This window comes from Oryza glaberrima, chromosome 11, assembly GCF_000147395.1.
Source record: "Oryza glaberrima chromosome 11, OglaRS2, whole genome shotgun sequence".
In the NCBI taxonomy this organism is placed as follows: Eukaryota; Viridiplantae; Streptophyta; class Magnoliopsida; order Poales; family Poaceae; genus Oryza; species Oryza glaberrima.
The window spans coordinates 2,119,077-2,259,753 of NC_068336.1; the positions used below are offsets into that span (position 1 = coordinate 2,119,077).

Below are 140,677 nucleotides of genomic sequence, written 5' to 3' on the forward strand. Positions count from 1 at the left end.
GTGGGACCCACATATCAGTTTCACACATAAATTAATAAAAAAATGGTGGACCCACATGTCAGCTTAAAAAAAATATGTGGGGCCCACGTGGGCCCCACAAATCCCTCTCGGCTCTCCCTTGTCCTTGCGGCGGAGCGAAGGGGCGGAATGGCGGCGGCGGAGGTGGCCAGAGAAGGAGGAAGCCGGCGAGCGCGGCAGCTCCACTCCGTCGGCTGCTTCGGCCGCCCCGCCGCTCCGCCCGCGATGCCCAGCAGAAAAGAGGATGAGGCAGCGGGAAACATTGTTGTTTATCTGCATGATAAACAACAATTGTTTATCCTTATATTTCATCTTGCTAGTGGGAATTTATCCTGACAGTTTAGCTTTGACCATCAAATCAATTGTTGTTTCAGCAAATCGAGCTTGGAGTGCAGCGACGCGCCGAAGTCGCCGTCTGACACCGGTTCGGGGTCGTCCGCCGCCGCTGCGCCGCGCGGGCGCTTGGGGTCACGGCGGTAGTCGGCGTAGTCGTCGACGAGGCGGTCGAGCACGTGGTGTGCCTCGCGGAGCTTCTTGGCGAAGGCGAGGATCGATGCGTCCTTGGCGCGCGTCTCACGGGCAAGGCGGGCGCGCGCGTCCTGCAGGTCGAGGGTCTCCTGCAGCTCGGCGACGGCCTCGAAAAACTGCATCTGGAGCGTGTTGAGCAGCGACAACGCCTTCTTGGTGTAGGAGAGTCGCCTTCTTGGTGTAGGAGATCGGGGCCGGGAGTGGCGGCGGAGAGGAGAGTGGAGATGGGGAGAGAGAGGAGGAAGAAGAAGAGGGGGGGTGAGAATGACATATGGGACCCACGTGGGTCCCACCTTTTTGAATAATTTGTGTGAAAGTGACGTGTGGGTCCTATGGGGTTTATTATTTTTCTTAGATCGAATTGCCACGTAACCGCCACGTCAATGACACGTTAGATGAAGACCGAGTCAATAGCCACGTAGGCGCCACGTCAGCCAAAACCACCGTCCAAACCGTTAAGGGACCTAATGTACACTAGTTTTGACAGTTGAGGGACGTGTTGTATCTGGTTTTCTGGTTGGAGGATGAAAATCGGATTCGTTGGCAAGTTAAGGGTCATTAGGTGAACTTATTCCTACAAGGATTGGAAGCGTACCAAACCCAAAGGCCTGGAAATTCTGAAGATCTGGATTAGGAAGCCTCGTAGCGAAGTGGTTCCACCATCCTTTTGCAGGCCTAATCGGGCCCAGGCCCACGTCAACCGCAGCGGCGATCACTCCACCCCACATCTCGCCGGCGAGCACGGGCGGAGCCGGCGGCGAGGGAGGCGACCTCAGTTCCTCGCCGTCTCCGTCGATCTTGCCCCGCGCCGGTGAACCCTCCCGGATTCCTCGCCCTTCCCCTTCCCCTTCCCTGTGAGCTAGTTCCCTCGCCCTCCCCCATTATCGCCTCGGCTTCTATCTGCTCTGCACTAATCGGTGAGCCCCCTTGATCGCTTCCCAGGAACTCCTCTTTTCACATATTCTTCTTCCGAGACAATATCTCGTCGAATTTTTTTCCGCCGACGAGCGTCATGTCGAAGTTAATAGTAGGAGAAATGATCTTCTGCAAACGTTTGTTTTTGGGAACCTGATTTATTACAGGAGGGTTGCCTGCTCATGGATTAAGCTGTTGCCTGCATGTTTAATGTTAAGTCTGTAAATTTTGCGGTGATAATGTATTACTCCGTATAGAATACCCTCATACTGTATAGATCATTTGGGCATTTTGTCTAGGAGTATCATCTTATCTGGACCGATTGGCTACATGTAAACAATGCTTATTAAAAGAACCATAATATTGGAAATTGAAAGATCAATTTGTAAGTCACCTCAATTCATGATGGCAACATGTGTTTGCCCTTTCTTCCACCAACCTAGTCATCTAGATAAGATATAAACTGTTGGTTGAGAGAAGCATGAATCTTATTGATGGTAGCATGTGTGGAGACAGTAAAGCATATATAGAGTAATGGAACGATTTCTTCTGTATTGGTGAAATCTCGGTTCTCAATACATGTGAATTAAAGTTGTTAATCTTGGACCACTATAGCTCACTAGCTCCGTTTGTTTATATTTTACCTCACATGTTGCTTGCATTGTGTATTACGGTATTACCTCCCTTTGTTCAGCAGAATCATTTCTACTGCATATTCCCAACCCCAGATCTGAACTATATGTATCAGTTTTCAAGATTTTGCTTCAGATCTAAGGGAAGCTTAGTTTCAGTTTAGCTGTTTTATGACTTTTGATGTCCAGCCTGCTAATTTCTAGTTCTAAGAGCTGTTGTAAAATTTGTCCTACACCACAAGAATGTAGTATGGTTTTCAGTTGTATCCCCCCCTTACCAAAATATTAGTTTCTGTAAGGTTTCCAAGATGTTACCGTTTATAACTTTGTAATAATATATACAAATAAAATTACAGTACTATGAGACCTTCTTTGATCACAGATCTAACAATGTAGTTTGCGCATATAGCGGAACTCCATACCTTTATACTTATTGGGTAGTAAAACTTAAAGTTAAATGGCATGGATTCTACAGTGATAAATAGAAATAACCACACAAATAATTAACAACCAGGATTCTGAGGAAAAATTATCTGAGCCTCATGGGAAGACAGTTTGGTACGTCCCTTGGATGAGAACATCACAGGTAATTTTCGTACCCCATTTTGCATTAATTACTAGTAAATTGTTTGCCAGTGGCATTACTGATCAATAAAAGCTGCATCACAGTCCTCATCCTCATTATGTTACTTGTAGACTAATATTTTAACATGAAGTCAGTCTGAAAGTAGGAAGTATATGCATTGGTGCCACTGAAATATTTAGTTATAGGCTGAGTGCTTCACCATGAACTTTGGTGGTATGGTAGGAGGTAAAACTTGTGCTTTCACTGCGAAACATATGAAAAGCCACAAGTATTTTCTGCACATTGCACTGAACAAATATATATTCTGCCTTATGTAGTTATGTACATCTCAAAACAATACCATCTTCAGTTTATTTTCTAGGGATTGTGTTTGAACTGAAGTAGCAAATCACTCCAGGCCCAGTTTCTGTCATAAACTGGGTCAATTCCTTTTCTTCTTAATATAAAACAGGAACCCCTGTCCTCCTCCTCGAGGTTTACCTTGGGGCAAAAAAAAACCCTGAAGTGTCGTAAGTTCAAGCATGATAATGGGTCCTGTTGTTTTAGTGATGAGATATATAGAATATGTAATACTCTATAAGTTCATTCATCAATACCCATGCTCAAGTAAATCCTATTTGTTTGAATGATAAAAAAGTTCACGGTTTAGTTCAAGCTCTTTATTATAAGTGTGGCAAGAGCAAGAGTGCAAGACCTTGGTCATGATGGAAAAGGTGAAAAAAGAACTGAAATCGTCAAGCTGACACAGTTCATCACAAATGGCTGCAGGATTTACCTGTACTTAACTTGAATTTGTCATAGAAGATTGCTCTTATCTATCATCGTCTGCAGAAATTTTGAGTTAGGTTATCGCGACCGGTGTTTGATTTCAGAGCTCTTCATTAACACTTTAACTCTGTAACTTGTATTGGAGTAATGGACTGAAAACTGCCAATGCCCAGTTCTGTCGATTCAAAATCGATCAACTGGGTTTTCCTTCTTGATTCACTGATTCATTCACACGATTCATTAAGAAGGTGAAGGTATGCGACTCCTGATATTTAAGCACAGAATATTTCACTTAAGAGTTACTAACATCCAACAACTAATGAAAGCACATTGTTGACAATTGACAGGACATGAAACTCTTTTTTTTTTTTCCTTTTTCCATTGTTCCCCGACCTCAGCCAAGTTGGGCAGCTACTTGCCTTGGAAGGGTGCTCGAAGGCCATGTGCAAGGTTAGATTAAACACCATATTATTTTGCAGCCTACTATAGGAAAAGGTTCTCTAGGTCTGATTTCTCTGTTTGTTTTCACTTTAATTATCATCTGGCAGCTTTATAATTTTGGTTCCTGTTTTGCTTTCACCTCTTTTGCATATTAAAAGGTGTAAAGAACAGAGGTGTGTGAGCTTCTCCCGCCACTTTGTTGTTTTTATATTACATGAAGCTTGCAAAAACGTTTCGTATCAGAATCCCCACTTTCTTTGGCTAATTACACAATACTACCATCACGTCTCTTTAATCAAAGCTTATTGGTAATCGCCTCTATTATATTAAACCTTGGGAGGCGAGTTTTGGCTTCTTGTGAGTACTCTTGAAGCAAGTACAGCTATCCATTAATCCATACCCCAACTGTCAATATCTCAACAAAACTTTCCTTATATTTTCCTTTCTTGTTATGGCCTAACAATCAGAAATGTGTTCTTTGGTTCCTGATTGTTAACCGTTTAGTTTAGCAGTCTAACATAAAAACCAATAGGTATGTCTAATTACACTAGTATCAGTACATGTTTGCCATTAGAGGGAGAATCCTTGTTAATGTATGTTTCAGTATCTGAAATGCAATAAATGCAATATCTTTTACTTACAGTGTACTACATTGCGTATCCAACCATTGATCCGCAGCTCACATATCTCCCCATCTTTTGCACTCGCCACTGCACAAATTTTGCTCCAGCTAGCTGTTGTACTGCTTCACAGAGTTACAGCGTTAGCACTGTAAGCTTTTGTTTCCAAGGAAAGGGACACTGAAACTCCCTCTCACCTGCTCAAGTTGTTACTACTCTGTAGTCTGCACAACTAATTTCTCTGCAATTTGTTGAGTAGTATTTTACACTTGATACTCCACTGTTTTGTTTCTGCTTCTCTTGTAGTCTGGTGCTCCTTAAGTTCTTTTACCACCAGTAGGAGTTTCTTTCTCATTGTCATTGGGGATAAAAAAAGGGTATGGATGGGATAGCACCGGAGGCCTTGTTTATTCATACCCATTTATTTGTTTTATAACAACGAGGATTTGGAGCTTTTACAGTTACAGCGCATCATGGATTTGACTGGGCTTTTTTTATTTTTCAACTTTGAATTAACTCCAGCTACTACACTGATTTCCCGAAAGGCAGAGCTTTACTCCTTTCAGTCTTATCCCCTCAGCGCCAGTTGGACAGCTGTTCAGGCTGTTTTTTTTTTTAACGAATGGCTGATTAAAAGAAATACAGAATTGGTTTTTCATGGAAAGGTATGCAGACCTCCCTCATTTGCTGTTTCTGGAGTACGTTGGGCTAGTGTTTGGAGACTGACCAATAATACTAGGAAAATGGGTTATGTGGGATTTTTTATAGTTTTTTTTACAAGAACTGAACTAACTCATGAATATTCTTGCATTCCAAATAAATCCTAATTAGTTCTATTGTCTTTTTACACTATTTGGAACTGTGAAAGATTGAGACACCGTTCTATCTTCTTCCATGTTTTTTATATGAGCATGAAATTCAAAACACGAGAAAGATAGGGAATCATTTCTTTCCTTTTTTTAACTATGTAACGACCATTTTTTTAGAATAACCGATGCTGTTTATTTTACTATATAAAATTTGACCATGGATAGGAAGATTAGGGAACACTTTAATTTTTTTTGTTAATACTATGTAACGGCCTTTTTTTCCGGAATAACCGGTGTTGTTTATTTTACTATATAAAGTTTGGCCATGGATAGAAAGATTGGGAAACACTTTAGTCTTGTTTAAACTATGTAACGGCCTTTTTTTTTGGAATAACCGATGTTATTTATTTTACTACATAAAATTTGACCAGTTATAGATTTAAAATTGTTCAACGAGTGAATTAATGTTGTTGTAAAATGATTCACCGAGTGAATTAATGTTGTATTGTATTAATTCTAGATTTTCCATGCAAATTAAAACTTTTAAGTTTTTATAAAAATCTGTTACTAAAAATAGTGGCCAAAGTTTTACTGTAAACACAATGATTTCAGTTATTTAAAAAGGATGGAGGGATAACTTGCTGTACAATAGCTATTGCCCAAAGTACTGAACTGCAGGGCACATCCTCCAATGTGATTGCTTTTTTCTTGCTGACTTTATGATATAAACAACAAAGTGTGAAGGAAAAAACAGGGGAAGGAAAGACATACTGGTAAAGAAGAATTAGACAAATATACAGTGGTACAAATTTAGAATAAAAGAATCTTACTTGGACATTTTTATAGGGTTTGCATAGCAGATACTTCCTCCATTCTTGAATAATTGTTACTGTTAACTACAACCGTCTCATTCTAAACAGAAATTACTTTTCAATTATTACATTATGATGGATCGGAGTTATTCGCTTATATTTATGATGGCATATACTTCGATAATATCACATATTTTTAAGTATTTTTTTTTACGAAAAGACAAACTGCCAAAGTTTAAATTTGAATAGTGTAAGGGTCAATTTTATTCGAGAATGGAGGAAGTAACTAGATTCAATAAGATTACAGCATATGACAAAAAATATTGGCCTTAAAATGTGCCTTATGCTGTCATGTAGTCATGCTAACAAAAAAAATGCAGACTAGGGTTAAATATTATTTTTGCATTTAGAAATAATTATATTGGTATTAATCTGAAGTTTTAATTTGTTCCTACATCAGATACATTTCGCATCTTTATTTTTCTCACCATTTTTTCTGAAGACATCGTGCATCGCATTGGTTATGTCTACTGTTCAATAAAATGGAGGTACGTACTCGTATGCTGTACTACGTACTCCAGTACACTTTTTTTGCAGTCCAACCAATCAGCCAAGTTGGTCAAAGGAGAGAGAGCGAAAGAGAGCAGGAACCCCGCCATTCCTGTGCAGTTTCTGCCCCAAAAATCTCATTTTTAATCATCCCATTTTTTCCCCCTGTCTTTAAAAATCTTCCTCCATGAGACTTCGGTAACAACAGCTACTACTGGTGCCTGGTAGTAACCAGACACAAAGAGGGAAAGCAAAACAAGAGTGGGTGTCTCCTGTTGTCTGTCTTCCTCCTCGTTTGAGCTCCAAGCAAGCTTAGCCAAGAAACACCATAAAGAAGAGAGTGAGAGAGAGTGTGTGTGTGAGAGGAGGTGAGCTTCTCTCACATGCTACATGGAGGGAGGGGAGGGCATTGCTGTAGCAGGTGCAGGTGGTGGCCATGAAGCCGGCTTCGGTTTGTTCAGAGCGGCCGATGTGACCATGACAGAGGCGCAAGAAGCAGCCAAGGAGTACCAGTCTTCTCCCTCCTCGCCGTCGACGTCTCCTACTCCTTCCCCGCCGCCGGTTGCTGCCTCCGGCCATGGAGGGGAGGCCGCTGCAACGCCGACCATGTGGAGTTTGGGCGGCGAGAAGATGCCGAGTGAGGCTGCAGGGGACAACGGCATGCAGATGTCAGGCCACAGTGAGCATGCTAGCTTGAGCTCCGGACGGCGTAGGGGCCGGCCAAAAGGGTCCGGGAGACGCCAGATCCTAGCCACTCTAGGTCAGTATCTCCCTTCCAAAATCCCAAGTTTATTATACATTTTTTGTGTGTGTTTGGAATATACTCATTTTTCCATTTTTGCTGGTTATTTTCTTGCTATATTCGCCATCGTTTGTGGATTTTTCTGTTTCATTGCCTTGGATGGGGTCCAGTCAGGGTGATGTGTAAGCTGCCTTTTGTGCTGAAGGAACGCTAGCTAGTCAATAACCGTTAGTTAGCACAGTCCTGTTCTGCTGTTCTTGTATTGTCGCATTCGTCCCCTATTTTTGTTCAGGTGATTATTTTTGTTTTCCCCCCTTTCTTCTCAGTTGGTACTAACCTTACTTTTGAAGATTTTGTCTAATTTCTGTAGATTATTATAATGCAATTAAGGTTTTGTTTCACATGGTCTTGTAGTCTGGTTATTCAGAAAATGCGCATTTGCTTGACTGATTGGTATTCTGCAATGCTTGTAAAGGGGAATGGTATGCGCTATCAGCTGGAGGGAGCTTCACCCCTCATGTCATCATCGTAGGCACAGGGGAGGTAAACCCTCTATGTTATTATTCCTTTTTCACAGGTCATGACTAGCTTGGCATTGTGATCTGGTAGCGAGAGAATGAACACTGACTGTTCTTGTGCAATCCGTTGGTACTTGGTAGGATGTGGCGGGGCGCATAATGTCCTTCTCTCAGAAGGGTCCACGCTCGATTTGCATCCTCTCTGCCAATGGGACCATCTCCAATGTGGCATTGAGCCAGCCTGGCTCGTCCGGTAGCACCTTCACCTACGAGGTACGGAATGGAGTTGCATCTTATGATGGTTCTATGATACTTGGCAAAGTTGTGATCTTTGACCTGCTAGCTTTTGTTAACTTTTGATGGGTATGTACAAAGTCCTGAATAAGCTGAACCATTTTGGTCTATTTAGTTTGGGGTCTTCTCTACCAAGTCTTTTAGGTCCCATATCACCACTATAATAAATAACGGAGTAAATACGACAAATGGTTTTCTTGCCTAAATGTTCTATGAGGGGGTATATTTTGACATTTCATCTGTTTCATCTCAATTATCTGAGTCTTAAGTCTTAGCTACCTCATGTAAGATGCTCTTGAAGGTTTCGTCACTAAAAGTCGGTAATACTCTGCTTAAATGACTTTACCATTTTTCGCTCCATCCATGATAGCTCACATTGATTTTGGGCAGTTTGTGTTATCGCATATTATGCATGACTGAAAGTTGTACATGAGGCTCAGGAACATCATCCTGGAAACAGTCAGCAACTAGCATGGGATGTGTGCTAAGGGTTAAGGTGTCCCATCCATAAGACCATAACTCCATATATATAACTGCAAGCATAAGAGACAAAAAGATGGCAACAAAATGTCGTCATCTTCCTTTTCATTTGGATGGCCGTATGAGTGTAGGATAACAATTTAAGAGAAGTCGTCATATATCCTGCATATGAGTTTGTATTTACGGTGCTCATTTTCAAACTCTTAAGACTAAATCATCTCGTATATCTGATTGTCAGGGTCGGTTTGAGATTCTGCAACTGACTGGCTCCTTTACAATGGCGGAAGAAGGTGGTCGGAGGAGAACTGGTGGGCTCAGTGTATCGCTTGCCGGTCCTGATGGCCGTGTCGTTGGTGGTGTAGTAGCTGGGATGCTGCGTGCCGCAAGCCCTATTCAGGTAAAAAGAGAACTGGGCATCTTCTACCAAATCAACCAATACACTCAACAATTAACTCAACAAGACATAAAACATTGATCTCTTCTTGTCTCATTGCCATTGTTAAACGCAAATACCATTTTTCCCTGTTCACTAACACAAACCTCTTGGACAGGTGATTGTGGGGAGCTTCCTGCCCAACAGCCTAAAGCAGCATCAGAGGAGGATGGGCCTACAACAGCAACCATCTGCTGCCCCGGCACTACCACCGCCTATGGCTCCACCTCCTGTGCTCACAGCTGCAATGCCTATCTCTCAGGCAGCTCCTGGAACTAATGGTTGCCATGCGCCGCAGGTCTCATCTATGCATCCGCAAGCCCACACCGGTGTAATGGAGCACAGTGCAACAGCCAGTAGCGCCATGAACCTGAACAGCTCAAGCTCCACAGGTTTCACCATGGTTGGGTGGCCAGTCAGCTCACAGTCCATGGGGCACAGGCCTTCACCTGACATCAATGTCTGCTTAACTCCTCAGGAGTAGCATCAGCTATTGAGCTATCATCTTTTGTCACCCCCATCCCTGACACATTTTGTAGGGCATGGCTGTTAATCTTTGCCATGTGCGATGACAAATTATGGGCTCTATTCTAATCCATTAGGTCTGCGGTTTAATTTTGGGGGGAGAAACTAGGCAAGACTAAGGACAATTTAGCCAGAATCTGACAGAATGTGATAGTCTATTAGTTGCAGTTGCCCTCATCTAATTGTTAGGATATGTCATTGTGTTGGGACATCTGGTTTGTGATTCAGATTTCATTCTCGCTGTTGCTGGCTCTTGTACTTTTGCATTATGTGTGTTCCTTGGAAGATTTGGAGCTTTTGAAGCCTGTTCTACTACCACCTATAGTCCTACTATCCTATATAGTGCTAGTGTCATTCTTGATCGGTTGCTCTGTTTATCGGGCTTGTTCACTTTGATGCAATTTCAACCTTACCAAATTTCGGTAATGTTGCTAAAAAAGTGGCTACATTTAGTTTGCTACCAAATTTTGATAACTATATAAGAAATCTTGCCAAAATTTTGGTAAGGTTTTTTTTGGCAACAAAGTGAACAGGCCCATCGTAGATCTCTAACGTCTCATAAATGTGCTTGTCTTCTTTTAAGTAAACACAAATGTATTTATCGGTCAAACCCCATTTTGAAGAAAATAAATTCCTACTGAATACCTGAAACAATTTTTCTGATATTCCAAACAAAAATGTATAGCGCCCGATCGTCTATTGGCTTTCTTTTTTGTTTGCTTGCATTCTCTGCATTATTGTGGTTGACATCTGCGTCATATTTGTGAAGTTGGTTTGTATGGAGTTTTTGGTTTGAAAGCCATACCAAAGTATTGGCACTTTACATAGCATAGTCAGCGGTTGTTTAGATTAATGCTATTTCAAATCATACTCCTTTTTTTATAAAGTTGTCAAAGATGTGTGTACATTTAGTTTTTTACCCAACTTTGGTAAATACGTAAGGAATTAGGCAACTATACAATAGTGGCTATTCTGCCAAAACTTGCAATATTGCCAACTTACTAATGTCAAAATTTGATAAGTTTATTTTGGCTATAATCTGAACAGCCCCCAAGTTTGTATCAGTCTTTAGGTCGCTGAGGATATCTCGGATCATGAGTAATGAAATTTCTGGTTTGCCTATATTTCCGGATCAATGTGTTGACTTGCCGTCAAACCTTGCAACGGGCTCATACGATCGAGGATAGGCTATACGAGTCCATATATACATTTTTTTTTCTAGTGAACTGCTCTTTTTCTGGTCTTTTTGGGAGCTGGTGGTTGCTCTTCGTGCGACCTAGATGCGACATGGGGTGGAGACCGGAGAGGGCGGAAGAATCCGGTTTTAAACAGCATGTATATTTTGTTAAATATATTTGTAATAGAAACATTTGGAGTTTTTACATTATCAAGATTTTCATAATAAGGTAGTAAACTCAACAAAATCCACTGTAAATTCGCCACGATAGAAAGACGATGAGGTAAAATTCTCCGACATCTCTTTTGCTACGAGCCTACGGGATATTAGAAGCATTTCATTATTTACCTGTTGACTTTATCGAATGTTTTTTCAAAAAATAATACAACTTTAATGAAAAATTGTGAAAATAGATATTGATCGATATAAATCCTAAATTTAGCACCGTGTTGAACAACCGTAATTTGATAGGGTACCTATCAAACAACCATTGTAAAATTTTACAGATATACTTGTCGAACAACGGCCGTTCGACAGTATAGTTGGCTTGATTAAAAAAAAAAGAGCAAGCATATGGGGTGGCCTATCAAACTCCCAAAGTTCGATAGGCCCCACAACCCACTCACATGCATGTACGCACATCCCAAGTTCTCGATTTGTTTAAACCCTATTGAACAACGATTTGTTCGATATGGTGTTAAATTTGTGATTTCAAACAATCACCATATACTTTTTACAATTTTTCATTAAAGTTGTATTATTTCAAAAGAAATTATGACTTTATCAGCTGCTTTTGAGGTCTTTTTCGCCTCAATTTATTATGAGTTAAAGTTGATTTTGAGGTTTTATATTGCAGTTTATTTTTTATATTAACTTCTAAAGTCGTAAATAATACAGATATCAAACTTTTAATAGTAAATTATTCATGAATTAACCCATTCATATTTCTACTGCAAATATTATTCTCCGAGTTGAAACTAAAGATATGGAATTCCGACGACGTATTTCATGGAGACGCTTTGGGCATCCAAAGACACCTCGCCCGTGCCCGTTGCACGGGCAGGGTTTAAAATTTCGAAATTGAATTTTATGCAGATTTACTGAAATTATCAAAATTTTGAAAATTTCGGTAATTTCTGGCAAAAATTATTTGAAATTTTGATTGATTTTGAATAAAATTTGATCAAATTAAAAAAACAAAAAAAATGGACGAGATTTGAGCATACCGGTAGGGGCCAAATTTCGGAAATTTCGAACCACGGGCACACAGGCACATGCACGTGACGTGACGTGGCGGGCTCTATCCTGGCTTCATCTAGAATGTCGCCTTCCACCTCCTGCCACCTTCTCCCCCTTTCCAGACTCCTCTCCACTCCTCCTCCACCGCCCCCGCCGCCTATATACACACCCGCTCGCCGCCGCCTCATCACCAAGAACGAGAACCACATCGAGCGAGCGATCCGTCGCGCACCAGCTTAATCTACCAACCAGTTCGCCGGAGAATTCAGGTGAGGATATATGGCGTACATGCGGGTGACTCACCGGGACGAGGAGGGGAAGAAGGTGACGGAGAAGGTGCCGATCCCGGAGACGCGGCGTCCCGACACCGCGAGGCACTTCGAGCGGAAGCTGGAGGAGCAAGGGTTCCACCGCCTGGAGCGCCACCCGGCGAACGGGCCCGCGCGGGCCGGCATCGGCGCGCCGCCGCCCAAGTCCGGCCGCGGCGGCAAGTTCACCTGGGAGGGGCCCGACGGCCCCGTCGACGCCCAGCTCCAGCCCGCCCCGCCCGCCGTCGATCCCAACGACCCCAACTACGACGAGGGCGACGGCGCCGGAGTCGACGAGGAGGTTGCCAAGGAGGTCGTCATCGGCGAGGTGGAGGTCGCCAAGGTCGCCGAGGCCAGGGACGGCGTCGACGTCGTCGCGCCGGCGCCGCTGCTCCAGCAAGAGCAGCAGTAGTCGAGTCTCGCGCCGCGCCGCGCCCGCCATTAGCCATTTCGGAGCTGATGTCTAATGGTCGTTGTGCGTTGTGTGTGACTGCGTGTGTTTTGGGTTCTAAACTGCTATAATTACTAGTCTCCTCAGTCCTCAGTGGTTTGCATGCATGTAAAAAATCGTGTCTCGTTTAATCAATAACGGTAAACATGGATTAACTGTGGATTAGTTTTCAACTCCGTCACCTGACGGCGGCGCCGGCCGCCGGAGCAGATTCGCGTTCGGCCGGCAGCCGGGCACGGGCCCAACGAATAAGCAGATGGGCCGTGTACAATATTCGGCACGCGAGTAATTGGGCCTTTGAGAAAGTATGGTATTGCGGGCTCAATTTTATAACGGACGAGTCCAGAGACGTCTCTTTATCTTATCCTAAACTACAATAGCAGAAATTTTCATCAACTTCCAAAATCAAATCGGGTTAAATTAGATCTCATAGCATCGAGTTTAAATTGTATCATAAACTGCAATACCATAAATCTTCGTCATCTTCTAAAACCGGGTTAAATTAGATCTCAGATGGTTTCACGTAGTGGCGTTCTAGTTAAGAAGAATAGTTAAGAAGAAGACGTAGTGGCGTTCTAGTTCTAGTTAAGAAGAAGAAAATAAAGAAAAATGAGACCCACATGTAAGTTATCACCTCACTCTACTTCCCTCCTCCTCTCCTCTCTTTCACTTTGTCTCCACAACGGCAAACACTGGGGGTGAGCTTCGATCTTAGCCTCATCGGCGAGCTGGGTAAACAGGAGCACCACGACCAGGCACCGGAGGTCATGCGCAAGTCCGTCGTCCTCCTCAAGAACAGCTTGGCGACATGCCGCTATCCAAAGAAGTCTCACTCCATCCTCATTGCCAGCGGCGCCGACGACATCGGTAGCCAGTACGGCGGCTAGCTAGACCATCACCTGGCAAGTGGCAAGGCCTCGCTAGGAATAACCTCACCGCCGACACCACAATCGAGGGTGGTGATGCCGGCGGTGAGGTTGTTCCCGGTGAGGTCCTGTCAGGTGATGGTCCAGTCGCCGCACTGGCTGCAGAGCAGCTGCCGAGGTCGTCAGCGTGGTAGGTAGCGATGAGGATGGAGCGAGTCTTTTTGGGCAACGGCAGCAGCGCCACGTCGTCGGGTTTGCCGTTCTTGAGGAAGACGAGGGACTTGCGCACAGCCTCCTGCGTTGGGTCACGATAGTCTTTCTTGCCCAGCTCTCCAACGAGGTTGAGGTTGGAGCTTACCACCGGTGCTCGACGGCATGGAGGAGATGAGAGGAAGAGAAGAGAGGAGAGGGTAACTTGGAAGTATTGGTTGAAGTGAGGTGGCCACTTACAAGTGGGCCCCATGTATATTTTTAAAATTTTCTTCATTCTGACTAGGATGCCATGTCAACAAAGTTATCTATTCATAATTTCATATTGCTATGAGGTCTAATTTAAGCCAGTTTTGCAAGTTGAGGGGCGATTTAAGAATACGGTTTAAACTCCGATAGAAAGATGAGGAATGTCAGGTGGACTTATTCCATTTACAACGGAAGTATTCGTGTCAGTTGGGCCCACTCAATACGGGCACACATTTTGCTAAGCTCGACGTAGTTTTTGGGCCTTCATGCTAAGTGGGCCTTGACATTAGTAATGGAGGCCGAAACGGTATATTGTCGCACGTGCGGGCCCAATTAATGTGCGAAAAAAGTGTGTTCGAATAATGGGCCTCTGGCACCGCACCGAACTGTGCTTAGTATTGGGCTACGCCTTAAATTGGCCCACGACCGCACAGCTCTGCTCTTCTCCATGCATGGTCGGTTTCGTGGGCTAGGTTTTCGCGGCGGCGGCGGCGGCCGTCGTTCGCATCGCGGCGGCGCTGCAGCGAGAACGCCGTCTCGGCTCGCGTCTGGAATTGCTGCTCGGTGGCATCGCCTTCGGATGTGCTCGACACCACCAGCGGGAGCCGGGGAGGTAGTGCGCCACCCGGGAGCAGACAGCTTGGAAATGGATCGTCTCCACCGCCGGCGACATCGTCGGCTGAAAGGAGAAGCTCGAGGTGAGGTGGTCGTCTCGTCCCTCGCCCATTTCTACATGTACCTTGTCCCCTCCCAGGAAAAGGCCGTGCAAGTTAATGCCGTCATTTCTCTCTTTCGGTTGCTTAATTCGTGTAGGATCCGTTCCTGGTACTTGGAGGATTGAACAGAGTAATTTAGTGATCAATTTGTGATGATGATCGTGCAGGTGCGTTCAGTTTGGAAACCTCTCTGAAGATCCATGCCATCAGTTTGCATCCTGGTGCTTCCATTGAACACCAACTTAGTTATGTTTTCGCCAATTGTGGATGTAATTCCATTTTCAATGTCAGTGAGTTAGCTATATGCTTGATAGGGTAGGTATGTCAAATTTATAGTTTTAAGTAATTCATTTTCTATTGATTGCTCTTTCACAGTAAAGAGTTGCGAGCCAGACTTTCTGATATCTTCTTGAACTTGTCTTTAAAAGCTATCGACATATCGGGCGTTTCGATGGTGGTGAGTAAATTTGATCATTGGACTCTTTGGTACTGAGGCAGCTGATTGTATCACTTACATTTAATATCTGAGAATGGATTTTAACGACCAATATATATAGTTTTCACTTCTCAGTTTGCAAGATATTAACTCTGCTGTGGTTAATCTCTGGGAGAATATCTTGGTTGTAGTTTTGAAAAATTAAATCGTTGGTATCCTATCCATCTAGAGTGGAGGATAATGTAAAGATGGCAACCTCATTTGGCAGGTCATTGATGGACTGAAATGTTTCATGGACCTTAATCTTCCATTACAGACGACATTCTTAGCGGAGGTTCCTCTTGCCAAATCCTTGACTGGGGTTCTCAAAATCTGTGGTCAGGTGCTGCCTGAATTTCTTTAAAATTTACAATCCTCGTAGCAGGATTGGCTTTTACTTGTTAACTGTCATATTATAACATCACTCATGCTCTTCTTGTCACCAAGCAGATTTGTCACTGCTGTAAGTTTTGACTGTTTTGTGTTCCTTTTCATCTAATTCTCATGTGTCTTCATTAATGATACACTTTTCGTTGGAGTAGTTCTTAACTTCTTGTTTTGAAAATGCAGTTAAGTACTTTGCCTGTAAGAAGTTATACTCAATGCATCCAATGTTGTCAGACGAAGAAGTTACAGTAACAAGGTGCAGACTGCTAAAGTCACCGACTTCTATGATTGTGATACAGCAAATCCTGGACAGCCCTTTGCACCATTCCTCTTTTTCAAGCGAAGCAAAAAAAGGTACACAACACACAGTGAATCAGTGACAGATCTCTGTATCTTTAAAGTGCATGAAACATGTCTAAGGAGTAACTTCTTTTTATGCACTCCTTTTTGGTACGATCCTCTTCATCTTGCTCTCTTCTCCCATTCCGTGCATTTCAAACACATCAATAGATTCTTGTGCTGCTGAGCTGATGGCAATAAGAAAGAAAAGCTTCTCTGCTTCAGCATCTTTCTTCAAGTGTTCGTCCTAGGCTCCTAGTAATCACTGTAAAGAGCCTTTTGGACTGGAGCTAGATGGCTAGATGCTGGACTGGAGCTAGATGGCTAGATGCTGAACAATCAATCACAAAATGGAAGGTCATGGTGTGTTGGGACTATGATCAGCAAATGGCATGTTGATACATCACGAAAGCTAAGTTTTGCATGTACAGCTTGGTGTGTCATATCAATCTATGATCACCTCTGCTTGCTGCTTTAAGCCTCTCTTCTTTTGTAATAGGCAACCTGTGATTTTGTTCTCTCCTATGATTCCTCTGAAGTTAAGTCTCAGTGGCAAGCAATTCCAGCATTTTGCAGACAATGATCCAAACAAAAAATTAAAAATTCCTTCTTATCTTCATGAAGCTTCCATGCACAAGCTTGTTGTGTATTACGATCACCTCTGATTGCTGCTTTAAGTCTCTTCTTTTGCAGGCAACCTGTGATTTCGTTCAATCCTATGATTCCTCTGATGTTAAATCTCAGTGGCATGAAATTCGATTGCGTTTTGCAGACAATGATCCAAGCAAAGATATTCCTTCTCATCTCCATCTTCGGAGACGAATAAACATGGACACTTGATGCAGAAGCCTGTCTAGGAGAAACATCTCTGATGGATGGACGAGGCAATTCAGCAGAGCCCTTCTTTGTCATGACTACCATATCTGTCTCTCTGCACAACTCAGATCTTCTCCACAGGTAATTAAAATAGTTTAGAGCACATGATTAAGCATGCATTAAACTAGTCAAGTACCCTCCTTTTGGCAGCAAGCTCGATCGAGCTTATCGTAATCCCTGTGCAAAGGCAGTTCAGGCCAAAAACAGATACATTGATTAATTGGGTTAGCACAAGTATTAAATTTGCAAGTTGACACTTAAAGAGGGGCGATGATGCATCGCATCTCTTGCAAGCTTGCCTCCATAGCCATCCAAGCCTGTCAGCGTCACTGATTATACTAATTAAGCATGCAGTGTAATCATGCTTTCATGCTCCATTTGTTTTGTTGTTTGTGTTGATTGATTGGTGTGCGAGAGTCCTATTTTTTCATGAAAAACTTTGTGCCCGCTCCTTTTCCTTCGATTTGGAGATCGGCCAAGTTCGCCTTTTTATTATGAGGCGTGGAGAATGTCGTGTTAAAAAATACAGTATGCAAGGACATAGGGCAGAGGAATACCTGCATATAAAATACGGCTTATGAAAAGAGTAGCCTATCAGTTTGTCAGATTAATTATGGAATTGTGCCTGTGGTTACGTCGAATGCCAGGTAAATGAACTTAATAGTCTAATCTTAAGTTGAAATTGTAAAACTATAATATAATCAATCCTAAAAATTGTGTACATGACTACATGAGAATATGATATCAATCAATAACCTATGTAAACAAATAATGTATACATTTATTACAAAATAATTAACAGAGGCCTATATATATTTACAAATAAATGATACTCCATTCGTTCCAAGCTAATCAACTAAGATGGAGGGAGAGTGTATGATCACCCGCAAGTTCGGCCTTATCAAATGGTAATTTTATCATCTTAAGAAATTATTAGGACGTATCATATTTTGTAGAAGAAATTTTATGGTCCTTAAAGTATCTAAATTTTACACTAAATTTATTGGGTACCTTGAGGTACTTAAGTAATAGTGTAAAATTTGTTACCTCCAGATACTAAATACCTCGAGATATCAAAAATTTTAGTGAAAAAAATTAGATACCTCAATGTAATTTCTCAAGTACCGTAAAATTTCTTTATCAAAGAGTACAGATTTCTGATAAATTTGCGTATTAATTAAGCATTCTGCTAGCTAGCTAGCTATAGTGTGCTATGGTTTCAACACAAGATCTTCTACGAAAGCTCTGATATCCTCAAAGAAAGGGAGAAGCTAATAATTAACTAGCTAAATCTTTTATCTCATCCAATTGCAGTATGGTTTATGGGCGTACATATGGCCATGCACGAGGATAAACGTTAACGTCCCTCTCTCGGCATGCTAAATTTAGCTTTTGCCCATAACCTTTTATATACATGTATATACTCCCTCCGTACTCATAAAAGAAATCGTTTAGGACAGCGACACAGTCTCCAAAACACAACTTTGACTTCTTGTTTCTATATTTATTGAAAAGTGATATATGTATATTTTTATGAAAGTATTTTTCAAGACAAATCTATTCATATAATTTTTATATTTTCAAACTCAATAACTTAAAAGTTATTCATGATTTATATTCCCAAAGTTTGACTTAAACATTGTCCTAAACGACTTCTTTTACGAGTATAGAGGAGTACTATAAAACATATATGTGGTTAATAATATCTGCAGTTTTATTGTCACTAACTCGATCGATCACCATCAGCTTGATCACCACATATGATTGTTCTACAGAAAAGGTGATCAGTTTGGTCACCATAATTGTACTAGAAAATTAGATTGGAGGGGTCCCAGGCAATGCACGCACGCACGAGTTCTTGCTACTTTTAGTTTGTGAACGCATCAAACTCACCCCGTTGATTAGCGGTAGCTAGATTGCAATGCGATACTGTGATTAATCTGTCCTTAATTTGCAAATACTGTTGGCATGCACTAGCTAATTAAGCTGTCAGCAATATATAGCATCTGTAAAGAGAAGATGCATGCACATGGTAATTAAGTTGCATCACAGTACTAGTTTTCATGGCTTAGTAATAATTAGCACTTGCTGTGTACATCCACTTTGAATGTAGGGGTTGGTTTAATATAAACCATTACCTAAAAAAATAAAGTAATTAACACGTGGAATGCGTGTGGATGCCGATCGACTCATCGATCAATATTGTTCTTGAGCAGATTAAGCCAAATCAAATACGTATATAGGAGTATGAAGATAGGATAGTATGTGTACGCTGTACCTAGGAGACTTCTAATTAAAGGAAGAATCTAGACTCTGAAAGTATTGGTCTGACAAATACAGCATTACTTGGTGACCAAAGCTAATGTAATTTAAAAACAAATCGGTCGAGTGATCTATGCATGCATCAACAATTCCACCAACCTGCAAAATGGAATTAAACTGTACTCTCTCCGTCACAAAATAAACTAACATTTAAGATTTAAAATTTATCTCAAAATAAATTAACTTCTACCTTGTTACCTACCATCGATCCGTAAATCAAAAAGTTTTATCTCTTTAATACTCCACACGTACCCACTCATTAATTAGGGGTATTTTGGTCATTTGCTATTTCCTTGTATCTATCTTAGGAAGCTAAGGTTGGACATTCTACATTCTATGGGATAGAGGGAGTAACTCTGTAAGGATGGTTAATTAAGTGGTGATGTATGTACTGCTCTGCTACTGCATATGCCAAAAAGGTTGCGCGTGATCGTGTGAGGTAGGTCTAAAAAAAATATCATAAACCCTTTTAGATCTCATTCGTACGTCATGCTCACCGAGATCGTAACCAACCATATGATCGATTGATATTTACTTTTCGGACTATATATAACATCATATTTGTATTAATAAACACAACTAATGTTTTGCAGTACTAATTATAAATCTTATACTGTAAATTTGAAAAGTTAATACTCCCTCCGTCCCAAAATATAAGTATTTTTAGTGTGTCCAGATTCATAGCTAAAAGTGGCTATATTTTGGAACGAAGGTAGTAGGTGTAGTTTTTTTTTATAATACATACTACATAAGAGATTATGATAAAAAAATCATTTATTACCTACTTGAAAAATAAGGGAGAGGTAGCAGTGTCATAGGAGTATTAGTGACAAAAATCAAGAAAACAAAATATGACACCGTATCTTTGAAGTTGAACTGTGAACTTTCTGGTCGATCGAAGTTGTGCGTAATTGGAATGTGATGAGAAATATATATACATAGTGCATTCCAGACTAGCCAGCTGAAAATGATAGGGCAAGCTCAGCACTTACAATGAGCACAAGATGGTATATACATTACATCCTCATCCATTAACTAAGGGTGTGTTCGAAGAGTAGGAGATTGGAGAGATTGGGAAGATACGCAAAACGAGGTGAGCAATTAGCTCATAATTAATTGAGTATTAACTATTTTAAATTTTAAAAATGGATTAATATGATTTTTTAAAGCAACTTTCATATAGAAATTTTTTGCAAAAAATACATCGTTTAGTAGTTTGAAAAGCGTGCGCGCGGAAAACGAGACTCAATCTCCCCTATCTCGCCAGAACGAACAGAGCCTAAATATTCCTCGCAGGCCAGTTTACATTCAAGTGACATCTCACGATCTATATATATACTCCCTCCGTACTCGTAAAGAAAGTCGTTTAGGACAGCGACACGGTATCCAAAACACAATTTAACTTCTTTTTTCTATAAAAATATTTATTAAAAAGTGATATATGTATACTTTTATGAAGTATTTTTCAAGACAAATCTATTCATATAATTTTTATATTTTTAAACTCAACAACTTAAGAGTTATTCATGATTTATATTCTCAAAGTTTGACTTAAACATTGTCCTAAACTACTTTTTTATGAGTATGAAGGGAGTATATTATAAATCAGTACGTAATTAAGTTTGTTGATTAATTTCACCTATATAAATTTCATGGATCGAGCTGGGGGTGCATGACGTAAGCGTGAATGACACCAAGTGATGCAAATTTCTGTTGTTAATTCAAGGTGTGTTTAGTTCCTGAAAAAAGTTGGAAGTTTGGGAAGAGTTGAAAGTTTGGAAAAAAAATTAGAAGTTTATGTGTATAGAAAAGTTTTGGATGTGATGTGATGTGATGGAAAGTTGGAAGTTTGGGGTAGTTGGGGGGTGAACTAAACACGGCCTCAGTCGATCAAGCTGGTCACGACACTATGCTTGCGGAAGAGGATTCTCTAACTTACTTCCCTCTGACTTTAAGCCACTGATATGTACTCCCTCCGTCCCACGATATAAGGGATTTTAAGTTTTTGCTTGCAACGTTTGACCACTCATCTTATTTAAATTTTTCTTGCGAATATAAAAAATGAAAAGTTGTGCTTAAAGTACTGTAGATAATAAAGTAAGTCACAAATAAAATAATTAATAATTTCAAAAACTTTTGAATGAGACGAGTGGTCAAACGTTCTAAGCGAAAACTCAAAATCCCTTATATTATGAGACGGAGGGAGTATGGTTCACTGGATAGAGGGTCCATACGTCAGTGACACAAGTTTCCCTTATATTATAGGACGGAGGGAGTAGGGTTCGCTGGATAGAGGGTCCATATGTCAGTGACATAAGTTAGAGAGAGGTAAGTTAGAGGATCTTAATCCCCATGATTGCATGTACGTACTTTAATTAATTCAACTCCATCCATTTCATTTCAATTAATTACATCAGCATTTCAATTACTCCTAACCAGCATGCATGCATGCATGCGCGCCCTCTTGGATACGGAAAAACGGCGTGGGTATCCATGCTTGACTGCCGCGTAAGCACAGATGCATGCATGCCAACGTACGTGACGTCGCTAACGTGTGCCCAATTAATCCCAGAGATCGCTATACACACGCGCGCGTATAATATCCAACTGCATGCACACTTGCAGAATTTTCGTCGAGATATGATATATATACGCCATCCATGACGTACTGAGGCCCGTTCGAATCCAGTTATAAAATGAGAAAAAAGAATAATTGGCACACATAATTAATTAAATTTTCCCTGCAAAAAATAATTTTCAATTATTTAAAAGTTGAAAACTTGATTTGTCTAATACTAGCAACTTTAATATATATAAATAATTTTTTTTGCAGGAAATACACCTAATAGCAGTTTAAAAAACATGCAAACAAAAAGCGAGATAAATTTTTTTCTCCCTCCATCCCATTTTAAGTGCAACAATGATTTTTCGTGTCCAAATTTGATCGTCCGTCTTATCTAAAAGATTTTTTAAAAAAATTAAAAACATAAGTCATGCATAAATTACTATTCATGTTTTATTATCTCATAGCAATAAAAATAATAATTATAAAAAATTTTAAATAAGACGAACAATTAAAGTTAGGTATAGAAACTTATGGTTGTACTTAAAATATTTTAAGACCGTCCCCAAGAGAAGCAACCTAGGAGGGGAACAATGAATCTGTACCAAGAGTTGTCTAGATTTATTGGGGTTGTCTTTTTTTTTTACAGACATAGGATTATCTAGATTCATTGGAGTTATCTTTTTTTTTTTTAAAGACAGAAGAAATATATCTAATCAGACCTAACTTAATCCATTGATGATACGCGCACCTCTCATCTCTCGACTGGCGCCTGTGCCCCTACGTCTCTGTCACCGCACGAACGAACGATCATCGACTAGACTGATGCAAACCCATGCATGCGCGGATGCGCCGCCGTCGTCGTCGTCAGTGTGCTGTGCTCCTACTACACTGTAGATGGAAGAACAGTGTAGTAGGAACCATGCCCATGCATGCAGTGATATGATGCAGGCCATGAGCTATTGAGCTACTACTAGCTAGCTATGTGATGGGAACAGTCGCTAGCAAGGCTACTACATTCTACAGTGCAGGGGCAGCATGCAACAGCTACAGCAGCCGCCGTTGACTCGTATCGTGCTCCCTCCGTTCCTAAATATTTGACATCATTGACTTTTTAGCACATATTTTACCGTTCGTCTTATTCAAAACGTTTAACTAATTATTAACTCTTTTTTTATTATTTAATTTATTGTTAAATATACTTATATGTATACATATAATTTTACATATTTTATAAAATTTTTTGAATAAGACGAACAGTCAAATATGTGCTAAAAAGTCAACGATGTCAAATATTTAGAAACGTATGAACAGGACAAGTTCATATATATGGAACTGTGAGAAGGAAGAAGAAGAGGAAAGGGTGGCGCCATGATGGATCAGGATCGACTTCACGAGCCCACGCTGCCGATGGATGAGATGATTGCTCAAATGGTTATAAAAAAATTAAAAATAATTGAGAAAATATATTAACATGTAATATATCATTTTCACAAACATGCAAAGTTAAATTTCACTTTTACATGTTATATAAAAGATAAATTTAACTATAAATATACGTTAACTAGCTATAGTTTCATTTGTTTTATTTTTACAACTTGTAAAAGTTGAACGAAAGGAGTAGGTTTACATTATCGGTTGACCACTAAATTTTGAGCCTTATCAGTATCACGGTTTTCGATAAATTTTGACTGAATCTACTGTTTAACCTTCGAAATCTCAATCGAAACTTAATTCCGAGCCGTGTCGAAACATCGAAATTTCACGGAATTCGACCGGTTTTCGTCGGAATTGTGAACAGGGAGTATCTTACTCGCATGCTCCGGTTTGATTTTCCTCGTGGATTTATCCTCTTCTCCCGTCGCCATCTCCCTCGTCACGGCGCGCGTGCCGGCCGGATGAAGTCTTCAGTCTTCACGCACGCTGCACACATGCCACTACCTCCACCACTCCACTGTAGATAGTGGCCATGGCGCCAATGATGCAGCCAAGCAGAGCTCTGAATGCGTATGCATGCAGAAGCAGCAGCTGCAAATGAACAGAGCATGCGTAGCCGCTGCTACTGTGTCTGTGTGTCTACAATTCCCTCAGTTATAAAACAAATACTACTCCATCCCTCTTAAAATATAGTATAAAGGATTTTAGACAGATGAGACAATTTCTGTATAAATTCATTGTACTTATAGTAATTAAGTGTCATATCCATTGAAAATCTTTTATAATTTAAGATGGAGCGAGTACTTGACATTTGGCAATGGCCATTGGCTGGCCAATACGGATTGGCAGATTATTGCAGATCAGAGAGATGGGTGGGTGTGTAGACTTGGCGGCTTCCTTCCTTCCATCAAACGTGCTGCTGCTAGCTTGGGCGTGGGTCCCACTTCGCCAGCTGTTACTGTGTGGGCCCCGTTCCTGCACTAGCTCTGCAAGCTCAAGCTGCCGAGCTGGCTGCCACGTCCACTCCACAGATGCAGATGCAGCAGCTCTGATGATCTCATGAATCTGCTACCTGCTGCTCATCATCAGTTCTGTGCAACTGTGTTGAAAAACGAAACACAAACAGTTTTTGGGACAAGGAAATGTTGGAAGTTGCGTGGGGGGAGGGTCTGATGATCAATTCAATCTCTCCTCCGCCGAAGAACAAAACAAACAAATCCAATATTAGATGCAAGCAGACCGATCCGCGAGTTCACTTAAAGGTTAAATAGATGATAACTCATGAATTTTCGCGTCGTGGCCTAACTTATCAGATCTAGATATACAAGTGGGTCAATTTATAAACTTATTTATAGATCATATTAATAGGTAACCTGCAAGTCAAATCCGTTGGTTCGCGGATAAGCCCGCTCGCACCCCTAGGAGGAGGGTCTAATGATCAATCCAATCTCCGCTGAAGAACAAAACAAACAAGTTATAGTATTCTCTGCTCTCGTCTCTGAATTCCACCAACTTCATTTGCTCAAATCCAAAGCGTCAACATATACAAGCACATTAAGGGCCCCTTTGAATCGGATGATTGCTATAGGAATTTTGAAGCATTCAGTTTCCTAAGGAATTTTTTCTATGGAACTCTTTAATTTATAAGAAAGAATAGGATTGTATTTCTATTGCGCAATTTCATAGAAAAATAAACAAGAGGTCTAACATCTTAGAAATTTTCTAGGGATCCTCTTCATATTTACTCGGTTTTCTATTCCTGTAGGATTATGGAAATATGTCACTTCGATTCTTATGTTTTTCCTATTGTTGTGTACTATTCTTCATTTCGAAGGGGCCCTAAAATAAAAGTAAAATTGATACTACAATTTACATGGATTGGCTGGGTTCATATTGCCAGCAGATTTTCCAGTGTGCAATGAGCAGCCAGAAAATGATTAATAACGTAAGCAATTAAGGGCTTAATTACTTTATTGTAAGAAAAACATTACCAATATTTGGTAATACCAAAATTTGGCATTACCGAATTTTGATAAAGTAAGGTAAATTTTAGTTGAAATTTTGTGAGTGGAAAGTTCCGGAATTACCAAAATTTGAAAGGATTGTGTTGGTAATGGTATGTTTAATTTGCTACCTTACAAAATATTGATAATACCAAAATTTAAAAATGTTGACAAAGTGAATAAGCCCTAAGTTCGGTTAATAGGCTGACAAAGGATCCATTTTTTTTCTATTTCCTCATGCTATTTCTTGTTGCAAAATACCAATCAATATATTCAGCTCGTTGTGTTGGCGACTTGGCGCAAATGTTGTACCCGTGAAAATGGGGCTTGTGTCAGCGCATTATCTCTCACAAGAGTTCTATTTTTCTGGATTAGACGAAAACACAAGTAGTAATATTATGCAACAATCAACTATTGCGTTCCCTTTGCCTTGTCTCCGATATATATATCCATTTCATACAGCATCCCTTTATCACCAATGTCCAATATGCTTTTCTTTTCACACACACAGTAGTTCAGATGACCCACAAACCAAATTTACGATTGTTTCAAGAGTTGAAATTCTGCTAGTAGAAAATTATCACTAATTAAATAGCCATGTTTGGTTGGTTTTTAGACTAGACCTAACTCAGGCCAACCGCAAAAACTTTGCGTTTTGACCAACACGGTAGTGGCAGTTACCGTAGCATGAACTAGGTGTAGTTTGTTTGGCACCTTTGAGCCTCTGTTTGTTTTGGAAAAAAAAGTTTTATTAGCAGCTTAAAAATAATTTATAGGTAAAACTTTTCTTTTTTTGTGAGAATTAAAAAAAGAAGAAAAGTTAATATTCTAATCGATTTAAAAGTTAATATATATTGGAAAATAGAGTATGATTAAATACCCTCAAAATCAACTCTAAAAATAAGTTTCAAAATTTAAATTTTGACCGCATGCAGCTGATAAGCCAAAAGGCAAACGACAGCGTTGTTTGTTGCCGCGAGAAAGGACTGGAATTCTAATGGAATTTCTAGCTTGTGAATTTCTTATCCCTAGGTTTCTTTGCCCCCATATTTTGGTGATTGGAGAAATTAAGGGCCCCTTTGATTTGGAGGAAAAACATAGGAACTTTAGAGGATTTTAATCCTATAGAAAAATTTCCTATGAAGCCATTTGAAATAAAGGATTGAATCCTATCCAATCCTTTGAAATTCCTATGGAATGGACAATCCTATAAAGATTTTGGAGGAAATTCAGCAAGAGCTTCAACCTCTTGCTAACTTTTCTTTGAGTCTATCTCTCTCATCCAAGTCCTGTGTTTTTCATGTGGTTCAATCAAACGGTCATTCTTGTTTTTTTCCAGTGTTTTGCAATCTTCTGTTTTACACTTACATTCCTATCAAAATCCTACGTTTTTCCTATTTCTACGTTTTCTCAATCCTGCGATTCAAAGGGGCGCTAAAGGATTGATAATTTTTACATATATATATATATATATATATATATATATATATATATATATATATATATATATATATATATTAACTAATCTTAAATCTACCCGTGTTTTGTATGCATGCGGCCGATCCTTATAAAATTAACAATAATCCTGCCCTGTTTGGCCACTTCCTGTGTACTGTACATGTAACATGTGTTTTTCAGTTCACTGTGTGTATCAAACAACGGCAAGTTGCAACGAAAGCAAGCCACTTCGCCCGATTATAAATAGCCTCCACTACTTCTACTACTCGCCGCCACCCAAACCCAAAGCAGCAATTGCAAGAAGCAAAATCTCTTCTCCTCCTCCTTCTCATCATCCTCCTCTCGCCCTTCGACAACGCACCATAGTTTAACCCAAGCTAGAAGAAGAAGACGATAGATATGAGCACTACTCGCGGCGTCTCCTCCTCTTCTGCTGCTGCTGCTCTTGCGCTGCTTCTCCTCTTCGCCCTCTGCTTCTTCTCCTTCCACTCCGCCGCAGCTGCTCGCGCCGTTCCTCGTGATGAACACCAAGGTAGCTAGCTACAGCACTTGGATTATTGATTGTTCAATTGATAGTGTATGCAAATTAGCTGACGTTTTGGAGCTTTTCTTTTCAGAGAATGGCGGTGTCAAGGCAGTAGCAGCAGTTGCAGCTGATCAGCTTGTGCTCCAGCTGGAAGGTGACACCGGCAATGGCGACGAGGTCTCCGAGGTGAGAATCGATGGAAATATACAGAGCTATAAATCTTCGAGTACCTAGCTGATTAGACAAGAATTGATGAAGAAGCAATTAGTGGTAACTAATCTTGATTGTTAATTTATTTCTATCTTGTTCTTGGTCAGTTGATGGGAGCAGCTGAGGAGGAAGCAGCAGCATGCGAGGAGGGGAAGAACAACGACGAGTGCGTGCAGAGGAGGCTGCTCAGCGACGCCCACCTCGACTACATCTACACGCAGCACAAGAACAAGCCTTGATCGATCGATCCATCCATCCAACTACACGCTGAAATCCAAAGCTAATACAAGGAAGATCAAGATCGAGATAAATTAACCAACTCTATATGCATATCTATCTATCCATCTACCTCTGCATGCTGTTTTCACTGCATCGATCGCTACTGTTCTGCAGTGCCAATCACTGTCCGTTTCTGTACAATCTGTGATACTACTAGCTAGTAGCAGTACATGGCATCGTTTTCCTTCAAGTGTTCGTTGGCTTTTACTTAGTCCGGTGAGTGCTTGTGGGTTATTTCTGACGAGGGAGTGTGATCAGTACGCGTACTAATGGTATTTTGGTTTGTCATGGCATGATGAAATTAAGCTGTGGTAGCAATATAATGCATATATATATTACCTATGTCTCATGTCCTTAGTATATAGTAGTGGTAAATAGTACATAGCATGAATAATATACTTATCAAGGAACACTTGTGTTTTGTTTAATGGCGCATGTCTGTCTTCCTGTCTGTAAAAAAGTGTAGTACTTAATTTCTTCGTTTTTTAATGACCGACCAACGTTAAGCCGAGCTATACAAACTTGGACAGTTCTTCTTTCAACAATGTTTTTACAAATGGCTGGAACTTTACCGGTGCAAAAAAATTCTGACAAATAAATTAATATCAATTTCAACGTACAATATAAAGCAAACAAAAGATGTTATCAATCAGGGTTTATCTCTACCACCTTAAAAGCGGATTCATCGTCCTCCTCAACATCGTAATCCCGCACGTAAAAAAAACAGTTTCCCAAGAAAACACCCCACCCAAAGATCAATATTTTCACACACAAATTTAAAAGGAATGGATAGAAAAAGAACAAAACCCTATAATTCCAGTGCCATGCAACGCACGGGCATGACACTTGTAAATACTAAAATGCGAATAAAATATAACGAAACCTCAACATTTTCTCGACACTAATAGTTCTCCCAAGAGAAACTTAATCCTTTTTTTTTAAAAAAAAACTACCAGTCCAGGATCCTACTAAGATCGATTGATCAGTCACTCTCTGTCAGTCTGTCTACAGTGCCCAAGTCATGGGCAATTTTGTATCAAGTCTTTGTTCCAGATTCCACATCATGGTCATCAGAAGTCAACACCGTGGATGCAGCTAGCTGCTATACAGAGGCTTTGATAAATCTCATCTGACCAGCAAAAGGGGAACACACGAAGATTCTCCCCACATGCGTTGGCATGCAATGATTCAGTCACACTGCTAACATAGCTACCTATCTCTATCTATCTATCCCCATGACATTGCAAATTATTGTACTATGTATCGATCGAGCAATTTGTGGTTAGCTTTTTCACAAAGATGCTGTGGTAGATGCGAAAGATGTCGTCGAGTTGGAGCCTCGAACCAGCAGTCAAAAATTCAGACCGAGGTGATCACAAAGCTCATTAGTATCTGAGTATCTAGGTATGTGTGAGCTAAGGTCGTAGGTTACACATACACACGTACTGTCTGATCATAATCTGATATAATCGTCGAAATATAAAATTGACTATCTTTTCTTATCACTTTAAGTTTTTGTTGAACTAATTGTTGCATACAACTCAATACTGAACTTTGATTGCTGACCATGCACGATGTCTTGTTTGGAAAAACATCGCAACTTCTTTTAGTATCATATAGCTCTAGAATAGAAAATAAACTAAAAGTCAGATGCTACAAAACACAGCTCTTCTTGGTTCTCACCGGTGGGCTACTCACCATCTATTTTTTAGGATCTTTAGCTCGCTAAACAGGGACTGAGCTTAATTTGATATAGTAGAAAGTGAACTGCACGCCCGTGCACTAGTGTATGTTTGGGTTAAGCTGAGTGGCCAATAGTGATCAGCTCCATTATATATATCTGAATCTGATGACTAGTGAACTAGTGATAAATCACTAGTGTGAGTAGTCAGTGACGACATACATATGATAGAATCTTAGTTGGGCATGCATATGTTGCTGCTGTTGTGCTGTTGTCTGAAGATATGAGTATATATAGTAGCCGTAGTGTGGTGTAGTGCGCGCGAGTGGGGTTTTAATTGGTTAAAAGCATGTTGGTTGCTGGTAGCTAGGTGTCAGGTTCCCTCACTAGTTGATTACATGATTCATGGCTTTTTCGAAATGCATGATTTTTAAAACACATGAACAAAAGGAAATACATATATAACTAAAATACTATAACATCTCAAATTTTATGGATTGAAAAAAATGAATAACAATAATATGAATGACCATTTAAATAGGGCATAGGAAAAAAAAACGATGGAATCAGAAGTTGGAGAAAGATTTTCCCAAATCTTAATAAACTTCGGCTGGCTTCCGCCAACCGGCGAAAACAGAAGTTGGAGGAAGATACAAAGAATTTATTTCCAATAGGTTAAAGCACATGTCAGAATTCCTCTAAAATATCTATATTTTGAGATATAATTCAAAGGAATCTCGTAGTACTCTAACTAAAAAAAGACAAACTCTAACTACGAATATAGACACACACGTGTCCAGGTTCATAGTAAGAATTGAACTTTTTTTTTGTCGGAAGGGGTAGGATTGGACATGTAGTTATGTAGTTAGGATTGGATTTTTTTTCGGAGGGAGTAGGATTTTTGGATAGTTATTTCTTTGATCCAAGTGATCATCACATAGGAAAATCCTCCAAGAATCATTTGTTCGAAGTAGCCTTCATCATCGAAGAGGAGGCTAGTAGTAGCAGTGTAGCACGCACGCATGTAGGCGATGTACGCTTTAGTTGCTTCTTTTCCGGCAGATGGGTGTGTGTGGGCGTGCAACAGCAAGTCAGCAACAGAGGGAGGTCGGCCACTTCGCAATTGGAGTGAGGGGCCGCACACTTTTCGCCTGCACTTGCTAAGCTAGTAGCTGCATGCAAACATAATCTGTCTATCAATTCATCAGAGATTCAGAATATGTATTAAGTTAAAGCTATTCTTTTACAGGTCGAAACCAATAATTATTTATGAATGGAGGGACTAATGTGTGTTAATTGGTGCGATCCAAGCTGGTCGATGGCTTCTGCACATTTTGGCTGGTATGCTTGTCTTCACTCTGCTGGCCGGTCCACTGTCAGTTCAGATAATGCAGGGTGTTACGCTAGCTAGGTCGATTTCAGTTCAGATAATGCAGGCCTACCTCCTCATTGATTTCATTGACTTCGACGACGACCATACGAATTAAACCGTGTTAATCACAGTGGTAAATACTTCACCTGAAACAATCAAATCCATCAAGTGGCAGGTTAGTACTATGCGTTTCAGACAAGAGAGGCAACAGTTATACTCCCTGAGTGCACAAATATATTTGTCCATAAATATAAATATAAGATGTTATTTTATTTGTTCATAACTGTAAAGGATTTGAAATGTTACTTATCCCATCAATCATATTCCTTTTAATTTTCTTTGCATCTTACCCTCAACCATTACCATTACTTATTTAATGAGGATACTGAAGTATTTTCTCCTCAACTTTAATATCTGCTAAACGGCCTAGTGGTGGAGAGCCAGCAGCGCCATCGAGCTTGGCCCAATAATAGCGTTTTCAATAGCCAACTATATTTTCCAGACATCGATAGCACAATCCATAGTGGAGACGCATGTAACTGAAGGGAGTTATATTAATATACTCCATCCGTCCCATAATAAGGGATTTTGGAGGGATTCATCATACTAGAATATGTCACATCCCTCCAAAATCCCTTATACTTCCTCCATTTCAAAATATTTGACACTATTGACTTTTTATCACATGTTTGACCGTTCGTCTTATTAAAAAAATTTATGAAATATATAAAACTATATGTGTATATGAAAGTATATTTAACAATAAATCAAATGATATGAAAAAAATAAATAATTACTTAAATTTTTTGAATAAGACGAATGGTCAAACACATACTAAAAAGTCAACGGTGTCAAATATTTTGAAACGGAGGGAGTATTATGGGATGGAGGGAGTAGAAGGTCTAGAGTAACACAATCTCTGGTGGCCGTCCTCCAGGGCCTGATATTACCTGAGCATCTCCGCGCCAGTTTCGACTCCCTGGTGCTCCTGATCTTTTGGCAGTTGTGGAAGGAATGAAACTCTAGGGTTTTCGACTCCACGCTTTCTTCAGTCTCAGGGTTCTGGAGTCCATCCACTCGGAGGGTCATCTGTGGTCTTTAGTTGGCATTGCCGCTTTTAGAGACTTGTTGGGAGTGTAGCGTGGCTCGGCCCCTTCCTGCTGCTTGGAGTTTGTGTTTTAGCCGTCGTAGTTTGTTTCCTAAGCTTCAAGTTTTTATTTTTGCTTCGGTCTGGTTGATTGCGTGTAACTATAACTATTTTCTTTTAATATATTCACGTGCAATCATTTTGCGCGTTTGAGAAAAAAAAAACACTTCACATGTTCCAAAATATAATCATTAATGAAAGTTTTAAAAGAAACCAAGTTTATGGTGAAAAATAATTGTAATTGGTTGAGGTGAAGAGTTAAATAGAGAAATTGGTTGAAATGAGATACTGTATGAAAAAGTGCTTATATTGTGGTATAAATTTTGAATCCTTAAAATCTTATATTTTAAAATGGGTGGAGTATTAGTACTCTAAAAACAGAATGCCTACTCCTTATCTCCAAAAATAAGTTTTACTCTTTTATTTACTCTCGGTTCACAATTAAATTTATAAGGTTTATCTCTTTAGTAACCCCTACATGTGCACGTGATACTATTCTCTCCAACTCCTAAAGTTGAGGAGAAAAGGGGGGTTTAGTGTACCTGATTTACTTTAACGATGGATGGTCAGGGGACATCACCGAGCATGCGTGTATGTGTATGGCCTATTATGTGAGGGTTGATTTTAAACTCTACAGAGGATGTCCCCTAGTTATTTGCATGTCACTTAAATAATTATGGAAAAAATTAAGAAGATATATTAACATGTAATATATCACTTCACAAATATGCAAGTTAAAATTCAACTTTTACAAGACACAACGCAACATATAGAAGTTAATTTTATCTTCCATGTTTGTGGAGTGATCTAGCACATATTAAACTATCTTGTTGATTTTTGTTAAATGTTTTTCCAGTGACGCAAACAAAGTGACTTTCTCTCGAGAGTTTATAATGGGTGTATTTAGTTCACATCAAAATTGGAAGTTTGGTTGAAATTGGAACGATGTGACGGAAAAGTTGGAAGTTTATGTGTATAGAAAAGTTTTGATGTGATGAAAAAATTAAAAGTTCGAAGGAAAAGTTTGGAACTAAACAAGGCCAATAGTTTCTCCTATTCTATCTGGGTTATATATTATATGGGCCAAAACAACTGCGGTACTAATTGGGCCTTAAATTATTCGTCATGGCAAGCCCAACACAGGGTCCAGCGACGGATCGCATCGCGTTGCGGGATCAGAGAGAAGTGGATGACTGTAAACCATCGGACTCCTCCGAGCGGCTAGTCGATCGTCCCCGCGCGTTTTCCTGTCCGTTTCCGTGTCGGAATTTCAGAGTTGAGTCCGAGTCCGATACGGAGTAAAACTACTTGATCGCCTCGATATATTGAAACACCAAACCCACGCAACGCACTCGATCATCTGAAGTTTCCTTCAATTCCCCGTCGCCGCTGATCTCACGATATGATGATGGCCGCGGCGGAGGAGCAGCTCGCCACGACGCCGGAGATGGAGTATATCCCACTCGATGGTTACAACAGCCACTACGTGCGCGACGACGATCCTTACCGGCGTTACCGCGAGCTCCGGATTCTCGCGCCGCCGGCGAACGAGATCTCCGGCCGCCTCCTCGAGGCGGCGGACGAGGACGCCGCCATGTCGTCGTCGCTCTGGGACGATGAGTTCGAGCTCACCGGCGGCGCCGACGCCGACCGCTTCACCCCGCCCGGCCCGCGCCTCCGCCGATCGACGATGGCGACTTCGGCGTCGTCTTCTTGACAGGCAGCGCCCGGCGCCATGTCGCCGTGGCCGCCGCCAGGGTGGCGCCGGCGGATACCAGCTGCCTCGGGAAGAGCAAGTACGAGGAACCGCGCGGCGGCGGCGAGACGGCGAGGGGCGGCGCGGATTCGACGGGGTGCGTGATCTGCATCGCGGAGTTCGAGGTGGGCGACGAGCTGAGCATGATCCCGTGCGCGCACAGGCATCGGTTCCACGACAAGTGCCTCGCCGAGTGGTTGAAGCGAAGCCGCTCCTGCCCGCTTTGCCGCCATCTCCTTCCCGCCGTCGTTCCCGCCAATACCCGCCCCAACATCCATTTTCTTTAAATAAATTTTGTGGGCTTTTTGTTTCGCGTGTGCATGCCTGCATGCATGCTGATGTATAGTTGAGATTTCCATTCTTCTGTAAAGAGCATTGAGCTAAGCAGAGGCAGTGTAATACTTCCTCCGTCTCAAAATAAATATAGTTTTACACTGTTTATGTGTCACGTTTAACCGTTCATCTTATTTGTAATTTTTTTATGATTAATATTTTTATTATTATTAGATGATAAAACCTGAATAGTACTTTGTATGTGACTAATTTATTTTAATTTTCTCATAAATTTTTCAAATAAGACGGACGGTCAAACGTTGGACACAGATTCTCATGGTTGTATTTATTTTTGGACGGAGGTAGCATGTGTTTTAGCAATTGATGGACCATTTTTCTTTTAATCTAGAGTAGCTGTAATGATAAGATTCTCTTATTCAAACAAGTGGCATAACAATGTTTTCAGACCCTATTTAGATGGGACTAAAACTTAAACGTAGACTAATTATAAAATATCACATCGGATGTTTGGACACTAATTATAAATATTAAACGTCTATTAATAAAACCATCCATAATCTTGGACTAATTTGTGAGACGAATCTATTGAGCCTAATTAATTCATGATTAGCCTATATAATGTTAGAGTAAACATTCTCTAATTATGGATTAATTAGGCTTAAAAAATTTGTCTCGCAAATTAGCTTTCATTTATGTAATTTGTTTTGTAAGTAGTCTATATTTAATACTCTAAATTAGTGTCTAAATATAGAGACTAAAATTAAGTCCCTGTATCCAAACACCACCTCAGCCTTGATTTTACGGCAGAATTCGAGTTATGCCCGTCTTAATTCCAATTAACCGCTTATCCAGTGATAGACCACATGTTTACAGATATTACGATGAACATCAAATTCCCCCTTATAATTCTTTTTTTTTGCGAGAACCCTTTATAATTCAAATTAATGATGTGACTATATATAATCTATTCATCGTATAACTATCTGAGACCGCCAAATCACTTGCGAGGTCGGTGGCAAGCATGTTGAGCTTTTTATGCCTTCCTTGACGTTGTTGCGTTGCACCGCCATCGCTTCCCATCAAAAGAAGTGATCATCTATGGTCAATTTTTTTTTAGATAATGAAAGTTTTATTTAGACTCAGTTAATGTAGTGCCCGTTCCGTCGTGGCGCCTAGCGAAAAAACTAGCTCATAAAAATCCTATTTGCGAAATCCGTTTCTTTGCTTGTTGTCTAGTGCCCGTGCCATCTCAGATCTCAAATCCCCGAGCCATCGTCGAGTTCAATCCCGAATCCAAATCCTTCCCAAATCAAATCCCTCCGCAAAAGTCTAATTCGCCTCCCTAGGGTTCGATGGGCCGAATCCCTCTCGGCCCATCTCCCCCTCCCTCCCCGGCTCTCTCTCTCTCTCTCTCTCCCTCTCCCCGCTCTGCCCGAGCGCTACACGCGCGTGCGCGCGAGCCGCGCGGAGCCGAGCTCTCCCTCCCGCTTCCCGCTGCCGTTCCCGCCGACGCCGCCAAATCGTCGCCGCGCGCCGTTGCTTCCCGCGCGCGCGCGCGCCGTGGTGGCCGACCGCCTGGTCGCCGCCGCCGTCAGCCTCTGCCGCGCCCGCCGCGCCTGCCGCCCGTGTCGCCGCTCCGCTCCAAGCCGCCTCCGCCGTCATCGCCGTCGTCATCGACTCGGCCCGCCACTCCCCGCGCGTGCCTCCAAGGGACGGAGGCAGAGCCCCCCCCTCTGCCGCGTCGCCCCCGCTCCCTCCTCCTTTTCCCAAAGTGGCAAGGGACAAGCTCCCTTTCTCCCTTGCTTTTTCTTTCTTTCTCTTTCTCCGCCGGCGTCATTCCCCTCCTCCCTGTCGCCGATTTGGCCGCTAGCCGGAGCGCCAGCTCGCTGGCTTGACCGTCCAATGTCGGTTCCCCTCCCCCAAACCAACATCGCCGCCCTATAAACCCAGGCGCCCTCCCTTCCTTTTTCCCTCCCAATCTTCCCCGTTTTCCGCCCGCGCCATTGCCGTCTCTCTCGCCGACCGCCGCCGTCGCGTGTGCTGGAGGAGCCGGCACGAGCAAGGACGCGGAAGGGGACTCCGGGCGCGCCCTCTTCTTCCTCTTCCCCGGCCCGAGGCCGGAGAGATCGCTCCCGCGCCGTCGGTTCTCGTCACTGCGCCCCCTTCCCCGCACGGTAGTGTCTCCCTCCGTTCTCCCTTCTCGTTCCATCTCCTCCTCTTAGACTCGGATAGTAGCACGAGTAGCCTCCCCGTAGCTAGCTGGCGCCGCCCCGACCGTTGCCGCCGCCCGCTGTGTGCTCGCCGCCGTCGCCGCCCGTGCTCCGTAGCACCCGCTCGTCGCGGGCCTCGCTCGGCGTAGCTTCGCCCAATCCGACACTAGCAATGGATTCCCGTAGCCGCGTAGATGCTCTCACCGCCGGGAATCGACCCCTCGTGACCTCGTCGCCGTTTCCCCCTTCCCTCGCCGCCGGTTGCCGCCGCCGCAATCCGCTGCCGTCGAGCATCCCCCGGCAAATCCAAGCCGTTGGCTCGTCTCCTCTCGTCCCGTGCAACCTCCCGGAGTGCTCGCTTTCGCCTGTATCGCCGTGGTGCGCTCCGCCGCTCGCCGCCGTCGTCCGCCGTCCGTTTCGGCCGACGTCGTCGTCTACCTCCCGCCGGCCCACGTGGCAGCCGCTCCCTCCAGCTCGGCCAAGACCGGGTCGAGCCGACCCCGGTCAGCCGCTCCCTCCGGCCCCGCTCGCGCACGCGGTCCACCATGAGCCGTGAGGCTGCGCGTGGGCCCGCCGCATCCGCGTCCGCCGCGAACCGCGCGCGTGCACCGTGTCTCTCTCCCCGAACCCTAGCACGCGCCGCGTGCACCTCGCTCACGGTGAGCCGAGTCGCTGACAAGCGGGTCCCACTCGGGACCACGCGGAATGGACCCGGCCCACCGGCTCTCTCTCTCCCTTCCCCGCCCGCACGCGCCATGGGCCGCCTTCTTGGGCCGGCCGGCCCATTAAGCTTGGCCGAGCCGCCCCTTTCTCTCGGGCCGCGCCCTAGCCGCCCGAGGAAAGTCTAATCCCCCCCCCTCCTTCTTTTCTTTTCTTTTCTTTTTCAAAAAAAAAGGGTTTAAATAAATCCTTTTCCTTTAGATCAAAAATCCAATAATCTTAGAAATTCAATATCTTCCCAACCGTAAGTCCGTTTGACTCCGTTCAACTTCCAAAATTCCTCAAATCTCGAGATCTATCTAATGGCATGCTTAGAGGTCAATAATAGGGCTTTATTTTCGCCGTTTGTTGAGTTGTCCCGTTTCGCGTGTAGTTTCGGTGCCCGAAGACCCGCAGTGCGAGGATTTCGAGGATCAGGCTCAAGATCTCGAGCAAGGCAAGTCACCTTTGATCATCTTGCACCAATAATTTAAATCTAAGTATTTCTTTCCGCAAATTTTGCATGAATAGGATTTACACAAGTAATTCGGCCGCGGCTCGCGAGATAGCCTACCGGCCCCCAACCCTAATTGCTGCAATTACCCTCCTTGATTTATTGAACACTTAAACCTCCTTTGTCGACTGTTGTGCTTCGATGCATGGGCCTTCGGGCACGGGCATCGGAACACCTCCCCTCAAATTTAAAATATCCAATGATGAGTAAAACTTGGGTTTTACAAAAGACTTGAAAAACCCGACACCTGGGTCGGTGCTTGCGAACTAAATGAATTTCCAAAATCGCGGACCGGGGAACGTACCGGGTGTACGGTTTCCCGCTCTTGCACTTAAGGACCGTTTCCTTGGAATTTCATCCGAACATAAGGCAAGTACGACCACATGGGTGGAATGGGACACCCCTGGCTGAGAAATTAGCTAATCAGGAGAGCCTTGATGCCAAGAGACATGTGGATTCGCCGGGGTGGTGTCGGGGAGGACCCCTGGGCTTCCTGGCACAGTATGGTCTGGGACCTAATCTGGTGTTGGTCTGGGACCCCTCTCGTTGGCATATGGTGAACCTGTGTCGGCTTTCGAAATGCCTTGTCATGAAAGCCTTAAGGTCTCTAGTCATGGCTGTTCTGCATGGGCTGGATGATCCGGGTTAGTAATGTCGTGTGGGTAAAGTGTACCCCCTTTGCAGAGGTTATTAAACTGTTCGAACAGCCGTGCCCACGGTCATGGGCGGATGTGAGGTGATTCCTAGCGTAGTTTTGTTTGACTACTGCCTTGTGAAATTTGCTGTTGAGGAATGGGTTTGATGTTTGGAAAATCTGCGGCTGATGGGATCAGCCAGGCCCGGGTGGCCGTTTGAAAGCTGTTGGCCGGGTGCCAAACTTGATCAATTCAAAAGACTGATACATTGCACATACTCCGACCGGACATGACGCACTGTCTCATCCGTGTCGTTTGAGAAGCACTCACTTAGCTGTTTCAAAAAGGAGTTTAAATAAAAATCAATTGCAAAAACAACAGCCTTTCCTTTGAAGCCTGCATTAAACACTTATTTCCCATGGCTTGCTGAGTACTCCCGTACTCACCCTTGCCCTATATACATAATCCCCCCCCAGTTGCTGAAGAAGATGAAGCGGATCCCGCTGACGAGGAGTTCTTCCAGGAGCAAGCCGGATACGATGAGTTTTAGGGTTTCGGCCTAGTTCCCAAGTCGCGCCTGTGATGTTTGGTCCAATTCTTGGCTTCCGCTTCCCTTTTGAAATGCAGTTGTGAGCTCGGGATCTGTCCGTAGCCCAACATGACTGTACTCCTACTCTATAATAAAGAGACCTCTGTTGCTGTGATATTCTATCTTCCTGTGATACCAGCACTGTTTCCTGGGACTGGTATCGATTAACAGGTTAATTTGGAGCGTCACGGGCTAGTTCCGCTCGGGACTAGTTCGGGGCGTGACAGTTAATTACATCAAGATGATACAATCAAACTGAGTCACCTCCGGCCTCTGCATAAAATGCACACATCCAAAAAAGAAGATAGAAATAACTAGAACATCTCCCAAGCATAAAAGTTTAACAGAAACATATATCTTAGTGGCTATCAATCCATAGGCTAGACCGCCACCCATGCTCCTGGGTAAAAAACTCCTATGCCACCTGGTCCAACTGTCGAGATACCACCGTATATCTTAGTGGCTATCAATCCGTAGACTAGATCGCCACCCATGCTCCTGGGTAAAAAACTCCTGTGCCACCTGGTCCAAACGTCGAGATACCACCATAATAGTATCCCGCAATCCCGGTTGGTGGAGGATAGCCCAGGTACGTAGCCACCGGGTAACTAAGGTGATAACCTGCAAAGGAGAAGACACCATCTTGTTATCAAAAATTACTCCATTCCTGCTTAGCCAAATGGACCAACACAAAGCTGTTGCACCCATCAAAAGCAGATTCCTCATTTCTTTGGGGACACATGATAGCCAACTCCCAAACATATGATCAACATTGTGAGGAGGTTTCAGATTAGAAGCCAAATGAATTACAGACCACACCAAGCGAGATAAGCGGCACTGAAAGAATAGATGTTGGATAGTTTCATCCTTGTGACAGAAACAACATGTATTGCTGCCTTTCCAATTTCTCTTAGCAAGGTTATCCTTGGTGAGAATTACGCCCCGACGTAAATACCAAAGGAAGATTTTAACTTTTTAGGGGTACTTTCACCTTCCAAATCTGTCTATTGATATTCGGAACCCCGGTATGTGTTAGAGCTAGATAATGAGATTTGACCGAGAAGACCCCATTCGGGGTGAGGTTCCAGTGAAACTCATCTTACTCCTGTACTAGAACCAAATCAGCTATGCGAGGCAATAGGTTATGCCAAGCAGCTAGTTTTGCACCAATTAAATCCCGTCGCCATGAAAAGCACGGAGGATTGGTTTGGAAAATCTGTGCGATAGTCGACTGTTTATGCCTAACTATGTTATAGAGACAAAGATACTGTTCTCTTAACGAGGCATTACCCAACCATTTGTCTTCCGAGAACCTAACTTGGGAGCCGTCCCTAATTTTGAAGGATCCAAAACGGAAAAAATCATGTTTGACCTTCATAAGACTAGCCCAAAAATGTGAATCCCCCGCTTTCCAATAGGCTTGAGATAAAGGTTGTGATTCCAAAAATTTATTGCGTAGCAGTTGTTGCCATATTCCATCGGTGGTAAGTAGTTTGTATAACCACTTACTAATCAACACTTTATTCTTTATCTCGAGGTCATGAATTCCTAGCCCCCCTTGTTCTTTGGGACGACAAATAATGTCCCACTTAGCAAGCCGGTATTTCTTCTTATGTCCATCCCCTTGCCAATAAAACCTAGATCGAAGGTAATCAAGTTTTTTAAGTACCCCACTAGGAATTGCAAAGGAATGACATCATATACATTGGGAGACTGCTAAGTACCGAGTTAATCAAAGTAAGTCGTCCTCCCAATGAAAGAAGTTTTCCTTTCCAGCTACTCAATTTCTTCTCAAATCTCTCGACCACTTCTTTCCATTCCGCATTTCTCAACTTCCTATAATGGATCGGAATGCCCAGATAACGGAATGGGAAGTTGCCGACCTGGCAGCCAAAGAGCTGGTTGTATTGATCACTATAATCAAGTGCTTCACCAAAACAATACAGTTCACTTTTATGAAAATTGATCTTAAGACCCGACAACTGCTCGAAAGCTAGAAGCACTAACTTCATGTTCTGAGCTTTTTCAAGGTCATGATTCACAAACAGCACTGTGTCATCAGCATATTGTAGAATGGAGAGTCCCCCATCAATCAAATGTGGTATGACACCATCAATTTGCCCTTGTGTTTTGGCTCTGTTTATCAATGTGGCTAGCATATCAGCGATAAAGTTGAATAGGATTGGGGAGAGAGGGTCTCCTTGCCGAAGGCCCTTTTTATCTGAAAAAAAGGCCCGACGTCATCATTGACTTTGACTGCCACGCTTCCCCCGGAAATGAAAGACTCAATCCAAGATATCCACTTGGGCGAAAAACCTTTCATACGCAGAGTTTGTAGCAGAAAAGGCCATTTAACCTTATCATACGTATTTTCGAAGTCAATTTTGAATATCACCCCACTCAACTTCTTCCTATGTAGTTCATGAACTGTTTCATGTATGATGACGACTCCATCTAAAATGTTTCGTCCACGCATGAAAGCTGTTTGGGTCGAGTTCACTAAATGGTTAGCAACCGAGCTAATTCGGTTTGTAGCCACCTTAGTGAATATTTTATAGCTGACATTTAACAAGAATATGGGTCTGTATTGTTGGATTTGATTTGCTTCTTTAACTTTTGGGACTAGAGTAAGTACCCCCAAAATTTAGTCCGAAAATTGGGAGGCTACCAGTATGGAATTCATTAAAAAGGTTCATCAGGTCATGCTTAATAACATCCCAAAATTTTTGGTAAAATTCAGCTGGGAAACCATCTGGTCCAGGAGCTTTATTATGCTCCATCGCAAAGATGGCTTCTTTCACTTCTTCTTCCGAAAAAGGAGCAGTAAGAAAATCATTTTCAGCTTGTGAAACTTGAGCCATATCACCAATTATGGACTCATCAAGCGAAAACGAGTTCTCCTCTGGTGGTCCAAAAAGTTTCCTATAAAAACTCGTAATATAAGTTTTCAAGGCCTCAACCCCCTCAATTTTCCCTTCATCCTGGTCTAGGAAAAAGATCCTCTTCTTCCTATGTTTACCGTTGGCTATCAAGTTAAAATATTTTGTGTTGTTATCTCCTAAGAGTACGTCCGAGACTTTCGAGCGTTGGTACCATTTAATCTCCTCCTCACGGAGTAGACTTGCCAAATAATCCCTCGATTGATCAAGAAGAATTCTTTCTTGATCCGAAAGGAGTCGTACCTCTGCTGCGATGTCTAGAGAATCAATTGTGTTTTGCAAATTTGCCTTTTTCTGCTTAAAGACGCCACTGGTATGAGCAGCCCAACCTCTAAGATGGTGACGTAAAGCGCTCATCTTGTTATTCCATCTTTGGACCGCATTACGACCCTTGACTGGTTTGTTCCATATCTCGAGAACACGATCATAGAAGTCATCACGTAGAAACCAACCCAGTTCCAATTTAAACTGTTTAATGTTTCCCGTGAAGGCCGCTTCCCCTGTGTCAAGGAGCAAAGGCGTGTGGTCTGACACCCCTCTGTCAAGAGCATGAACCGAAACCAGGGGTACTTGGATTCCCATTCAATTGATGTGAGGACCCTGTCTAGTTTTCATAAGTAGGAATGGGAAGCGAATTTGCCCATGTAAATTGCCTACCCGAAAGAGCGATTTCTCGTAAGTCAAAGCTATCGATCACAGCATTGAAGAGAAAAGGCCAACGAGAGTTGTAACGGGCATTGTTTTTTTCCACACTACTTCTCAGGATGTTGAAGTCCCCCCCTGTAAGAGTAGGTAGATGATTTTGTTGGCATGTACGAACGAACTCCGCCAAGAAACTAGATTTAAAATCATCTTGGGCCGGACCATACACAGCCATCAAGATCCATTTAAAATTATCCTCCCTATTGTTGAGATGAAATTTAACGAAAAATTCCCCTTCAACAATTAAAGATATATCCAAAACAGCTGCATTAATTCCAAGAAGTATACCCCCTGATCTTCCTTTAGGTGGGAGACAATGCCACATGAAATCAGCACCCCCAGAGAGGCGATCTAAATTCATCTTTGACATTTCACCCTTTCTTGTCTCCATTAACGCAACATAGTCTAGTTTTTTCTCTCTAACTGTTTCTACAACATAACGGTATTTAGCCAAGTCTGCAAGACCTCTGCTATTCCAAAAAATACCTTTCATGAGGAAACAGATTTAGAGGCTTTTGGATTTTGGGAACGAGCCTTTCGCTCTTTTCTTTTTGAAGAAGATTTGGATTTTTCTAGTGGATACCAACAAGTCACAAATTTTGTCACTTTGGTCCACATCGTCCATATCAATCTCCGTGAGATCCTTTACTAAGTGAGCGAGTAGGGCAACATCATCGTTGCCCTCGTCATCACTAGTTGTAAAAGGATCCACTTCTGAAAAAACGTGCTTAGAATGGTTACATTCACTAGTCTTGTTTGTTGCTTTAGTTCTATCAACCTCAATATGTTTCAAAGCGTTAAGCGAGAAAGAAATTTCATCATGAGAGTTACCCAAAGAAACACCTAAAGAACTAAGATTGGAAGCAACAAAATCATAATGTAAAGAAGGTAAAGAAGGGGATGAATTTATAACAGTACCTTCACTAGAGGATGTTTTATGAGAGGCCGAGTGCTGCTAAGAATTCGTCGCCGAAACCTCCCGTCCAGCAAAGCTGTCATCCAAATTGCGCAATGCTTTCCTCTTCATTGCCTTGAGCAGTGAGTCATCATCCCCCGCAGCGATGCCATCCATGTTCTCAACATTGGATCTCACACTACGACGACGAGGTGTAGAAGATGTCTTGCTCAGTTGGTCCTTGCTGCGATTGACATCGGTCGAGGTAGGTGTAGCCATCTGAGGTATAGCTAGGGAGAGTGCAGCAGTGGTGGCTGCCAAAGAGGCCTCGCCAGTGATCTTGGCAGCTGCAGCCGGCTGAGAGGACAGCAAGGAGCAACGTTCCAACTCCGGTGGCAGCAAAGAAGGTTGATCGGGTGTAGGACTGTCCACCGGTTGAGACAAATAAATTTCATCCACCTTTTCCGCTGCTGTTATTACCTCACCCACTACTGTTGCACCTGATTTGGTGTGAACAATGGTGTAAGCTATCCCATCTGCGATCACCGGACGAGGTGGTGGTGGAGGCCGACAATTTCCAAACGGTGTTAGAACTAGTTGCATGGCTGTAACATCTGATTTTTGTTCCTTTGATATTGTTGGAGAAGCTGAATTCTTAGCCCTCTTGTGTGCCTGATCATGAGAGCCATCCTTTGACGAGTTTTCATGATCCTCCTGTGCATCCCCATCATGGTCCATAAAGTCCACCTCCGAAATCTGTGCCGGCTGAAAACCTTCCTCTTCCAAAGTAAAAGTGATTGGGTAGCCCAATTTCCCAAAAACCACATCTGTAGTGACAGGGAGTTGTATGCTACAATGCATACAAACCTTCACACGAATCACTCCCGTCCGCCTGTAGGTGAGCATATCTACTTCCTGAGTAGCTCCAATAACACAACCAAGTGCCCAAAAAGCCAAGTAATGATGCCATGGGCTAGGCACACCCGACACATGCACCCACACTTCATCCAACTCATATGCCGGAATCAGCTCATCAGTCGTTTTCCACTCGATTATTGTCATTGACACACCATGATTTTTTAGACGGAATTCCACATCATCCATCCTCTTCAATTCCTCAATGGAAGGAAAAGCGACAAGGAAGGAATTCTCAGCATGAGGGACTGCCTCCCACTTCCAATCTGGTCTGATTCGATGAGCTAACTTAGTCTGAACGATTTCAGGCGTCAAGGAGCCGCCACGAATAGAGACCAAAGCTGCTGGAACCGATGAAGCCTCCTGTACATTCATCCCAAAATCACTGATTTGGATAAAACCGAACTCGGTTTTCCCAAATCCAAAAGGAGAGCATGTAGGTTTCGGCAATTTGAGCAGCGGGCACTTGACAGCTAGATGTGACTCTTTCTTGTTACATACATAGCAATCGATGTCCGCTTTACACACCTGCGCTATGTGACCACTCGTTTTGCACCGGTGACAGTGAGGTGGCCTCGGCTTCTTGGCCTTAGTTGCTTGTATAGTAGGATGTGGCTGCCCACCATCTGTTGTTTGGTCCAGTTTCTCCGTTTGCTGGCCTTGCGCCGCCATCCCCTTCCCCCGAGGTTCGGGCTTCCGATCTTGCTGGTCCGGACACGGGAGATCATCATGGTCTCGCCTGTGATGACCCCCAGCATTGCTTCCCTGAGGAAACCATCTGTTGCTATTGCATTGAGACTGCCCGGCGCCTCCATGCCAACGCCCTCCCGATCCCCCAGTCCCAGACCCACCGGCATGGTTGCCCCCAAACCTCGGGAAAACTGGTGGCCGCTGAAACTGGCGCGGAGGATGGTGGTTTGGCCCGTGCTGATTTCTTGCATTGAAAGGTGGATTCCCTGTGGCTCCATCATCCCGTCGCTGCTCGGCCGTCGCTGCATCATCACGAGGGCGCGCCGCCATCGCTGCCTAGGAGGGTTTCTTCGAAGAACTCTCGCTAGATGGCGTGCATCTGTTTAGGCGAAAGTGGGCTAGGGACTTTCCACGAAATTGGTTTCCAATCGGTCTGTGTGGGAAGGAAGGAATACCGACACTCATAACTGAATTCTGGGGAAGGGAATTAGCCAAAAATCGTCCTCCCGCACTTTGATCGACTCGGTTTGATGCGGACACCATCGATTGCCGATCTTGGGTAGGTGTTGATTTTGAATTTGGTGAAGTTTTGGCCCGCGGCAAGAAATCTGCCAGCAAAACTGTTTGCGCTGGCCGTGGACGAGGTAATGGTCCCTTCCATGGACGCATTACCCATCCACGGCGATGGCGCTCAGTGGATTTTGTCTTCTGTTTTGATGAGACTCTGGTCCACTGATCGTCCTCGGTGATAGGTGGGGCAGTCGGAGTCACCCCTGACACTATCGGGCTTTTTTGTTCCCACCAACGAGAAGCAGGAGTGGGTAAACCAATCTCGTCCCAGAACCCTTGGATTAGGGAGAGATCGGACTCTCCTGATTGAGAGTCATGCGTTTTCAATCCTATAACCTCTATGCCGGCGAGAGCCGTTGAGCCGTTGTGATGAACTTGAGCGGGAGAATCAGGAGCAGAAGTTGTGGCAGCCATGGTTGCAATCAGATTCTGTCCACAAACGTGGTCTTGATTGCAGCCGGCTGAATTAACGATCTCTCCTTCCTCAATGACGTCAGTTAGGCTGGAGAAGCGAGATACCACTTACTGGCGAAGGAATTGGTGCTAGGGTTAGCCGACGTCGGTGGGAGTCATGGCGCCGTCCATAGACCTTCAGACTTCCTGCACAGAGATCAGCACTTGCATCCTAGGTAGGAAAATTACCTTGCTCTTGTCCTGAGGAAGAAGAAGCCGCCGCCGAAGGAGATGTACTCATCGCCGGCAGTGAGGAAGAACCTCAGGGGAGCCTCCAATGGACCATTGATCCGTTTTTGGAGCAAGGACACAGCGCCGGCGAGGGAAGGATACAGCTCCACTCCCGGCCGTCGGCCTGAAGAACGCTGTTTACTAGACTGAAGAATGTCGGACTTGAAACATTGGCCCGATTCCTGGTTCCGGAGGTGTTGACAGAAAACACGAGGCCTGGGAGATCTGCTTAACTCCAGTGCAGGTCCAAAACTCGCCTTCGGATGTATGAGCGTGCCAGTTGATTTGATCCTGCAATCAACAAGAAACAAAGACAAAGAAACCGTGGTTAAATCCACAAATGATAGCCAATCGGCTAGATGCCGATGACATATCATTTGTCTTTGAGCCGATGTCATATGTAGATCGATCGGCAACCATGAATAAGTAAAGAAGAACTAGATCTACTTGATCGGCTGTAGACATTAACAATATATAATCTTTATGTCGATATATTCTTAAATCAGGTGATTGGGATAGATCGGTCGCCATGCCGAGACAGTATAAATCATTTAGATCGAAAGATATATTAACAACAAGATTATATATGTTCATAGCATAACCGATCAGATAGATTTAGCGTGTATTGGCTAATACTCCGATACGACTTTATATTAAGATGCTAGGGCAAGTAAAATATACTAGACAGAAGCCTAATATACTTAAATGTAACAAGATCTTAACCTAAAGGGCGGATTTAACATATCAATTAAGCATATAAGATAAAAGTAATTAAATCAGATAAGATCGGCTGAAACTTCGATACTACCCTAATCTTTAACCAGTAGGCAGGCTAGAGATTGAAATTCTAAACACGACTTAATAGATCAAACTCAACTGATGCAGGTTAGATGACGATACTGTCAAAGATTATGTAAGATATATGATAACTCGACGAATTACATAAACAAGACTAGAGTATCATAAAGATGGAAGCACTAATCTTGAGAACGCAAGCCGCCATAACAAGTTTTACCTCTTGTTGAAGATCGAAACCGATGCAGCTCAACCCGAAAGCAAGAACTCGTCGAATAAAACTAAAGAAAAAAGGGTGGCGATGCGCCGAAATTGTATTGAACGTGTGTGTTAATCATTACATAGGGCTCGGGGCCTATTTATACCCGAGAATTACAAGATATGCCCATACCGGACACGACTGTTATCTCTAACAAACTCTAAGATATCACAAGTCTTTACGGCAGACTTTGCCCACACTTATCTATAAGGAATTTACATAAAATATCCTAATTAATAGATACAATTGCCTTCCCAGGACTCTATCCGTGCGTGGCAATCATCTTGACGCACATCAACTCGAACCCGATGTCGTACACAGATCGTATTGTCGGAATCGGCTGTATCACCTAACCCGGTCTAACTCGGACTTAGCCAATCCCAATCGTAGCCGATCCTGACTCCAGCCGATCCTTACTCTGTTTCCATAACAATCCTCATCTTCGATTCTGCCTCGACCCCATCTTCATCTCCGATGCTGATATTACCAAATTTGGTCGTTAACAGGAGGAGGACTCCAGTGGCTGGATGGCCAACGCCAGAAACAGGGCCGCCACAGGCAAGCCAAGGAGGCCGGCGTCACCGCCGGCGAAGCCCCGACAGCCGCCCCCCATGAGATCGCCCAGAAATCGCCCCTCCACAAAACCCGGAATTCAAAATGTGAATCCAATTCCGCGCGCGCTGCGACTACGCCACGCTATCCTTATTTAGATCGAAAATTGAGCATTGCAACTTGTTAGGTTATCTAAGATCACCGACGTATAGATTCGACATGAAAATCCTCAATTACCATCCTACTGACATAAAAGTCACCAACCCAATCATATCTACCCCCTCCGTCTCAAAATAAATTAACTTTTGAAATTCAAACTTTGTCCCAAAACAAATCAACTTCTACCTTCTCATCCACCCTCGGTTCGCAAAATCGAAAAATTTTATTCCTTCAATACCCCTTACCTACCTATTCACCAATACTAATTTGCTATTTATAATGGATATTTTGGTCCTTTATTCTCTTATTTAATTTTGCATTGAGAAACTCGGAGTTGCCTCTTTATGAGACGGAGGGAGTATTTGGTAAAATTTGGCCCCTCCAACTTTGAATATCCTCTAAATGCAACAGCCCTACTCTCCCATAGTCCCATACCACAAAAAGAGAGAAGTCTAAATAAACGTCCAAAAACACGGAATTTTTTTATTAAAATATTTACAAAAATATTTTTTGTTTCGAAAATTAACAAATCTAATCGCCTACCGCCCTTTGGGAGGGCGATTTTTAAAAACCTAAATGCAAAATTTTTATTTGTGTTCAAACCCTTTCCACCGGTTTTAATTGCTTAAAAACTAATAATGCTTATTCGATATTCCAAATGATTTTAAATGGAAAAGTGATAAACTACAAAGTTATAGATCTCATCAGAATCTACAACTTTTATATAAAGTTTATCTCCATCCAATGTCGTTTGAAATGTAGATCTGAGATTTTTTAAAATGTGTTTTATATTTTGTAACGAATATTTGGATATCTAAAACATCTTAAATAAAAAAGTTGTTAACTACAAAGTTGTAGATCTCCTTGAGCTCTACAATTTTGATATAAAGTTTTATTTCATCTGACTTTATATAATATAATTTTAAATTATAAAATTATAGAGCTAACAAGTTGTGTTGAAAAATTTGCATTTAGGTGCCTTGCCGCCCTCTGGAAGGGCAAAGGGCGGCAGACGATTAGACTTGTAAATTTTCGAATCAAAAAATTATTTTTGTAAATATTTTAATAAAAATGTATAAATAAAAAAATTCCAAAAACACGTTGGATTAGATTCGGGCCAGCCCACCTTGAATATACCAAACCACATAGGGCCAGCCCACCTTGAACATACCAAACCACATAGGGCCAGCCAAACCACATATTTCGGCTTGGGCCCAGTTTCCATATGCCCCGAAACAGAATCCTTCTACACATACGCCGTATTTGGTAGTGGTACGGTTCATGAGCTGCACGTACGGCCGTACGCCAATTCCGGTACGCATCCCCCTCCGACACGAACTCTCGTAGTCACGCACGTATTCACGTCGTATATCTCTCTATAAGTTTAATCAGCAGCAGCAGATTACACGCGATACGGGAGCAAATCAAATCAAAACAAACAGATCCATGATCCAGTTGTTAGATATAAATAAATATATAGTCCAAAATTAAACTGATCGGATTTTAAATTTTTGACTATGGAGAACGACGACGACGTCGACGGAACACGACGCACCGACGGCGATTCTGCCGGCACCGATCATGAACCATCATCCATGGCGACCGCCACCGCGTTCGACAACTTAGTGACGCTACTAGAAGCTTACCAACGCCTCGGAGACAGCGACGACGACGACGGCGACGGCGGCATTGATCGTCCTGCCGCCGCCGCTAATGGCGACGGCGGCGACGGGGAAGGAGACGGCGAGGAAGAAGACAGCGATGCGCTGAGCCAGTATGCCAGTTTCCTACTCGGGAACGGCGACAATGGAGGTGGATCAGGGCAAGGAGGAGCCGAGCATGGCGAGGTCCGCAATGGCGACGACGACGACGGCGGCGGCTTCGCCATGGGCGCCGTTGAGAGTCACAGCTACGAGGACGCCATTATCGTAGGCAGCACGGACGACGCCGGCTCAAGCCTCCATCACGGAGACGACGAGCTCCCGGTTCCGCTTCCGCCGGCCGAACTTCCGCCGCCCGGTTCCGCCGGCAATGCGCCGCCGGCGCCATTGGAAGCGATGACGATGAGCTTCTTGCAAGAAGCGGCGATGAGGCGGCGACAAGGCACCACCAATGGCGACGGACAAACCATTCTCATCCAAAGGCTTGGCGAGCTACTACGGGCTTACCGCGCCAATGCCGCCGGCGGCGCAAACGGCGGCGGCGCCCCCAGGTCCGGAAGACAACGGCCGGCCTCGGCAGCGGCGGTGGCGGCGCTGGAGAAGCGCAAGCACAGCTGCGGCGGCGGCGGCGGGGCTGCGGCGCAATGCGTGATATGCATCGAGGATTACGAGGTGGGCGATGACATCAGCGTGATGCCGTGCTCGTACGGGCACAGCTTCCACCATGCGTGCCTCGCCGACTGGCTGGCGCGGAGCCGCTTCTGCCCGCTGTGCCGCCATAAGCTGCCCGCCGCCGACGACGACGACCAAGACGACGCGCCCGACGGACAAGCACCTTAGTTGTTAATCAAACGCAATTTTTATTGACAGTACAATGTAGAAAAAAGAAGAAACTGTTTTTTTTTGTGAAAATACAGCGCGATGAATACTAATATTTAATATATGAGAGTTTTTTTTCCTCCCTCTCCATTATAAATTAATTCTCTTATACCATGTGATATACTATTATTTATTTTAGCCCTATCTGGCAGTCTGGCTCTCAGAGTTTCAATACAAGTCGAGCCATCTGGCCTTCCTAAAAAATTGAAACGTGTTTCTCAAAAATAAAAAGGAAATGTGAAAAGGCCATAATTATTTTTTCTTGAACTGATTCGATACTTCTTTTTTACTTCGCCTGATTATTGGTTTATATGGGTTATTTGAATATGAGAGTTTGAAATTTGACATGAAAGAAATAAAATTGGAACTGATTGTTACATGTATTGGTCATCTGAAGCTCTGATGAATTTTGTGTGCTCTTTTTCTACTACATGCTTCGTGTGCTCTTTCACTATACTACAGAACTGTTTAGACTTCAGACCACAGAACAAATTAATATGGCAACAATTATACTTACATGCTGCAGTAACAGCTTGTAAATTTGTACCCATTGTAGAATCTAATGGAATTGGCATTCTTTCAATCCTGCAATACACTGCAACCTTAGAGTTTAAGCACCTAATCTAACTTGGATCATAGACATGAAGTTTAAGCACCTTGTACATACGGCCGGCAAGAGGGGATTGAAGACATGAAGTTGACCCCAAAGCTGTAGCTCTTCATTTTCCAAAGTGATTCCATATCTTATAACATGGGGAGAACCATTAGATTCCAATATCCAAATAAAGCTCAGCATATGTTCTTCCTTAGAAAAAAAAAAGGGTGCAATTTCCCAACTTTGGAAAGTCAACTTAAAGCAATTCCAGTAAGGACTTCTCTAGAAACCATGTACTTCTAGTACTTCATTTGATCATTTCTTTGCAGAAAATTTTGGCTTGTCTTATTACCACCTCCGTTCTCGAATAGTAACTCAATGTTATTATTCAATCTCAAACTTTGACTGTTTATTCTCTTGGGAAAAAAAACTTAGAAAAATGTTATATTATTGAAGTGTGCAGCGTTATGAATACAATCATACTAGAATTTACGTTCATCGTAACCTAGTGTACACCTAGGTGTAGAAAAACCATATCCCTAATTTCTCTACGGTACGTCAAAGAGAGAGAGAGTAATACTGAATAGCGATAATTATTCGAAAACCGAGGAATTGAAATGGCACACAGGACTCTTCAATCTTCATTCATATACAAGTCTTGGTTGAGATTTCCAACAGAGAAAAAAGAAATCTGCAAATGCCATACGGTGAATATTACATATCCTTATATGACAGGTGACTGATTTGCTCAATAAACAATCTGAGGAATATATTTTACATTATTTGAGTTCTTTTCAAGCCGTTCGAGGTCAACTGGACATTCAGATTTAACAAATACTCGGCACACCGATATGCATCTGCAAGCAAGCTAAACTAAGTAAACGCCTGCACAAACAAGAGATCTCACCGGTTAATCACTTTGTCTGATGAACTGAATGATGTCGACACCTGAATGTTTAACAATTGCTAGTTGCTGCACATATGTGAAGTATGAACAAGCAGCAATCCACCAAGCAATATCAAATCTTTTACCACGTTTACTACTGATCCTAATGGGCCATTCAACGGAGAGAGAATCAGATAATGGTAGGCAGAGAAACGAAGGGTTGACTTTTGGACAGTTCATACACACACTGCATGCATGGCTGCCACTAGATTAGTCCCAACTTAACTACAGCTTGCAGATGATGCAAAGGTTTCCATTGGCATGTAATTCTCATTCTTTAATTAATTTGGCCGTGGATTTATTCCAAATGGAGGTGCATTCTCATTTCTCACCGGCCGTTGACCTTCTTCTTGTGATGCTTATGTATGACTATGTATGTAGTGTGCGCTACTCTGTCCGAAATCCGAGTCGTTTGAGGTTTCTTTTGTCGTGTCGATGAAATGAGGTTAGACAAAGGTGATCCGGCGATCGCCGGAGTAGTGGCGGCGCTCTGCGTGGCGTCGGCGGTGATGGTTGCCGTCGTCGACGGCGCCAAGGGAGATGGGCGCGTCACGCAGCTGTCGAATGGCTTCACGGCGAGGCATTCGCCGGACGCGCCGGCGCCGTTCGAGCCGGTGCTGTACGCGGCCAACGGCGCCTTCGCCTTCGGGTTCCTCCGCGTCGGCGCGGCGTCGCTGGACCTCGCCGTGGTGCACCTCGCCTCGTCGTTCCCGGTCTGGCGCGCCACGCCGGCGCGCGTCGGGGACTGGTCGCGCCCGGCGACGCTCACCTTCGACACCGGCCTCGTCCTCGCCGGCGCCGACGGCGCCGCTGGCGTGCTGTGGCAGACGCTGAACGCCATCGGCGACACCGTCGTGCTGCTCAACTCGTCCAACCTCGTCGTCCGGCGGTTCGCGGAGACGCGGCCGGCGTGGCAGAGCTTCGACAACCCGTCGGACACGCTCGTCCTGGACCAGAACCTCACCGTGTCGTCGCCGCCGCTCATCTCCGGGAACCGCCGCTTCGCGCTGCGGCTCGCCAAGACGTACATGTCGCTGCACATGGAGTTCTACGGCGGGAGGGCGACGCCGATGTACTGGCAGCACACGGCGCTCGAGGCGCAGCCGGAGAACGCCACGCAGCCGCCGGTGTACGGCTGCCTCGACGGCCGGGGCTTCTTCGGGCTGTACCTCCAGGGCAGCGGCGAGAAGGTCGACGTGCTGTCGTTCGACACGTTCGTGCAGAACCTCACCGGCGCGTTCCGGCGGATGACGCTGGAGGACGACGGCAACCTCCGCGCGTACTACTGGACCGACGACGCCAAGGCATGGACCGCCGACTACAAGGCCATCACGGCGCCGTGCGAGCTGCCGACCTCGTGCGGCGCGTACGGCCTGTGCGTCCCCGGCGGCGGCGAGGCCAAGTGCCAGTGCCTCACCAACAGCACCGCGACCTCCCCACCGTGCAGCGCCGAGGAAACCACCGACCTCTGCGGCGACGGCGACAGCGACGGCGGCCAGGTGTTCGACGAGGTCCGGCTGAAGCGGGTGTCCGTGGCGTACAAGGAGCGGCTGCCGTTCGAGGCGAACGCGACGGCGGAGCAGTGCGAGCAGGCGTGCGCCGGCAACTGCAGCTGCTGGGGCGCGGTGCACAGCGGCGCGAGCGGCTACTGCTACCTCCTCGACTTCCCCGTGGAGACGATGGTGTACGAGGCCGACGACCGGAAGGTGGGCTACTTCAAGGTCAGGAGGCCGCCGCGGAGCTCGACGCGGCGGGGCATGTCGCCCGGCGCGAAGGCCGTGACGGCGGCGCTGTCGCTGATCCTGGCGAGCCTGGCCGTCGCCGGAGCGTACGTGGGTCACCGGCTGTGGCAGAGACGGCAGCGGCGGCGGCGCGCCGGGGGGATGGAGCAGGAGCTGACGTCGTCGGGGCCGTACAAGGACCTCAAGTCCATGGGAAGCTCAAACAGCTCGTTCAAGTCGTGATCCATCCATGGATCAGACGAACAGCTTGTGTGGCTTGTGAATTCTTGCCCAGTGTGTGTTTCTTGAAGAAAATAGCTGCACTGTAGTTTTGGATAGGGTTTATTTTGGGTTAGGATTTGTGATTGCTTGTACAGATTTTGTTTTTTCTGTTCGAATTTTACCATTATATGGATGCCAACACGTAGTTCTGCTTCTGCAAAAAGTACAAACCAAAATGTATTGTTATCACCTGTATACTCGCAAAGAGAAAATACAATAGAATGATCAATCTATTAACATGACCAAAGAGACCAAAATCTATGAAATTCGATCGACGAGAATCGTCCGCTAATTTCAGGGATTTTGATTTTCTGATTAGAGAAAGATAAAAACTGTATATAACTTATAAGTTGTTGGTACAGAGATTATATATACGCCGGCCAACCATAAATGAAAATATCTACCTTAGGTGGTTGATTGCCACGGGATGCCTGATCTTCTGTCAAGAGAGGACAACTATCGATTTGGCGAAAACTTGGCGCACACGATTCGGTTTCCAATCGACACGATCCAAACTATGTAATCATAGTATCATGTCTCATCTGGTTATGCCAAAACCCGATCGGCCTTGCTGAAAAAGCTAATCCCTGCGTGCAGATTCGAATAACATAAGCATAACAAGAAAGACAACAACTCAATTGCAGATGAATGATTAATCAAGAATTTGAAATTGGAATTCCATAAACCGATGAACGGTGAAACTGCAATGGTAGAAATACTAAACAAAACTCAACCTTAACTCAATGATCACTACTTAATATATTTGTCAGGGTTATGGATACCACATACCTAATAGTAGTTGACTAAATCTCGGCAGGACCCACCACATACCATATACTATACGGAAACAACCTGCGGATATATGAGGAGTTTCGGATAAGGGAAGACAACCAGAATTCTACATGGAAACGACAAGGACTACTCGGATTGTATCCATATTGCTTTCCCTAGTTCTACTTAGACAAGGGGACACCTATGGGTATAAATATAAGGCCTCCTAGGAGGAGAAGAGACAATCCACATACCCACCATAGAAGAGACAATCAACACACCCACCATAGAAGACACGGGCAACATAGACGCCACAAAGCCAATACAAGCCAACATACGCCAAGACAAGACGCCGGATATCGATTTTAGGGATAAGCACGGCTAGTCCCCCACGGTGTCTCCGGATACTGTCAGGAGAGACGAAAGCACTATCTCTGATCTCGCCGGGCACGAATTCGAGGAGGAAGACTACCCTGTTGTCGACTACGAGTTAGACCTTCAGACCGCCATGTCGACAACAGTTAGATAGGCTACCCCAAATATTGTACTGGTGTGATTATGGTGAATAAGAGCAATACCGGCTTCGGCCAACAGGATGTAGGGTTATTACCTGACAATTCAGGGGCCCGAACCTGTATAAAAATCCTCATCCCCATCTCTTTTACCTCAGTCTCGCGTATACCCTAGTACCAACGATCCCCATACTGTCCAAATACCGTAGTCGCGACATCAAACGTCGACAATATTGATTGTAGGGTTGACCTTGGATCCCTATATGCATTCCTATTGGACTTCGACACGATACAAGCCCCAACGGGTCCAAAGACTATGACACATCACTATGACAGATTCTGGACGTCTTTTTGTTTTGATGATTACCGTTGACTTGGAAGGAATTTTTATGTGAGACCATATTCATTGGAAAGATGATCTCATTAGCTTTCCATACATATGTAAGACGTCAAGAGCAGAGTCCGAATGAAACCCGGGCGATGATTCTAATGCAGACTGTTCCTGTAGTCCGAGGTGGACTTGAACTTGATATAAGTTCAGCCTCCATCTTAAATTGAATGCTTATGACAGCCTTGTCCATCTCCTAGCCTCTGTTTAAGTGCTATCTGGTCATCGGCATAGTTTCAAAATCACATTAAGAAGTACTTAGTAACGAGATTACCTGTAAATTTAATTGTCGGATGTGAGCTATTATACCTTGCATAGCAACTTGAGGTTGTGTGTATCCGAAAGAATGATGTCCTTATGAGTGATATAGGTATACCAAGTAGTTTTTATTGTTTTTAATGAAGCTGTAAATTTTTCGCAGTTATTCATAGCACAACCTTTATAATAATTGGTTGTAAGGCCAGAACGAAAAACAATATTTTTTAAAAAAACAATGAGCATGTAGGTCATTGGAATTGAATGAGTACTCTGAATCAGGGTTTCCCAAATCGCCGGGGCCGGGGTTATCGCGCCCCAGCGGTAAGCACGGTTACCGCGCGGTAACCGTGAAAAACCGTATGAAACCGTGCAAAATTTATCAAAAATTCAAATTATTTTTCAAATTTATTTGAATTTAAGGAGGTTACCGCGGTATTTATATTACCGTACCCCCGCAGTAAGCCCGGTAACCGCGGTAACCGCGCGGTTACCGGCGGTAAGTCGAACCCTGCTCTGAATCTCTTATCCTTCAGAAATGCAGAGTTTGTAGTGCAGAAGACATCAATTGAGGCTGTGTTTAGTTCCCTTCGAACATCCAAAAATTCCATCACATCAAATGTTTGGATATATGTATGGAGCATTAAATGTGGACGAAAAAACAATTGCACAATTTGCATGTAAATTGCGAGACGAATCTTTTAAGCCTAATTACACCATAATTTGATAATGTGGTGCTACAGTAAACATTTGCTATGACGGATTAATTAGGTTTAATAGATTCGTCTCGCAGTTTACAGACGGAATCTGTAATCTATTTTATTATTTGTCTACATTTAATACTTCAAATGTGTGTCCGTATACGATAAAAAAAATTTGGGCATGAAACTAAACATGGCCTGAATTTGTTACCACTATACGCCTAATGAGTCCAAACGCGTAATTTGGTTAGTACGCTTCCACCTCTTCCTATGGCAAACGCTTCCACCTCTTCCTATGGCAAAATGCCAAAAATCTTCGCGGGAAACCCAACCCAAACCACACAACCCTTTTCCGAGTCTAACAACAAAAAAATCCCATCTCGCTTCACCCATGCTCCTCCTCGCTCCCTCACCAGCGGCGGCGGCGGCCGCCGCTCGCCGGAGGAAGGTCGGTGGATCAGCCCTCCGCGTCCGCTGCTCGAGCGTGCGGGAACTGGAGAGATCCCCGAACCCTCGTCCGGGGGAGTGGCTGCCGCCGCTGCGGGAGGCGAAGCGGGTGGTGCTGGTGCGGCACGGGCAGAGCACCTGGAACGCGGAGGGGCGGATCCAGGGGAGCTCCGACATCTCCGTGCTGACGCCCAAGGGCGAGTCGCAGGCGGAGACCTCCCGCCTCATGCTCCTCTCAGACTCCTTCGACGCCTGCTTCACCAGCCCGCTCGCCCGCTCCCGCCGCACCGCCGAGATCATCTGGGCCGACCGCGACGACGACCTCATCCCGGACTCTGACCTCCGCGAGATCGATCTCTACTCCTTCCAGGTTGGGATACTTCTCGGGTATTAGGTTGCTCACAGGATGTTCGTGCAAATGCCTGAACGGATGTATGCTTGGTTGGTATCACTGTCTGAATATTTGCAGGGATTGTTGAAGAATGAAGGGAAGGAGAGGTATGGAGTTATCTACCGGCAGTGGCAGAAGAACGCGGCCAACTTCAGCATTGATGGGCACTACCCAGTGCGGGAGCTCTGGGACCGCGCACAGAACTGCTGGGAGAGGATCCTGGCACATGAGGGCAAGTCGGTGCTTGTTGTTGCACATAATGCAGTGAACCAGGCTCTTGTTGCCTCTTCGTTGGGTTGGTGCCACTAGGCTTTGCTGTTGATTCTATAGTTCCAAGGTTGTGCCCAATTGATCTCTGGTTTACTGGTTTTCGCATTTAGGACTTGGCACAGAGTACTTTCGGATTCTACTTCAGAGCAATTGTGGTGCTAGTGTGCTGGATTTCACCCCTCAGGCTGGTGGAGGGCCTCCAGCTGTATGCCTTAACCGCTTAAATCAGGTGTGTGTGTGCGTGTGTGTAACTTTCAGTTGGATGGATGTTTTTTTTTTCCTTTTAGTAGTATGCCTTGCCTAATGCAAGTTTCGTACCATCTTCTGGATAAGTAAAATAAAATAATTTTGTGTCAAAACAGAACTACAGGTGGAAAACCAGTAAATATAGGATTTAATTGTGTTTCCATGTTTGCAGACGCCAAATTCTCCTGTTGCCTCAGGAAGTTCTGCAGGGAGAAAGACAAGCAAGAGGATTATCCTAGCATGTCAAGGAGCTACACAGAACAGTGCAGAGGTATATATTCTCATTTGTGCATCCATGCTTGCATGAAAAAAAAAGCGCTTTTTCTATGGATCAAAATGTGAAAGCAAAGATAATTCACTGGAGAAACTGTGTACATTGATTTCAAGTATAGAAGGGATACCTTAAAAAATCCTTAAAACGGTAATGAAGGGATTTGAACCCATGACCTTAACTATCTTAACCTGTGCTCTAAAACTGGCTAAATTTATGCACCTTTTATGGATCAATACGAGCCACCTACTATTTTTCTGGAGGTCTGCTTTGTAGTTCTTTAAATTTAATTTGGGAAATTAAGTGAATCAATCTCATTTGTTCAAGTATTGTACTAAAAAACTAAATTAAAAATTCGAGTATAAGTTGTATAAGGAAAGGTTTTTATTATATTTCTGTAAAGAGTACCCCCAGGTAGACAATATTTACCTGTTGAGCTTTGCTGCTTATGTATGTAATTACACTGTTTCTATTACAGATTGGTGTCAGTGGAATGGGGTATGCACCGCTTAACATGCTTGGGATTATACAGGTAATTTTCTTCTTTGTATTGCAAACTGTATATTTCATTATTCTAACTAAAACCTAAGCTCATTACTGGCCAAATGTTTTCAGTCTCAGAAGACTGCAGAACTACTTTTAGATCAAAAGGTAAATGGTATTCTCTGTAGCCCACAAGTTGCAGCATTTGATACTGCTACTACTATATGCGAGGTAACTACATTCTGAAGTCTGAACAATTTGCAAAGTTTAGTCCAATGCATTATCGTTTTATTGTTATTACCTGCTTGATCTAACCATAGTAGAGTGAATTGTAGGTTCAAGAGGCTGCAGATTGCTTAGGTGCTGACTGTGTGCCTCGTTATGTGGAAATGAAGAAACTGCTAGAACTAGAAATTGATGATGCCTTCCAAACAAAGCAAAAGGTTAGACCATTTCCACGTTCCATGGCTTCTGTCACAGTAGCTTTACTAGTGCATAGAATATTTGAAGATCCTGTACATGCCTTGAAAATCCACACTTGCAATAGATGGCAGGGCTATCTGCCTATTCATTAAAGAGAGTAGTGTTTTACACTATACTAATAGCGCCTCTACCAGGCAGACACACCAAGTTGACACCCACAAAGGAACCCAAAACACACCATCACCCCCACGCAAGGCACCCTAGCCTGGGAAAGATTGAAAACACTTTTTGGAGATCAATATTTGCAAAGATAATGCAAAGCACAACATTTAGTGATCAGATCTATAATGAGTGCTTGCCAGCCACCATATTCTTCTTGCTAAAGCTATCCCATCTTATGTACATACTGGCTGGTTGCTTGGTTACCTGGAAATTTTAATAGCTCCCTGCATTTCGTGGGGTGTTCAAATAACACTTGGTTTTCTTCTGTAGAGCTTTGGAGAAATAGCTCAGTCTGGGTGGCTGGGCAGCATGGAATACAAAACTCTGGAGGGGCTATGGAACCAGTCGAAAGCTGCATGGCAAGCCTTGCTAAATGAGTTGCAAGATGATACTTCAGAAAGAATTCTGGTGGTCGTAGGACATCCGGGTATAAATCTAGCATTGATTTGCAGGTGTCTGGATTTAACGATGGACTACATGTCATCTTTTCATCTAGATGATGGCAGCATCAGTGTGATCGATTTCCCAGATGGACCAAAAGGAAGAGGTGTTGTCAGATGCACAAATTACACAGCCCATCTAGGAAGATGGTCAATACCTATTACCAGGACCATGGAAACTGATGAAGAGTTCTAACTTCCTGCAAGGTAATGTTCTGGTGTAACATCCTTCAGGAAAGCTAAGTATGTCAATATCTTATACTGATGTACATACTGGCATCTTGATTAATATCTGTAGATCTGATATGTAAATAGCATCCTTCTTTCAAACAAAAGGAATATGTAAATAACCTTTTTTTCTGAAGCTAAACAGTAAAAGTATATACTGTTTATATGTAAACATCATTTCATATCCACCACCATTGTGTTACCGCTGTTTGAGTATCTTCCTCGCCGGCCCAGCCGGCTGGCTGCCTTCCACGGGAGCATGTTGCCTTCGCCTCGTCCATCCTGTCACCACGCTCATTGGCGTCCTCTATGCTGATCCCTGCGGCTGCCGTTTCCCTCATCCAGTGCGCCACCTTTGGACTACTCGCTGCAGCAGGCACGATTGCAGTTCTCTCTGCTGCTCGCGTCAGGCATTGGCTGATTGAGTCCATGGTGAATGGTGTTGCTGCTGCCTAATTTCTATCACAACCACGAGGTTGGCGTGTTCCAGGTATGTGGGCGTGCTCACTACTTCATTCCTGATACACAATTTTGTTAACATAAACAGTAATTCATATTTTCTTACAAACTGAATCGTAAGTTTTAACTTTTAAATTTACATTTCTTAGATTAGAGCAGAAGCGGTCTCTGTTAATGAAATCACCATTGCATCAACTGCACAGACCTATATGATTAAGGTACAAAAGTTTTCCGGTTCAGTCAGTAGACTCAGTACTGTAAACCGCAATGATGTGTGTGTCACCCTCACCATGGGCAAGCCATACTGTAACCATAAATCTGTTGTACTACAGGGAAGGCCATGGCTGTCATTGTGCCATAAGAAAACAGGGCTCATTAGACTGCTTCTGCAGTCAAGAGCTGCGTCGGTGCAGACAATCTTCCATGGACAAAGGGCCTGGTACGCAGCATGAAATGGACACTATCACTATGTTTGTAGGTGTCTTCCTCTATCTACATTGTCTGCCTTGTTCTTTCTGTAAGTTGGGTTCGGCCCTTGGTGTTATCTGCGCCTGCAAGGGGCAGGAGATTATATGACTATCATATGCGAAGATATTTCTCGTTTGGATAGAAGAGATTTAGGTGAGAGCTCAAACAAGGAATTATCTTGAGGTGTTATGGTGAAGCATATGGAGAGGATAAGAAAGAGGTGGGCACAACTTTGAACGTAAAAAGATGCATGCTGGAGCTCAGATTCACATCGGGTTCGAACTTGAAGTGTGAGCAATGGTGGCGACTGGCGAGGTGATTGACGATCCTGAAGAGTCGGTTTGTGATCTACTATGAAGTTTGTATTGACTATTAATCACAGTAAGGTTGCATACGAGTCCCAACGGGCTTCTGTACATCTGCAACCTGTGAGTACAATACAAGTGATGCAAACAACTGCAGAGACAATGCTTAATTTGCAACCTAGGTATTGTGAGCTGTCCGGGCCGCTGGGACTTCTCTGCTATCTTTTCCTGTGTCTACATTTTATGCAGGAACTTTTGCATAGTTGGTAGATGTTTATATCAAGCAGAGAAGAACCATATTCCCATCATTAATAGTTCTGGACCATCCAATATATACTGTCTCAGAACTCATAAACATGTACCTACTGTGTCCTTTTCGTTGGCAACCATGGTTTCATTTTTATAGCTAACTGTACTGTAGTTACCAAACTCATCATTTTTGTGCCAACAACACTTCAGTTCATCAGAGTCAAGCTCAAATAGGGAGTGTTAATCTGCACATGCAGTACTCAATTTCATGGTAGTTATATATTTATTTCTGCAGCATAATGGCTTACCGGTGCATGGCTAGGTTCCAAAATCACTTGATTTTCTTGATTTACGAGATGGAGTTTTGCCTGTTCTGTGGAATGAACCATATTAAAGCGGTCCAAAAAATAGGCATCAGTTTAGTCTCATATTTAACTTAAGGTTTAGCATGTAAGCTAGATGTCTCTTTTTGTTTGACTTTGCCTCTCTTGATGAGTGTACCATCATATTTTCCTACTGATCTTGGATAACTGACTCATGAAGGGAAATGTTGTTTATTCAATGCACGTATGGATACCTATTTCTTGTTGCCAGAAAGGTCCTAATCCTACTGCAGGTACTGTAAACTGTTCAAGATGGGGTTATCTCATGCTTTAGGCTACTAATATGAAGCCATATACATCAATGGCTTCCCCAAAGGGTATAATGATGAGCACTAACAATTTACCTATCCATATGGGCAGTACAACTTATCTGTAGAGTTCCAAGACAATGCCAGTTTATGTTACTCCCCTACTCGGTAATGGTGGGTGCGTCAACTTGATTTCAGTTTTGGCAAGGTAGTATAGAATGGAAACATATTACTGTTGAAGGATTCTTTAATGTCAAGCTAAACAATGGGCCCATCATGGAATGGAAACTTCTCACACTGATCTGATCAGCAGATTATTATTTTGAGCAATTTCAACTTGCAGCTAGCATGGGGATGTTCCAACTTCAACTGCACAGAAGAAGACAAGTTTGTTTTCAACTGGTATGCCTTTATTTGGAAATCTGAATTTTTATCCAATATTTCTCTCTTATTTTTAGTAGGTATGATCAGAGAAGGCTTTGTACTCTCTCGTCAACTGCCTTGTTGCAGTCAGTTAGAGTTATATATATTCACTCGAACTGCATAATATTATCTAGCAGCTTGTTCAGTAGATTAGAAACATAAATGCCTCCTACGTCAACTTGTGCTTGCTGTATCTTTAAAAACTGCAGCGTTATCTTTTCCTAGTTTAACAAAAAGACAAAAGAAACTGTCCCCGCTACACACGGTTTGATGGTTGTGCTGCTAAAAATATCATGCAGCATGATATATTACTGTTTGCCTCTTCGTTTTGTTGGCAGTTGGCAATGCAGTCGTTAATGCTCTTGCCAACTGGACTAAATCCACTGGAGCTGTAGATCATTCCGTGTGAAGACCCACATTATCGGAGTATCACAAAATAGACATTATAAACTTAAGTATATTATTTTGTTTTTGCTGGTTGTTGAAAACTAACAAATTGCGGTCGATGATTTTCAGGGTTCCTTGTTCCCTTGCTGTCAGCTGAATGTCTCATTTCAGCTTTACCACGTATGCCTCTTTTGTGTTTTCTGTACTTATAATATTTGCATTGTCAAGTTGTCCTAGTTTAGTCAAAAAGAGAAAAAAAAAGAAAGTAAGAAAAGAAACCGTGTTCAGTGTACATTGGTCATCTTCAGTTATTAAAACATACAAGTAGACTATTTGCCTCTTCCACTTTTTGGCAATACATTTATCTTCTTGCCAGCTGGATTGAATCATGTAGATCGTTGTGTGAAGAGCCACCCTATCTGATGTATCAGATGAAAAAACCTATTAACTTGCTGTGTTAACATTTGATTTTTGTTCTTTCCCGGTTGTCGAAAGCTAAAGAGAACTGCTGTCTATCATTTTCAGGGATCCTTTGCTTTCCTTGTTTTCAGGTGAGTGTCCCATTTCTCCATTACCAACTTAATGCAAGGGACTGCCCTTTTTTTCTCATCGAATCTAAAAACAAAGTCAACAAACCTTGCTCCAATTTTCTAATGCCTCTGGGATCAAGTGCCTGGTTTTCCGTGCCCGATGAATGAATCACACTCTCACACCCCAAAGCAGATTGTCCTCCCATGACTCAATTTAGTATACTTCAGTTCAGCATTTTTATAACCCATACTATTTTGTATTCTCGCATCTCTGATCAGACTGATTCATTATTCATGGACCAATGGGCCATCTGCTCTGCAGGGTCAGCATAAGCACAGCAGGTTAGCCCATTCGTTCTCTATAATCTGGCGTATTCTTTCAGTTAGTTGGTTAAACGCAATGATCTGGTGAAAAGGGTGCAAATTGATGAGATTACGGTCACATTTCCGTGCAACCCTTTTTTATCTGCCATGTGTGCGTTGGAGTTTTGCTATTTAAGAGCGAATAGTACAGTGATTGTGCTGGTTCCTTCATTGTTGAATCATCTCTCAACAGCAATACGGGCAACTTTCAGAGAAATTCAGACTTGAGCCCAAGAAACAAGGGGGACAAGTTCTTTTTGCTTCATTTCTAATTCACCATCACGCTTTCCACGACGTTCGTTTGGTTACTTAGTTAATCCTCAATAATTGGGGAGGTGAAACCCTTTTTGGTTTATGATTAAAACCTGTAGGTAACAAGGTGACAAACCTGGCATAGTATTCCATTGGATTTGTGAATCTTGAGAGGGTTGGTGGTGATGGCCTATGCTTTGATGTATGACCGTACTGATGCGTAGTACCGTTCCTTTTGCATCATCATACATGTCACCAGGGACCATGACCAAATGCATGATCCACCGGTTCCATCTCCCCAGGTTGATCGGTCTCATCCAACATATATTGCCTCTACTTTCATCTTCATGTTAAGCTAATTTTGTTACTACTTCTGAAACTATGCCCCCATTGCCTGCACAAAAGTCAGCTCACAGTGAAGAAAACACTACTAGCACATGGAAATAAAGATGAAAGATGCCATAATACATGTGTCCTCAGACCATTTGACCTCAAAGTTTTCAATATGCTAGTATTTGTTTCATTTAAGTTATGAGGGAGGTGAGGGTTTGTCCCGTTCCGGTTTTATTCCACCATATTCTTTTTTTAATGTCAGAACGAGCGGCATGTGCGCACAAAGTGTAAGAGCTGAAATCGCTACATTTCCTATTATTATCTGAAATATTTTAGTATAATTTTATAGCTCAAGTTCTGACCTTGGAAAATTTCCTGAACGCACAGGATTGGAGAGGCAGCCATGTCAGGATCAGTGGCGGTATTCTGTCTGTACCCAGATGACCTGACTCCAGTGACTCGTGAAGGTGAAGAGAAGCCGCACAAGCAGGTGATGATCTTTTCTTTTTTTTAATTAGGAACTTAAAAAGTCTACTCCCTCTGTCAAAAAAAAAAGACAAACCCTGTTTTCCATGTCCAACGTTTGACCGTTCGTCTTATTTAAAAAATTATGAAAAAAATTATAAAAAAATACTAATTATAAAAAAATTTCATATAAGACGGACAGTTAAACGTTGGCACGGGAACCCACGGTTTGCCTTTTTTTTTTTTGGACTTAGGGAGTACGTATTTTCCGGTTGGATGTAGCCTTTTTAAATTACTCCATCTGTCCTATTTTAAGTGGAACCATGAGTTTCCGTGTCCAACTTTTATCGTTTGTTTTATTTGAAATTTTTTATAATTAGTATTTTTATTGTTATGAGATGTTAAAATATGAATAGTATTTTATGCACGACTTATGTTTCTAAATTTTATCAAAATTTTTTTAAATAAGACGGACGATCAAAGTTGGGCACGAAAAATCATGTTTACACTTAAAGTGGGACGGAGAGAGTAGGAACTTAGCCTAACTACTAGTCCGTCCAAAAAAAAAAAAAAGTAAACCCTAACTACGAATCTGGACACACATGACATGCTGCATGTGTCCAGATTTATAGTCAGTATTGACTCTGTGGGAACGGAGGGGTACATATCTTAGGGTGCTACTCAGTCATTGCAACCAATTTTTGCCCTTTCACTCCGACTCGTCCAACACTCTGTCCGAGAGCGTCCCATTCTCCTCCGTGGCTGCATGGAGACACATACATTTTGCCTCAACAGTTGTTCTCCCATGTTATGCAGCTCATCATCTCATCGCATCCTCCTCCTCGTCACCCCCCCTGCCCCATCCTCCCAACCACTCGTGACTGCAGCTGGATGGCGACGCCGTCTAATCCATCTATCTTCGTGCGCCAAATGCATCATGGCGCCATCATCATGGTATGGCCCCTCCTCCCCTGCATGCCCAAAGGATGAACGGACCCACCAAAAGCCCTCATAATAATTTTAAAAAAATTGATTTACTCGAAGCTAAAAAGAAGAGTGTGCGGTCGAGATCTAGATTACTTGTCGTGGATAAATGGGTGACGGTACTTTCTCGTCTGATTAGGCTTGCTTACTGTCGGTAAGGACGTAGTAGAATCATCGTTTTTCTTTTGATAGGATTTCAGGGAAGCTAAAGATTTTTCTCTAGTTTTCATTTCTTTAAACATGTGATAAGAGATGGAATACAGAAAGGTTTGCACGTTAGTACGTGTGTATGTGAAATCGTAAGAGTAAAATCAAATCACATATAGCTAATTAAAAAGAGGTGAAAAAGGTAGAATGACGCTAAAAAAAGAGAGAAGAGAATGCGGTCGAGATCGGGTTTACTTGTCGTGCATAAATGGGTGAAAAGATTGTTTTCTCATTTTTTTTGTCATAAGTATATTACAACGCAGGAATTTCACGCGAATTTAATTTATTATTATATCCAAGGGGTACTTTTTCCCACGTGATTCCGGAAAAAAACATCTCCACTCGCACTCCTGTACGGTCGATCGGACGGTCCACGTCGCGCGAGTTGATGATCCAACGGTCGTCATCGTCTCAGGCAGACTTAAAGGCTTCCTCCTCCCCAACCTCTGCTCCGGCAGTTACCAGTTGAGCAGCCTCGCCGCCGTCTCCGCCTCCGCTATTATGAGTTCCACTCCTCCACCACCGTAGCCTCTACTCTACTAGCCCCACCTCCTTCTCCTCCTCTTCGCCGCCGCCGCCTCCGCCGCCGCAGATCTCGCCGCGGTCGCGGGAATGGTGAGCGCGTCAAGCCTGCTGCTCCCGTCGTCCGTGCGGGACTTCGCCTCCTGCATCGGCGACGGCGCCGTCCGCGTCGCCGACGTCGCGGCGTGCACCGCGCCGTCCTCCACCCGCGTCTCCACCTGCTCCTCCTCCTCCTCCACCACCGCCTCTTCCTCCTCCCCGACGCTCTCCGTCACCGTCTCCTACCGCGCCACCCTGCTCGCGGTCCCCGCGCCGCCGCTGCAGCTCCGCCTCACGTGGGGACACTCCCCGCTCGGCCCCACGCTGTCGTTCGCGCCGTCGCCCACCGCCCGCGCCATCCAGCTCCGACGGAGGAGGGGCTCCCGCTCCCTCCCCTCGGGCTCCAGCTCCGGCGACGAGAACGGGGGTGGTGGTGATGAGTCCGGTACTACCACGCCGCCCCCGCCCCCGCCGCTCGCGCTGTTCTGGGATCTCACCGCCGCGCGGTACGACCCCGCGGCGTCGTCGCCGGAGCCGGTGTCCGGGTACTACGTGGTGGCGGTGGCCAGCGCGGAGGTGGTGCTCGCGGTGGGCGACCTGGCGGCGGAGTTCGTCAAGGCTAAGTTCGAGGGCCAGATCCCGCGCGCCCGCGTCGCGCCCGTCTCGCGCGTGGAGCGCGTCGTGGTGTCCGACCCGGCGGCGATGCACGCCGCGCGCGTCCGGTTCGCGGAGGGCGGGCCCGAGCACGAGGTCAGCGTCAGCTGCGCGCCCGCCGCCCCCGGCTCCGGCGGCGGAGGGGACGAGCTGTGGGTGTGCGTCGACGGCAAGCGCGCGGTGCAGGCGTGCCGGCTGCGCTGGAACTTCCGGGGGAACCAGACGGTGTTCGTCGACGGCGCCCCCGTCGACGTGATGTGGGACCTCCACGGGTGGTGGTTCCGGGAGCCGCCGGGCTGCGCGGTGGTGATGCTCCGGGCGAGGAGCGCGCTCGAGAGCCGCCTATGGCTGGAGGAGGAGGCCGCCGCGCCGGGATTCTCCCTCATCGTGCAGGCGTTCAAGTCGCCACCCTGACGAACGCCATCTTCTTCTCCAAGAGGTCAAATCTGTGCACTGCTCTGGTTACTGTCTGTCTCCATTGGGAGAATTTGGTGGTCTCAATTCTTTACCAAACCATCAAAGCAAAAGCAAAATGATGTGTGGTTGTTGTTTATTGCAACTTAGGTGTTAGATTTTTCATGTTGGGGAGAAAAAAAACACAAGATCATGAACAGGGCATATACATTGATGAGATTGGTGTGTGTGTAGTGTAGGATCCTCTTCTTTTATTTCTTCATCTTTTCTGAATAATTGTTAGTTTGGTATTGTGTCCGTACAGTTAACAAACAACAACAGAAAGCAATTTAGAGTGTGTTTTAATTCTGTTAATTAAGCTGTGCTGCATGAGGTGGTGCAGCCAGAAAATGGATTGTGAAGCGCTGGTTTATGCTTGATGTAAAATTTAAAATCACGCATTGCATTTACTCTTTTATTGCCCTTATGCAAATGCAGCACTGCAGTGATTCTGAATTTCTGATAGGGTGACTTGCATTATTTTTGTACTGCTACCGAGCCGTGTGTGTGTATACCACCGCATACCGTGTACTGCAAATCTGCAATTCAACAAAGGGAAGCCACAGCTTAAGTTCTTGCACTGCGCCATCGAAATCTCTTGCACGGTCGATACATCTCATACATACTGTGCGGCTTAACTGTTGCAATTGAGATCTCTGGTACTGATTCCTGACATTGCATATTGATTACATCAGTTTTATCTTATGATTGCCATGTCCTGCTGCATCTTGCATATGTTGTTCACCAGTTAACACTCATCTGCTTCCATCAGTTGTTGCTCTGGTCCAACTAATCTTGGCTACTTTATATTGTATTGCTCTACCATAGAGTCCAAGGCTGTATGCATAGTATAGCTGGTGAAGCACATGGTCTTCTACACTCTACACTGTGTAGGCGTAATGGCATTCCCAGATTTCACCTTTGGTCCCAGCTGCACACTAGCATCGGGTGTACAACTGTTTGGTGTTTGCTTCACGGTACAACTCGTGAGATGAGACCTTTTGCTTTTCTGCTGCTGCTGCTTCTCCTCACGAGAGAATGAGTTGGCCTGGATCCTTCCTTCCCCTGGTGGTTCTGTTTTTTCCCCTGGATTTTCTTGATCTGTTCTTCCATTTGATGCCAAATTGCCAACAGAATTTTGGGGGGAGGAAAGGGTTGATGGTGATATCACCCCCACATGTGATAGTATTGTCTCAATCATCAGCTCTACACTAAACTATATTTGCCAAGCAACCGTGTTGGTACATGGCGACAAACTTGTCCCTTATTCTGTATTCTCCCTTCTTGTACGCTTGCTACAATAGCATACGACAATGTCTTTATTAGTATTTCTTACATATGCTCAACCATAATTTATCTCCCTGGCTTTCTGTTGTAACCATCTGATCACCAAAATAACCCTGAATAATTATTAACTTTTACCGGAACTGATTAGGAATCTAAGCGCAGGGAATGAAGCAGGAGAGAATCCCTATCTTTATCAACTGGATTAGATCAACGCCGGCAAGCCATCTGACCTTATCTTTGGTTGTTTATTACTATGGCTTGGTTGGAGGTTGGCCAAATTCAGTTGTTGCTTTCACGATTTATTATGCATTGCTTTCAAGGTATGCAACGTATAGGCTGATGATATGGCGACACTGTAATGTATATATGCTGGATTTTTCTGGCAGTGATCATACTGTTCCAGTGATTTAACCTCTGCATTTACCTTTAAGATAATCTCAGACCCATCATTCAATCTTCGTTGCTGCACGTCTCGAGAACTCGATGATTTACTCCTGTCTGTTGAGTGTTTAGGTAGCTAATGTCTCGTAAGGTTAAGGCATGCAAGTTTTTTGAAACAAAAGCAACGGGCTCACTCTTTCACTATCTGAAATTCTGAATTCTGTTTTGCTTTCTCTCTTGGGTCAATTCCAAGTGTACATGTCACTAATGTACTGGTTACACATTTGTATCGATTCCATGGAAGAAATTAGAGAGTTGTAAAACTATCAAAATCACCGCCCATGATATCAATTTATTATATAGTACGCATCTTTCAGCTAGTGGCATATATTATCACTGCTCTCATCATCCTGAGCCATCGAAATATGCAAATGGTCCATCAATTTTACATCACGATTGTGATAGTGCCATACGCAGGATGGCCATTATATATTACTGCCAAACATCAGTTTGATATTAGGCACACCAATAAACATGAAAAATACCATATGTATATATGTCCATATGGTATAACACCATTTTTTTTTCTCTCATGTTAAATCTCCATTCGGTGAAGTGCTTCAACTTGGTCCCCCTTTTGCCCTCTATTTTTCCCTTTTCATTCGTAAATGCTATGACAATTTGCCCATAGCTTCCTTTGAAGGCTACAAGGATACTTCCTCCATTGATTTTTTTTTATAGGGCATATTTTGATTTCAAAAGGTCAACTTTGTCGATTTTGATCGACAAATAGCACCAAACATCTCTCAAATGAAAAGGGAAAAAGGGGAAAGAAAGAAAGAGAGTAGTAATATCGCTCCTCTTTAGATGGAATTTAAATGCCGATGTAAATGGCCTCACATGAAAGCACTGATAACATCTCACTGTTTACCTTTGTACTACGAGTAATTAACCACCAAACCTGGGTCATTGCAAACCTGCTCTCAATCAAAAGTTTAAGCACAAGTGAATCATAAAAACTATTTAGGAATCTGTCACTCCATCATTAACACCGAAAAGGAAAAAAGGCAAAAGTAATTAAGTCACAGCAACCAAAAGATCACCGAAATTTATTCCAAGAATAACCGAACAAGCTTTGAACGGAATGCACGGGATAGAGCTGCATTACAGCTTTAGCTAAGCTACACCAGCTCAACACTGAAGCAGCAGAAACATGCAATAATGGAACCTAATGTACATCTATCACAGCTATCTGCGTGTGTAGATGGATGGATGGATACCTGAAAGTACTTGGAACAATGATGCAATGGTTGATGCCATGGCGGATGGATGCTTGATGGACAGTTGATGTCGTCATCATCACGCCGCCGCCGCCGGTGCCGCCGGTGGTGCAGGCTTGGCGGCGACGACGGGGAAGTCGACAACGACGACCTTGTCGATCGCCGCCATGAACGTGCCGGCGAACTCCTGGTGTCTCTCGTGGCTCATGTAGGTCGTCAGATCTTCAGAGCTCGCGAAGGTCAGCGAGAAGACATGAGTGAAGCCCTGTGTCAGCATCTCCTGGTTCAACACATCCTTCCCCCTGAAAAAAAAAAGAGATTACAGATCCAATGTGTTTGCACAATGTCTCTTAACAGTTTAAAGCCTGAAATGAAAATACAAGCTCATTTAGTTGCTAAAAGAACTAGTGATCTTAGGCATATGTCACACTTTCTGCTGAACCTAGATTTAGAGCAGAAAACAAGTCAAAAATCTAATTAGTTGTCTGAACTCTCAAGGATAAACAAACTTACAAGTTCATTTAGCTGCTAAAAACAAGTGATCTTAGGCATGTTATCTAGTTAAGAGGTATTCTGCCTCAGAACCTGCAGATTTAGAAAACAAAACTATAGTCTAAATATAACAGCACTGGTTGATGCAATACCACTCGAAGGATTTCACCATGTCCATCTCCGAGACAAGCTTGGTCATGCCTTGCAGGATATCATCCACCAAGACCTCTTCCTTGAACTTCACCAGGCAAAGATGCTTGACCTCCCCCATTGCTGAAGCTCCAAAAAACCAAAAGGTGCAAAGAAAAAGCTCTCCTCACACTACACCTCCAGGTGAAGTGCCTTTGCAGGAGAGTGTGATCATCACACCATGCTGCTGGCCACCATTTTAAGGGCAGAGTGAGTGAGTGAGTGAGTGAGTGAAGAGCTCTGCATCTGCTCCGATGAGGGCCACCACCACCGACAGGAATCACTGTAAAACTTATTAAGGCCTTTCATGGCAGTACACTTGATTGAATCATGTCTGCACAGTCCAGCCCCCACACTGTTGCAAAGGCAGCAGGGAAGATGAAGTGATGAACCATTGCTGCTGCCTGCTGGTTTGATCAACCACACAGTTTAGATCTAGCAGGAGGCCATGATTGGGCCAGCCGACATCGTTGCGTGGACAACCATAGGCTGTTCTCCTGGCCCTGCAAGATTTGGTTTTCAGAGGAGAGATCATAATCTGGACTTTAATCTTCAGATCTTGGATCAGAGATTCAGAGTTATGTAGCATTGTGCTGGCTCCCACCATTATCATGCTTTGAGTGCTTGACCAACTAATCTCAGGCACTTTACCATGGCAGCATCAGACTCTTAACAAAAATAGGACATTGGAGCCACATGCTGCTGCAGTTACCGTATGAATGGCACTGTGCTGATGTCTGACTAACTTGCTTCCAAGTAGATACAGTCACAGACAAGATGGCAAATCGGTCGCTGATCTTGATGCTGTTCAGGGAGAATTTTTGCATGACTACATGAGTGAGACAGCTACATTGTGTTCCTCTCATACCCTGATCCATGAACTAATCAAGATGCCCTCCTCCTGTTTTCTGATTGTATTGACAGCTACTTCTCTTTGTGATTTTGCAGATGTACTGCTGTTGACAACAACAATTCATCAGTCGGGATGCAATAAGTGAGACAAGCTATTTAATGCAATGAGCCCTTGAATATGATTAACAAATAAATGTGTTTTCTAACAAGAAACCTGAACAATTTTCTCATATTTACATCCTTCAAAGTAACCTATGTCCTATAACAGCCATCCATGAATCCACCTGTATTGCTGCTTATAATTTTACATGTAGTTTACCCTGAAGACAGCAGACTGCACAACAGTCACTTGCAGGATCTTAGCTAGGTAGATCATGATCTGTCTTGAATACGATGATTCTCCACATGCTTTTTCATTGTTTGGTTGTTAATTTCACCAGGAGGATTAACTTCAGATGATGGCAAGTTGTTATCCCCTTCCACTGATGGACTATATAATGTCCGATTCGACTGGTCAGGTTCATTTATAAGAACCTGAGATGTCCTTGGTGAATGCCCCGTGCCGACAAACAGGCAATTGCATTGATCTGATCTTGATGGTTCAGGGGAACATGGAGGTATTATCACTTCACTTGGTAGAGGAGACATTGTCTGCTTGCTATCAGGGTAGTCACACAATGAAATTCTACAAACCGGGCATGTTGAGTGCTGCATCAACCAAATATCTATGCACACCGCATGAAAATCGTGGCCACAGTAAGGAAGAATACGAAGTACGTCTTTCTCTTCATAGTCTGCAAGACAGACAACACACCTGCCAACAATGGAAGGAAATGATTCAGAATATAATATTGGTGTAATTGGGAAAATGCTAACAATCATCTATAGAAACACAAATCACAATTCAGATACTAGTAGTATTTATCAGAGTTGACAACAGTTTATCAACACTTTAACTATAAAATACAATCCCACAATGGATGATGCCAAACATGGAAACCTCTTATTTGATACAGCAAAACCACTATAGCGAATAGCGCCAATATGAATATATGATTAACAGAAGCATCTCTGTAGCTTCTTTAGATACACATCGCACAACCAACCTAATCCAAGCTTCCATCCCATCAAGCACAGGTGAGGGTTTAACCTACTTGATGACAGTGCCTCATCCTTCCTCCTTGACTTATTCAACAGAACTTAATGTCTGCATTCTGTTATGTGATTGACCTAATGATCTTAGCTGTTTGGTAATAATTCGAGTTTTCAGGGATCTCACGATTCAATAGTCAATCTCCAATTAAACACAACAATCAACACTATGGTACTAAAAAAGTCATACTGTTTCTATTAGGCACTAACATCCACATGATAACTTATTTGATACTAAACAATCAATCAAAATACTCAAGGACAACGTCTTGGTACTTCAAACTTCATTGCAAGGCGGTGTTTTTTCTTCAGGATTTTAAGTAGCAGTTATCTATGACTGCCTTACCAAGAAGATATTAGGGGTTGGAGGCAACCACGTGCTTGCGAAACATTAAATTGGAAAATGTTGGGCAGGAGGCAATATTACCTTTTATGAAAATAAAAGGGAGTAAGTCTCAATTGTTGTTTCTCAGTTCAGGTCATCTATTATAATCATTAACAATATATACTTGCAAATGATGTAAATTTGTAGAACCCAAATTCGCTCATACCGTTTAAGAAACTATTGCATTCAACAATAGAAACTGAATCATGTCATGTTGGCATATCCGCCCGGAGAATGACATACTCAGTACTAGTATGTTGAGAAGAATTCAAATTTCAAATAATATGTGAAGATTCGGCGCTCATAGAAGAACACCTAACGAACATAGATGCATGCTTCTATGCTAGTATCATCCATCGACTACGGAGAAGAGCTTCACAGATCTAAAAACACCTAAACTCCTAAAAACAGTAGTCATCCAGTAAGTGGACATCCAGGAGAATCTCAACTAAACACTGACAGTGACATGTGCTCAAACAGAAAATCTCAAACATATAATATAAAATCCATAATAGTTGATAGATCCCCTTTTCCTCACTCGTATGAGGGCGCCCCCGCAACTACAATGCCCTAATTCAGTGGGCATTCAATCCCCCGGTCACCGACTCGATCCTACCAACTGAAACGTGCTCAATAGAATATCATCCAAGTTCACATTCGAACTGCAATCGTTGGGATCGATTCACCCGGAGAAGAACGAATTCGAACCCCCCACAATGCGGATAACCAAACCGACGAGAAAAGCACGCGCTCTAAGCCAAGCATCATCACCGCAACAACAACAACAACAACACTGTAGATTCGAAGCTTAGATTTCACGCAACGCAATGCTGCAGTGCGAAGGCATTGCACGGGACGCGGGGAATCGCGATCGTTGCGGGGGAAGAGGGAGGAGCACTTACTGGGCGGCGGCGTCGGAGGAGGAGGAGGAGGAGGAGGAGGCCGAGGCGTGTCCGCGTGGGGCAGCACCGAGGAAGGCGCGGGTGGGGAAGGCGGCGACGGTGGCGGGGTCGAGGCCGGAGGGGGGGAGGTGGCGGTGGTGGTCGACGACGTAGACGGAGGAGAGGAAGTGGGAGGAGGCGGCGGGGAGGCGGGCGCGGCGGCGGCGGCGGTGGCGGCGGAGGAGGGAGCAGGCGAGGCGGGTGCAGACGAAGACGATGAAGAGGACGCTGCCGCAGAAGCCGAGCAGCGTCAGCACCATGCTCGTCGACACCCCCGACGCCATCGCGCCCCCCCGAACCTCGTCGGCGGCCGGCGGCGGCGGATGGGGTAGCGGCGAGCGGCGGTGCGGCCCCCTCACGTCACGAGGGGTGGATGGATGGACTCTCGCTGGACTCCTCTCTCCTCTCCTCTCTCTCTCGATTTGGGCTCTTGTGTGTTGCGCACTTGCATTTCGGGGCGCGTGGATTCCTTTTCTGTTTTTTTTTCTTTTTTTTCGAAATACAGACACTCACAAGTCACTAGTCACAATACCCTATATAAATGTGTATATAATAGGTGATTCTTCACGCTTTGTTGCGTGAATTACTAAGTAATTTTTAATATTTTTAATAATTAAGCTAAAAGTAAAAAAAATATTAGCTGTTAACAACAAATAAAACTGGTTTGTTAAATAAAATTAGTAGACTCTGTATGAGATTGTAAATAAAATATGATATCCCACACTTTGATTGTATAGATGAATATATATTAAATATTATAAAAAATAATGGATATATATATGTTAAAAATATTGTGAAAATAATGTGAAGGATGATGATTGGATGTTGATTTTAATGAATTATAGATGATGTTGCATGCTTATATAAGTTTTGTATGTAATTGTTGCTAGTGGATTGTGAGGTGGCATGTTTGTATGTTGAGCTTTGGAATTAGTGGGTTATAGCTTTAAAGTAAGATAGGATATGTTCTCTTCATCAAAAAATAATCCAATTTTAAAGATGAATCTAGACATAGTGATTGGGCTTTTTATGTGATGAAGAAAATATACCATATGAGTATCTCCAAAAGATTAGATGGATATATCAATATAAAGTCATTATGAATGCCTCGTATGTCAGTGGATACACCTATCGCTGAAAAAATAGCTGTAATTCGTGTCACTTGGGAGTAAGGAGAGAATGGAGATGGTGGATTTTATTTTTCGAGTATGGTTTTTATATAGTAAATTGTATAAAGCTAAAACTATTTTATTATAACTGCCGGTATGTTTAACTTTAGCTGGGCTACTGTAACAATACGACAATAGTATATGATTTTATCATAAAACTACAACTTTATATCTCCAACGTCATTGGGTCCATCTGTCATACGCATATGAGATACTTGTGCTATTCAAATTAGGTTCACATATCATAGACATGTAGGGAATAAAATTGTTGTTTTGTTTTATAATTTTTGTTGTTGTTTCTAGTATTGTGAAGCGCCTAGTTAAAGTATAGTAAAGCGATAGTTTTGATCGAATAGTTTTGTAGAATTTACTTTTTTTTATATATCAAAGTGGAATAGGTTAGATAGAGTTTGGTGCGTGTGAAAAAAAAAACTAGTCCCTATAAATTATAAGCAGTCTAAGTAATTGAATTTTTCTTCACATATATAAATATCTTTTAGAGCACTATTTATTCCATTAATCACATCTCCTTTAAAATTCTCTGTGTCACGATGTATCCCTCATCTAGTAAAGGCACCATAGTTTTCTCCATGATCTTAAAATATGTATATTTATGGGCAGTAGTAATAAGGTAAAATGCATCCCAACGTGTTATATTTTATAGCGGAGAGTGTATACGATAAAAGGTGTTCCAACGTTAACATGTAATGCAATTCGACTTTAGAGTTAAAAAGACAGATTATAGAATTTTTTGAAAACTAGTAATAAGGTAATTAAAGAGTAATTTCACAAAATAATTTGAGACACATGTAGTGCATAATTCCAGATATTATGGTTTGTTTCAAGGAACCCTGGTTTAAAAATGTTTTTAAAAAACTTATGTTTATCTCAAATACTCATAATTTCATCATTGTATATGATATTTTTAGTAGTATATGTCTGCATTAGTAGGCACAAAATACATATCCCTCCCATGTACTTTAACATTTTCCTCTTACATTGGAAGATTGAAAAAACACAACATAACCCCACTAACAATAACATATTAACTGGTAACTTATACATATAAACATTAATCATATTACCAATAAACGACGCTCGTTAAAATAAGACTAACATGTACATATACTTAGAAATATCTCATATTATTTTTTCCAATTATTATGCACAAATATATGGGTTAACAAAAAAATGATATAAACTTAAACATAAGGTTTTCTTAAAAATTTTCCCTAAAACCTTGGGGTTTTCAAAACAAATCATAATACATGGGTTTTGTGTTACGAGTGTTCTAAAATCTATGTTTTGTGAAATTTACTTTTAACTGTTAAAGGCATACCAGCTTAACTGATAATGCAATTCAACTTCACAGTTCTGAAAAAGGAGTTAAGAAATTTTTAAAAACAATTCTAGGAGAAAAGGAACTAGTAATAAGTAGTTAATTCTAGCTTAGCACGTAATGCAATTATTTACCATTATAAAAATTGAAGATGTTTTTCTAGTATTTTGGAATGTCATCCGTGTTTGAGTCGGATTTTAAGTTTGTTTGTTTTTGTAAATACAAAAGAAGTCGTATAAGAAATCTTTTTTTAAAAAACTTGCATGCTAACTTGAGATGAATGCCAGACTCCTAATTGCAGCTCATGATTTTCAAAAAAAGAAAAATCCAAGCGAATTTCCACAGTGAATTTTACCATATCCAAATCGTATAACAATAATAAGATTAAAATAGCATTCGTCCGTTGCAACGCACGAGTATTTTTTCTAGTAAGAGAAAAAAAATAAAGAAAATTAATGCAATCAACTCCCCAATTCAGGAAGAAAAAAATGGAGTCATGAAATTTAATTCCAGCTTAGCAGATAATATGATTCGGGGGGAAAATGGATTTAAGAAATTTCAGGAAAAAAAATATAAATTTGTTTAAAAACGTTGGAGATGCGGAGTATCGATCCCCGTACCTCGGTCATGCTAAGCGAGCGCTCTACCATCTGAGCTACACCCCCGAAGTGTTTGTGAGATTCAAAAAACATTTATAAAAGTAATAATTAACTGTTGAAAGGCCAAAAGCCCATAATATCCTTTGGTGTTTGGAAAAAGTACACCGAAGGTCCCTCAACTTGTCATCGGGATAAAAAAAAGTACTCGAACCACAAAACCAGATATGCGGAGTCCCTTAACTATATAAAACCGGTCACCCGACGTGACGCTGAGTCAGCGTGGGACCCACGTGGGCCCCACATGTCAGCCTGTCCACGTCAGTTCCTCTCTCTTTCCCCTCCTCTCCCTTCCTCTTCTCTCTTTCTCACTCTTCTCTCTGGTGCTGTGGGTAGGCCGGCGCCGCCGGCCGACGGGTGGGGAGGAGACCGACGGGGCGAGACGGGAGAGGAGGTCCGGCGGCGGCAGCGGCGACGGCGACGACGCGAGAGCAGGGGAGCAAGGCGGCGGCGGCGGCGACGACGCGGCGCCGATGTGCACTTGGTCTCGGTGAAGATTGGGAAGCCGTCGTCCCCGTAGGATTCGTGCCTCCCGACGATGCGCCTGGCTTGCCGCCGCCGCGGAGATCGTCGGCACCATGAAGTTCTTCGCGGGGCCCGCAGGGCGAGCGGGCTTGGGCGCCGTCGTCCTTGTCGCCGCGTCACGCTGCCCGCTGTTCTCCTTCTTCGCGCTACTTGTTCTTCTCCTATTCCAGCCGCACCACCAGCTTGCCGCGTCCCACGTCGCCGTGAACCAGCAGGTGAGCCTTGTGCCGGATGCGGCGGCGGCGAAGGCGGCCGGGGTCGGGAACAGCGCGGTGGTGGACGTGGGCGACGAGGAGGAGGAGGGCAGCGGGTCGAGGTGGATGCTGATAGTGGTAACGACGATGCGGTCGGGCGGCCGGGAGCGGCGGCGGCGCAACGCCGCGCTCGCTCACGTCGAGAAGCACTACTTCTCCGGCGTCGTCCACTTCGCCGACGCCGCCGGTGTCTACGACGCCCATTTCTTCGACAAGATCCGCCAGACCAAGTCAGTACTCCATCCATCCATCCCATTTGGTTTCTCACTTCCTTTTTTTTTTGCTTGATTATTAGTATTATTTCATTTAGGTTGCAAATTGAAATGTGCTAATCCGAATGCTTCTTTCTTCATGTTGATTTCTAACCTCAGAGGTTGAACCTCTCACATTTTTTGCTTGATTATTAGGAGCACTCTTTCGTTTATAGGTTGCCAATTGGAATGTGCTAATCTGAATGCTTCTTGATTGATTCTTCGTGTTGATTTCTAACCTCAAACTCCGGGTCAAGCTGGCCGCGGCCAAGAACCGCCTCACCGCCGTCGACGCCTTGCTCCCCCGCCGATGCCTTGCTCCCCTCGCTGGCCGCCACGTCGCCGGTTGGGGAAGGACTTGATGGCGACGTCACGGCCGGTGAGGAGGTCGACGCCGGGCTCCCCGCCCCCCTTGCTTGCCTACCTCATCCCTCGATGGCGGTCCGCCTCTGTGCCTGTGGCTTCTGCAATGGCGGACGAGAGCAATGGCGGCGGCGCGTCGCCAGTCGCCAGCCGCCGTCGTCGTGTCGCCCGTCGCCGGCCGCCGCCGCCCTCGTCCTCTCCCTCCTCGCCCCACCGAAGGCAGCAACCCACCGACGTCCTCCCCAGCTGCCTACCCAGACAGGAGAAGAGTGAGAGAGAGAGGAGAAAGGGAGAGGAGGGGAGAGAGTGATGACGTGGCCAACTGACATGTGGGGCCCACGTGGGTCCCACGCTGACTCAGCCACCACGTAGACCAAAACCGGGGTCAAAACCACCGAGGGACCTTGGGTGACCGGTTTTGTATAGTTAAGGGACCTCGCATATATGGTTTTGTGGTTCGAGGACGTTTTTTAATCCCGATGACAAGTTGAGGGACCTTTGGTGTACTTTTTCCTTGGTGTTTTGGGGCCACAAATTTGCAGGATCTTTCTTTTGGGCTTCTTGTGGTGCCTGTTCTTGTAGTGTTCATTTTCAGCCTATTTTACTACTGGGTTGGGTTCTGCGAGTTCAGAGTTGCTTTGTATTGGGCCTATTACAGCCCCTAACCTCAAGGACAAAATGTCTGAACTACATACCGCTCGGCCATTTGTGTTTTGATCCAACAGTCCAGATTCGTTGCAACAACAAACGTAAAATAATGGATAGGTTTGGTTTGCTACCGTATCAAATCTTTGGTAAATTTTGGTACGATAAGGTTGAATGCATATGTTTGGATTACTACCAACATGAAGCCAAAATTTGATGTTACAGAGGAGAAAGTTCTAGATTAGTGCCAACTGCCAAGTTCAATTGAGGCATTATCAAGGGCTTGTTCACTTTGATGCCATTTTCAACCTTACCAAATTTTGGTAAAGTTGTCAAATAAGTGGCTACATTTAGTTTGCTGCCAAATTTTGGTAACTATATAAGATATCCTGTCAAAATTTTGGTAAGTTGCCAAAATTTTAGCAATGCCAATATTTGGTAAGGTTTTTTTTTTTTGGCAACAAAGTGAACAGACCCCAAATTGTTGGCTACAATCCAAACATCCAACATTACTATTCAAGCTACCAATAAATTGGTAGGGCACATTATTTTGGTAGTATCCAAAATGGCCTAATAAATTTTACTACAATGAATAGGTGCTACAGTTATGCATCAACCTGAACCCTTGATTTGCTATCATGTGGTGCTAGTTCAGTTACAGACTGCAACTACACCGGATCCTGATCGGCCATGGAGTGTAACAACCTCCCCCACAAACACTGTAGAAGCATCATCCAACATTGCAGGTATAATTTGCAGCCTCAAACTTGTTACCAGTTGATTCTGCCTGTCTCCTGCCAATGCAAGTTGCCCAACATTTTTGTCTTCGATGTCTCAAGACTACTCTCACCCAGACAATCAGACAATAATAGATTTGACTTCGATTTAATTGATCCTCTCAGACTTTGTGCGAGGGGTCCTCTGAGGCTTGCATATCGGTCGATGATCGATGAACCTCTGAATTGTAAAACATATGGCCTTGTCTTGAAGAAACCGACCCCATTTCAGAGTATCAGACTATCACACCAACTCCTGAACTGAACCCCCGACACATCCATCCAAGCATCATTGTTTTAAAAATATATGATACGCCAATCCTAACATGGGACCTTGAGATTTTTAGAACACTCTGTTTAAAAGAAAAGTAAGAGAAAAAAGGTCTGCAATGGGGAGGAGCTCATCGGCTTTTATCGTTTTCTTGCTGGCTTATCTTCGTAACCAAAATTTAAAATTGAATCTAACATTAGTTTTTCCATCATATTCAATTTTTCAGCCTTGGTTTTTAAACCATTAAGAATATAAATGTAAAAATGTTTACTTATAAACTATTTTTTTTGTTGCTTTGCTTATGTTTCTATGGTTTATCAATCGTAGCTCAATCGATCATAAAGGACTTTTCTTCGATCATGTTTGAAATAGTTTAAAATTATGATAAATAGCTAGTTGGTAGCTACTCCCTCTGTCTCATAATATAAGAGATTTTGAGATTTTGCTTGTACTGTTTGACCACCCGTCTTATTCAAAAATTTTTGGAATTATTATTTATTTTTTTTGACTTACTCTAAAGTACTTTAAGCACAACTTTTCGTTTTTTATATTTGTATAAATTTTTTGAATAAGACGAGCGGTCAAACAGTGCAAATAAAAACTCAAAATCCCTTATATTATAGGACGGAAGAAGTAACTTATAAGAATCTAATATTACTTTTTCCTTACCTGTAAATTTGCCATCTATATTCAATGAATTGGCAAGCTTTGCCTTTCGTTCAAAAAAAAAAAAAAAGACTTATAAGAATCTGGAGAAACTGAAAAATGGAAAAACGCAATTTCTGATTTTTAGTTTATTTTCTAGATTTATAAACTGCCATTTTTTAGTCTGCATATTATTACACTGTTTAAATGAATTTTAAATTTTGAGTGAAGCTGCAGATATCACATGCTTCTCAAGCAAACCCTTCCTTTGGTCCAGTCGGTTGTCCCGGCTACACTTGGACTCACGCCTTCGAATCCATTCCACACCAACCACGCAATGCAGGCCAATCCATTCACAAACTGCAGCCATTGCTATAGCCAGTAGCCTCCCTGGCTGCGTACCCTGCTACGTCTGATTTCAAACGCAAACTGCCAACCTCAAATAATTTCGCCTTTATTTGCCAGATTCCGTGCATTCGCTGCGGCTGCTGCTCCTGCTTGTTTATTTGATTTTTGCACAATGTTCTTCCGGTTGATTTGATTGAACTCATCGACGTCAACCTTAAACCTTCCATTCTCTTGAGCCATGAATCGTTATTGGATTTGCAATTACGTATCAAAAACTTCCGCAGCGTTCACGCGCTGAGCGAGCTCAATTGGATATCTTTCTTATGGTAAAACATTCCTATCCGAGTTCGAGTTTTCGACTCAGCGTGTATTACAGCTAATTTTTCTTTTTTATAAAATGTGACATACACATCGATAGGGAGACATTTAAAACAGACATATCCAAACCAATAAAAAACGTTAATAGGAATATGGTGTATGTATAGAATTTTATTTTGATGAGATGAGTGTATTTGGAAGAAAAACTCCTCATCGTTGAGCAAGGATTTAATAATTGAGCATTTAACTATTTATCACTTTTTAATTTGACGTTTAACAATTTGCTACTCATATGCAGGGGCGGATCTACGCATTAGGCAGAGTAGATCGACCGACCCAGCTACAACCCGTATCGCTCTACACCCCAAGACCCTTTACACCTTTATAGTAGTCATGGGCTATCAAAATTAGGTATAACAAGGTGTGAATGTCCAACGGATTAGTTTGTTTCTTCACAACATACACACGCCACAAACAATGATCGAGACAGTTATGCGATTGACTATAAATACGATATGTGTTTTGTTCGATTGCTCTTAGAGCAAGATTAATAGTGCAGCTAGCAGCAAGCTCCAAAATTTTGTCATGTCAAGTAGAGCTAACTTATACAACAAGCTAACTACAAGTTAGTTATAAGCTGCCTTGGTTAAAGCATATATACATTAAATATTTGTATGGATACATCAGCTGTTGGGACCCACATAACATATTTTTTATCGTCTCTCCTGGCTGCATGCGAGCTATATGGTTTGGGGCGCTATGCAAGCGCCGGCGCTAAAATAAGCGCCTTGTTTCATTCTTGGTGAATTTCTTTCCCTAATCTCATATTAGGCTGATTAACAGGTTTTGAAGCCGACTTAATAGAGCTATTATACCTGCTCTTATGGAGTGAACATCTCTATTCTCCGTCCCATCTATATTTTAAAGCTGTGTTTGTCACTGCTCATATGTCAATGACAAGTGGATCCTTATGTATTTATGACATGTGGGTCTGATGGTAAATTGTTAAATACCAGGCGTATAAGAGTAAAGATAGTTAAATATCTATTTAATAATCGGATCAAGCTGCAAATTAGCAATGTTGGTGTTCCTTGATCACATCCCGGAGAACAGGGGCCCGGAAATCCAGAAAAACAAAATAAAAAAAAATCAAGCGCGGAACGGACGCGGATGATCCGGCCCAGCCCATCGTCGTCAACCTCCGCCTCCTCACCTCTCCGCTTCAAATTAAAAACGCAACGCACCAACCCATCCATCTCCTCCTCTGCCTCCGCCATTTCCAACACCACCCACCACACCACAGCACATTGCAATGCCTCCCGGCGGCGAGCCCGATCCGGCGGCCGACGAGCTGCAGAGCCTCAGCTTCGCCTCCTCCGACCGCTCCCGCTCCCGCTCCGCCTCCACCGTCTCCACCGCCACCACCACCTCCACCACCACCACCACCACCACGCCGCCCCGCCTCGGCGCCGTCGCGCTCTCCGACATCCGCTTCCTCAAGCGGCTCGGCGCGGGGGACATCGGCAGCGTCTACCTCGCCGAGGTCAGGGGCGCGGCGACGGCGCTGGTCGCCGCCAAGGTGATGGACAGGAAGGAGCTGGAGGGGAGGAACAAGGAGGGCCGCGCCCGCACGGAGCGGGAGATCCTCGAGGCCGTCGACCACCCCTTCCTCCCCCGCCTCTTCGGCGTCGCCGAGGGGGATCGCTGGTCCTGCCTCCTCACCGAGTTCTGCCCCGGCGGCGACCTCCACGTCCTCCGCCAGCGCCAGCCTCACCGCCGCTTCTCCGAGTCCGCCGTCAGGTACACCACCACCGCTTGTCTTGTGCACGCATTCACTCACCCAGATGAAATGATTTCTTTTTTGAAACAATTTTGTGAACTGCTCGATTTCTGTGGCATCGATCGATCACCACATCGTTAATTTATAATTTTTTTAAATGCTAGTAAAAATGTTCGATCAAATCACTTTTTTTATGCCGTTTTTAAGGCGTGGACTGTGACTGAAGTTGTAGCTGGAGTAGTAAGGTAGTGATTGATCTTATTCTTAGGCTTTTGGGAGAAGAATGTGGCTGATTTCCTGCGATTTCTCTTGACTTTGGTTTCACTTTATCTGCATTTCTTTTCCTGTTTCCTTTTCGTATAAATTATATTTTGTTTTATTAATGACCTAGTAGTGGATGAAGCAACACTTGTTCTGTACTTCTTCTGTGCATTGTTTGGCCCGTGCGTCTTCTGTCAGCCATGCATCGGCCGTTTTTATCGAATAGGTTTTTTTTTTTTGCCAGAATTGCGTTCCATCATAACAACATGGATAATGCTGTTTGATGATAGCTGCCCTTTGGATTCATTCTTTTAGAACCCCAAAAATATTACACCTAAGAGTGCCTCAAATTAATGCATGAATGTGACTTATGAGGAGGAGAATATTTTCTTCTTCAGAAAAAGGAAAAAAAATGCATCTTTGTAGACATTGTGAAGGATTGAGCATCATGGATGGGAGCTCGATCACTGGGTCACTGTCACTGTACAGTTTCTTGTTTTCGTGCCATATCGTGAGCCGCACCGCGGTCAAACACACAATCGCACGCCCATATCACCTTGCAATCACTCACTAATCACTATTGGTATTGGTGTGTTTGCTTGTGCATCCACACCTGTGGCTGCAGTGGCCTTCTGAATTTCTGAAGCCAAGACTGTTCATATGGAAGTCAAGCTGTTGTTGTCTCATGAACAGTTTGCAGTCTTTGTCCCTTGCAGGAAATTAGGCTGCTTAATTTGCATCACAAATCTGAATTTTTTACTTGCCTCTTAGATCGATGATGATCACTGCCTGCCAATATTATTATCTTCCCACTATACACAGATACTGATGTCGTAGTAATTTCCTTCCAGAATAAACTTAAGACACAGAATTAATCTCCGCCGTACTTTCCCTGTGCAATATCTTTGATGTAGGCCATGCCAGAGATTACGAGACAAAAACACGTCAACTTTACTAAGCTGTGTACTGATAGAAAATACTGGTAGAATTATTCGGTTACGTTTGCTCCATTACAGCATCATGTGGCTATATTCATTTAGACAGACTAGTAAGTAGTCCGGCCATAGCATTCACCTGCAGAGCTGTAGTCAACTCAACCTACATGCTTTGCCAGATCATCCCCAATTACCAATGCTTTGTTTTTTTTTTCTTCATTTCACAATATATTAACAGTGTTGCTAGAATCTAAGACCAACTAACAAAAACACCACAACATCATAGACCAACATATATATATTTTTTGAAGTTATTGACACTTTGGCAGTACAAAGCGATCCATGAATTCAAGAATTGATTTATTAGACGAGTTGTAGTACGTACGGCCTCAAATACAGAATTGCATGACACGGATTTCCTACCAAGATGAATCAATGGCCAATCCCGCTATTTACGGGGGGATAATTGTACACTTGTACCAGTAGATGAGCAGTAGCAGTTTACAACGGCGTTTGTGAATTGTGAATTCTGATGGTACAAGCACAGCACACTCCTACCTAGGACCAACAACATTGCAATCAACCGCACGGTCAGGTAGATTAATTGTGCTAATGCCTGTGTGACACGAGCCAAAGCCCTTGCACTACGGCGCAAGAACCGTTCGGAGAACATGATAAATCACTCTCTGATAGCCTCATAAGTAGAGAATTATAGATGCCATTGGTCAGAGAAACTTTAACTAACACCCATGTGATGAGTGTTAATCACAGCCAACCATACGAGCCTATGAATAAATGGATTCAGTCGAGATCAACATGGGGTAGTAGCCTAGTAGCCAGTATGGTACTTGCTGTAAGGATTAATCTAATTAACCCAAGGAATTAACAATTGAGTGCACACACATGAGCTGCATCCCCTTTATGCCATTAAGTTATCCTAATCAGCTTTGGAACGTGCAAACCTCCAACATCAATGATGCACTAGTTCGAGTACTGTCTGAAACCTTTTCACTCCTCTGCTCCCTTGTGACCTTTTCCTTTGTTGTACTGGATCACACTGTGCCATCCATGCATGTCTGTGTATCAATGCAAATAGTGCTGATAGTTGATACAGTTGGATTTGTCGTTAGTTGATACACAAATATGTGGGTTGGTTGAGGTGACATGTGAATAAAGTCAAGGGATTCACTTCCATGCTTCAGATACAGTTCCATGCTTCAGATACAGTTGCAGTATGCAATAGCCTTGCTCTGTATACAGTTGCAAAGTTGTTAAGTCCGTGTTTAGTTCCATTTTAATTTTTTTTAAAGTATACGGCCACACATTTGAAGTATTAAACGTAGACTAATAACAAAACAAATTACAGATTCCGCCTGTAAACTGCGAGACGAATCTATTAAGCCTAATTAATTCGTCATTAGCAAATGTTTACTGTAGCACCACATTGTCAAATCATAGCGTAATTAGGCTTAAAAGTTTTGTCTCACAATTTACATGCAAACTGTGTAATTATTTTTTTCGTCCACATTTAATGCTCCATGCATGTGTCCAAACATTTGATGTGATGGAATTTTTTGAAGTTTAAAGAGAACTAAACACAGCCTAAGAATTGGTCGGTGAATTCTCTAAAAGCAAAAATGTTTGGTGAATGCTTAATTTAATAACACAAACTTAAATTTGGTGTGAAGGTTAAGATTTTCAATGGAATGTATGTTCCATGGCCAACTTGTTTTTTTTTTCTTTTTTTTTTTTTTGCATATGCTAGAAGTTGCTAAACGATTCAAAAGTTAATGTTATTTTTGGGAGCTTGTTAATGATGGTGATAATGTGTTGTTTTGCGTAGGTTTTATGCGGCGGAGGTGGTGGCGGCGCTGGAGTACGTCCACATGGTGGACATCGTGTACCGTGACCTGAAGCCGGAGAACGTGCTCGTCCGCGCCGACGGCCACATCATGCTCACCGACTTCGACCTCTCGCTCAAGTGCGACCCGACGGCGCCGACGCCGGCGCACGTCATCTCGGACCCCATCGCCCTCGCCGGCGGCCACTCTTCCTCCTCCTCGTCGTGCATCATCCCGTCCTGCATCGTCCCCGCCGTGTCGTGCTTCCAGCTCTTCCCCCGCCGCCGCCGCCGCCGCTGGCGCGGCCGCAAGAAGCCGTCGAGCGGCGGCGGCGGCAATGGCGGCGGCAGCTTTCCCTCCGGTGGGCTGGAGCTGGAGTTCGTGGCGGAGCCGGTGGAGCTCCGGTCGATGTCGTTCGTCGGCACGCACGAGTACCTCGCGCCGGAGATCGTCTCCGGCGAGGGGCACGGCAGCTCCGTGGACTGGTGGACGCTGGGGGTGTTCATCTTCGAGCTCCTCTACGGCGTGACGCCGTTCAAGGGCCACGACAACGAGATGACCCTGGCGAACATCGTGGCGCGCGCGCTCGAGTTCCCCAGGGAGCCGCCCGTCTCCGCCGCCGCCAAGGACCTCGTCACGTCGCTCCTCGCCAAGGACCCGGCGCGCCGCCTCGGCGCCACCGTCGGCGCCGCGGCGATCAAGCGGCACCCCTTCTTCGGCGGCGTCAACTGGGCGCTCCTCCGCTGCGCCACGCCGCCGTACGTTCCACCGACGTTCAGCGTCGCCACCGCCACCGCCGCGAACGCCGCCGGCGCCAACGCCGGCATGTCGGACGACGACGACGACGACAGCTGCCCCGGCACACCCGTGGAGTACTACTAGACAAGACAAGACAAGCTATCCCAATGGAGGAAGCTGCCATGGATGTACGTGCAAAGCTAGGGAGGAAGCAGCCATTGCCGGCGCACGTGGTGGGGGACGCGGGACGGCGAACCGAACTGGCATGGCGCGCACGCGGGCGCCGCGCTGTCGCGCCAAATAGTTGCCGGGTGCGTGTCCCCCCGCACGGGAGTAAATTATTGCTGCGCGTATCTGACTTTGTCTGATGGTCACTTGCCTGGTTGGTGACTGTCTCACCAAAAAAGAACTTATTAACGAGTATCTCCATAGTGCTATACTAGTATATACAAATATTTTAGGCTCATTTGGACTTTTGGAGCATGTAACCCCGCAAAATTCCTATGAATTATGAAATTGAAACATGTTGCTCAGTGGTGAGTTGTATTTATGAATTCTTTTTACTAGTAAGATTTGTTCTTCTGGTCTACCGCCGACAGGCCATAAAACTGCATATAAACAATAATAATAATAATAATTTATGGATAAAACTTTAGGCCCCATTTGATTCAAAGAAATTCATAAAAATTTTAGAGGATTTTATTCCTATAGGAAATTTTCCTATATAACCATTTGAATCAAAGTAATAAATTCTATGGAATCGTATGAAATTCCTATGGAATGCCTAATTCCATACAAGTTTTGAAGGAAATCTAACATGAGGTTCTACCTCATGGAAACTTTCCTTTGAGTCTTTATCTCTCCTCTATTTCCTGTATTTTTCCTGTGGTCTAATCAAACAACTTTCCTTTGAGTCTTTATCTCTCATCTAATTCCTGCGTTTTTCTTATGGTCCAATCAAACAGTCATTTCTGTGTTTTCCCGTTGTTTTGCAATCCCCTGTTTTACACTTATATTCATATCAAATCCTGCATTTTTCCTATTCCTACGTTTTCTTAATCTTGCGGCTGCGATTCGAAGGGGCCCTTAAAGTATTGTTGTGATCTACAACCGATAAACTGTAAAATGACATATGAACAAAAAAAATAAAGTTTTAAATTTGTGTTATTCGTAGTTTAAAATTTAGTTAACGTCGAAAAGTAAACCACATGGAAAATAAGAACTCCCTAACACCAACTCTAAATTTGAGTTTCGGCAACCAATTTATAGGAAGAATAATAAGATAATGCTAGTTCAGAGATGCTATGTTTGAGATATGTTAAAATGAAGATAAAGTCAACGCATTCAAAACGAGAAATTCATTAGCATATAATTAATTAAGTTTTAATTATTATAAATTTAAAAATTGATTTATTTGATATTTTAAAGTAATTTCTATATAAAAGGTTTTTCTTAAAAAACACATCGTTTAACATGTTAAAAAACATGTTAACAGAAACCAAAGACAAAATGTACACTCTATGTCTTAATAAAAAAAGAAGCTACTGATACGTACTCTCTCCGTTCTATAAAAAAAACTAATCTAATACCAGATGTAACATATTACTATTAACGCTGACATATATCTGTTTAAATTTAAACTATTAGGATATGTTATATTCTATTCTATATTTGTTTTTTATAAGACGGAGGGAGCACAGTTGTGGGTGTCCGGCAACCGGGCGACAGAATATTGCGAGAAGAGCAATGCAGTGGCGATCATTGCAAATGGAATTCTGCATTTCGCTTTGCACCGCATCAGTATGCACGACAGTATCAGCATCACACTGTCACACACTGCTACTGGGCAGTGGCAGCTGCTGTTTGTTCAGATTTTCATTTCTGGCTGGGTGCGTACTTCTAGATGAAACCAGCGTGTCTGCATCATCTCCAGCCACGTTTCTTCAGGTTAATTACAGAGGAAAAGACGATGAAGCAGAGCATATGCTGCAAAGAGGCAAAGAGGATATGGTATATATTCAGAGAAAGTTGTAACAGATGCTAGCTGGGTAAGCTAAAGCCAAATGCAGCTACGGTGATCATGCGACGCGCCATGGAAAAGAAGAACAAAGGACGAACGACACAGGGTTACAGTTTTAATACAAAGCTGTCGGGAGCAAGATGGACGAACGAACAGGGTTACAGAGGCATCATGATCAGTGATCAGGTCTTCAGTGCTTACCACCCTCCTGTTTCCAGATAAAAAGACATGAGTTTTTGGTTCTTTTAGCCTAGTCTTGCCATTGTTGTGAGCATCATTTACTTTCAAGTCGTCCAGGCCGGGTTTCTGAGATGTATACAAATATAATTCCGTTTTACTGAGCAATATTTGTAGATGAAAGTTTATTTTGCAATGCCCAGCTTTGGGATGCCTTTTGCAGGGTTGCAATGTACTAGTCTGTCAAAAAAAAAAAAGGCAAACTCTAGCTACGAATCTAGATACGTATGTGTCTAGATTCATAGTTAGAATTTGACTTTTTTTTTTTACGGAGGAGGTATTGCAGTATTTGGGGGGCAATATGCGGTGCTTCGGAAGAACATGTGAAGCAAAATCAAGGATGTCAAGCAAACTCGACGTAAAGTTGAGGGATTACAAGTGAACTTATCTTTTCCTTTTCTCATGAGGAAAGACGACAATGTGTACTGGGCTTGAAGCCAAATATGTTCTGGGCAACGCACGTGGCCATGTTGGGCTTCGATTAAACTACTGGTATCAGTTGACCCAGTCCGGCCCGTTCCATCACCGCCGCCTCCGGATCCGCCTCCGCCGCCGCCGTCGCCACTGCCGCCGCCGTCGCCACCGCCGCCGCCTGCAGTCTCCACCGGAGCTACCCCTGTATTGATCTAAGGGGAAGTAGGAGAGTGGAGGGGATCTTGGTTCGGGGAGCGGAGACGAGGCTTCTACGTGGGTCGGCAACTTGGGCACAAACGTCAAGGACTCCGCCGTCCGAGCTCGAGCTCACCGGCTACGGCTGCGATCGAGGACCACTTCCCTGAGCAGGATACCGCCGCGCGCGCCCACGCGTAAGTAAATTCTATCGCCCTTTCTGAAATGTATCTCCCGTTTTGTGTAATTTGGTAGAGAATTAACCATCCATGACAACTTCATGTACGTCAGGAATATGGTTAGGAGGCATCACAGAACTAAAAGACCGATCTTGCTCTTCAAGCTCGACATTTCTAAAGCTTTCGACTCAGTGAGATGGGATTATCTTCTCAACCTTCTGCAAAATAGAGGCTTTCCACACAAGTGGCGGTGCTGGATAACGAGCCTCTTGTCTACCTCCACGTCGAAAATCATTCTCAATGGTATCCCTGGTGAGAAAATCAATCATGGGAAGGGCCTGCGCCAAGGTGACCCCCTCTCCCCACTCCTTTTCATCCTAGCAATGGACCCACTCCAACGACTACTGGATAAAGCCACAGAGACTGGCGCACTTAGCAAGCTGAGAGGCAGATCTGTGCGTTTTCGCACATCCATGTATGCAGATGATGCGGCTGTCTTCTTAAACCCAAATAAGGGTGATGTAAGGGCTTTCTCCCATCTACTGTGCCACTTTGGAAAAGTGACAGGGTTATGCACAAATCTACAGAAGTCACAGGTAGCCCCGATCAGGTGTGACAACCTAGACCTTGATGACATATTGGACGAAATACCAACTACTAGAGCATCCTTCCCAATAAAGTACCTAGGGCTCCCTCTTTCAACCGGAAGGCTGCGCAAATGTGACCTTCAGTTACTTTACGACAAATCACTGAGTCGCATAGCAGGATGGCGGGGGAGGCACGTTGGTCTCGCAGGTCGATCAACCTTGGTAAAAGCCGTTCTTACATCCCAGCCAATTTTCCTACTGACGGGCTTGAAAGCTTCCAAGAAATCCCTTGAAGTCTTGGACAAATAGAGAAGACAGTTCTTATGGGCGGGTAATGAAACCATCATAGGAGGGAAGTGCAAGGTGAATTGGATGCGGACCTGCCTCCCTACGGCCTCGGGAGGTCTTGGCATCCTGAATCTCGAAAAATTCGCAAGGGCCCTTCGTTTGCGATGGCTCTGGCACGAATGGAAGTCGCCGGAAAAGGCTTGGGTGGGGTCAGAAACACCTTGTGATGAAACTGACAAGCTACTGTTTGCAGCGACAACAACAATACAAATTGGAGATGGAGCGAAAGTGAGTTTCTGGGAGTCGGCTTGGCTCCAAGGGAGATTGAAGTATGTCGCACCGCTAGTCCACGCGGCCTCTAGGAAAAAGAGCAGGTCCCTCAAACATGCTGCTTTAGCAGACCAATGGCTGCACGACCTTGCTCTACCAACAAACGAAGGATGGACAACGGATCTGATTGACCAGCTCATCACTGTTTGGAGCGCCGTTCGGAATGTACACTTCACGGAACATGAAGACCAGATCACCTGGAAGCTCAACAACCACGGCGAATACACGGCCACCTCAGCCTATAAGGCGCAGCTGTTGGGTACAACATCGTCAAATTTTGACACATTGATATGGAGGCCTTGGGCACCGCGCAAGTGCAAGACCTTTGCCTGGCTGATACTCCAAAACAGAGTGTGGACATCAGACAAACTAGCAACCAGAGGCTGGCCCAACGGATCCACATGCCCTTTATGTCGCCAGACTCAAGAGACAGCTCTCCACCTGCTTGCGGAATGTAGATACACAAGGAGAATCTGGAATAGAATCGCGTAGTGGACAGGTAATGAACATCTAAGACCTTCTAACTGGCAAATATCTTTGACGGTACATGAGTGGTGGGAGGCCACCGTAAGCATACGAGAAGCACCTAAGAAGGCACTACGCACGTTAGCCTTGCTTGTTAACTGGGAGATATGGAATGAAAGGAACCGGAGAACTTTCCAGCACAAGGAGTTGCCGGCGCTAACTCTGCTAGCCAAGATAAAGGAGGAAGCAAAAACATGGGGGTTGGCGGGTGCAAAAAATCTCGCTGCCTAGTTGACAATGTAACTGCCTATAGTTAGGGCCATGGCCCTGGGTTTTTTGTTTTCTGTACTTTATCCTTGTTTGTACAGTTTTCGTCTCCTCTATTCAATGAAATTGACGGCCTCGTCGATTCGTTCAAAAAAATTTGGTAGAGAATTATTAGTGGCGGATGCGAGTGATACTCTGGAGAATCTCCCATTCATCGCGGGATGGAAACTAGTAGTATAATATTTTTCTCACAATATGGAATGCCATTTAGCACTTAACTCTGGTTGAATTGGATTCGGAGTCCAAAAATTGCAACTGAACTTAACCGATCTCCAGCTAGAACTGTGGTTGCTGAGGATTAGATGGGTTTAGTTTTCGTCCCTTAATTCTATAAGCCCTGATGGATCATGGATATGATGAGAGTGGAACAACTTTTGCAACAGTTTATATAATTTAGTTCATTCATTTGGCTCTTTCGCCTAATTATTCTGCTCTCCAGATTGTCGTAATCAAATATCTTATCACATCAAATGCAAAAAGGTAATGGCCTGATTTTTTTTAGAGACAAAATGGCCTAGCTGGTGGAGAGGGAATATTGGTGCTGAAGCTGTTTCTGCGTGCATCAGTGTCAGTCAGCACACAAAAGCACAAGCGAAGAGTTATTAAAAACATTCGATCATAAATGGATCCACATAACATAGTACCAGAAATGAACCAGTAAATTACATGAATCAATTAAGTGTCTTCCACTCAGATACCAGTATAGATGTACCAAGTATAGTGATACTCGTGCACGCTGGTTAATTAGATACTCGTTGCCGGTTCTAACTTAGTTGGGGCAGCCATCTGGGTTGTTGTAAACTCAGGAGGTGTTGGTAAGTTGGGTGAGAGTGATAGGCTTGCCTGTAGCCTCCTTGAGATTGAAGGAGCTGAAGCCCTCGGTGAGAGGTTCACCATCTCCAGTGCCTGCATCCTGAGCTGCATTGGATAGTCCTTCACACATCCAATCCTTGGACCAGCCCCAGTGCTCCATTTCAGGGACAACTTGTGGCCAAGCTGATAGGATCTTGATTCCCTCTTGGATTTCACCCTCTCAAGAATCGCTTTCCGCGGGACGTCGATGGTGGCTCTAGGGCTTTGTAGCCCACCTGATAAGGTTCTTTGGTAGGTTGGCTTTGCTTGCTCTGTGGCAGCATTGTCGCCTTCGGCACCTTCAACTTGTGAAGATGACCCAGATGCCTTGTTTTCTAGTACCATGTTTTGTGGGAGAATCAATTGTGGAGGATTGGATTCAATGATGGCAGTGATAGGGCTCTGAACTTTATTAGGAACTGGTTCTTCATACCAAGCATCATCGTCGGATGGGCGCACCTGAATATATACACAAATAAGAACTCATTGATTGAAACCATGCATTTGATATATTTCATAAATACTTAGCCTGAAATATGGTGTACCACGTTGTTGAGATCAACTCCATTCTCCTCTAGGAAGTTCATGAAGTTGCTGAGGTTCTCTGCACTTGGTTTGTAGTGACCACTATAGGCCCAGATGGACTGAAATCAGAATAGATCATCAGAGATAGAAAAAAGTGCTGATTAATGCACCCAAGGAACAGAATCATGAACAAGTCATATGAAAATTATCAAAATGTTCTCTTATAATGTGCTTGCGACCAGAAGATTAGATAATCCATTCTGATGTCCTTGTAAGTCGTAACTAAGTAAATTGATCAAAGAAAAAAAAATCTGAAGAATCTTGTGGGAGTTATATTGGGAAAATGCGATAATGTAAGTAGATATTTTGATTTAGCAACGATAAAAGATAGGTAAATTTAAATGACCAGTTTGATCCACTATACAAATTTCAACCACTTACGCGAAAATATTTATAAAATCCATCCAGGCATTGTCTAATATTTGTCACAAAAGGATATGCATGCTAAACTGTCATATCAGGAAAGTAAAATGCAGTGCACAAACAATAATGAACCTTGATAACTCCATTTTCTGCTGTAAACCTCCCAGCAGCTATGGTAGCACCTCCTGCTAAAAAGCTCGAGTGCTGGAACACACCTTTCTCTTTCTGCATGAATAAATCAGCTTATATATATGAGTAAATATTTATAGAGATGCTAATTAAGCTACCAGCTTATATGAGTAAATCAGCACTAACGAACACAAAATCCTTATGGCACGGAGAAAATTAAACCACCTTGCCAGCATAAAGTCTCTTCGTTGTGCTCATAACAAAAATCCACTTTGACCCTTGGCTTGTATCAAGGGGTTCTTCAGAGTACTTATGGATAATCTTTCCTTCTGTAATGATGTATTCATATTGCTCACGCTCTTGCTGCAAAACATGCATCAGATATATATAATTGTTAGAACCATCTGTAGGTAGGAAGCAAAAATATAGATCTCACTAACAATATTTTCATGTTACAATTTTGTAGGTTGCTGAATTTAATGGTTTGTTTCAGTTGTCAAGGATTATATATGCAGCAACTATAGAAATGATCTTACCGGACCAAGATATTTTATGCATTGCTTCTTCAGCTGAGCTCTTGGACACTCAGGAAGGTCAGCATCTTTTCCATCCCCAATATCAAGCCTACATTTGCAAAAAGAACATTACTGAAATCACTGCACAATCAAACCACTCACTGAAATTTATGTGATTCAGTGCAACACTGAACTTAATGCATTCTATTTGCAAATTAATCTCTTTTTGTCAGACACATCCAACCAGTTTAATTATTCCAATGACATGGAGTAGTTTGCAAATGCAAGCGCACAAATCACAGTCAACTTCTCACCAGTAGAAAAAAGGCTGGCCGGCCTGGCTTTGGCACCAGACATCATAGTAGCACTGCAGATTGTGACCATATCTATGCCGTGGGTCAATCTATACAACGAATGATAATTGCTGTCATAATTGCATATGTGCATCAAAAGTTTCACATAATGAACGAAAAAAAGCAGAAGCAGAAGCTTCCATCACGCCATCATGATAAGCTGTGAAGCTTTCTCATGAGCGATGATGTATTCATGCTCACACCTGACGAACTACAAGTCCAATTAAGTCAACTGATAGCAGCCTCTTTTCACGTGTATATATATAATAAAAAAAAACAAATACCATTAATTTCTGAACCATAAAAGTACTAGTAATACACTAATACCTGATCAAGTAAAGAACACTGGTAAAATAAAAAACACTAGTAGATTTGTACTGTTGTACTTACAGCCTCGATCCAGTGCTGGAATGCCAGCTTCCGAGCCTTGGCGTCTCTTGATAAACCCTGACCCACCTGCATCAAAGCTCAGATTTTTTACAGCAATTTCGACACAAACAGAAGATTAATCAAGGAGATGCAGACCAAACAAACCAAAAGAATGCCTCCTTCTTTTTTTCTTAACCAAAAGAATGCCTTCTTTTTTTCTTGTGGAATTTTGTGGTAGGCTGCAGGTAGCAGCAACTGAGAAACGGAAGGAAGTAGGAGACCTTGGAAGCAATGATGCTGACACGGCTCCAGCGGGAGGCGACGGTCTCCGGGTTAGGGTCGTGGAAGAAGGAGATGGTGCTGTAGCTCAGCCGCGCGTAGTCCAGCGCTTGCCACCTTCAAACAATCCAACGCACAAACTTAATTTCTCGGTTAAAAAATTTGATTACTTTTAGATTTCTTTTTTCTCTACACAAATTAAACAGTTTGAAACTTTGAATGGATGCAGGATGCTCATGCCATAATCTCAAAGTCCGGAGGCTAAGTTCCAAACAGATTATTGAGCAAATAGTTGTCACCGATTATCTACTTGATTATTAAGATAAATTAGATATTTTTGATATATAAACTTAATAGATAACTTAAAAACAATGAGTAAAGTGCATAAAACGGTCCTTAAATTTGTAGGGTTATGACAACTAGGTTCCTTAACTCACAAAATGCAGATTTAGGTCTTAGAACTTGCCAAAGTGTATCATTTAGATCCCAAATCGACACAACCCCTATATGATCCTACGTGGCGCTGATGTGGCATGCCATATGGACATGACGTGTCCTTTTCTTCTTTTTTCCTTAATTTTTCTTTTTTGTTTTCTTCTCATTTTTCTTTTTTTCCCTCTCTTCTATTCGGGTCACAGAGAAAGGAGAAGTAAAAAAAAAGAGAAGATGGAGAAAAAGATAAGAAAATAAGAAAAAAGAAAAGGTAAAATTTGTTCGTGTGGCATGCCACATCAGTGCCACGTAGGATTCTATAGGAGCTGTGGCGATTTGGGACCTAGATGACACACTATGACAAGTTCTGGGAATTCGATATGCATTTTGAGAGTTTAGTGACCTAGATGACACACCCCTATAAGTTTAAGGACCGCCTATACATTTTACTCTAAAAACAAGTGGTCCAAGTAATATAGGTAAGTAATATAAATAATATAAAATGCATTATTCAAAGCGTAGAGTAAATATTCACTTCATCTTAATTTGATCATCCCATAAACGAAGACCACAAAAACCAAGAACACCAAAACATCTACCATTCTAAAATTAGGTACTCCATTGTTTCGTGTCCAACAAAAAAAATTAATTCACTTTAAATGTTGCGCACATAGTATTTCAGGATGTACATTTACTCTTTGCATAAATAAACAAAGAAACACTTTGTTAATTAGATGATGATTATTTTGGAAAAACCTAAAAAATCTTAGGTGATAATCAAATTCGGACAGAGAAAATAATTAGTTTCGATAATCCAATAAATAATCTGAAAAGAACAACTAAGTGCACAAAGTTCGACTTAATAACTTAAACCGATGAAAAAAGATATTCCACATGAAGGTTGGTGAAGAATCCGGTTAATTAATCATCACCAGAGCTCCTCGACGACGACGGCTGTGTCGGCGAGCTTGCGCCGGGTCCGGTAGCTCCGGTACATCTTCTGCAGCTTGGTCGCCGCCCCATCCTCGCCGCCGCCACCGCCACCGCCGCCGCTTCCGACCACCGGAGAGGAAACCTCCGCGTCGAGCCTGGAAGAGCCCGCGTGATCCAGCCCGGCCGCCGCCGTCGCCACCGCCATTCTCGTGGTCTAAGAGGAAGACGCAATAGTGCAGCAAAATCTACCACTCCCTTCACCAAATGGAGACGACGATCGAGAGAGAAACAGAGGCAATGACGGTGCTAGCTAGCCTTGTCGAGAGGAGAGGGAACGCGAGGAATTTAAGCAGAGAGTTTGTGTCGCTGTATGTGACACGTGAAATGGAGAAGAAGAATAACTAAAATTTGAGGAGAATAATTAAAAGATGTTTTATTCTGTTCTATATATATTCTGTTCGCGCCAAAAAAAATTCCAAGTAGCCTAGCCTACACGAAGTCGAAAAGTATCGTGCTGGAAGCCTGGAATGTGTGTAACGGTATTACAGTGATGACTCAACGACTGGCTGCATGCTCTTACTGTTCAGGCCCACAATCCCACGTGGTTACTGCACAAACAGTGAAACAATCGAACAAAATTTACCAAAAATTTAAAATTTTAAAAACTTGGTTATGTTACTAATCTCTTATCGCTACTTCACCCCAATGGTAAACCCGTCGACACTTAACCGTGCGGTAAGGGAAACTTGTATGTGTGTGTATATATATTTCTGTAAAAGAGGGTAAAAATTTTGGCTCGTATGTATTGATAGAGCAGAGTAAGGAAAATCCGTTTTCACTTGCACATAAATACACGATGAACCCTTTTTTTAAAAAAAATAAAGAAGTTAATTTGGTTCATATTTATCCTCAGTTGCCTACTATATATAGTCCCTTTTTTTTAACAACTATAGTTGTGATTCGTAAATCGTCTTCAATTCTGCCTTTTAACATCTCAACTACTCCAAAGTGCTACCACTACCATAGTTATATACAATACAATACTCCAGTAGACCAGTACACTGTAAAAGCTCTATTATATTTTTAGGTCCTGCAGTCAGCACAGTGTTTAAATCTTTTTTCAAAAAATCTATTATATTATTAAAGAAATAGAAAAAGGAGTCTCCACTTTCACTCTCATGGCCTAGAAATTCTCACATTAATCGGAGAAAAAGAAAAAACAGAGTCCATATAGAAATACTCACTCCATCCCACAATATAAGGGATTTTGGGTTTTTGCTTGTAACGTTTGACCACTGTCTTATTCAAATTTTTTTTTGCAAATATAAAAAATAAAAAGTTATGCTTAAAGTACTGTAGATAATAAAGTAAGTCACAAATAAAATAAATAATAATTTCAAAAAATTTTGAATAAGACGAGTCGTCAAACGTTACAAGCAAAAATTCAAAATCCCTTATATTATGGGACGGAGGGAGTACAATTTAGAAACAGCTGAAATTCGGAATTAAAAGATAAGGAATATTAGAAGAGAAGACTAGAGTCCATATAGAAATACAATTAGGAAATAGTTGAAATTCGGAATTAAAAATAAAGAATATTAGAAGTAGAGTATAGAGTTCATATGGAAATACAATTAGGAAATAACTGAAATTCGGAATTAAAAATAAGGAATATTAGAAGTAGAGTATAGAGTCCATATAGAAATACAATTAGGAAATAATAGAAATTCGGAATTAAAAATAGGGAATATTAGAAGTAGAGTATAAAGTCTATATAGAAATACAATTAGGAAATAATAGAAATTCGGAATTAAAAATAAGGAATATTAGAAGTAGAGTATAGAGTCCATATAGAAATTTAAAACTAACTAAAATTCGGAATAAACATAATAAAATTAAAAGTAGAGTTTAGAGTTCGTATAAAAATACAATTTACAAATAACTAAAATTCGAAATTAAAAAGAAACATGGGAAGAAGGATCTAAAGTTAATATAAAAATACAATTTAGAAGTAGGTGAAATCGAAATTAAAAATTAATGAATATTGAAAGATGAGTTTAGAGTTCACATAGAAATACAATTAGAAATAATAAAAATTCAGAATTAAAAATAAATAATATTGGAAGAAGAGCCTAGAGTCTATATAGAAATACAATTTACAGATAATGAAAATTCGGAATTAAAAAAAGAAATATTGAAAGACGAGTCTAGAGTCCATATAGGAATATAATTTTTTAAAAAATAAAATTTAATATTAAAAATAACTAATAACTAAAACGTATATAAAATACAATATGAATATTACACATTAGTAGTTTTGTAAAGTTAGTACAAAATTTAAAATTATGTTGTTATTTTAATATATTTGAATAATACATTGAAAAAACATATATGTTATTATATAAAAGAAAATATAATGATGCTAGCCGCGCAGAGCCACCATGCTAGTTAAAATAATATCAAGCACCAAATCCAAGCAAGAGATGTAAGTTCATCAGAGACAGGGAGCTCTTCTGCGTTGGATTGGGTCTCTGAGTCGGATCGACGGTGCCAATGGGCCAAGCAGGCCGGCTTGGGCCTGTAAGCTGAGTGGCAACAGGGAAACCTTTGCTAATTAGATTATGATCATTTTGGAAAATCTAAATAATTTTAGGTGATGATTAAATTGGAATAGTGATAATAATTAGTTTTGACAATCTAATAAATAATCTGAAAAGAAAAAATAAGAGCACAAAGTACATAAATATGGGCTTATTCCTACTACGACTATAATCTACACTTCGAAATACAGAGATTTTGCACAGGCAACAGGGAGAAAGGAAATTGTGAAAAGAGCTCAGATTCAAGAGTCCTCTAAAACAAAAGGGATCAGCTAACAATCACTGGACTCCAAAATTCACCTTCTTCTGCTGAGACAAGTTCACTGAATTAGATTTTCCACAAAAATAAGATGGGCATTATATTTTGGATGTGTGTAGGAGCACCATCGGTTACCCAAGTGATGATTATATGCCAAATGGGTTATTAGAAAAATCAATTTATGGGTAATTTTTTTATGTGTTCACTTAAAAAAACATAAAAAAAAAAGAAACTACGTTCGAAATACCTTAAAATCAAATCTAAAATTTAGTTTTAAAATTCAAATTTTAGCAGCGACGTGTTGTTCATGAATGGGTTGCAGGAATGATCTGGGGGGCATTGGTAGATTGAAAGTGGGATGGCAATCACATGTTCATACGATAAGAGTAATGTGCAACGAATGAGCGGAAGATACGCGAGGGAGACTTAGAGCTGAAGGAGGAGAATGGTCTGTGGTGACAAAGGAGATTGAGCGATGGAGATGGGGTGGGTTATACTTGAGGATACATTTGGTGTTAAAAGATGATGGGCTTCACTGGCATTTGCTAGGTGAGGATGGTGTAGTGGGGTAGGATCGCTGATTAGCGCGTCTGTGTCACGATCTTACACTTCTAGCTCATAAGACGCATGTTCCGCCCTTTCCTTTTTCCTTTCATTTTAGTTGAAGGTTTTGCAAATAGAAGTTTTTTGACAAATTTTGCTACAGGATACTACGATTTTGTGGTTTTAGCCATAGGGCACTGCCCGAACTCACTTTTAGGGAAGACACTTCATAAACGTGATAATTTGCCGATGGACACCGCGCTGATTAGAATAATATTTTCCGGTTGAGGAGGAGAGAGAAATCGCGTGAAATATCAAAAATACCCTTAGGCCCACATGTCAGCTCTTCTATCTTTTCTCTCTCCTCCCATCCTTCGTCTGATGCGCGGCGGCGGAGGACGAGACCGACGCTGCGATGGATGTCGAGCCCGAATACACCCGCGTCGCGGTGGCGCCACGACCACCTGCCGGTGCGCGTACTCCAGCACCAGCTCCGTATTCCCGGCGCCCGGCTTCTACTTCCGCGTCACCAAGAGCGAGCATCTCCCTCAGCTCGAGGAGAAGCTCAAGAGGATCTGTAAGCACGCACGCACATCGACCGTATACGTTTTGCCATTTCAACCTTTTTTTTTTTGCCATCCTATTCTTATTAGGAACGTAATAACACAACTAAAGCATGATTTTCGTGGACCCTTGGCATTCTTTTCCGTCCATGAACGCCGGCTCGCCGCCGAACACCTCTACCTCGACCAGATGCATCGGCCTCTTCCCGAACAGGTCGGCCTCAAGATCGAGCAGCTCGCTCTCCCTCCCGACGAAGCCCTCGTTGCGGGTGAAGGGAAGCTCCGGGCGCACCGCCGCCGCCGCGTGCCATGATCGGACGGCGTCCGCCACCGCGTGCCGCCCAAGCCTCGACTCAACGATCTTGAGGAGATCGATCAAGCGGTGCCTCTGGCTCGCAGCGTCCACCTCCACGGCCGATTCCGCACGGGACAGCGCGCCCACGGCCTCCCTCCAGTCCCACTTGCCGCCGTCGTACACCTTCCACAGGTGGCCGCCGAACCTCCTCTACAGATCGCCATACTTCTCCACGATGTCCTCCGCGCGGCAGTCGCCCTTCCCGAGCCCGACGAACAACGGCATCTGGTCGCGTGGAACGGGCTGCTCGTGGAACGCCCGCACGGCGGCGACGGCGGAGGCGACGGTGCCGTGCTCGCGGGACGTCGTGGTTGGTGACATGAAAGAAGCAGCACGAGCGTGCGGCGGCGCGGACGAGCGGGACGGTGGCCGAGCGCGGGAGGGAGAGCTCAACGGTCGGGAAGGAGATGGCCAGGCTGCCGTCGTCGGGCAGAGAGGGAGAGAGGATTGGAGAGAGGGGAGAGAGAGTGAGACGAGCGACGGAGGAAGAAGATGACGTGGAGGGGGAGGAGGAGCTGACAGCCGGGCCCGGGTGACAGATGGGCCCTAGTGCAAGGGCATTTCGGTCACTCCGCCTAAAATATTAGGCCCCCTAGCGCTTCGTCAGCACGGATTTATTATTTTAAGAGGCGCGGTGTCCGCTGGCAAATTACCACAGTTATAGAGTGCCTTTCCCCAAAACTGAGTTTGTGCGGTGTCCTACAGTTAAAACAATGAAATGACGATGTCATGTAGCAAAATTTGCCAAGTTTTTTAGATTGAAGTTTTAAAATGTATGTTTTTAAAGAAAAGAAATTGTGCACTCAAACATTGCTGCGCTAAATAGCAATCTCGGAGAGAGTTTGTTCAAAGCCAGCCCAGTCCAACCAATTCATCACAGGAGGCCTGGTCCTCCATTTTATGTCTGAAAACCTGAAAAAAAAACTGGCCGACTCGAAATATTCCTAGGGTTGGCCTGTCTTTGTCTTTGGACTTGAATGTTTCTTTTTGTTAGGCTCGGGTCGGCAAATTTTTGCTGGAGCCTAGGGCCTGTTTAGCTTCCCTAGCAAGTTTTTTCACCTTGTCACATCGAATGTTTAGACACATGCATAAAACATTAAATATAGATAAAATAAAAACTAATTAAATAGATTGCGTGTAAATCACAAGACGAATCTTTTAAGTCTAATTGCTCCATGATTTGACAATGTGGTGCTACAGTAAATATTTGCTAATGATGAATTAATTAGGTTTAATAAATTCATCTCGCAGTTTACAAGCGGATTCTATAATTTGTTTTGTTATTAGACTACATTTAATACTTTAAATATGTGTCCGAATATTCAATGTGACACGGCAACAATTTTTACCCCTGAATCTAAACCCAGCCCTAGTTACAGGATGAATTTGACGTGGGAGTTGTGTGGGATTATCTATATCATCGATCTGCAATCCTATGGCCTCTAATTGAGTAACCTCTCAAACTTTTTTCAGAACGTCACCTTGTGAAAGTATTTAAAAAATGCTCAAATTAATATGTTCATTGCGTAGCTAAGGCTTTAGTTTGCTCTGGGCTGGCCGACATGCGGCTCACGCACATATGTTCAGTACGTCATAGAGAATAAAAATTACTTTAAAAATTACTTTACTGGTCAAGATCCTTGTGTACTAGTAGTAGTATGTTTAGTAGTAAGTCCTAAAATATACAGTTCAACTGCAAGCTCATCACAGATCAGTTACAGCAATTGTCAACGCTACTCCATCCCCTGCATCCTTTTCGATCTTCGCAAGCAAACAGCTAACATCTGAGGATCATGCATCCGTTTGACCTTAATTTGAGCGAATTATTCTTTTTCAATCCGAGTTTTGTTACAGACTAGAATAAACTCATTGGATATATTTGAAGAAATTCTGACCATTGGTTGAAATGGTCTGTAAATTGCGAACAGTTATTATAACTGAACGTAGAAAAATGATAATTAAAACAAAAATATGTGATGATAGGGCATGAATTTGCCAATAGAAGTGTTGGTTTATTTCTACGCCCAATATTAGTAGGATAATATTATACAAGAGTAGCTAGCTAGCCACGGGATCTTATACTTTGTGGAAATGTACTTAATCACAGCCGGTGACTGACACGTTGGGTTGCTTCATTCCATAGTTAGGCTGCTAAAGCACATGTATCTTTCCTTGACGGATTGGTTACACACTAAACGTGGAATTAACTAGCTTAATTAACTAGTAATTAGGCATGCAACGACAAAATTAGCCAATACAATGTCCTGCGATCCTGACCTGTAAAAACGCTGTTGTACCAGCTGACCTAATTATCGATCGATCGATCGAGCTGACCCGGAAATCCTGCGATGACACTTCGAATAAGTGGAAAGGGTTGCATGCATGTATAAGCAAAAATAATTTTGCCGCTGCAAGCATACATGCAAAGCTATTACTCCTGTCATATTTCATCTTGACATATAGACTAAGGATAAATAATTCTACTTATCATCTATTTAAATATGCTACTAGTCATTCCTCGTAAACAAACGATTCATTAATATTTACATTTCTCGATGCCCATATAGCCAATCTTGTGTGGAAGAATGGAGAGTCATGCATTAAATTTGAGAAAGTCATTAAGAGGATAGGTTATTGGATTGAAATATGACTATCAAAAATAGAATTTTTAGATTTAGAAATATAACTATCAAAATAGATGGAGGGAGTATTAAGCTAATCACGTGCTGGGAAAGCATGGTATATTGCATGTGGACATGTACAACCTTGGAAGCAAGCAACTCCATCGATCGCCTATAAATTCCATCGCAACCATGCATGCAATCACACCAGCAACTAAACACATCACTAGCTACTTAATTAGCAGCAGCTACAATCTGAGTGTAATTAACAGTGTCGTGATGGCGCCTAGGCTGAGCGCCGTTGCATTGGCGGCGTTCCTGCTGCTCGCCGTCGTCGTCGCCGCCGCCGCCCAGCCTAAGCCTAAGCCGGGAAAAGGCGGCAAGCCGGAGAAGGGAGAGACGCCGGGGAAAGGTAAGCCGGAGGAGAGGGAGACGCCGCCGGGGAAAGGTAAGCCGGAGGAGAAAGAGAAGCCGGAGAAGAAGAAGATAAAGGTGAAGTGCCAGGAGAGCCGTAAGCTCTACCCCTACTGCTCCGCCAAGATGATGGAGTGCCCCGACACGTGTCCCACCTCCTGCTTCGTCGACTGCGACGCCTGCAAGCCCGTCTGCGGTGAGCCGCCGCCGCTACCATTCTTACCAATCGGGATTAATCTTTAGTTCTAAGTATTTAAATTAGAACTAAAGATAACAATATTTAGTCTTAATTTTTTAGATTCGTAGTTCTGATTGAAAAACTGGGATTACACAGGAGGTTACCAACTAGAAGTACGAAGCATTTCTCCGCCAGTGGTTGCATCTCCATCTTGTCTCTGACGTATACTCTCTGTTCTTGTGCAGTGTGCAACGTGCCGGGGGCGTGCGGCGACCCGAGGTTCATCGGCGGCGACGGCAACGCCTTCTACTTCCATGGCCGGAGGGACGCCGACTTCTGCGTCGTCTCCGACCGCGACCTCCACATCAACGCGCACTTCATCGGCAAGCGCGGCGCCGACGGCATGTCGCGCGACTTCACCTGGATCCAGGCCATTGCCGTCCTCTTCGACGACGGCGGCGCCCACCGCCTCTACGTCGGCGCCAGGAAGACCGCCGCCTGGGACGACGACGTCGACCGCCTCGAGGTCATCGTCGACGGCGAGCCGGTGCTCCTCCCGGAGGACTCCGGCGCCACCTGGACTTCCGCCGCGGTGCCAGCGCTGACCGTGACGCGCACCAAGGCGGCGAACGGCGTGCTCGTGGCGCTCGACGGGCGGTTCAAGTTGAGGGCCAACGCCGTGCCCATCACCGCCGAGGACTCGAGGGTGCACCGGTACGGCGTCACCGGCGACGACTGCCTCGCCCACCTCGACCTGGCGTTCAAGTTCGACGCGCTCACCGGCGACGTGCACGGCGTCGTCGGTCAGACGTACCGCTCCGACTACGTCAACAAGTTCGACGTCAGGGCGTCCATGCCCACGCTGGGGGGCGACCACAGCTTCGCCACCTCCGGCCTGTTCGCCGCCGACTGCGCCGTGTCGCGCTTCGGACATGGCGGCCGCGCCGCCGCCGTCGCCATGGCCGCGTAGCTCGCTGCACTGCGTATACCGACTTAAATCATCATGCCCTCTTGAGTCTGATGCTATGATGGGTACGAGTGTTAATTGTTCTGTTCATTGGCCATGGCTGCACGCCTGCACTGCATGATCGTCAAAGTGCGAAGTAATAATCTTGTGTTCGTGTTGATTAGTTGATGTGTTGATATTCGCATCAGCTGCACTGTAGTATTGAACTCTGCAAAGAAATAAATTTCATGATTTTTCGTAAATATTTGGGTATGTTCAGAAATGGATGCATGGTAAACCAATGCAGAATGATGTTAAGAATACACCGTAACACTTTGTCATTGCTTCGAAAGAGTGATCGATACTGGCTCAAAGCAAACAAAATACGGTTTTTTAACTTTACAAAGTTATTTTTCGTACAAATCATTGAGTAGAAACTATATTCTAATTCAGTCTTGTATCTACGGTACAAGGATTTGCAGACATGTCTAGAGTTTAATGGCACTTCCATTTTCAAGTGATCTGAAGACACTATCATCGTGTCTTTATAGAAAAATGTAATCTTTTTTCCACATAAAAGCAACAGCACACTTGGTGATTACTAAGAAGACAATAATTAGTAGTAGCAACCACTCAATGCAACAGAAAATGGCCTTTGGTATAAACGTATTAAAATAATACTAGAATCGATGTTACTTGCAGTTACAGAATAAGGCTCTGCTTTTATAGCATTTTCCTTTTTGTAATATACGAAAAGAGACACTTGCAGAACGAACATAACAGGCAAGACATAATAATTCTGTTTTGCTAACCTTTGGGTTATGGCAAAAAGGTGTAATCACCTGAAACCGATGCGTCAGGATTCATGTAAATTCAAAAAAAAAAAAGAAACTTAGCAAAAAAAAAACTTTATTCTGAACAACCAAAATTCAGCAGCAGCATTACTCATGCATCAGCTTGCAAAGGGTGCGGGTCACATTCACTTTGATGCCTAGGCCTGCCCCAATGCTTTCCCAAACGCAAAAGCCAGAAATCCCCAAATGAAGGAAAACACAAGAAAGGAAAACGAGAGCACCTCAGACTACATATTCCCCAATGCTTTTCTTCACTGGTAACCTCATAGTGCAAGGATGAGTACGGATGTAACATCATTGGTGCTTTCGGACTCAAGAAAATGAAAACAGAACATTGGGTCATCGGGTTAATCTTCAGTGGCACAATCAACCCAGGGACATTTAAATCCACAAACAACGCAATAATCTAACTGAGGAGGGAACAGAGCATCTCAGACAAAATATTCCCCCAATAGTTTCTTCACCGGTTGACTCATAGTGCAAGGATGAGTTAAGATGGATGTAACATCACCGATGCTAAAATAAAACCAGAACATGGAGGAATCAGCTGCCAAATGCCTCATCAGCTACAATCTACGTGACTCTGAACAGGGCCCTAGTACAACACAACGGCATAACCATTCATGTGCCCTGTATTAGCAGTCCACGGTAGCAAAACAGCCTAATATTTTACCGTCTAGTTATAACAGAAATGTAGTGGCTAATCCTACATAGATATGCTTGACACATTACAGCTAACGGCGGTAACAGCATCAGTCGCCTGAGTCCTTACAGATAGTAGAAGAACCAGAGCAGATCCATTCTAGCTGGCATCTTCAGTTACAAATCAGGTATTATACATGAAAATGGTGCATCGGGTTCAAATGCATTCAGAGAAGAAAAGACAACTTCAATGCTTCAACTTATACACCAAAGAAACATCAGCAGCATTACTTATGTAATGCAGCCAACTGATCAAACAAGACTAAACTTAAAATTATTCTGTGATCTTTTTCATGAATCTTGTATGAGCACTAAGCAGCAGAATATTCCTCATACACAACCACAAGCCCAATATTTTTCTAAGACTAACAGAAATAGAATGGTCAATTGGTCATTTCTGCATAGATGCTTGAAGCATTACAACTACTGGCCATAACAGCATGAGTCCTCACTGATAGAAGAACTGGAGCTGGTCGATTCTAGCTGCCCAAATGGTGACGCATTGCAACAACAGGAGGCATGATAACAACAAAAAATGAGACCATTCAGCATCAGATTTGAACGTTCACTAAAGCATGAGCAATAAAACATGTAATGAGTTCAGTTCTTGATCTATCAAAATCCAAGGCATCAGACTAGATCCACATAAGGTTCCAAAACTCACGTTGACAAACAGTTTCATCAGGGATAAAGTAGCAGATTTCAAGTAGCATTAAAATTAACTAGATGATGATAATAATAGGAGAGACGGTACGAACAGAGAGGAAAGGGATATATCTCCCCGAGCCTAATCGATCTCCTGGAGCGAGGCCCCGGCGGCGCCGGCGGCGGCAACGTCCTCGGCGGTGAACTTGCCCTTGGCCTTGTCGGCGGCGCGGCCGCTGGCCTTGCGGTCGAGGATGGCCTTGCGGTCCTTGTCGAGCTTGAGCTTGGTGACGACGACCTTGGATGGGTGGATCCCGACGTTGACGGTGGACCCGTTCACCTTCTCCCTGGTGATGCGCTCGACATGGATCACCCACCGGCGGCGGTAGACCTGCACCACCTTGCCCTCGCGGCCCTTGTAGCTCCCCCTCACCACCTGCACCTCGTCGTCCTTGCGGACGGGGATGGAGCGGACGTTGTACTTGTGGCGGAGCTCGGTGGAGAGCGCGGCGGACATGAGGACGCGGCGGACGGACGACGGCGCCGTGAAGTGCGCCTTCCGGCACTTGCGCCGGGAGCTCGTCACGCGCGGATTGCGCTTCATGGCGGCGGCGGCGGAGGAGGAGGTGGTGGAGCTAGGGTTTTCGGAGGAAGGGGATGAGTGGGTGGCGCGGGTGGAAGAGAGGGTATATAGCGGATTCTGATCGGGAATGGACGGCCAGGATGAGTTGGAGTTGGACGGAATGGGGTAATTGGGCCGAGGTCTTTTCTGGTTTTGTGGGCTTTGGGCCATAGATAAGATATGTTAAGTGGGCTAGTCTTGGATGGGCCGGACGTGCTGATCTAGCAGGGGAAAGGCCCCTCTGTTGGAATCCAGCCCATTCTGTTCGTTCGTTTGCAGCAGAGAAGTTTGAAATGAGTTTTCTTTTTTTTTTTTTTGGAAGGAACTCAACTAAATCCTGTTAAAATTCTACAGAAATTGTTGCTTTCGAAAGGAGCTCAAGGTACTAATTCTAATCCAAAATATCCATGTTGCAAGGCTTCAATAATAAATAGCAACCACGGTACAATCAGGTTGACAAATGAATATGACCGGTCGGAAATTCTGGTCATCGAACTTGTGTCAAGCTGGTACAAATTGAGAAACCGCTAGGCAAAGGGGCCAAGTTAAATAATATATAAAACTAAAATCCACTTAATTAGGAACGGTTTTCATCAGTGACCAAATTATTTTTGCAAACCATGATTTGCATACAATGCATGTTATGAGATCACCTCTGTGCCAACTGTAACCAGAAATTTGGACATGCATCGCCATATTCTATCCTTACATCTCAACATCGTCAACCCACACAACACAATACAACTGTCTCTTCTCAAGCATATTATTGACTCGCCGTCCAGTCCAGCTGGATTTCGCTCGTCGTTATCTTGCTCATCCCGCGACGAGTAGCGATCTGAGCATCGGCGGCGATGGAGTGGATGCCGGATGGGCAGCCAGCTCCGGTGGGTCGCCGTCGAGCTGTAGCCGTACGCGACGGCTGCATGCCAAGTCGACGACACGAAGAAAGAGAAAGAGAGATAGTGATCGATCGAGCGTGCGTGCGTGTGGCGCACACGAAGTACGTGGGGGGGAAAAAATAGCCCGCTTCGCGGCATCGACCGATCGCTACCAACAGGTGCGGATCTGCTGAGGTAAGTTCTCATGTTTTTTTTATATCTATATTAATATTTTAATAAGACTGATAATTAAACGGTAGCGTAAAACTGAAAGGTCGATAGCATAATTAACTTTTAAATTTTACTTTTGGAATACGGACACCATGTTGCATATGAGCCGGGGAGGATGAGATATACTTTTGTTCTTGCATAAGACGTTTTGAATTTAGTCAAAGTTAAATTGTTTTAATTTTGAATAAGTTTATACATAAATATAGTAATATTTATAATACTAAATTAGTGTCATCAAATCAATAATTAGATATATTTTTATAATAAATTTATTTTGGGTTAAAAATATTACTACTTTTTTCTATAGATTTGGTTAAACTTAAAGCAATTTGACTTTGACAAAAGTCAAAACGTTTTATAACCTGAAAAGGAGGGAGTAATTCACACGAATCCTTATCTTAGAAAATTCGAAGGCAAATTACATTACTGTTAAAGCCGCCATTTCAGACTGAAACTGCTCCATACATGGGCATTTTTAGTTGCTGTAGTATAGGTTACAGTGCTTCATCACGGCTATCTGTTTCCACAGTCTATGCGCAGATTCTTGGCTACTCAATTTTCATGAACACCTACCTCACTGACTCTGCAGAACTCATGTATTTGTCTTCATCTCCAATTCGTCAGCTGTAATGCTTGACATTTAAAGTGATGCTGAATTTTGGAACTGTTCTGAAGTGATTTAGTAGCTTCACTATCTCTTTCCTGAAGTGATTCAGCTGGATGGTAAACTGATGTATATATGCCTGAAACGTGCTAAAAAAACTAATACCGCTAAACTATCAAATCGACTGGTTTTGATTGTTCCACGGAATGTCAAAGAAAATGAAAGCCTCTTTGATCACCTGGCACTTTGGCTGCATTGGCATATGTGTGCTAGCTTTGCCATAACTCTGGTTAGCTGCCCCGAAGTTCTTATCCATTTCGTGCACAGAAGTATGACAAGAAAGGATTTAGCCCATGTTTTTCATCTCCTTTTTTCTGAACTATTACGGTCATGGAGTTGGATACGTTCACAACTCCTCAATTGAGCCTCATTGCATATGCATGCAGCCATCCGTTTCAAATTGTGGCTAGAAAATTTCCTTTAACTGAGCATGTCCACCTCAAGATTGAAGTGGTGGCCTGAATGCGAAGCAAAAGGAGACACTAACACGGCCTCCATTTCTCTTCTCGGTGCCGTCCAAATGAGCAGTATGACACTTTGTTCCTATCATCTAGCCACTTACTTTCTTCCTAAGGCCAAGATTTATTCTATCTTAAAAAAAACTTACTTTTTATATATCATCTACCACCTCCGTTCAAAAAAAAAAAAACTCAATCCTAGCTAGGGTTCATAGCTATGTCTATATTCGTAGCTAAGGTTTTGTCTTTTTTTTAAGAACATAGTAGTAGCTACTAGTCTCTCCGGGCATAAATACATGCTGTTCATGTTTTGGATATTGACCATTTGACCCCACTTATAAAATACAACTATAACCACCAGTTTCTATTATTACATATTTATTCACCCCAACAAATTATATGTTATTTTTTTTCTAATGGTAGTACTTTTGAGAGAAATCTGACCTATAATTTCAAATATATCCCAATTAAATACTAAAAACATGGTAGCTATTGTCTAGAAGGAGAACTACGTATCATGCATGCTTTTTAAAAAACAAATAACATCGGATAGTGCCAAAAAAATGATATAGTAGGAAAAAAATGACAAGACTACCGTCCTATAGGACTAGAATTAGAAAAAGACAAAATCACCATCACACACCAACAATGCTTTTAGCTTACGAAAAGAAAATTTTTAGGTGTCACATCATATGTTTGACCGAATGTTGGAAGATATTTTTGGACACGAATGAAAAAACTAATTTCATAACTCGCATAGAAACCGTGAGATGAATTTTTTGAGCCTAATTAAGCTATCATTAGCATATTTGGGTTACCGTAGCATTTATAACTAATCATGGACTAATTAGGCTCAAAGGATTCATCTTGCGATTTTCATGCAAACTGTACAATTAGTTTTTATTTTTATCTATATTTAATGTTTCATGCATGTGTCCAAAGATTCAAGCCTTACACACACTTAAAAAACTATCACCACACCTACCATCACTATGCGAGATCGAACACCGCCAGACCTACAAACATATCATGCATGCTGAGCACAAAGCCAAATTAATGCATAACCGACAATAGCTGAATAGAGTAGCCCAGGAGTGGAACCAAGGTTGTCAGGATCAGGATACTAAGTAGTATCGTTTTGCTCAAAGTAATATCGTATCGTAGGATCGAATCGTAGTATCGGGATACTATGATATTTTTTTTAAGTTTAATTAATATTTATATTAATTATATATAGCCATTCTATATAAAATAAATGTAGTAATGATATATGTCATGCAAATAGAGACATTTATCAAGAGAAACCACGCTGGTTTTGATATATTTAACTGATTTTTATATAAAATTGAGCATATTTATTTACATTATTTCCAAACCATGTTATTTTAAATAATATTTTGTAGTATCGTAGGGATCGTAGGATCGGAATACCACCTAAGATTTTGTAGGATCGTGTAGTAATGAATAGTAGAATCAAAATACTATGAAAATTAAGATACTAGGTGGGATTAGTATCGTTTCGGCTTGATAGGATCGTAGTATCATAAGATACTAGGATACGAATCGGGATTCTGACAGAGTGGAACACAAGAGCTACAAGAATTCAAGTTCTTGTGTAGTGTTCAGTGTCAGGCTGTCAGCTTGACAAAGAATGTAATGGCCGATGCGCTTAACAAGCACACGACTAGAGATAAAATCATCGGAGCATGTGTCTACCGATCATTGGCTGATCTGTTCTTGGGCTATGTAAATTAACTTTGCTAATAAAAATACAGAAATGTAATTGGGTGATCCTGGATAAGACGCTGCAATTGACCGACCACATCACTCATGATCTAGTCATTCTATAGGGATCTACCCCTGCTAGTGTTTTAGTCAACCATCTACACGCCTATTTCTATTGCAATTTACGCTCAATTCGAGTTGCCAGTAGTTAGTTATTCTTGTAAATCGTTTGCATCTTCCTCCATTGGCATCTTGGCACATGCAAGAGGTAGATATATAGTATATATAACAACAGAAATATCCACTCATCGTTTTGCAGGCCAGGACGTCTCTGCATTATGAAAACAACAGCAGCCCTATCTCGGTTTGATGAGAAAGACGCATTGTTTGAGTGAAATTTGCAGTAATTAATCGACAATGTTTGGGAATCGCAAAACAAATCTTGAGGAGCCCTTCAAAACCACGGCTGCCTTTGTCTGAAAGGAATTGTGAACGAGCTGTTCAGTCATCTCTAGCAGAGGAGCCCTTTTCATCTTATATAAGCTGCTGGCAAAATTTAAATTTTAAAAATTAATTTTAAAGTTAGTTTTTTTCATTGTAATTTATTTTTTAGCATTTATTTTTAAACCGTTAAGATATATAAAACTTTTATCCATAACCTTTTTCTCACTGATAAGCCGTTCAGCTATAGGGGAAACAAACAATTTCTTGCTCAGGTTCAGTCTGTTCAGTAGTATCTTTTTCTTCTTGTGAGTATGTGATTGGACACAAAAGGAGAGAGAAGCATGAGCAACTATCCAGTTCTTTTTATCAGGAACAGATACCAAATAAGTACTATCATATTTGGACTTGTTCTGAAACCACTAGTGAATTCCTTATCCATATTTGTGTGGATTCTTGACAGCATTTGTGGCCCAACCAAATTTCTTGTGGATCCTTGTCGTACTGGCGATGACAAGACGCTGATCACGCATCGCACGTTGCGATTAATGAGTTGTGCATTATGGCATTATGCATCGACTAGGATCAGAATCAGGGTCAAGATAATACTAACGTGCTGTCTGCATCATGTTTCAATTATTACATCCATGATTCATTATGTCGGAATTAAGTACAGTAATGTACTTCTAGTAATGGAGATATTAGGTTTTTATGCAGGTGACAAATTGTGAGTGACGCGGTCTTTTTAAAGATAATGGAATTCGTTCTGTCCTTTTGCTTCAAAGATGCTATAACCAATTATTGCAGCGAATGCAGGACAAACAGCTGTGTATTATAAAATTACAGTTTGATTAAAAACAAGATTCCTACTTAGTACACCACAATAAACATAAACATAGACATTTCCATCTCTGGTTGTATGTAATCCCTGTCTTCTTCAAACCAAAGAAAAGCAGAATGTCTGAAATCAGCGATCGGTCTTTGTTGATCGAATTTCGCTCCCATCGCCGTCGGTGACCGACGTCCAAAACGGAAGATAACGTCAAAGGGTGACGTATTTTTTTTAGGATAAATGAAGCATTTTACTAAACTCAAATGAGTATTCCCGGTCTTTGCGTGAGCAACACAGTTGATAAAGATTAAAGAACAATTGTCAAAATATGAACAGACTCTCCCCAAATGTATTTTCAAGGTAGATGATCAATGCCAGCAAAAGTTCTCCCTAGAATTTATAGATGAACTAGTAATCGGTGAACCTGGCTATATATATTGTTTGGGGATCATGGATAGCTGAAAATGACGCTGGAAAAGAGGGGCGATGGAAATGCAGATTTCGATGAGGATAGCGTAGGATACATCAGAAACGGCATATATCATCTTTGATCCTTTGGAATTGGACACTATCTATTTCATCACGTTCAAGGTCTTTCCTTTGCTTCTCCACCAGAATCACTAACTGAATTCTTCTTTCGTGTTGCGACTATTCTTCAACCGGGAAAGGAGAAAAGATAAGATAAAGTTACAAAAGTGCAAGTTCTGAAGTTCACAACAGCACAAAAATCACAGACGGCGGCATCCTTGGTGTCGTTTCCTTCTTAGAGGCGTCGTCTCGAAGATTTTCTGTTTCGCTCTTGCAGCGTTTGTGGTTGTAGGCGCGTGGTGTGGTTGTTTTTTCCTTTCTGGGCTATAGTCCTCCAGGGCTATAACTTGTATTTTTCTCCTGCTTTATCAATACATGAAACTCGCACTGTCTTGTGCGGTTCGTTTAAAAAAAAAAACAATCGTCTGATGAGCACTGTCAAACATTGCATTTCTTCAGACTCAGAGATGGAGACAAATACAGGAAATGTAGGAATCTGTCTTTTTCACTATCTTCATCTCTTCTATCAATACCATGAGACATGAGCAAAATCATGGTACTCCAGTAAGAAGATAGGTTCCCAGTTGCTTCTGGTGTAGTACAGTTAACCAACACAGTTCTCCTCCTCCCCCCACCCACCTTAAAAAAACAATTCCACCTAAAAACCAGTGTTTCGGCGCGAAAAATCAACCCGAAAAAATGGTTAGAAAAAAACTAAACCCAATAATTTCAATCCCATTCCAACGCAGGAGCATGGCAGTAGTTGGCAATACTGGGATTCTGGGAATTGTTGTGAGTTTATGCCTGTATTCTGCTATGACTCTCCGTGCGAAAGCATGAGACTTGAGTCAATGACACTGATAATTTGGGAATGCCCAGGTCAAGAGATTATGCCAATAAAAGTGATATTGGTTGAGTATACCTGAAATTGAGGCTTATTAACTGCAGTAATTGCACTGGTCTGCACATTTTCAGAAATTTTCCACATTTTGATATGCATTGAAGGCAAACCTTCATATTACTGCTGCAAATTAAATGTGGTACATTGGATACATTCATTCTATATTTAGTTCCGACGAATATCTTCTGTAATAGTAATGCTTACAAGGAAATGTGATTTTGCAGGAAAATTAACCTAAGCTGGTCTAACCAGAAGTAAAAACAGGGAAGGGAACCTGCAAACTGACAGTACTAGTTGTAAAAAATACTTTGTTTTTAGATGAAAAGAAACAAAATTTGTATTACTTCCTCCATTTCATATTATAAGACTTTCTAGCATTGTCCATATTCATATATGTGTTAATGAATCTTGACATATACGTGTGCCTAGATTCTTTAACATCTATATGAATATGGGCAACCCTAGAAAGTCTCATAACCTGAAACGGAGGTAGTACTAGTCAATAACAATATCAGTGATGTGTCATTGTACTGGAACAACAATGTGCCAAATCAGATGCAACAAAGCCTGTCCGACGGAATATCTTTCAGATATTATGGTGTTTTCATATTAGTGACAACAACATACCATCTACTCCAGTTACCCAATTTTGTATGTTTTTTCTTTTGTTTTCGATTACCCGATTTGTGATTTCAACTAACAATGTCCAATTGCAGAATGATCACCATACGAGGAAACCATGACGAACACGAATCAATATCTGAATTTTCTGTTTTGTCTCATTAGAAACCCAAATTTCCCTACTAATTAATTTCTCCTATTTTTCTATGTACAAGCCTGTAATAACTTGTTTCAGTTTGTTGTTGCAGTAGAAGTGAAGTCTCCTAGCTGTCTAAGTGTGAACGCGGCGCCTGACTCTCACTTGGAGCCCGCCACTGATCGACGCGGTGAGCCCCGGCACGAACCGTGGCGCGGCGGCGGCGCCGCCGCTCCGGCCATTCTCGCCGACGACCTCGACGTCGAACGCCCTCACGACGGCGACGCTGGCCGCCTTCATCTCGGTGACGGCGAGCTCCTTGCCGAGGCACACGCGTTGGCCGGCCTGGAACACCGGGTACTTGTACGGGTTCGCCGGGACGAACGACGCGCCGGGGCCGGTGAGCCACCGCGCCGGCCGGAACGCGGCGTAGTCGGCGCCCCAGATGTGCGGCATCCGCCCCATGGCGTAGGGGTGGTACATGACGCGCGCGTCGCCGCCGACGTAGGTTCCGTCGGGGAGCACGTCGGCGGCGGCGCAGAACTTGGAGTCGAACTGCACCGGCGGGAACAGCCTCATGTTCTCGTGCAGCACGGCGTGGGTGTAGTGGAGGCCCTTGAGGTGCTCGTAGGTGATGGCGGCGCCCGTCTCGCCGCCGTCGCCGGCCTCCGCCTCCGCGCGCATGGCGGCGGCGACTTCGGGGTTCTTGGACAGGAGCATGAACAGCGTGGTGAGCGCGGTGGACACCGTGTCCCGCCCGGCGAGGAGGAAGCTGACGACGATGTCGCGGAGGAACTTGTCGTCCGCGGCGGCGTCGTCGACGCCGGTGGAGGCCATGAACCGCGACAGGAGGTCGTGGCTGCTGCCGACGCCCAGCTTCTGGCGCTCCCGGATCATCGCCGCCGCGAGCTCGTCGACGACCTTGATGGCCTTCCTGAGCTCCCTCTCCGACCCGACGTTGAGGAACCGCTTCGCCCTCCACAGCAACGGCGACGCCGCTGCGCCACGCATGGCGGAGAGGCGCGACGCGGCGTCGAACGCGTCGGCGAGCTCGGACACGGGCATTTCCCGGTCGAGGCAGCCGGGGTCGAGGCCGAAGGAGATCTTGCAGATGTTGTCGAAGGCGAAGCGGCGGAACACGTCCTGCAGATCGAGCACGGCGCCCCGGTCGGCGGCGTCGGCGAGCACCGGCATGAGGCGGGCCTCCACCTCCTGGGCGATGATCTTGTAGGCGTAGGAGCGCACGGCGACGCTGCCGAGCTCGAGGCTGGCCATCTTCCGCTGGTGGCGCCACGCGTGGCCGTCGACGTTGAAGATGCCGTCGCCGAGGAGGTCGCCGAGGAGCGCGGCGAAGGGCCTCCCCTTGGGGAAGTTGTCGAACCGCGTCCTGAGCATGTGCTCGACGTTCGCCGGGTTCGCCGTGACGGTGCAGCCGAGGACGTGGACGTGGACGGTGCCCGTCGGCGAGCGGCGGAGCAGGTGCGCGTACCAGTCGCCGAGGTTGGTGAACTCCCTCGCCCACGACCCCGTCAGGTAGGCGCGGCACACATGGCAGCTGCACCACGGCCACCGCCTCGCCACCAGGAGCACGACGCCGAGCGCCGCCAGGCACACCGAGAACGCGAAGAAGGCGAGCCCCGCGCACCGCGCGCCCCACGGCAACTCCATCTCCATGGACACGGTGGTGGTGGCATCCATGGCGAGAGGAGGAGAAGAAGAGGGAGAGAGGGAGATGTGTGAGCTTGGGTGGGGAGGAGTCAAGGAGGAGGCGATGGCTATATATAATGCGTGTGGACGAGGAAGGCGCACATGGGACACGTGCGCTAAACATTTAACAACGTTTTCCCGGCAGCCTAGCTTTGCCTCTCTATATTTCTTTTATTGTGTGTTTTGTTTTTTCTATTTTTTGCGCGTACACAGCTATGTCCCAGCGATTTTTGCATGCTGAGCTGGGTCCAAAGTGTGTGCTAAAAAATCAGAGTACAACTTATAGCTGCTAAATATTGCTTCCGAGCTGGTTTTTGGGATGAAACATGCTATTGTTGTGAGATCAATGGTTAACAGATGATACTTCAACCTCGTTAACTTTCCTTTACTTTGTTGGTGCTTTTCTTTTTCTCGAAACTGGGTAAATTATATTAAGGAATAGAAGAGGAAAATTATTTTTTCCACATCTTAAAACATACCTAGAGCCTAGAGATGCGAGCAAATGAGCCTAACCATAATGTTTGGCTATCTCCGGAATGTGGAATGGACAAATATTGCCAACTACCATGCATCTTTGTTCCTTCATTACTCGATCCCTTTATTTTAAAATATAAAAATCTAAGATCATATTAAATATTTTATAGTACTACGAATCTTGACAGACAACATAATCAGATTCGTAGTACTATAGAATATCTAATCTGGTACTAGTTTTTTATATTTTGGGATGAAGCAATACCTCCGAAAAAGTTGGCAACACAGTCGACTCTAAAGCCAATGCCATCGATTTGATTGTCAACAACCGTCAGACAATTATAAACGCAAATTATAAGCGCAACACTATATTAATATATGAATTGATATGAATGCACCTTCCAAATTACTTGTCTTCCCTCAATCAGTACACGTTGATAGTGACTACAATATACTACTCCCTTCATCCAAAATAAGTTCTTTTTCATCCATCATATACATACCAATATAAAATATAAAAAAAGAGCTAAAAATACTCTCACTTTATCAAATCGCAATGCAATTGTTTCTCTCTTTAACTACTCCGATGTATATATATATATATATTCTATTTTTACAAATCCCAATGCAATAATTGCTTAAAAATAAATTTATTTTGGGACGAACTGAAGAAGCCAAATATAAACTTATTTTGGAACAGAAGTTCTATATAAATGGTACAAATTCACCATCATTAACTTCCTTCCCTCTATTAGCACAAACTAATAGGGGATAAACTACATTAATGCAAATAGCCAAATTGCAAAATTGGTACAAATTTATAGTGGCTACAATATTTAATATAAATGGGTATAAATTCACCTCTTTTAACTTTCCTTCCCTCTATCAGCACAAAATAATAGTGGATAAACTATATTTATACAAATCACTAAATTGGTACAAATTCACCATCATTAACTTTCCTCCACTTCATTAACACAAATCAATAGTGGCTACAATATTTATTATAAATGGGTACAAATGTGTCCTTTTTAACTTTAATTCCTCTATTTGCCCAAAATAATATTGTGATTAAACTATATTAATACAAATTCACCCTCCTTAACCTTCCTTCCTTTTATTAGCACAAATCAATAATGGCTACAATATTTAATATAAATGGATACAAAACGTCCTCTTTTAACTTTCCTTCCCTTTATTAGCACAAAACAATAGTGATTATAATATTTAATAATGTAAATAGTATAAATTCAGCCTCTTTTGTCGACGAGTGATACTCGTAGACCGGATGATTAGAATATTATGGTACGTTGGAACGAGGATCTACGTAATACGACATCAAGCAAACAGAAGACAAGGATTATACTGGTTCAGGCCCCTTATCAAGTAATAGCCCTACTCCAGTTTATATGGGATTGATGATGGAAAACCACAGATTACAAAGGAAGTAGACGAACTCGATGATACCGACAAGATCGTAGTCGATGTACTCGCAAGATTTTCCGGCGACTTGGCTCCGCGTACTCCGGCTTCGTAAACTATGGTGGGTGTGTTGGCGATGAGATTCGATGCTTTACACCCCTCCCTAGGGGTCCCTTTTATACCGTGGACTATCTTGACCCCAAGTAAGACCTAGAGACATTGGATCTTGCATGGTACAACAGAAACTCTATCTCTTCCAAGTAGGACTTTGGAAATCACTTGACTCGAGGAGATATCTTTCATAATTTGTAACAGATTCCAATAGCGTTTACGGGGATAATTCGTATACGTGAAAGTATGCCATATCCGTATATTCTATAGGTCGTAGGATAGGAGGTATGCCTTATCCATAACCCTGACATCTTTAACTTTACTTCCCTCAAATTAATAGTGGATAAACTATATTAATACAAATTCTCTTCTACCTTCATTTTTATATTTCAAAATACTTTACAACATTATATTCTTTAGTACAAGAATGGCGCGCGCACACATCACCATACTCACCATGAGTGTGCCTTCTAACACACCCATGTTCCTGTTACATAGGAGCAACACGGATGTGACTTTAAAATAATTTTTCTTTGCTTCAATTACAATTCAGAACACACTTTTATACACATTATTTACTTTGAAATATATAACTTTCAATGTTTTTTTGAAGATCTACAGAAAGTAAAAAAAAATCTGGTTATCTAGCTAATTCATATAGCAGGCATGAGCATGCCTTTAGTGTGGATTTCAGTTTTGTTCCCAATAGATATTAGTGCTGCGGCGAAGGATGTGGAGGCTATGGCTTGCAAAGAAGGGTTGAAGCTGGCGGCGGAGTATATTAGGGTCCATTTGAACCTATGGGTTCGGAATCCATCCATCCTAATACGCAAAACGGAAGTATTAATTTTTAATGCAACTTTTCTATAGATTTTTTTTTAAAAAAAAGTAACACTTTTTACCAGTGTGAGAAAAGAGTTCTCGAAGAAAAAGGGAGTAGAAGTTGAAAAAGGGGAGCATATGTAGAACACACCAGCATCCCAGTAGTCAGCTCGATTGCTCCTCGGTTGCCGACTTGTTACTATCGAGGATGGGCAACATATCAAGCTGAGCTCCCTCATCCCAGAGACAAAGGGCCTCACATGGGTCTTCTTCCTGATATGCAGGCGTGCCATAAGGTAGCTGATGAACTTGCTAACTTTGCTAAACATTTGGTACATCTCACTCCGCCCGTGTGGCGAGAGGATGCACCATCCAACGTGTATTATTTAATTAAGCAGCTTCGTCTTTTGTAAGATTGTAATCGATCATAACTTAATGTATGCTCTCTTTTCTAAAAAAAATTAATGATATTTCTTTTCTATATTTAGTTTCTTTAGAAAATATTTTTTTATATATGTTGGTCGTGTGAATGCTCGGACATACATGCATCAATCCCTTACTCAGGTGGTGTTTGGATCTAGAGACTAAATTTTAGTGCTTGTCATATCAAATATTAATTTGGCACTAATTAGAAGTATTAAACGTAGACTAATAATAAAACTAATTAATTGCATAAATAAGAGCTAATTTGCGAGATAAATTTTTAAGCCTAATTAATCCATAATTAGCATATGTTTGCTGTAGCATCACATATGCTAATCATGGATTAATTAGACTCAATAGATTCGTCTCGTGAATTAGTCAAGGATTATAAAATAAGTTTTTATCATTAATCTACGTTTAATACTTCTATTTAGTGTCAAACATCCGATGTGATAATAACTAAAATTTAGTCCCGATCCAAATAGGGCCTTAGCCATCGATCGGCTACCTTTTCTCGTCGATCATCGACGACGACGACGACGCCGTACGTACGCGTGGTCCTCCTGGTCCAGGGCGGCAGAAAATTCCGTTCCGTTTCGCTGTTTTCTTGGCCGCCGTACGTACCAGGCAAAGTGACAGCAGGATGTTGTTGTATTTGTACGATAGCCAACCACGCATCCATAACACACGGTTTTTCTTTGTCCGGCCGGCCATCCATCCAAGGCTCCATCTTTGCCGGTGGTCCGTCCGGCCGCGCCACGATCGACAGTGTGCATCGCCTAGCTACTTGCTACCCCCTCCAAAAAAAAAAAATCCCCGGTGACAGGCAACTCGCGCACATGTATGTCTGACGACACGTCCTTTAGTTTAGACTTAAATGCAACGACATGATATGAATACATGAGAAAATCCAGACAACATCTAGTTTATCTGCTATGGGAAAACATTTTTTAAAGCCTTTTCGTTTAGGGAGGCTCATATTTTTCTTCCTTCTCCAGCCTCCTACTCTTATTACCTCTTCTCTCTTCCCTTCTCTCCATAGAGATCTAATGTAGGTGCCGCTCCTGTTTTCATTAGAGACAGTTGATCCTGCCTTAATTCTCTCCAAATCTATTTTAGCTGTCCGTAAAAAATATTTTTCTAAAGATGTATGTTTGTATATATTTTTATAAAGAATTTATAGAGAAAAACCATTAATTAGCAGCTACGTACTAGATGGTACGGAATTAAAACCGGAACGCTATAATTCTCATGAGGCAGATAATCATGCATATGCTGATGAGGTGATATATATATCTGTGTGTGTGTGGGCACGCGCGCGCTTTTATCGTCTGCTATATTACTACTTTTCCCATTAAACGAATGGAAAACGAAATTGATTGATAAAGAGATGTCAGATGTGAACGTTTGCCACTGAATTTGGCTCAGTTTTCTTGGTTGCAAGTTGCAACTGGCATGTACTACCCCTGCTCCCAATCTACCAATAAAACTGAGTTCTTTTTTCAACTCAAAAGCACAAACTTTTTTATGTTAGCACGCTTCTCGAATGGTACATTCCGTGAAAATAAAATCTATATAAATGTTTTTAAAATAATAAAAATATTTTTTAAGTTTATAATAGCTAATATTCAATTAATCATGTACAAAGGGTTTTCTCATTTTCCATTGCGCGAAAAAGCCTCCACAAACTGACTTCTCGAATGGGCCCTAAGTACATCTGTCACAAGCCGGGTACTGCAGATGTGTCCCTTTGATAGTGAGCGTGAGAAACGGACTCGTGTGGTTACATGCATGTTGCATATGCTGTTATTTCATCTTGTCGACTCGATCGATCGACATATATAAGCATGTGCACTTCTCACCATTATTGATTCATCACGCACATGCATGTGAAATTTCTTCTCTAGATAGCAACAATATTTTCATGCATGCCAACAAACATTAATAATATTACACTCAACGCCAACGGGGACTACTACGTGTAAACATTTAGACCAAAAACACCACATATATATGTATATATATCACTTTCTTCAATTATTATTGAGGAAATAAAACATTACAACAGCACATGTGGGAATGGTCTATGGTTAGTAAGGACTGAAAGGAATGCTCAGTTTCGGTACTGTACTGTCTGTCCGTCTTGTGATAGTTACGGCCACCACATTGTGTTTAAATTTGACTACTACTGTTGATCCATCCTCATGCTGTATGGTGCAATAATCGCCATCCATTTTCAAATATAATTATTTCAATAATTTAAATTATATATATTATATAAGCATTTATGTTAAATAGTGTGATATGAATATTTCAGCTTACTATATATTCGGATTAATTATAGTTTCAATAGGACTCAAAGTTTTTCCTACTAGAAATACAGGAAGGGTGAGATGATGATTTATTCCCTAGCTTGCATTATAATTAATTCCTCAATACTGATAATTGCCAGTTTGTGCCTGTAGTTTTTTCTCGTAAAGATTTTCCATGTAAAAATTTGTAGCTCTATTATGCATCTATTTGAACAAAGCATTTCTTGGATTTGCCTAACATAGCCACATGTTGTGCACATTTATTGACTGAAAGGAAATCTTGCTTCCTTATGTTCAATATTTACTAAACAATCTAGAAACGTCTATTTTAGGAACGAAGGGAGTAGAAATTTTTCTCTACTTCTTTGTATATTGTTATCTATCCGGCCTATTGGCGTCAACAAATTAGTTCATCAAAATGACAAGACTACAACAAAAACACCATACCTGCTCCTAGTCTTACTGCTAGGCGAGTTCTAAATAGTTAAAATGAAGGTATGGGCTATTCGTGCCAAGTTTCTAAAGTTACCTTTTGTTCTGTTCATTTAAAAAAAAATAAATGAATAAAGTTATCTCTAAAAACTTCCTACATCAACATTACTTACATAACGTTTTTCAAGCTATCAATTAGCTCTACAATATTTAATCTATTCATACGATCATTTTTTTCTGTCCATATCAATCATTAAGCTAGATCACGCCCTAAATTCTATAAACAATAACAAATATATCATCCTTCCCTTTTTCTAATCAATCCCAGATTAGACAGAGATTAAATAGCTAGTTGATAGCCTAGTTGCGTGATTACCTCCATCATCACCATCATTAGCCTGGATTCGGTCCTTGCATCAGCATATATACATACAAAAATTTACATGGATGCATGTGGACACTTGTACCATATCAATCTATCATTGTATCTGCCCTCTTTGGCAGATTGTTGCACACATATATTGCATACGTACACCAACAAGTCACATTCCTGTTGGTTGGAGGCTACTCCAAACCATGGGCTTGGAAACGGGAGAGATCTCATAAGCACAATGGTTTCAGTGTCGTTCGACACCGTTGGCATTATTGTTTTCTTGCAGAGATCACCGGAAGAACAAAACCGCCACATGGATTGTTGCAATCCAATGTGCAGGATCATATCCCCTTTATCCAGTAGGGCTAGCTATTTATGTTCAACTGGACACTAGAGACATCTTTTGTAATTATTTGGCATATGACTAGGTAAAGTTCCTTGTCTTTTTTGTGAGACTCTTTCCAACAACTCATGGCATGGGCACATACATGGTACACTCACTCGTTTCTTGTTTCTCGGACCTTAGCTAGACGTCACTCGACGAGAGAAAACAAGGGACAATGGCTCTAGATATTTTAGGTTTGTTCTAAGTTAAATTTATTGAAGTTTGATCAGTTTATATATAGAAGAATGTTGTAACATATCTTCAACACAAAACAAATATACTTAAAAAATTATGCAACGATAGATTTAATGAAATTAATTTGGAGCTACAGATGTTGCTATGTTTTTCTATAAATTTTGATTAAACTTCGAAAAAAAATACTTATGATAAACTTAAAAATCTTATATGACCTGTTTGGGGAAACTTTTGATAGCTGTAGCTTCCTCTAGAATTAAAAGCTCATCCAAACAGTATAGTTTTTTTTTTCAGATTCTAAAAAGTTATAGTTGTAGGATTATGAAAATAAACTAGAAACCTGAAACTGATTTTTTTTTCTTCTTCAAATTCTTACTAACAGGATTCCCATCAATTGTTTCTTCGAATCTAAAGCTCTCCAAATACACCTGTAACATAGAACAGAGGGAGTAGCTCACAAAGCATATTCCAGTTGTTGTTGAGACTTAAGATCATGTGAGATACTAGCTAGCTATGTCATCTCTCTCAAGTGGCCAATTAATAGATGGCCTGAATTAGATGAGAAAGCATATATTTGAGGAGTTGTCGAGATCTCTGTGAGCTGGTAGATAGGTATGTCTCTAGAGTGAATCAGATGGCTCGCCGTCCTTCAATAGTTCAATTGGTAGCGAGCTAGCTATATTAATTCCATCAAGCTTTGGAGAAAATTCATAAGCTTGTTGCATTTTAGGATTTTCTAGATTAATTACAAATAAAGTGATCGTGAATTAAGAAATGGTTAGTGGCAACCTCATATAGGTGGAATTCCACCCTAATCCCACATATAAAAAGCCGCTCTAAAAAACTGGTGTACCAGACAATTGATCAACTGAGAGAAAAATACGGGAGAAGAGAAAAATTAAACCAAGTTTATCGGATTATGTCCCGTTGCAATGTACCGCAGGTAAGAGGTAACTAGTAGCATTAAAGGTAATGAAACATCAAACATATATAGACTTATCGAACGAATTTTCGTTTCATAATATATTTTTTGAAAAAAGATCAAAGTTTTGCATGTAAAATATATTCACATGTGCAAACAGCTAATGCAGCATATAATTAAATTTCTTTATTTATCTCCATATAAATTTAAGAGTAAAATATATGGCCGGCCCCTAAACTTGTGTCGTGGTGTCACTTAGGTCTGTAAACTTGAAAATTGCACGTTTAGATCCGTGAACTTGGTTTAATGTACCACCCTGGTCCAAATATCCTTTGACTGCGTTTGACCGTCAACATGGCATGCCACGCAGGCAACAATTTTACTCTCAGCCTCCTCTACATCACAACATGTCGCATATATCTCCTTGTAGCTATATAGCGACACCAGAATCCCCCAAAAATAATTTTCAAATTGTTCTTCTCTCTCATTCTTCTCCTTGCATGTATAGAAAATGCAGTCCCGATTAGAAATTGACATTGCTCTGCACTCCAAAATGATCTTATCCTTACGCAACTGGCACTTGATCAACAACACCTTCTTCCGGCGACTTCAAGACAAGGACGAGCTTAGACAATCCATCGGGATGCCTAGCGTGCAAGCCGAATTGCGCAGCTTCCCGCTGCACTGCGCTGCCTCCTGCCGCTAATCTCACCGCCGAGGCCGCCACAGCCGCTACCTCTCGACCTCCTTCCGCTAAACTCACCGTCGAAACCCTAGCCGATTTAGGGATATTTTGAGGGATTTGGGTTGAAATGCACACTGGTCAGGGCAAGTTATGTGCGAAGGTATATGTGGAGGGGGTTGAGAATAAAAGTGTTGCCTACGTGGCATGCCACGTTGGCAGTCAAACGTGGTCAAATGACGATTGGACCGGGGGTGGTACATTTAATCAAGTTTACGGATCTAATCGTGCAATTTTCAAGTTCACGGACCTAAGTGACACCACACCACAAGTTTAAGAATCGGCCATGTATTTTACTCTAAATTTAATTGTATATGCATTTTTCTCAAGCACAACGAACTTAACATAATAGACAGTTTCCTTTAAAAAACAAAAGGGAGAAATCCAGAACTAAAGATACATACTATACTACCATGGACCATCTTTACACCACAAATCTAAGCCCACTTGCAACTTGCAAGATGTAGGGTGGATAGACTCACACCAAACTCTATTCTGAACCACACAAAAGCATAACTGACTGAACTGACTACCGATCGATAATGCATGACCAATTTGTCATTGATCTGTAATTTCATATCATATATACTGATGTTGGAGGAGCTAGCTTTATGCGTGGCATATTTATGTTTTTAGCACATATCTGACAGGTAGTGTGGTACCATGCATGCATGGTAGCTGTACAAGCCTAAGTGCAATTGTGCAAAACAACAAAACTTGTTACAGCTGAGCTAATACCAAACTAATGCGCTCTGGTGTCCTAATGACAATACGTGTCAATGCTTCAGAACCTCATCATTTGCTCTATATAAGAATCAGTCGCTGTTCAAAACTTAAATTTTAAATCTTAATTTTGAAATTATAATTCTAAAGTATTTTTAACGTGGTTTCTTTTTCAGCATTACTATCTAAGCCGCTAAAAACACACACATATAAAAATTCTACTAAAACAATATTTTTTATTCGTTAATAAATCGTTTTAGCATATAATCAGCTTTTAGCCAACCAATAATTAGGTTGTAAGTAAGCATGAGAAAAAGGAGAAAGCACCAGTACTACTACTACTACTAGTAGCCAACAAGCTTAGCTGCCGGTCAATTAGACTCGAGGGCCGACATGTACACATCAAGGTCACAAGTTATCAGCGACGGCATCGCCATCAGCCTCCTCCGGTGCAGCGCACTGTCCGGCAACTGTGGTGCAAGTGTGCTGATTGTGACATTGTAATTTCATTTTAGCCCTTTTGAAAGAAACTTTTATGAAAAACAAAAATCCCACGACGATGAAACCGGGAGTAGAGTATTACACCTCACAGTTTAGGTCGCCGTCGTTGAGCCCTCGGTTCATTTAGCCCGTGCCTGAGAAGCGATGGCGATGTGAAACCAACGGAAAGAAGTTGAGGTATCAACACGAAGCTCGTGTGGGTGAGTCATACCCCTAAGTAGGAAACTAGAGCGATATGAGGCAGCAATTGTTGATCATACTCAGAGACTCACTCACAGAGTGAAATCACATGATAATTCCTTGGACTCAAAACCGTTTTGTTAAGATTTTGCATGGAAATTGCCTAGCAAGGTATGTTTAAGTACATCCTCACTCAGGTCTCCTCATTTGTGTTTTAAGTTAGGAACAATATGTTTACATAAAACTTCAGCATAAGTGACAAGGCAACCATTCCTGGACTAAGCTAAGTTCTTGAATGAAAATCAAAGGAATTTTGGAGGGTTGTAGTTAATCCTTTAGGAAAGAATTTCTATATAACACCCTTTCGATCAAAGAAATAGGATTTAAAAATTCCTATGGATTGCAAATCCTATTAGGAAATTTAACATGATCTCACGTCTTATATTTTATTTTCCTTTGCTAGTTCAATGCACATTCTCTCTATCTCTCTTCCACATATGGTTTCTTGCAAAATTCTTGTGTTTCAATCCCTGTGAACCATCAAACGGCATTATCTGTGGTGTTCCTCTATTTTGTAATCATGTAGTATTGCATAGCATGTGACAATCAATTCATGTGTTTTTTTTCTATTTCTGCATTTTAAAAATCATGTGTTTGCTAAGTAAGCGTAGCTCAGTGTTGTACCCGTCGACAGTGAGACGCCCATAATAACTTCTTTAATCTTAAGATATGTCGGTCGGATCTGTCGAATGTGCTTATAGGGGTAAGGCGTTCATAGGGTGGGTGTGCTCACGTTGTGATCGAGCGCCTACGATTATATTGTGTTTCTTAAAACAAATAAAAATCATGTGCTTCAAAGAAGTCCTAAACAGCTTATGGGCTGAGCTAGCTACTTTTTCATTTGTCAAAAGAAAAGGGATGGTCCTGACATCCTTGAACAATATACCCAACTTCTTTGAATAATCGAATCACATGATAATTCCTCAAAGTCAGACCGTTTTTGTCTAAGATTTTGGATGGAAATTGCCTAGCAAAGTATGTGTACATCCTGAGTTAAAGTCTCCGCCTGTCTTCCTTGGATTTAAGTTAGGAACAATATGTTTACATGTAAACTTCGGTAGAAATTATAAGTCACTTATTTCTGGACTTGGCCTCAATTTAAAACAAGTTATTAAGCAGATTGGTACCGTAGATTATCTGTTTGATTATAAGGATACATCAAATATTTTGAGAAATAAATTTTCCAAATAATTTAAACAAGTGGTTTAAGTAATACAATAGTAGGAAATAAATATTTCTTTGAGAAAATATATTTTTTCAAAGCGTGAGGTAAATAATCCATTTCAATAATCTAATAAATCTTTACATATTTAAAAGATCCGTAGTGTTTCTGTCATCCAACGCCAATAGTTTCCCCTAAAATAAAAAAGGAAAAAAAATAAAAGTCCGACTCTAAAAAAGGGCAAAAAAAAAAAAGACCATCCGAAAAAAAATACGTGTCGTCCATGAGAAACTTGAGGCGAAAGAGAGTTTTCATGTATTTATTCATATTTAGATTGGTTCAACCAAATCCGACTAGCTCTCTATATCGTCTAAATAGTGTCAAGTCTGAATTCCAGATCTAACATATGTCAGAGATCTATAATTTCAAAAAAGAAAAGCAATAGCTCTAATTCTCGTTTCAGATCAATTATCGATATTAATTTGACTTTTAATATTACATGCGTAGTTTGACGTAAGGAGCTAAATGTGGTGTAGTTACTAATTTTGAGTCTCTCTGGTTCTCTCACTTACTTTACTGTAGTCTTATTCACCTTTCTCTTTCTCTAATTAGCTAGGATTTGATGTATATTTTCCTATAGCAACACACGAGCATTTTACTAGTAATAATAAAAAGAATTGAGCCTCGCTTATTTTGTTAAAAAAATTGCTTTTCAAAATGGAGGGAAAAATACAAAGTAGTACTCCCTCCGTCCCTAAATATTTGACGTCGTTAACTTTTTTAAACATTTTTTACCGTTCGTCTTATTAAAAAAAATTAAGTAATTATTAATTCTTTTTCTATCATTTGATTTATTGTTAAATATACTTTTATGTATACATATAGTTTTATATATTTGATAATATCAAATATATAAAACTATATGTATACATAAAAGTATATTTAACAATAAATCAAATGATAGAAAAAGAATTAATAATTACTTAATTTTTTTTAATAAGACGAACGGTAAAAAATGTTTAAAAAAGTTAACGAAGTCAAATATTTAGGTACGGAGGAAGCGGTATAAACCGATCTTTCCCTTTCCCTTGGCCCTGCCTGCCTGTCTGTCCGTCCTTGTCCTGTTCCCGCAGCCGACCACCGCGTCTCGCCGGAGGGAGGGGCTCCACCGTGCTTGCCGCTACCTTTCCTAGTCCAGGACGGACAGCTTGCCTAGCTACACGCATGTAGCAGCGCAGCTGCCGCGCACACGCCGCGGTTGTCGCCGCCGCGAGCCACCGCCCAAGTTTCCCGCACGTTTTGCCCTGCTGTTTGATAGCTTAGCTAGCGACCCCCCCCCCCCCCCCCCCCCCCCCCCCCCGCGCGCTGTTCGCTAGCTACCGGGGTGCCGAAATTTTTGGTTGGCAATTTTGAATTAGTTTGAATATAATAGGAATTGTTCAAATCAGGTTAAAATATGTCTGTTTCAAAATTTTCTCCCTCTAATTTACTATTGCTTTTAAAAATTCTGAGTATGTTGCGCTGACGGTAAACGAACCATGCATGCTCACCTTAGATGTGCGCACGGTGTCCAAATCACTGTTTACTTTAGCAAGATTAGTTATAGTGTACTATTTTATCATGGTCACTATGCAGTATACAAGTTCGTGTATATACATGTGAATTTTATAAGTTTGTATTTCGGATTGTACCCACCGTAATTAAGTATATACTTATGTACCTCCGTTTTTTTATATATGATGTTGACTTTTTATAACGTTTTACAATTTATCTAATTTAAAAATATAGTATAAATATGTAAAAAGAATAGGTTACAGTAGTTTTTTTAATGATAAAATAAGTAACAAAAATAATAATTATATATTTTTTTAATAAGACGAATAGCTAAACGTCACGATAAAATTAAATGTGTCATATATTAAAAAAATGAAAGGAGCGAAAGGGCCTGTAACCTAGTGGTTTGACGATATTGTGCTTTCAGTGATAGGCGACGTACTTAACAACGAGGCGCCTGTGGGGTTTGCGTGCGTGTGTTGTGAGTGTCTGTGTTGTACTATGTAATTCTCAAAAAGAAACACCTCTTAATTTTTATTTAATCTGAATATAGAACCATGAGAGGAAGTGGGTATGTGCAATGTTGGCTTACTGTGTACAGCACTTATCGATATGTTGGGCAATATTCTGTGGCCATTGACAGGCAACAGCAAATGGTCCATCGGCCGGTCGGCTCGGCGCCATGCGCACTTTGTCTAGGGCACGAGGGCACCATGCATGTCGGCGACTCAATTAATTATTAGAAACTCTTCGATTCTTATCATTAGTAGTAGTTCCCCTTAAGATGGCATCACCGCCCAATCTGAAAAAAAAGGGTATCTAGACTTAATGCAGTTGTGCTTAATTATATGTTGCATATTGTATCTACCGATAGTTTGACTATTAGAGTACATAGATATTATTGTATATGCTTGTAGGGAAAAAAATATAAGAGGATAAGAAGAAGGTACACAGTATGTTAGAGATAACTTTATAAGATCTCTAAGAGAGGGAAATCGAGAAGTAAGAGAAATTAAATAGTGTTATAAAACCGGTACCGATAATACATAGATCGATATTTGTGAATGTCATAGGAGATCCAAAACTGATGATGATAACACTTCGCAAGAACAGCTCAAGTCAACGGTCATTTTGGTCTTCTAGGATTATGGAAAGAACGGAACTCGTGTATCTTCAGGAAAATTGGCCGGCACCCCATTCCTCATCCTCTCGAGAATAAAGGAGGAAGCTCTCTAATGGGCAGTTGCGGGGGCAAAAAAAAACCTAAGTGAGATGTACCTTTACGAGAATGGAGTGTTCTGACTGGTCTAGGACGACCATAACCCCCATGACTTATATATAACTTTGCTTCCCTACTCTATCAATATATAAGGCAATCTTGTTGCCATTCCTTAAAAAAAAAAATAGACGATAATATATATTTGTTAACGAGGTTTAGCCAAAGCCTATAGCTTTGAAGCATTGATTATGGATGCTCCTCTTTATCCAACATAATTATAACATATTAGAGTTACAAGCTAGCAACCTGTTCCCTCTATCCAACATAATTATAACTAAGTTATTGATAGACAAAGTTATGTTTGACTGAATTTTCTAAAAAAAACCAAAGTTGACTGAATTTTATCCTAAAAGTTAAAACATTTATGATCAGATGGAGTATATATATGCCACAAAGGATACTTTTTATGTCTAGAAAATTTCTTCCCTATGTGGGACAGGATTTCTGAGCGGAATTCTATTTCAAAATAAAATATCTGTAAGAGTTAGCCGTAGAATCTAAGTCAATTAGAGTCTGGCAGTTGTAAATTAGAATATGGGTACATATATGCCACAGGGCAGTTTTGTTTTACTCATTGTGAGAATTTCTGCATGTTTATGTTTTTTTATTGGTATAGTTGTAAATTGCCCGTACGCCACAACTTTTACTATATAATATATTATCTTTACTCAGAAACAAAGTTCAATGCCAGGCTCCCCTACAATAAATTAATCAAATGAGCCATATACTTTATTGGACAGTTTGCTTGAAATCCCCATAAACATATTGTTTTGACATGAGGGCCAACCAAATGGGTTGTTAGAATAGTTCCAAGATTTCCCTCTCAAAAAGAACAGTCCCAAGATACCACATGTATGTTTTCATGCATGTTGATGTTAATTAAGAAACATCTCTAGAAAAGTTTCTGACTTTTATAGTGAGTTTCTTAGACTTTAATAGTCTGAATCTTCCAGAATCGTTCTAGATTATAGAATGGCAGAGAAATAAATTTATGTACAACAATGTCAATGTATATCTTTTCTAATAAAATAAATAATGATGGGTGAAGGTTCACTAATAGGACAGATTCATGAATTATCAGACCAATCCATGTTCAGGAGCCTTCCATCAAAAGTCAGTGGTCTAGGCCGCTTTCCTTGACTTTGAGTTGGATCTCATTCTTCTTCCCGGCACAAAAAGAGGGTAGACTTCATCCGAGAAGAGAGGAGCCGTAGTGCCCCCCCCGGACCGCCCGGATCCCACGAGTGAATAGAAAGTTAGATCTACATGGGATCTCACCTGAATCGCCCCCCTTCTCATATTCGGAACTGGTACAGTAAAAGCTCTTGTGGGCTCGCTCCTGCTGCTTGACTCGACCGGACGGGAGAGGTTGTTTAAGAATCGAGATAGGCACTCAGAAATCAAGAGTAAGATAGACGTCTAAGAGATCAAGATGCAGCCGGTGGAAGATGGTATCAAAATGCAAATAGATATGTTCGGCAGTCAACAGTTCTTATTAGCCGCCTTGCATGCAAGCGAAGCGCTATTGGCGGCAATTAATAGCTCACTGAGCGATGATTGATGCAGTCAGTCAGTGCCCTCGATTATTCCTGATAGAAGGATCATGGCGCCCCGGAACGGAAGCATTCCATCCAGCAGCAGCATCTCCTTCAACCACGCGAGGACAAAACTGATGTTAGCTACATTCGAGCGTTCACCGCACAGAGGCGATCTCGGCTGAAGGAAGTTCTCTTTCCATCCATTCTAACTAAACTAAGTGAAAAAAGGGGGAGAGCAAAACAGAAACACAGGAACAAAGAAACTATGTCCAAACCAACGAGTCCTTTCCTTTGGTCGACTCTAAAGAATGTATCGGGAGTTGAAATGTCTCTGAATCTGGTATCCAAACGTTGTAAGTCGTACCCGGTTATACGTATCACCCAACAACACGTCAAGGATGGTATCTCTTGAATAGGCGTATGAAAGATTTCTTGCTTCTTTCGAGGAACCGGACACTGGCGCTTGGGTAAGGCGTAGGGATTTGCTGAGTTCAAAAGCAAGAGTACTTCAGTGAAAAAGCACAAAATTCATTCCCAGTTCAAAGTGATACACAAACAGCTTGTTGCTAATGAATTCACAAAATAAATGCTTGCTCATTAGAAGTCGAGAAAACATGGTTTCTGGCTCTTTCTTTGTCGTAAGGTCTAGAGTTGGACAACCATCATAGCACTCGCTTAAACAGATCTCTACTGCCTTAGCAATTGAAAGCAGGAGAGGTAGTTGCGTTGGGCTTCAACAATCATAATTATACGAATTGTATATACGAATTCGAATTAGCCAATAAATTGGCTATCGTCTTTTCAATATAAATTATTGCAATATTCAAATTGCAATATCAATGAATTGCAAAAATTCAACTAAGTAAAAAAGAATACTATGGAATAACCTACTCAAAAAATAGATATTCTCAAATAATAAATAGTATTCATGTTAATTCAATAGTACGGGTGCTGCCGTGCCACGGGGCACGACCATGGAAGTAATGAAAAAGAAGAAGTTCTGTAGTTGGACCATCTGCTCTATCCGTTCGATTTGAGCTTCTCCAGAGAAGATGAGACGCTAAAAATGAAAGTGTTCGCAACGCATACCGAAAAAGGGTACCTATGTTGCCGACCATGCCCGAACGAAAGGCTCTTTCAGGAAGTAGTCCCATCACTCTCGGGCCCGGCACCAACCAAGAGGAGGTGGGGCTCTCTCCAATCATTCCGAAGAGCCGAGATCTCGTAAAGGAAAAATTAGCTAGCTACAACACCAGGTCGAAACCTACGAATTCTATTCAAAATCATAGATGGATTTAAGTGCGATATATTCTGGCAATTCCTACGTATTCACCGCTGGATAAAATCTAATAGAACATCTATATCACGTTTAGAGAGTCATTGCTATAAAGAGCTTTTAGAGTACTACGATCTGGATAATCCTCCTAAATTTAGATCTATGCTGCTCCATGCGGGGGAAGTCGATGAAGATACTTATAGGTAGTAGAACCCTACCCTCTATATGTAAATCTGGCACCCGCGCTGGAAGGGATGAATTGTCTGAATGTCGTTCACTCTGTGAGATAATGGATCTAACGTTAGGGCTTTGTTACTCCATCTCTCTTGCCGGCAACGCCGAACTACTTGAACCCGATCACCCTGTAGAATGGCCTGTTCTCCCCGGTCGGAATAGGTAGTTCCTTCCCCTAGAACCGTACTTGAGAGTTTCCTACCTCATACGGCTGTCTCTATCTAGGCAACATATCCTATGCACACAGGCCCTCACGTGTACACACGTGCACACCAACTAAAAAATATCACCAAAAAATCTAGAAAAAATCATACACATACTTTCAATTGTATTACACCTAGGGTTAAAATCTTAACGTCAAATTCATTATATTTTAGCCGTAACAAAAAAACAAAAAATCTGACAGTTTTAAGGTTGCAATTTTGTCAGAATTTTATCTTTTTTTGTTATTCTCTATGTAGAATGAATTTGAAGATGCGACTTTGCACGTAGATATAATACTATTGAAAGTACGTGTATGAATTTTTCTAGAATTTTTTTGTGATAATTTTTAGTTGGTGTACACGGTGTGTACACGCGAGGGCCTGTGTGCATAGGATACGCTCCCATCTATCTATCTATAGTTGGTGTTTTCGATTATCGTGGCCTTGCTATCTGCTGCAAACATTATAATAACTGCCTATAGTTTTAATTGAAAAGACCGGGATTTTCCATTATCTAAAAATAAAAAGTACTGATCGATTTGTAGAGTATCATCTGTCAATTAATTGAATTATGGCAAACTTGTTGACACCGCGAAGATCTCATATAAATATAAATATATATACATGCATAGAAAATCAACAAAATCAATCTGTCTTTTTGAAACCGACGGTGGTCAATTTATAAATCGGTCCGTTTTAGTTAATTTTCATACGAAGTTGACTAAAAGTTATCTGCAGGTTATATTGGTTTTCACTTGGTTTTTTGTAAACTGGTGGGAGCGGTTTTTATTTTGAGAACGGAAAGGTAAAATCCCTGGCGGAGGATTGCTAAGCAGACTGTTTATTTGCGGTCACATGCATATGTTTTCTCTTTAATCAAATTGATTGATTCTATTGTTCTAATTATCGGCCTCCTTGCTTGGTTAATTAATCAATCCATGTGTTGTACGTGGGAACTTCTTGCACAAAAAGCCGGAATCAATTGCACAGATTAGCTGAAACAAATCAATAGCAGATTATTGTTCAGTGGAAATGGCATGTTTTGAATAATCACACTGGCCTTTCAAGGCATGCTAGCTACTAATTGTGTGGTCCTTGACTATGCAAATGATATGCATGCATATATTTTTTTGGATAATGATGCATGCATATATAGAGTGAGGTTAGTTACCAAAAGTTTAATCACATCACGGCATCAATATATATATGGCCAGGTAAACTAAACCAATAGTATAAAAATCAACTTATTTTTTCAAGACAAACTTCAAACTCTATAAATCACCTAATTTTTATATGGAGAGAGTACGTTGGGTAACTAAAGTTTATTAATAGAGCAATTCAAAAATAATAAGTATAACGGCCCTATTGTTCCGATGGATAGAATAACCTATAATTAGCTTTTCAAAAAATTCCAAATGAACAATTTCAAGAAAAAAACTTTTAAATTTTAATTTGCTATGTTCAATTTATGTGTTTTTTCCGTAGAGTACATTGAAGGTAAAAAAACGTAAATAACTAAAAGTAAATTCAGTGGCAAAGTGGGTATACATATATATACTACCCAAATTAGTACACAAATCTCAGGGCATGGCCTGGCATTATTGGAACGCCATGGCCAGGAATCGTTTTGCGAACATGGGTAGTGATCTTAGTTATGGGATTGATGGACCTTAATTCTTGTTGTATATTATGTATTCTTTCGTTTCAAAACTAAACTAGAGCGAATGTGTGTTTTTATCTATCTATGCATCTTAACCATACAAAGGTCGAAAGTATTGTAAGTATGATTATTTCATCTCGATGTACTCCCTCTATTCCAAAATGTTTGACGCTGTTGACTTTTTAAAAAATGTTTGACCGTTCATCTTATTAAAAAAATTAAGTAATTATTAATTATTTTCCTATCATTTGATTTATTGTTAAATATACTTTTATGTATATATATAGTTTTACACATTTCACAAAAGTTTTTGAAAAAGACAAACAGTCAAATATATTTTAAAAAGTCAACAGCGTCAAACATTTCGAGAAGGAGGGAGTAACTGGCTCAGTTCAGTAAAGTTTTCATTATCGTAAGATAAAATAACATTGACCCGTCTACGTCAACGGCGGCCGGATTAATTCTCGTCCCCGCCGGCGCCGGCCTACCTCCAGTGAGAGCTAGCTCACCAACTTATTCGCGCCTGCATCTGCGTGTTTGGCGCCAAAAACGGGTGGAGATATATATATATATACCTCTGAATCATCATCATCATCAATATCACTAGGAGCTCACTAGCTGCATATGCGTACCAACTTAACCTGAACTTTCGTCAGTGCAAGGTCAAAATTCGTCCGGCCGTGCGGCGCCGCAAAAACCAAAACGAACCTAACCTAAACCACACAAATGCACGTGTTTACATTAACTTAATTTAATTTGTTCTTGTACTACTACGTTCTAGTAGATCAATCGTGCATGTTTCGTTCCCTGTTTCTTTCTCTGAATTTTTCTGAAAACCAAACTCATCGATGGTCGACGGATATTCTTCGATCGGTTTGTCTCTCTGCACATGTCGCTGTCGGCCAACTCGGTCGTCGACAGATTTCGCAAAAGATGAGCCCCCGGTTAATAATTATCTTCGCTAATTAAGCTAGTAGTAGAAAGCTGTGGTAGTACGGCTCTTCTTGTTAATCATGTAAAGAGAGTCAAGTGTGACTGTCGTACTCATATATACTATTATCCATATCTTCTTCTTCAGTTTGTACCACATACATCTCCTTGATTAGTACTACTATTAGAGCAGTACAATAGCAGACTATAAACCAGCTATAAACATATTTTAAAGAGATAAATGAAAAGAGAGAAGAGTAATGGACTACAGATTTGTAGCCAGCTGTAGCACGGACTTTAAGACGTACTGTGTATATGATAGGTAGGGCCAGGTATTAATAGTACAGTAAGCAACTATTATATGAATTGGCTCTTCTATTGGCTATAGATGATTTAGAGTTAGTAGTTGGCTATACTATTAAACTTGCTCTTATTCTCTATTTAGGAATACAAACAGCACGTTGCAAATGTGTACGGGGAGAATCAAAACGGATATGTACTTTCTTCGTACTACGAAAATAATTCTACTAATGTCTATCCCTGAATTCTTTAATTAGCTAGTATACCTTTCGTCCTTTTAACTTTAAAATCGGGTATTAGTTTCAAGTTAGTTTCGATAGTGTGTTTATTTGGTATTGTAGATGTTAATTATTGTTTTTGGAATACGCAAGGAGCGTATCATTGTATTAAGAGGAATAAAAGTTATTTACAAATCAAACATAAAATTTGAAAAGGGGATAGGATACCGGAGCGGAAAAAAGAATTTAAGCTACAATCTCACAACCGATTGGGACGACCTAGAGACTCATGAAACTAGAGACCAAGTGCCGGTATTAATTGCCACCTTTGCCAGGCGCCATAACTCCGCCTCTGTAGCCATAGCTTTCGCTACATCGACTCAGGGCCACTCTTACAGGTTGAAATCCCGGTTGTTTCTCTCCTGATGTTAATTATTGTTTTGTGACTTGATCAAAGTGAGAAAACTTTTACTTAAGAGAAAAAAAATGATAGACTAAAGAGTTCAGGGAAGTAAAAGTTTTAATATTATAGAAGTAATACTTACCGCCTATAGCGGCAGGCCGACAGCTAGAAATGCACACAATTGTATTTGTGCATATTTTCTAATAATAAATTAAAACCCAACTTCTATATCTAATACGATGTACACCGCTACTATTTGTGAATAGTTTTGGATGTGCTGATTCATGCATCCACAGATCCACGAAGGTTTATCTTCAGATTTTTCATGATACACTGTCCCCAAATTGCACTCCAGTGTAAGCAACATGCATCAACACATATGGTATGATGCTACCAAAGCTTTAGAAAACTACTAACCCCAAGAATCAATCGACCAACATGGCTGGTGCTCAATCATCCCATCACATCACAACTCGTGCAGTGCAGCATATCCCCTGATCCCTCACCTCCAATCTTGACCTAAAAAACGATAAGTACAATCTGCATCGCATAAAGAGAAAAAGGAGAGATCACGAGCACATGCTCCAATGGCCATGAATTTGTGTGCCCGCAACAAGAATTCAGCACACCTGCACAAGCAATAATGGAGCTTGAAATACCAGTAGAAATCAGATTCTTGCAGCTTTGCTCTTAAACAAGTTGAAAAAACGGCGTTTTTCATTTGCAATTGTGCTACGCATGCGTGAATGGATGGATGGATCATGGATGATCTCTTTTGATCTCTACTCAAAAGATGAGTAGAAAGTCAGTGTGTGTCACTGCCTGTTCTGTTCATTTGGACTACTGCCCCCAGCAGATGAATGATGATGGCCTCTTTTACTCCTTTTACTCTGAAACTGTGACCAACTTGTTCTGCTGTTCATCGATTTTTACACATGCATGGATATAGTGGATGCAGACATGCCATAGCAGCACTAGTGCTAGATATTAAAGCAAGTTTAATAGTATAGCCAACTACTAGCTCCAATTCATCTATAGCCAATCTAATAGCTCATCCATACAATAGTTACATACTATACTATTAATACTTGGTCCCACCTGTCATACACATACTGCGTCTTGGAGTCTGTGCTACAGCTGGCTACAAATCTGTAGCCCGCTGCTCTTCTCTCTTCTTATTTATCTCCTTAAAATATGTTTGCAGCTAGCTTATAGCCTGCTATTGTACCTGCTCTAAGAGCTTATATGCAATTCAGATTGCAGCCAAAATAAAACTTATCAAATTTTAGCACCAAAATTTTAGCAATTTGGTAATATTGCCAGGTTTGGACAGGATTTCTTTTGTATTGATCAAGTTTGGTAAAAAAACTAAATGGATGGCATCTTTGACAATTTAAAAAAAAATGGTATGGCACCTTAAACTTATCAGAAAAAACAGACAATTTACAAGTACTCCTCAAATCTCAAGTGTATAATAGAAATAGACCGTAATTTTTTATTTAGTTGCGTGCTAGTCAGGTTTCAAATTTGAGACATTTGTTTGTGATATTATATTGAGTTGCATTCACCGACTAATTTAACCTAAAAGTTTAAGGTTGCGAGAAAATATGGACACTTCACTTATACTACAAATGGTCTTGAAGAAAAAAAAAAGCAATTGAGCCAGCAGTTGAACAGGGTATGAGTAAGTGCGGCAGTTTCAGGCTGTCTGGCCGAATTGTAGTTACAGTACAAGCACAAGCACATTTTGTAGGCCAGATCTTGTCTGCGTTATGATGAGAAGAAAGGATGCAGAATTGCAGATTTGCATTGCAGCAGA

The 140,677-nt window shown here is 42.4% G+C and overlaps 17 protein-coding genes, 2 non-coding genes and 1 pseudogene across 25 annotated transcripts; 12 read left to right on the forward strand and 8 right to left on the reverse strand.

The window, feature by feature from the left end:
- Nucleotides 1-371: 371 nt before the first annotated feature.
- Nucleotides 372-716, reverse strand: LOC127754616 (mediator of RNA polymerase II transcription subunit 4-like; the record flags this gene model as incomplete). The annotated part of the gene is made up of 1 exon (XM_052280192.1): nucleotides 372-716. A coding segment is annotated over one exon (345 nt), but the record flags the coding sequence as incomplete, so codon positions are not given.
- A 6,016-nt stretch (nucleotides 717-6,732) lies between these two features.
- LOC127753849 (AT-hook motif nuclear-localized protein 7-like) lies at nucleotides 6,733-10,221 on the forward strand. Its single transcript, XM_052279297.1, has 5 exons — nucleotides 6,733-7,438; nucleotides 7,896-7,963; nucleotides 8,080-8,211; nucleotides 8,951-9,109; nucleotides 9,264-10,221. Exons 1-5 carry the CDS (start codon nucleotides 7,069-7,071, stop codon nucleotides 9,627-9,629), a joined length of 1,095 nt encoding a protein of 364 aa, XP_052135257.1. The 5' UTR covers nucleotides 6,733-7,068; the 3' UTR covers nucleotides 9,630-10,221.
- A 1,987-nt stretch (nucleotides 10,222-12,208) lies between these two features.
- Nucleotides 12,209-13,010, forward strand: LOC127755299 (uncharacterized). The gene has a single exon (XM_052280951.1). The coding sequence runs from the start codon at nucleotides 12,366-12,368 to the stop codon at nucleotides 12,804-12,806; it is 441 nt and encodes a 146-aa protein (XP_052136911.1). The 5' UTR covers nucleotides 12,209-12,365; the 3' UTR covers nucleotides 12,807-13,010.
- Nucleotides 13,011-14,729: 1,719 nt separating this feature from the next.
- On the forward strand, nucleotides 14,730-17,518 carry LOC127754665 (uncharacterized). 6 transcript variants are annotated; one of them, XM_052280234.1, is made up of 7 exons: nucleotides 14,730-14,868; nucleotides 14,984-15,172; nucleotides 15,262-15,343; nucleotides 15,591-15,704; nucleotides 15,812-15,824; nucleotides 15,932-16,102; nucleotides 16,860-17,518. In XM_052280234.1, exons 2-7 carry the CDS (start codon nucleotides 15,087-15,089, stop codon nucleotides 16,925-16,927), a joined length of 534 nt encoding a protein of 177 aa, XP_052136194.1. In that variant the 5' UTR covers nucleotides 14,730-14,868; nucleotides 14,984-15,086; the 3' UTR covers nucleotides 16,928-17,518. The 6 variants fall into 6 exon arrangements, 4 of the variants coding, with proteins under 4 accessions (XP_052136194.1, XP_052136191.1, XP_052136193.1 ...); XM_052280231.1 differs by lacking the exon at nucleotides 16,860-17,518 and adding an exon at nucleotides 16,664-16,809; XM_052280233.1 differs by lacking the exon at nucleotides 16,860-17,518 and adding an exon at nucleotides 16,259-16,520.
- Nucleotides 17,519-26,999: 9,481 nt separating this feature from the next.
- On the forward strand, nucleotides 27,000-28,062 carry LOC127754667 (phytosulfokines 2). Its single transcript, XM_052280235.1, has 3 exons — nucleotides 27,000-27,278; nucleotides 27,364-27,458; nucleotides 27,590-28,062. The coding sequence occupies exons 1-3, from the start codon at nucleotides 27,146-27,148 to the stop codon at nucleotides 27,719-27,721; spliced, it is 360 nt and encodes a 119-aa protein (XP_052136195.1). The 5' UTR covers nucleotides 27,000-27,145; the 3' UTR covers nucleotides 27,722-28,062.
- A 5,307-nt stretch (nucleotides 28,063-33,369) lies between these two features.
- Nucleotides 33,370-34,004, forward strand: LOC127754664 (uncharacterized; annotated as a pseudogene).
- Nucleotides 34,005-49,334: 15,330 nt separating this feature from the next.
- On the forward strand, nucleotides 49,335-50,319 carry LOC127754662 (uncharacterized). The gene has a single exon (XM_052280229.1). The coding sequence runs from the start codon at nucleotides 49,336-49,338 to the stop codon at nucleotides 50,317-50,319; it is 984 nt and encodes a 327-aa protein (XP_052136189.1). The 5' UTR covers nucleotide 49,335.
- Nucleotides 50,320-52,339: 2,020 nt separating this feature from the next.
- LOC127754659 (PAN domain-containing protein At5g03700-like) lies at nucleotides 52,340-54,133 on the forward strand. The gene has a single exon (XM_052280225.1). It carries the CDS (start codon nucleotides 52,340-52,342, stop codon nucleotides 53,861-53,863), a length of 1,524 nt encoding a protein of 507 aa, XP_052136185.1. The 3' UTR covers nucleotides 53,864-54,133.
- Nucleotides 54,134-56,861: 2,728 nt separating this feature from the next.
- Nucleotides 56,862-60,116, forward strand: LOC127754660 (2-carboxy-D-arabinitol-1-phosphatase). Its single transcript, XM_052280226.1, has 8 exons — nucleotides 56,862-57,346; nucleotides 57,446-57,662; nucleotides 57,748-57,866; nucleotides 58,056-58,154; nucleotides 58,633-58,686; nucleotides 58,770-58,868; nucleotides 58,973-59,080; nucleotides 59,553-60,116. The coding sequence occupies exons 1-8, from the start codon at nucleotides 56,921-56,923 to the stop codon at nucleotides 59,916-59,918; spliced, it is 1,488 nt and encodes a 495-aa protein (XP_052136186.1). The 5' UTR covers nucleotides 56,862-56,920; the 3' UTR covers nucleotides 59,919-60,116.
- Nucleotides 60,117-65,198: 5,082 nt separating this feature from the next.
- LOC127754661 (uncharacterized) lies at nucleotides 65,199-68,084 on the forward strand. Its single transcript, XM_052280227.1, has one exon. It carries the CDS (start codon nucleotides 66,619-66,621, stop codon nucleotides 67,633-67,635), a length of 1,017 nt encoding a protein of 338 aa, XP_052136187.1. The 5' UTR covers nucleotides 65,199-66,618; the 3' UTR covers nucleotides 67,636-68,084.
- A 2,335-nt stretch (nucleotides 68,085-70,419) lies between these two features.
- LOC127754668 (stress-response A/B barrel domain-containing protein At5g22580) lies at nucleotides 70,420-71,502 on the reverse strand. The gene is made up of 2 exons (XM_052280236.1): nucleotides 71,267-71,502; nucleotides 70,420-70,924 (listed from the first exon to the last, which is right to left on the reverse strand). Exons 1-2 carry the CDS (start codon nucleotides 71,383-71,385, stop codon nucleotides 70,702-70,704), a joined length of 342 nt encoding a protein of 113 aa, XP_052136196.1. The 5' UTR covers nucleotides 71,386-71,502; the 3' UTR covers nucleotides 70,420-70,701.
- LOC127754663 (putative RING-H2 finger protein ATL71) lies at nucleotides 71,317-75,078 on the reverse strand. Its single transcript, XM_052280230.1, has 2 exons — nucleotides 74,595-75,078; nucleotides 71,317-72,969 (listed from the first exon to the last, which is right to left on the reverse strand). The coding sequence occupies exons 1-2, from the start codon at nucleotides 74,915-74,917 to the stop codon at nucleotides 72,528-72,530; spliced, it is 765 nt and encodes a 254-aa protein (XP_052136190.1). The 5' UTR covers nucleotides 74,918-75,078; the 3' UTR covers nucleotides 71,317-72,527.
- Nucleotides 75,079-78,375: 3,297 nt separating this feature from the next.
- Nucleotides 78,376-79,463, forward strand: LOC127754618 (uncharacterized). Its single transcript, XM_052280193.1, has 2 exons — nucleotides 78,376-78,806; nucleotides 79,085-79,463. Exons 1-2 carry the CDS (start codon nucleotides 78,376-78,378, stop codon nucleotides 79,461-79,463), a joined length of 810 nt encoding a protein of 269 aa, XP_052136153.1.
- A 3,988-nt stretch (nucleotides 79,464-83,451) lies between these two features.
- Nucleotides 83,452-88,298, forward strand: LOC127753710 (serine/threonine-protein kinase D6PKL2-like). Its single transcript, XM_052279132.1, has 2 exons — nucleotides 83,452-83,993; nucleotides 87,013-88,298. The coding sequence occupies exons 1-2, from the start codon at nucleotides 83,506-83,508 to the stop codon at nucleotides 87,890-87,892; spliced, it is 1,368 nt and encodes a 455-aa protein (XP_052135092.1). The 5' UTR covers nucleotides 83,452-83,505; the 3' UTR covers nucleotides 87,893-88,298.
- A 5,091-nt stretch (nucleotides 88,299-93,389) lies between these two features.
- On the reverse strand, nucleotides 93,390-97,923 carry LOC127753709 (IQ domain-containing protein IQM3-like). 2 transcript variants are annotated; one of them, XM_052279131.1, is made up of 9 exons: nucleotides 97,600-97,923; nucleotides 96,238-96,352; nucleotides 95,978-96,043; nucleotides 95,549-95,637; nucleotides 95,256-95,343; nucleotides 94,945-95,082; nucleotides 94,723-94,815; nucleotides 94,191-94,286; nucleotides 93,390-94,101 (listed from the first exon to the last, which is right to left on the reverse strand). In XM_052279131.1, the coding sequence occupies exons 1-9, from the start codon at nucleotides 97,803-97,805 to the stop codon at nucleotides 93,535-93,537; spliced, it is 1,458 nt and encodes a 485-aa protein (XP_052135091.1). In that variant the 5' UTR covers nucleotides 97,806-97,923; the 3' UTR covers nucleotides 93,390-93,534. The 2 variants fall into 2 exon arrangements, with proteins under 2 accessions (XP_052135091.1, XP_052135090.1); XM_052279130.1 differs by having other exon boundaries at nucleotides 94,188-94,286.
- A 6,753-nt stretch (nucleotides 97,924-104,676) lies between these two features.
- LOC127755448 (uncharacterized) lies at nucleotides 104,677-106,103 on the forward strand. Its single transcript, XM_052281128.1, has 2 exons — nucleotides 104,677-105,151; nucleotides 105,379-106,103. Exons 1-2 carry the CDS (start codon nucleotides 104,677-104,679, stop codon nucleotides 106,101-106,103), a joined length of 1,200 nt encoding a protein of 399 aa, XP_052137088.1.
- A 1,045-nt stretch (nucleotides 106,104-107,148) lies between these two features.
- LOC127756125 (small nucleolar RNA snoR26) lies at nucleotides 107,149-107,240 on the reverse strand. Its single transcript, XR_008013164.1, has one exon. It is a non-coding gene; the product is annotated as a small nucleolar RNA snoR26 (small nucleolar RNA).
- Nucleotides 107,241-107,357: 117 nt separating this feature from the next.
- LOC127756124 (small nucleolar RNA snoR26) lies at nucleotides 107,358-107,453 on the reverse strand. The gene has a single exon (XR_008013163.1). It is a non-coding gene; the product is annotated as a small nucleolar RNA snoR26 (small nucleolar RNA).
- Nucleotides 107,454-108,171: 718 nt separating this feature from the next.
- LOC127755449 (60S ribosomal protein L26-1-like) lies at nucleotides 108,172-108,957 on the reverse strand. The gene has a single exon (XM_052281129.1). The coding sequence runs from the start codon at nucleotides 108,882-108,884 to the stop codon at nucleotides 108,423-108,425; it is 462 nt and encodes a 153-aa protein (XP_052137089.1). The 5' UTR covers nucleotides 108,885-108,957; the 3' UTR covers nucleotides 108,172-108,422.
- A 7,360-nt stretch (nucleotides 108,958-116,317) lies between these two features.
- On the reverse strand, nucleotides 116,318-118,056 carry LOC127753988 (cytochrome P450 94C1-like). Its single transcript, XM_052279436.1, has one exon. It carries the CDS (start codon nucleotides 118,013-118,015, stop codon nucleotides 116,453-116,455), a length of 1,563 nt encoding a protein of 520 aa, XP_052135396.1. The 5' UTR covers nucleotides 118,016-118,056; the 3' UTR covers nucleotides 116,318-116,452.
- Between the last annotated feature and the right edge of the window lie 22,621 nt (nucleotides 118,057-140,677).

Coding starts and splice junctions, on each gene's coding strand:
- LOC127753849 (XM_052279297.1), top strand. CDS start 7,069: ATGGAGGGAGGGGAGGGCATTGCTGTAGCAGGTGCAGGTGGTGGCCAT. Junction 7,439..7,895: donor CCAGATCCTAGCCACTCTAG/GTCAGTATCTCC, acceptor ATGCTTGTAAAG/GGGAATGGTATGCGCTATCA. Junction 9,110..9,263: donor GTGCCGCAAGCCCTATTCAG/GTAAAAAGAGAA, acceptor CCTCTTGGACAG/GTGATTGTGGGGAGCTTCCT.
- LOC127755299 (XM_052280951.1), top strand. CDS start 12,366: ATGGCGTACATGCGGGTGACTCACCGGGACGAGGAGGGGAAGAAGGTG.
- LOC127754665 (XM_052280231.1), top strand. CDS start 15,087: ATGCCATCAGTTTGCATCCTGGTGCTTCCATTGAACACCAACTTAGTT. Junction 15,173..15,261: donor GATGTAATTCCATTTTCAAT/GTCAGTGAGTTA, acceptor GCTCTTTCACAG/TAAAGAGTTGCGAGCCAGAC. Junction 15,344..15,590: donor TATCGGGCGTTTCGATGGTG/GTGAGTAAATTT, acceptor CTCATTTGGCAG/GTCATTGATGGACTGAAATG.
- LOC127754667 (XM_052280235.1), top strand. CDS start 27,146: ATGAGCACTACTCGCGGCGTCTCCTCCTCTTCTGCTGCTGCTGCTCTT. Junction 27,279..27,363: donor TCCTCGTGATGAACACCAAG/GTAGCTAGCTAC, acceptor TTTTCTTTTCAG/AGAATGGCGGTGTCAAGGCA. Junction 27,459..27,589: donor ATGGCGACGAGGTCTCCGAG/GTGAGAATCGAT, acceptor GTTCTTGGTCAG/TTGATGGGAGCAGCTGAGGA.
- LOC127754662 (XM_052280229.1), top strand. CDS start 49,336: ATGGAGAACGACGACGACGTCGACGGAACACGACGCACCGACGGCGAT.
- LOC127754659 (XM_052280225.1), top strand. CDS start 52,340: ATGAGGTTAGACAAAGGTGATCCGGCGATCGCCGGAGTAGTGGCGGCG.
- LOC127754660 (XM_052280226.1), top strand. CDS start 56,921: ATGCTCCTCCTCGCTCCCTCACCAGCGGCGGCGGCGGCCGCCGCTCGC. Junction 58,155..58,632: donor CTACACAGAACAGTGCAGAG/GTATATATTCTC, acceptor TTTCTATTACAG/ATTGGTGTCAGTGGAATGGG. Junction 59,081..59,552: donor CCTTCCAAACAAAGCAAAAG/GTTAGACCATTT, acceptor TTTCTTCTGTAG/AGCTTTGGAGAAATAGCTCA.
- LOC127754661 (XM_052280227.1), top strand. CDS start 66,619: ATGGTGAGCGCGTCAAGCCTGCTGCTCCCGTCGTCCGTGCGGGACTTC.
- LOC127754668 (XM_052280236.1), bottom strand. CDS start 71,385: ATGGGGGAGGTCAAGCATCTTTGCCTGGTGAAGTTCAAGGAAGAGGTC. Junction 70,925..71,266: donor ATGGTGAAATCCTTCGAGTG/GTATTGCATCAA, acceptor TTTTTTTTTCAG/GGGGAAGGATGTGTTGAACC.
- LOC127754663 (XM_052280230.1), bottom strand. CDS start 74,917: ATGGCGTCGGGGGTGTCGACGAGCATGGTGCTGACGCTGCTCGGCTTC. Junction 72,970..74,594: donor TCCTCCGACGCCGCCGCCCA/GTAAGTGCTCCT, acceptor CATTGTTGGCAG/GTGTGTTGTCTGTCTTGCAG.
- LOC127754618 (XM_052280193.1), top strand. CDS start 78,376: ATGAAGTTCTTCGCGGGGCCCGCAGGGCGAGCGGGCTTGGGCGCCGTC. Junction 78,807..79,084: donor GACAAGATCCGCCAGACCAA/GTCAGTACTCCA, acceptor CTCCGGGTCAAG/CTGGCCGCGGCCAAGAACCG.
- LOC127753710 (XM_052279132.1), top strand. CDS start 83,506: ATGCCTCCCGGCGGCGAGCCCGATCCGGCGGCCGACGAGCTGCAGAGC. Junction 83,994..87,012: donor TTCTCCGAGTCCGCCGTCAG/GTACACCACCAC, acceptor TGTTTTGCGTAG/GTTTTATGCGGCGGAGGTGG.
- LOC127753709 (XM_052279130.1), bottom strand. CDS start 97,805: ATGGCGGTGGCGACGGCGGCGGCCGGGCTGGATCACGCGGGCTCTTCC. Junction 95,638..95,977: donor TCCAGCACTGGATCGAGGCT/GTAAGTACAACA, acceptor TTCGTTGTATAG/ATTGACCCACGGCATAGATA. Junction 94,287..94,722: donor CAGAAAATGGAGTTATCAAG/GTTCATTATTGT, acceptor TTCTGATTTCAG/TCCATCTGGGCCTATAGTGG.
- LOC127755448 (XM_052281128.1), top strand. CDS start 104,677: ATGTACAACCTTGGAAGCAAGCAACTCCATCGATCGCCTATAAATTCC. Junction 105,152..105,378: donor CGCCTGCAAGCCCGTCTGCG/GTGAGCCGCCGC, acceptor GTTCTTGTGCAG/TGTGCAACGTGCCGGGGGCG.
- LOC127755449 (XM_052281129.1), bottom strand. CDS start 108,884: ATGAAGCGCAATCCGCGCGTGACGAGCTCCCGGCGCAAGTGCCGGAAG.
- LOC127753988 (XM_052279436.1), bottom strand. CDS start 118,015: ATGGATGCCACCACCACCGTGTCCATGGAGATGGAGTTGCCGTGGGGC.